The sequence below is a fragment of the Desmodus rotundus genome, chromosome 12 (genome assembly GCF_022682495.2).
Source record: "Desmodus rotundus isolate HL8 chromosome 12, HLdesRot8A.1, whole genome shotgun sequence".
NCBI lineage: Eukaryota > Metazoa > Chordata > Mammalia > Chiroptera > Phyllostomidae > Desmodus > Desmodus rotundus.
Genome location: NC_071398.1, coordinates 46724927 through 46861972, shown reverse-complemented (window position 1 = coordinate 46861972; position 137046 = coordinate 46724927). Strand labels below are relative to the sequence as shown.

The following is a 137046-nucleotide window of genomic DNA, read 5'->3' as shown; positions in this document are numbered from 1 at the left end:
CAGTTATGTGTCCCAGCAACTGTTGAGCCTGCTGGAGCAAATGGGAAATATGTGGCTCGCTGCTGGAGGAAGGGGCAGGTACCAAGCCATTCTTCTCGACCATCCCGACGTCTCTCTCAAAACTAAGTTTAATCCTGCCTCTCTTCTTGTGGAGCCTGACTTGGCTGTGCTGACACATGGCTGTGCTGAGATAATTGATGAATCGTAAAAGTAATTGTTAGAGGTGTTGTGTGCCAGGAGAACAGCCCCAGACAGTGACAGACCTAGGCAGGCCCTGGAGGAATGGAAAGTCACCAGGCGGGAAACAGCCTGCAGCCTGGGAAACTGCCTGCTGACCCTACCCAGGACAAAGAGATGCTCAGCTAAGACTGGGGTCCGGGGTCGGCCTATCCAGCATAACAGGATGCGGCTTTAACCTGTGGCTGACAAGACGTTTGGTCAGCAGAGATGGCAACCAGCAACCAGCTCTAGCCAATCAGACTCTGACACCCCAACCAGTTACCCTTGCAGGTTTTCGTGCTTAAAAACCCTGCCCTAAGAACGACCGAGCAAGTCTTAACCTCCCTTGGTTGGCTCCACTTCTCCTCTTATTCCCCGCTAGTAAACTCTATTCCTTGGTTCGCTGCATCTGTCTGGCATCATGAGCGACTCCAACCTAACAGACAGATCCTCCCAATACCAAGGACAGTGTCCACTTGGTTGGCAAATAGACTTTACTCAGATGCCAAGGGTCTGAGAGTGGAAATATTTGCTAGTCTTCGTTGACACCTTTTCAGGATGGGTAGCAGCCTATCCCACCAGAATGGAGAAATCCTCAGAGGCAGTGAAAGCCTTACTGAAGGACATAATCCCTCGCTTTGGCCTCCCTGGCAGCATCCAGAGTGATAATGGACCTGCTTTCATTTCAGAAGTCACACAGAAGGTTAGTAAACTTTTAGGAATCAAGTGGAGGCTTCACATGGCATGGAGACCTCAGGCTTCTGGGAAGGTAGAGAAGGAGAATCACACCTTGAAGAAAAATATAGCCAAGCTGTGTCAAGAAACTCATCTCCATTGGGATTAAGCTTTGCCTATTGGCCTGCTCAGGATGAGGGTGACTCCTCGAAGTGGGATTCAGGTGAGCCCCTATGAAACTGTCTGCCAGCGACCATTTCAGGCTATGATTGGGATGGGAGATATGCACACAGATCAAGAAGTGAAGGTAAAGAAATAAGTACAACATTTAAGTAAAACTTTAGCCATAACTAATGACCTTGTCTGCATTAGAGACCTCCCCCACAGGTCTGCTGCGTTCCTTTGAACCCACACACAAGGTGCTACTCAAGACTTGGACGACAGCTTCTCCAGAAAGCCAACTAGGAGAAAAGTGGACTGGACCTTGGGACATACTCCACACCACCCCCACCGTGGTGAAGTTGGCAGGAATAAAACCTTGGACTCATCACGCCAGAGTGAAGAAGGCACTGGAGGAACAATGGACCGCCGAGCGTCAGGACGACCCAAAAGTCATCTTTCGAAATCAGTGACTTATGTTCTTTTCGTTACTTCTTGTTTCACTCCTTGTTATAGACAACTTATTTCCTTCAAACGAGATGAATATATTTGGGTATATTTAGCAAAAATGTTCTAAATATTTCTGACTTTTGTCTTACAGAAGGAACTTATGTTGAACAGACTTGCACTTCATGTCTGGTAGGTGTTTGTACTCCCTTGGAAAGTCTTAGAAATTATACTGTGTTTGAGAACATCAAAAAAGAAAATGACCTACTCTGATATTTATAATTGAGGACCTGTGGTAACTCTCAAGGGCAGGGAAATGTTTTCCCTGACGGTCGCTAATGTAGCCCCAGCTGGAGAGTGTGCAACTTTTGTCAGCTGTACTAAAACAGTCTTGTGCTCTCAGCACGTGTGAAGATGAATTGCACCCCCACCAATGTATCTTAGGCTTTTGTTCACGTAAAATTGCCTGCAGGATGATTCTAATACATGGAAGGAATTTTCATTCCTGTGTTCCAGCCAACAGTTCCGGGGGACCGTGCTCTCTGGGAAGGCTGACGGTGTTTATGCCTCAGAAGCCCCACCTGATCCGGGCTCGACGGGACCTCTCCCTTGTGTCTGGTTGTAAGGGAAATCACACCTTTTTAGACACCCTGAATATGTATCTTTAACCATATTTGTAATGCCAGCCATGGTAACCTATTTGAATATAGAAATAAGCAGATTAGCCTGGGCCATGGCAAAGGCTTTGAATGCCACCTCACAAGCCATCAGTGCCATCAGTCAAGAACTAGGACAAGTCAGAGAAGCAGTATTGGAGAATCGTGCAGCTACAGACTACCTCCTTTTAAGGCATAATCATGGATGTGAAGAATTTAAAGGTCTCTGCTGTTTCGACCTAAATGACCTTATAGAAATAAGTTATTTTAAAACCAAAATGGGATAATGATAAGGGATTCAAGAGTTGGAAAATTTTAGTTTAAGGTAAATAGTTAATAAGCCTAGTAGATAATGCATATGTTCAGGAACTGCAGGTGAGGCCAACCACTCCTGGGAGAGACAGCCGACTTCCTGGGGCACAGCTGGAGACCACCACCTGGGGCACAGCTGGAGACATCTGAGCCATTGTGTCCCAGGGGCTGACAGACCAGACACCCACCCAGCCGGGGACAGCTAACCACCCAGGGCGAGAGTGCTGCAGTGTTTTACTCTAATTTTTCCCTGAATTTCAAAACCCCTCACCGCACTTTGCTCACTGTTATGAAAAGGCTGGCTTGGAAGAAATGAAAGACAGTCCGTTAGGGTATAAGCCCGCTGTCTTCTCAGGTCATCGGCCAACTGACTGAATAAAGAGCCCATAAAGATTCAGTCCTTGTCTCTGATTGTTGGGTATGGGACAGGCAGCAGGGACGCTGGCTTTTCCAGGTTCACAGCTACAATGTGCTGGGGCCAAACCCCCCGGGGTAGCATCCGGTCCCGTCCTCAGGAGTGAGGATGGAGGTAGAATGTGGGCCTATGGGTTTAGCTGTCTCAGGGGTTCCAGGTAAGAGCAATGCAGGTAGAGACGCCCTAAAGCTGAGTGCACATGCTCTCCAGGACCCTGGGCACAGCGGTGGGGGTCGTATAAGAAGAACACTCTGCACAGGGCTGGTCACACTGAACTCCAGCCTCCCTGGGAGCCCAGATCCCATCAGACCCGTTGCAAGGAGGAGTCTCATTTGGGCTCAGGTAGGAGGGTCTGAAAGGACAGCTGGCTCTTTTGCCTTAAGGGGAGGAAGGGAGGAGTGCAACGGGGAACAGCCAGGCTCCCCCAAAGAGGGGTTTGTAACAGGACCCAGAACTCAGAGTGTCCAGGAAATACACAAATACAGGATATCCCCAACCCCTTCCCCCAGCCACAAGTCTGGGCTGGGGGAAGGGACATAGGAGCAGAGCTTTGGCTTTGTCTACCAGCCACCCCCTTCCACGGTTCCAGGGGGGCTGCCACACTTTCAGAACCTGTATCCAGAGGGACACCACCTAGCAGACTGAAGGAGAGCCCGTCTCCTGTCCTGGAATTGCATCGCTGTCCGTTTTCGAACTGGTACAGCCACTGTGGAAAGTTAACAGTGCGTAACCATGTGACCCAGCCACCCTTTTTGTGTGTATTTTACCCCCAAAAAGTGAAACCATTTATTTGCAAAGACATATGCACCCCTATGGTCACGGAAGCATTAATCGTGATGGCCGGTGCATGGAAATGACCCAAGTGTCCTTTCACAGATGATTGGGTAAAGATGTGGCGCGAATATACAATGGACTACTACTCAGCCATGAGAAGAGATGAAACACCGCCATTTGTGACAACATGGGTGGATCTTGAAAATATCGTGTTGGCAAAAACAGTCAAGAGCCGTATGATTTCACTCATGTGGGATACAAAACTGAAAGCAACAAAGGAACAGACAAGAAGAATAGGCGAACAAAAACGCAGGTGGTTAAACAGATGGCGATGGAAGATTATTTGACTTTGGGTGGGGGGCGCAGAATGAACATGAAGTTCATCTATCAAGAGAAGTGTACACTTGAAATCTATACGGTGGGGGGGGAGTAGGTTACAGTGGTGAGTACTCAAAACAAAGCTTATTCTTGCATTATTATTTAGCAGTTATTGTATTGTTTTCCGAACGAACAACTGTAAACTTACTTTTGCCCCGCCTTGTGTAATCTTACTAACCAATGCCACCCTAATCAGTTCAATAAAAAGAGAGAAGAAAACAGACGGCATACTTTAAGCTTTTATTTTGCTACTCAAGTTCTCCACCCACTGGAGCGAGAGCTTCAGTGAAGGGATTTTTGCTGTTTTCCTGACGCCGTGTCCCCAGGTGTCAGAACGGATTCTGGTGCAGAGTAAACGCCCAGTGGAGGTGACTGGAAGGAATACCGTGGCCAAAGGTGAATAAACCAAGAAATTCTTCCCACCGTTGTTATAATGAAAACTATTCAAATATACTTCAACGTGAAACAGATCACATAAAATAGGAATAAAACCCACAGTGTGGAATATTATACAACACTATAAAAGAAGGAGAAATGATCTCAATTTCTAAGAGAAACGATTGTTCAGGATATTTTATAGAGTAAATAAAAGGTCACATTACATCATGTTTAGTCAGATACTTTTGTTACAGACACACCGTATGTATAGAAATCTACGTACAACGTGAGACAGACTACGTGCAACAGTAAACATTTGGCGGATGGAGTTTGAAGAGACTTCTCTTATTCACTCGTAACCCTGTATTACGTTGAGTACTGGCTTTAGGCTCACACACGTCTGGGACTCAGCCTGGGAAAGTTCCCACAGGCTCACCAGAGGAGGGGTGCAGGGTTGAGACCATGCAGGAGAGGGGGTGAGGGCAAGAAAATTGGCCAAAGTGGAAGAACCAGGACACGGTCCATTCCTGAGCTGAGCAGGTCCCTGACGTCGGCTCCTGCCCCTCAGCACCAGCACCTGGCCCCTCCCTGGGTAGTGCCACCAGGGCCAGAATGCGTGGGTGAGCCAGCTGGGTGCCACCCCCACACAGCCTCGGGGGGGGAGGGTGGAGACAGTGCAGGACTATTGCTTTCGATGCCTCAGGGGTTCCAGATAACCCGGCACAGTCAGGAAGGGGGCGTCTCAGAGCTGGCTCCACCTGCACCCAAGGATGTGGGGGCGGGGCGGTGTGCCATAAGAGGGCCGCCCTGCGCAGGGCTGGACAGGCTTGGCTCCCAACCTAGTCTGGAGCCCAGATCAGGTCAGACCTGCAGCAGGTGAGAAGGGACCTTAGAGGGCGGGAGGGGAGGCTGGCTGGACAGCCGACTCTTACTCTTGAAGGGAGGGGACCGGTTGAGGGGGTCTGAGGTCCTGGTTCTAAGAGATGAGGAGTTGGAGGTGGAATTTTGCATCTCTTAAAGAAGCAAAACTGGGGAAACTAACTCATGAATAAGGAAGGGTGGGAAGCCGGATTCCTAGGTCCTCAGAGGAAGGGGGTCTGCTGGCTGAGAACCTCAGTCTGGGGGAAAGGGATTTGTCGAGGGAGTGGGGTTTTCGGGTCTGAGGCAGAAAGAGACTGAGGAACAGGGCTTTTGAATCTGAGGGAAGAATTGTTTCAGGACCATGGCTCCTGGGTCTGAGGGAGGAGGGTGCAGACTAGGGCTCCTGGGTCTGAGGGAACAGAAGGGCCTGGGGACCAGGACTCCTGGTTCCTGAACTCTTTGTCCTTCCAGCCCCAGCAGAAGACGCCCTTCCTCCTTCCTCCAAGTGGCAGCCCCCAGAGGCTCCCAGAGGCCACATGGCAGGTCCCCGCCTCTCGCCCCTGCTGTTCCTGCTGCTGTCTTTAGCCCTGGAATCTGCTGGACAAGGTGAGGGCCAGATGGGGAGGCCTGACCTTGCTCTTGGGCCTCAAAATCACCCACGTTCTCTCTCCAGGCCCCCTGTCCTCACAGAGTCCCCAAGTCAGGACCCTGCCCCCTTCAGCAGCTTCCTCCCAGGCAGACAGAGCTCTCCTGCTGGGGCCCCTTTCCTCCTGCTTCCTTCTGACTCCTGGGATCCCTGTGCCCTCCAGGCTGCCTCCTGCCCTCAGTGCCTCTCCCATCAGCCTCTGGGGTTGCCTCCAGACCAGATGCCCTGCTGGACCCTGAGCAGACTCCCTCCATCGGTCCCCATCCCTGTCTGCAGCTTTCTCTGCACTGTGCTCAGTTTCTGCCTCTGCCCTTCTCCACGCCTCTCTGTCTGTCTCTCTCTATATCGCTGTCTCTGCCCATCTGTCTGCTGATTCCTCTGCTTTGCCTGCATGCTTGCTACCCATGCTTTTCTCCATGTCTCCATCTAGGACAGGATACTGAGGACAGAATTATTAATGGAGTTCCATGTCCAAGGGGCTCCCATATCTGGCAGGTGGCCCTGCTCAAAGGCAATCAGCTCCACTGTGGAGGCGTGCTGGTCAACCCTCAGTGGGTACTCACCGCCGCCCACTGCAAGATGAGGTATGTGGCAGGGGAGCCATGGTGTCTCCAGCTCTCCCTCCGGGTCCCCATCCACTGATCTCTGCGTACCTGGCCCCCTCTCTCAGTGACCGTGTCTCTCTTCTCCTAGTGAGTACAATGTGCACTTGGGCAGTGATCGTCTGGACAGCAAGAGAGCTCAGAGGATCACGGCCACAGAGTCCTTTGTCCATCCCGGCTACTCCACACAGACCCACGTTAACGACATCATGCTTGTGAAGCTAAGCCATCCAGCCAGGATGTCATCCAGTGTGAATAAAGTCAACCTGCCCTCCCACTGTGACGCGCCGGGGACCAAGTGTACCGTTTCTGGCTGGGGCACCACCACCAGCCCTGACGGTGAGGCTTCCCAGGGAGCCCGGAGTCCAGGATCTCTGCCCCCTTGTCCCCAGCTCCTGGAGACCAGGCGGTATACCCCTCCCCATGACCATATGGAGCCCCACAGCTCTTTCTTAATTCAAGATCTAGGGCCCACGCTTACCCTCCATCAGCACCCAGGGATCCCCAAGCCCAGGTCTCTGACCAACCTGCTCTCTCCCACCCAACAGTGACCTTTCCGTCGGAGCTCATGTGTACGGATGTCAACCTCGTCTCCTCCCAGGAGTGCAAGAGGGTTTACAAGGACCTGCTGGGAAAATCCATGCTATGTGCTGGCATCCCCAACTCGAAGTCCAACGCCTGCAATGTGAGACCCCCCTTCCCTCCCGGGCCTTGGGTCCTGCTTCCTCTTAGCCCAGAGTCTGCATTCTTCTCCAGCCAGAGTCTGAGGGCCTGACCCCGGTGCCCAGCCTTCCCTCACACCTGACCAGTCCTGCTTTCCCGGCTCTCTCTACTCAGTCCTCTGCCTCACTCAGAGTGGGAGCCCAGAGAGGCTAGTGTGGCCCTAGGCGTGGACGTGAAGTTGAGAGGGAGGGACTGGACATGAGAAAGACGAGGTAGGGACCAGGGAAAAGAGGGATGAGGCACTGGCTTCAAGCACAAACTTTAAAGAGGCACCAAACACTCAGTGACCGAGATGAATCCTATTCCAATCCAATACTTTTTTAAATCTTTGCAAAAGTCCTCAATGCACAAAATATTGGAGTCTTCAGTAAAGAACCATCCATTTCACCCAATTTTCCACTTGCCTCAGGCTCCCGTATGGTTCAGCACTGCACAGGACTGACTCCATGTATCTAAAATTAGAGTAACTTGTTTGTCATGGATTTTTTTCATATTAAATTTGATTTTTAAGGTATTGCATTAAAATATTATGTATTACAATCCCTGAGGTTTCGTGCCAGAAGCTTATGTCTCAATCACCTCACCTGGGTCCTGGTTCTGGTGATAGAAGGCGCCCCCTCCTCCTCTCTGGCCCCGCTTCCTCATCTCTGTTATCCCCTCTCTGTCTCTGAGAGTCATCTTCCCTCTTTGCTCTTCAGGTCTCATTTCATTTCCTTGTTTTCTTCTGTGTTCTCTCTGTGTTGGAATCTATCTATCCTTCAATCATCTGCCACTGGAACGCTTGTTACTTCCTGCATCTCTGCCCCTTTCCCCACCCCCAACATTTCTGCTTCTCTGTCCCCCTCTTCCTTCCCTTTCTTCTCTCCATCTTTCTCTCTGATCCTCTCTTTCTCTTTCATCCTTTGCCCTTTTGTACTTCTACTCTCTTTTCTTCCACCTGCACTCTCATTTTTCAGGGGCCACAGGGTGGTGTGTGTTAGGGAGAAGGGTAGTGAGACAGGGCTGTGTCCCCTAAAGAATGAGGAGGTCCCCCCTTGTCCCCCAGCGAGTGCTGATTTATAATTGTGTAAGCTGTGCAGGGACCCAGAGCCCCACATCCAGGACAGTCCCACACTTGGTTTAACACATTCTTTTTGCTGTTTTGAAATTTATTTATTTGCCCCAGGTGGTCTGCATTTTCACTTTGCACTTGACCCTGTGAATTAGGTCATTGGTCCTGCCCCTGGCTCCCAGGACTACCCTGTCCTGGATCCCTGGACAAGGGCATATATGAATTCCCTGGAGAAAACACACCTTCTTTTAGTGGCTTGGCAAAGAGTGGTTCAGTGGGGCTCTGACTTCTGGGAAGCCCCACCCCCTCCCTGTGATTGGTCCCATGGGCAGGGGCTCAAGCCAATGTCTTCAGAAAGCCTGGTTTGTCCTCAATATGGTAGCATTAATTCCTGCTCTCCCAATGGTTCACAGAGACAATGAGTCTCTTCCCAGTGGCCAGGGTGGAAGACTGTGGTCCGGCAGGACAAAGGCTTGATAAACACCGGTGTATTAGACCTCAGTGCTGGTTGCTCTGAAGTCAAAACTAATCCGCTCTCTGCCCTCCAGGGTGACTCAGGGGGACCACTGGTGTGCAGAGGAACCCTGCAAGGCCTGGTGTCCTGGGGAACTTTCCCTTGTGGCCAACCCAACGACCCAGGTGTTTATACCCAAGTCTGCAAGTTTGTCAGTTGGATAAAACAGACCATGAGAAACCATCGCTAACCTCTCCAAACCCCCACCTCTCTGGCTCCGCGTCTTCAATGGGGAATTTACAGAAATCAGCACATCGATGACCTGTACTCACATTTGGCTTCACCATTGCTCAGTCATATTAAAACCTCAACAATATTACATGTCTATAAACCAAAAAACCAAGATGAAAACAAGCACACACACACACACACAAATCTCAGTGTTCATAAAGATGCAGTGAGACCAGCAACCCAACCACTGAATCTGTCAATTGGTATAACATTTGGGGGAGGCAGCTGGGCAAGGTAAATCAAGACCCTTCTTCACCACCTCGGACTTACTAATTCTAATAAGCCAGAAATGTAGAATGAGGTTGGAATTAGTGGGTTGTGTGTGTAAACGATACGTGGATTTGTGACAAGGACATTCATGAAACTGCTCAGGATAATAATTACGCAGAGCTGTCGGTGTCATGCAAGAATGTTGATGCTATCTGATGTTCAATGAAAAAAAGAAAGACAAATGTATCCGCATGCGATCCTCACCGTGTAAAATAAAATGGTCACAGAATAAACTCGGACAGAGCATGTACCAACTGCACGTGGATGTGGTCATCAGTGCCTCCTTCCTTCTATTTCTCTTCCTGGGCCTGTGCACTTTTATAACCTGAAAAATTGAAAAATGCAGGTGGGAACCTCTGAAGAGCTCAGGCTGGGGAGAGGAGACCTTAAGAGAGGGAGACGGGAGAGGATAAGGTATCTGATTCTGGGCTTTCACTCAGTCTCCCGCCCCCGCCCCCACTGGTCCAGTGGCGTGTTTCTCTGTATTATCCAGGTCTCAATTTTCCTCATCCATTAAATGGGGGAGAGAGAGAAAAAGGGCGGGGGCGGTGGAGAGAGAGAAGGAGGAGAAGGAGAAGGAGAAAAGGGAAATGAGAAATGCCTATTTTGTCAGTGTTGAAATGGACTTGACACTGGTTCTGAGCATTTCACCAGGGAAGGTTTTTAGAAGGTTAGGACTGGCAGGTAGACAGGACACTGAGGTCCCACCAGGGTCTGACACAAGTGAGCATCCAATGTCCCAGGTGGGAGAAAAAGACAGGACTGGGAACCCAGGTAGGTGGGCCCCTGTTCTCAAAGAATTCAGGATAGGAACCTCTGGAAGAGAAGAGGGAAGAGGGAGGAGTCCCCTGTGACTCAGAGCCTGGCCACACCCCCAGGCCTCCAGCTTCCAGAAGCTCGCTGGGCAATCACACCTCAAACTGCTGACAGTGGAATCTTTCAGCCCCGGACTCACTCCTCATACCTGCCTTTCCAGTTTCTCTCCCAGAATTTTCTTCTAGCCCACATCCTCCACATCCTTCCTCTCCTCAGTTCATCTCCCTCTTGAGTCTCCCTTGAACCCCACTCCCCACCCTTCTCCATACTGCAAATTCTGCAGACAACAGCAATCTGCACAGAGAAAACCAAGACCTCTCTTCCCACAAAACACAGGAGTCCAGGCCCCCAGCCCCTCCTCCTTCAGACCCAGAGGTCCAGGCCCTCAGCCTTGTCCTTCCCCTGGACAGCGACTAGTTGAAGGAATGTCTGGGGTTTTGGGCCACCCACCCCCATGAAGCTCCAACAACTTCCCCTCTCTCCAGCATGCCACCCGAAATCAATATTCCATCCAAAGTTTTAAAAAGTGAGAAAACACAGCCATTGCACCGAGTGCGGCAGGAGGCACCTGGCCTGGCTCCTCCGCAGCTTCTTTATACGAGTCTGGAGGTGGGTTGCTTTGCAATGACTTCAGGTAGTGCTCTTGTTGAATTCCTAAAAACAACTCTATTTCTCTTTGGGTAGACAGGATAGCACAATAGTTAAAGGCACTGGTTCTAGAAACTGAGCTTTGTGAGTTCTAATCCCAGCTCTGGCTCCTGTAAGCCTTTGAGCACATTACCTCCCTGTTCCTTCACCTTGGAAATAAAGAGAAGTAGCAGCTATCTCCCAGGGCTGCCACAGAGACTGAACAATATTCAGAAAGGGCTAGCACACTGTCTGACACAGAATGAGCCTTCAGCGAGTGTCGGTTTTTCATTGTTTGGGACTTGGGCCACTTTTTCCTGATTACGCTCTCATAGGTTTTCTTACAAAACATTTTCTTTAAGATTTATTTATTTATTTATTTTTAGAGAGAAGGGAAGGGAAGGAGAAAGAAAAGGACAGAAACATCAATGTGTGGTTGCCTCTCACGTGGCCCCCTGGCCCGCAATCCGGGCATGTGCCCTGACTGGAAATCAAACCAGCGACCCTTTGGTTTACAGGCCAGTGCTCAATCCACTGAGCCACACCAGCCAGGGCTTCTTATAAAACATTTTCTAAAACTTCCCAGAGCGTGTCAACTAGGAGAAAAACATGCCGTGATTAAGCATGTGTGGCATGGGGTGGTGACAAATCCCGGAAGGTCAAAGGCAAGTCCCCGGAATTGGGGACTTAATTCTCTCAGAGTTTCCTCCACTCCCCACTGCCAACCACCTCCCTCGGCTCTCAGCTATTCCTCCTAAATCCACCCATCCCAGACGGCAGTAAGGTAGACCCGGTGCAGGCTCCAAGAATAGCTCAAATCCCGGGTCGCTGGTTCGATTCCCATTCAGGGCACATGCCTGGGTTGCAGTCCAGGGGTCCATGTGAGAGGCAACCACACATTGATGTTTCTCTCCCTCTCTTTCTCACTCCCTTCCCCTCTGTCTAAAAATAAATAAAATAAATCTTTTAAAAATTAAAAAAAAAAAGAAGAAGAATAGCTCAAATCCACCAGCATGTTGGAAGCTGAATTTCCATTTAGGCTTCACCGTTTCCTGGGTGTTTGCCATTGAGCAATTAATTAACTTCATCTCTCTGTGTCTCAGTTTTCTTATCTCCAAAATAGGAGTGGGCATAATTAAGTCATTTAGTCATTTGGTCAACATTTCCTAAGGCTTCCGCTGGGCCAGGTCCGGTGCGAGAGCATGGGACACAGGAGTGAGTCAGCTCCAGTGCTTGTCCTCACCAAGCCTGTGGTCCAGTGGGGGTTGGGGGAGATGGACATGCGTCCAGATGGTCGTGGTGCAGGGTGGCTTGAGGGAGGGACCTGCTGGGGGAATCTAGATAACAGAGTGACTAACCCAACCGCAAGGGAGTGGGAATTGGGTGGTGTTCAGGGAAGGCTTCCTGAAGGAGGTGATATCTAAGCAGACTTGAAGGACCAGTTGTAAGAAGAACATTCTGGGAAGAGACAATAGAATGGGTGAAGGCCTAGAGGTCAGAGGGCATGGCATGGTTCAGTGAAACTTCGAATAACCTCCATGGCTGGAGCACAAAGGCAGAAGTAGGCACAGGTCCGGGTGACATGGTAGCCACTTGCCGCGGCCGTGGCTCGCGACTACTTGAAATGTGGCAAAACCCAACTGAGACACGCTGTTGAGGTGTAAAAAACACATCCGGTCTCCAGCACTCGCTGTGCAAAAAATGAGAAAGCACACTCTCTTTAAATTTTTCCTATTTTGATTTCATGTTGGAGTGACAATGTTTTGCATGTGTTGAGGTAAACGAACCATTAAAATACACTCTCTTTTTCGAGGTTTTCATCTCTTCTTTTTAATTTTATTTTTTTCAATTACAGTTTACATTCAATATTATTTTGTCCTGGTTCCAGGTGCGCAGCACAGTGGTTAGACAGTCATATACTGTACAAAGTGGCCCCCAAAGTGGCCCCCTGATATTTCCAGTTGCCCATCTGACACCATACAGAGTGATTACAATATTATTTTTTAAATATTTTTAGACAGAGGGGAAGGGAGGGAGAAAGAGAGGGAGAGAAACATCAATGTGTGGTTGCCTCTCACACGCCCCACACTGGGGAACCTGGCCCCCAACCCAGGCGTGTGCCCTGACTGGGAATTGAACCGGCGACACTTGGGTTCGCAGGCCAGAGCTCCATCCGCTGAGCCATACCAGCGGGGGCTGATTACAATGTTATTGACTATGTTTCCTATGCTCTACTTTACATCCCCATGACTAGGACTAGGTAAAAAAGCTGAAGGGATTGAGAAGTACAGGTTGGTAGTAACTCTTGCTTCTTTTTACTTTTTCTTTTTTTTTTAATTGTGGCTACTAGAAAATTTAAAAGTGCACGTGTATCTGGCATGATATTTCCACTTGCCAGCACTGTTCTGGATGCTGAAGTCTTCCAACACCAGGCTGAGGGGTTAGGACTTGGTCCCCAGGGTGGTGGGGGACCCAGGGCAGGGTTGTGAGCAGGAGAGAGAAAGACAGGGTCAGTTCTGGATGCAAAAAGAACCCTCTGAGGTCGAGTGGAGGGTGCAGAGGAGGGGGAAGAGCCTGGGGTGATGGCCCATGTGGGCAAGATGGGCGGTCTGAGCTGAGGCCAGGCAAGTGGGGATGGAGAGGAGGGAGCCACACAGGGAGAGGGGCTGTGGGATGGGGACTGAGGATCCAGCCAGCTGTCTGGAAGGATGGTGGGTCCTGAGTTCAGCAAGTGAAGGGCCTGAGGGAAGGGGCAGGGCAGGGAAGCAGCAACCCCAAAGAGCACATTGAATGATGCCAAATTGGTTTTCATCCGGGAGTGACGGGAGCCAAGAAAAGGTGGCAACAATTAGCTTTAATGCAGGAAAAAACGGAGCGCCAGGCCCAAGCCGGTGTCGAGGCAGACATTATTAAGATCAAACTGGAGAGCATTATGCTAAGTGAAATAAGCCAAGCGGTGAGGGACAAATACCATAGGATCTCACCTTTAGTTGGAACCTAATCAACAAAAGAAAAAAGCAAGCAAAATATAACCAGAGACATTGAAATTAAGAACAATGTGACAGTAACCAGATGGGAGGTGGGAGGGGATAATGGGGGGGAGGGGGGAAGGGTTTTCAGGAACAACTCTAAAGGACACATGGACAAAACCAAGGGGGAGTGGAAGCAAGGGAGGGAGGAGGGTTTGGCTGGGGTGGGGGGGGGAGTGGTGGGGAGTAAACGCAGACAACTGTAATTGAACAACAATAAAATATTTTTTTAAAATAAAATAAAATATTTTCTAATTTTCCGGAAAAATAAAATCAGAAGCCCTCATTGCAAACGACTTTCCTGAAAGCCCCCGTTTTCCTTCTCACGCCCTGCTGCTCCCCGGTCCCTGTGACCACCATACCCACCCGAGTTTCCTCCCACTCAGCCACGCACGCCTTCGATCCTCAGCCCACACCGCTGCCACCAGCTTCCCCGGCGCGCACGGACCTCTCAACTCACATCCTCCCTGGTCCCTCCGTAGCCCAAGAGCCCCCTATTCCACACTCGCACGTCGCGCTCAACTTTTCTTGCAGTCCTGCTAATTTCTACGTCTCTCCCTAGGTGTTGAATTTCAAGTGCCCAAATCCCCCCGCGGCCCCGCAGCTTCCCCAGCCCCCCACCCCCACCCCCACCCCCCACTGTCTCCCCTTCTAGCTCCGCAGGAACCTGACGTTCTGTGCGCATGTGCGCGCTTCTGCTGGGATAAGGGAAGATCAGTAGAGAGAGATTTGGAGACTCGGAGAATCAAGGGGAAGGACAGACAGAGAGAAAAAGATGGGGAAAGAGGCAGAGAGATAGACACAGGTAGACACTGAGATAAACGCCGAGAAACATCCAGAAAGAGACCGGCAGGGAGACACCCCACCAGGGCCAGGGAAGCAAGCGGACGGAGACCTCCGAGGTGGGCCAACTGGGAGGAGGGCGTCTGGGAGGGCCAGGAGTCCTGATATCGGGGCAGAAGTGGGTGGACAATCAAAAGACAGCCGCAAGACTGTCAGGCAGGGATAAAGAGGAACTATTGACGCAGCCGCTTGCCACCCGCCTTTCTGGAAGGGAGGTTGGGAAACGGAGCTGCCAGGAGCGTGGCACTGGCTGCTGGGGGCGGACAAAGCCTGATTGTTCCCAGTGCCTGACTGTCCCCACAGTGCCTGGGCCTGCGCCCCAGCCTGGGGCAGGGTCGAGTGCCAGCTGGGTGACACATGCTTTCTCACTAGCTTGCTCACTCTCTCGTGGGGACAAGGAGGTCGTCAGCACCCACAGAGGGACTTAAGGCAGGTGCGTGAATCACCCCAACCCAGCTAACCCATGCTGCCTGGTTCCCAGGGCTCCAGGATCTGTGGGTCCTGAGCACCCACAGACAGAGGTGGTGGGGTCCTTGGAGGCCAGGGTGACTGTCACTTTCCCAGGAGGCCTGCATTTGGTCCTCAGACACTTTCTTGCTCAAGGACGTGGATGTCCAAGGACTAAAGAGGGCAAGCTTCCATCTTTCCCTTCCCCACCGCCAGGAGTCAGCACCCAGCCCCTCCTCCCCCAGCCGCAGGAGCCCAGGCCCCCAGCCCCTCCTCCCCCAGACCCAGGACTCCAGGACCCCAGCCCCTCCTCCCTCAGACTCAGGAGTGCAGACCCTCAGGCCCTCCTCCCCCAGACCCAGGAGCCCAGGACCCCAGCCCTTCCTCCCTCAGACCCAGGAGTGCAGGCCTCCAACCCCCTCCTCCCCCAGACCCAGGAGCCCAGGCCCCCAACCCCTCCTCCCTCAGACCCCGGAGTCTGGGCCCCCAGTGCACTTAGGGACCAGTGCTTCCTTTCCTGGAAGCTCGGGTCAGGGGTCATCAGGGGCAGAGCTATGGGGGTGGGAGGAATGTGCGTGGGAGGCTTGGTGAGGAGGAAAAGGGTGGGGCAGTTTCCTCAGGGACCTGGGGAGACAGGGGTTAAAAAGGAAGCACCAGGAGCCTCTGAGGACAAGACCAGCCTCTTCCAGGGAGGCCCAGAGCCTTGCATTATCTGTCAGGCAGTGTTTGCTGCCCTGGGCCCCTGAGGCCCCTGCATCTTCTGCTCGATCTCTCTTTCTGTTTCTGTCTCTCTCTCTCTCCTTCCTAGGAGTTCTCACTACTTTGCCAATCCCTTCTCTTCCCTCAGCTTCCTGTCTTTCTGACTCTGTCTCCCTGTTCATCTGCCTGTGACACGTGCTGTCCCTGCCCCCAACCCAAGAACCCCTGGGCCAGTAGGCAGTGGCCCCCAGCAGGTAAGACCACATGGCACCCCAGAACCTACAAGTGGGGGGCGGTGAGCAACAGGTGAGCTCAGAGCCAAGGTGCAGAGGAAAATGCATCAGGAGACACCATCAAGGATCTCCCAGGCCAGCCCTCCCTGCTCCCAGGCAGGCAAACTAGAGCCAAGAGGAGTAGAAAGACTTCATGAGACTCTTACAGTGAGAGGCTCCTGGGACTACCCCATGCAGTGCTGGGTTCTCACCTGCCTTCAAGGGACCCTTAGATGGAAGAAAGGGGACAAGAGACTACAAGGCTGGGCAAAGATCAGAGGTCAAGGGTTGGGAGAGCAAGGCAGGCCACGAAGGAGGGAACCAACGAGGAGGAGAGAAAGCGGGGAGAGGCCTGGGTGGGGTCTGAGATAGGGACTGATGGAGCTCTTGGCTTCCCCTCCCAGGACCGGCCATGCAGACGCTGATTGCAGTACTGGTTCTGATTGTGGCAGGTGGGAAGAAAGGGAAGGGGCTGGGGAGGTTTAGGGACAGGGTGGGTATTGCTGATGGGGCAGAAATTGGAAATGGATATGGGAGTCACAGATGGGGTGGGTTTGGGATAAGGAAGATGTTGGAGGCTCAGTGAGTAATGGGCATGTAGACAGGGCAGGGGGTGGGAGGTGGGAGTGAAGATGGGGAAGAGATGGAGGATGGGATTGGCTTTGGGGATGGTACTGGATAACTTTGGATGTGGGGACGGTGATAACCTTGATGATTAAGACAGGATCGGGGTCACCCTGGGGGTTGCACCTCCTCTCTGACCCAGACCCTCCATCCCTCAGTACAGGCAGAGCTGAAGGACAAGGTGCAGCATGGCGGACCCTGTGAACACATGTCTCACCCTTACCAAGCTGCCCTCTACCACTCAGGCCGCCTGCTCTGCGGAGGGGTCCTCATTCACCCGCTGTGGGTCCTCACAGCTGCCCACTGCAAAAAACCGTGAGTTTCCACGCTGTGGGTGGGGAGTGGTTGCAATTGGATCCCACCGACATCTTGCAAACTTCAGGCATGACGTGACATACACATCCCCCTGTCCCCCTCCCCCCCCCCCCGCCGTGTGAGGTCACCAGATAACCAGTCTCATTTGACCAACATTTAATTGAGCATTAAATATCTACCAGGCACTGTTTAAGGCCCTGGGGGTCCAACAGAGAAAAAATTGAGCAGAATTGCTGCTTTTGTGAATTGACCTTCTTTTCACTGGGGTCTTGTTGAGAGAGATGGATTTAATTCTAGGTACGGTGGGAAGTCACTGAAGAGTTTTTATCTGGGAAGCAGCAAGGTCTGATTTCATTGTTAAAAGCACTCTGGCTACCTTGTGGGAAGGGGCCTGGGCAAAAGGAGGTGAAAGGATGAATGTGGAGGCTGTTGCCGTTGTCCGGGGCTCCAAAATGGTGGCTGGGACCAGCATGCTAGCAGTGGGGATGGACAAAAGTGGAAACCTTGGGAGTTATTTTGAGACTGAGCCAGCGGGACTTGGCGATGTGGGATGGGAAAAGGACAGAGAGCACACAGGGCTGACCTCCAAGTGTTTGACTTGCATGACTGGGTGTTTGGTTGTGTCTTTTGCTGAGTCAGGGGAGAGGGAAAGAGAAACAGTTTGGATGTGGGCGGGGGAGCATCAGACATTTTGCTTTCACCAAGATGAGTTTGAGATACCTGAGAGATGTCCGAGAAGAGTGCCAGGTTGGCCACCGGTACTCAGAAGAGAAGTCAGAAATGGACGTAAACATTTTAGACGTCATCAGCAAAGCAGGTGATATTTAAAGCCATGGGATGGGATGAAATCACCCAAAAAGTGAGCAGAGACAGAGGAGCGAAGGGGGCCAGGGACAAATCCACAGGAGACTAACAACCACATTAGGCTGACATCCACTGTTCAATGCTCACTGCAGGCCAGGTGCCCGGTGAGGCAGTGAAATGCCTTTTCCTGGGTAGAATTCCACAATAAGGGTCTGTTGGCCCCAGTTTGCAGTGAGGAAACCGAGGCTCAGAGAAATGACAAGGGACAATTCAAGTGTGTGGAAAGCAAGAGGTGCCTCACCTCACTGTTGGGAGGGGTCTTGTCAGGCAGGGTCATGGACTCAAGGACCCCCAGTATGGTCTCCCCCAAGCTCAGGGAGAACTGGCCTGACTCCCACCATCCTCATTCATTCGGAGCCTGCTGACTGAGAGCACCCACTAAGGTCCAGACTGGAGCTGGGCAGTGGGGAGTCAGGAGTGGAGGAGAGACCCTGCCCTTGGGGACATAAGGACAGAAAGACTGTTCCTTAACCAACAAGCCCCTGAAAAAAATCATACAATTGCAAATTACCATAAATCCAGTGAAGGGGGAGAACAGGGATGGCTCCCCGAGAGAAAAGAGCAGAGGTACCTACTGCCGATGGATGGGATGAAATTCAAGCCGAGGCATGGAAAATAAGGAAGAGCTGCCAAGGGAAGTTGGGGGAAGAGCATTTGGAGCAGAGGAAGCACAAGGAGAAAGGCCATGAAGTAAGAACAGTCTGGAGAGTTACCAGTTCAAAGCGGGCAGAGAATGGCGGGATGAGATGCTTGGGCTTTATTCTGAGGGCAATGGGGAGATCCAGGAGGCTTTTGAGCAAGGACGTGGCTCTTTGATCCATTTTGCAAATATATACTGAATATCCATCATGTTCCAAATACTGGTCTAGGCACTGAGGACGTTGTATCTGAACAAAACAAAAACCCCACCTTGATGTTCTAGAGCTGTGCCATCAGCCACATATGGCTAATTAAATTTGCATTAATAAAAATGGAATGAAATTTCAAATTCATGAGCTACTTTCAGTAACACCATGTGGGTGTTGATCATTGTGTCAGACAGCACAGATAGAGAAGTTTTCATCACTGCACACGGTGCTATTGGGCACGGATGCTATGGTAGGAAAAGAGACAATAAAACAAGTAAATATTCAGCATATACCTCATACATAAAATAATAATGATAGGGTTTCTGGTGGAAAGAAAAACAGGAGAGGGAGATAGGAATTGCCTGTTAAGGTGGATATTTACATCTTAATTGGGTTACCAGGAAAGGCCTCACTAAGGATGTGACATTTGAAGGAGGTAAAGGGGTGAGCCATGCAGATATCTGGGGGGAAAAGTTTCTGGCAGAGGAAACAGCTAGTGCAAAGGCCCTGGGGCAGGAAAATGACTGTTGTATTCAAGGAAAGGCAGGGAAACCAGTGTGGCTGGGGCAGAAGAAGAGAGAGGGAGAGTGGGAGGAGATACCTGTGAGGTGATGGGCAGCACTTTGTGGGACATGGTGACTACCTTGGTCTTTACTCTGAGTAAGACGGGAGTTATCAGAAAACTCTGAGAAGACAAAGAACAGAACTGGCTTGTGTTGTTAAAACATCTCTGGCTGCTCTGCAGAAGATAGGCTATAGAGGGCCAATGGCAGAAGCAAGGAGTCCATGAGGTAGCTACTGCCATGGTCCAAGTAAGGGATGATGTTGGCTCAGAGCAAGATGGTAGCAGTGCAGAAGATGAGAAGTAATCAAATTGTGGATATACATTGGGGAAACAAAAGGATTTCTGGACAACTTTGATGTGAGGCATGAAATAAAGAGCCAAGAATAGTCACCAAGTTTATTCTGGAAGGATAGAACTGTCATTTACTGAGCTGAACAGACCAAGGGAAACAGGCCAGATAGTTCATGGGTACCAGGCTCTCTTCCCCTCCCACCGTGGCCCCATCTGGAGCCTCAAATGCAGCCCAAGAGCTAAAGGTGTGACCCAGCCCTCCTCTCTCCCAGGAATCTTCAGGTCTACCTGGGGAAGCACAACATTTATGAAACAGAGCACTTCCAGGAGCAGAGCTCTGTTGTCCGAACCGTGGTCCACCCTGGCTACAATGCTGCCACTCACGACCAGGACATCATGCTGTTACGCCTGAAGCGCCCAGCCAATCTCTCTGAACGCATCCAGCCGCTGGCCCTGGAGAGAGACTGTTCGTCCAGCCACACCAGATGCCACATCCTAGGCTGGGGCAAGACAGAATATGGTCAGTGGGACAAGGACAATGTGGGGGAGGGGGAAGGCCAATGGGTGATGGGTCATAGGGAAGGTAGGGTCAAAGATAAAGGTGATCCAATGATGCAGACCAATGGGACCATGGATCACTGGGTGAAACGTCAATGGGGAGGGATGGCAAATATGGGAGTTGGGCCCATGAGTGAATAGTCGGTGGAGAAAGTAGACCAGTAGACGAATGGTAGGGGTGGATGGGCCATAAGATGAAGGGTCAATGGGAAGATACCAATGAGGAAGAAGGCCACTTGTCAAATGGGGACCGATCAGGATGAATTGATGACCAAGAAGGGATAAGCAGAGGAGGGACTAATGAAAGAAGAGAGATTAATAAAGCAGGAGAGCCAACTAAAGAATTCGAATTGAGAGAGTGAATGGGTAGAGAGAGTTAATGGGGGAAGGACCACTGGAGAAGAGTGAATAGTCAAGAAAAGTCACGATGGGAAAGACCAGAGGAAGAAACAGTCCAATAAATCAGCAGGAACCACTGAAGGTGGGCCTATAAGTGAAGGGCCAAAAAAAGAAGGTGGACTATCAGATGAAGGACCAATGGAAGTGTAGAGCCAATGGGAGAGGGCAGGCATTTAGGAAAGGACCAATGAGGGAGGTGGACCATGGAAGCATTGATGAAGGGCCAATAAGAGGAGAGAGCCAATGGGGAAAAGGGGACCAGTAAGGAAAACACTAATGGTCAAATGGTGACCAATCAGGATGAACCAAGGGGAAGAATGGTCCAATGAAGGACAAAGGGGTGTAATAGAGGAGGTCACTACTCCAGGAAGAGAGTCTAGAGGTCAGCTGTAACTACTGGAGAAGGTGGGATCGATGGAAGAGAGAGAAGTGGAGGCAAGACCTAGGAAAAAGGAAAAACCAACAGAAAATGACTCACGAAGAAGAGGCAACCAGTGAGAAAGACAAGTCAATGGGGGAGAAGAATGACCTAAAGAGGGACCTATCAGGAGTCAGGGCCAATAGAAATGGGTTGTAAAAAGAAGTACAAATAGGGAGAAGCGAACCAGTGGGGAATGAGAACCAACAGGGGAGGGAGGAATTGTAGATGTTGGAGGATGGCTGCGGAATATGTGGGGAGGATGGGTTGTGAATGGAGCCTGGCCCCTGTCTCTCGTCAGGTGATTTTCCTAACACCATCCAGTGCGCATACATCCACCTGGTACCTCACGAGGAGTGTGAGCGTGCCTACCCTGGCCAGATCACCGGAAACATGGTGTGTGCAGGGGATGAGAAGTATGGGAAGGATTCCTGCCAGGTGAGATGGATTTCGGGACCTGCCAGTTACATAGCAAAGGACAGAGACACGGAAACACAGACCAAGACAGGAAGAGAGCGCCACACACAGACCCAAACAGAACTTAACGGTGATACACTGGGAGAGACTCTGAGGCATGAAAAGGGTGAGAGAGTCAGTCTGACACGCAGAGACACCGTCAGGAGCAGGTGGGGAAGCAAGGACCCCGGCAGAGACGGGAAATGCAGACAAGGATGGAGATGGAGAGAGAGATCGAGAACTAGAGAGACACAGTATGGAGGCAGATGCATGAGGGAATGGTCCTTCAGACACAGACTTTACAAGTCCTGCTCAGATATGGCCAAGCTGGGGAGCAGGGGGACCCCCACCCAGGAGAGAAGGGGATCCACCCCCCACTGCCAGATACCTTTACCTTGGGTTTCCTCCACGGTTGTCCGTGGGTCTCCCTACCTCATGCCAAAACTTACTGTGAAGGCTCTGGACTAGCCAAGAAGGAAACAGAGACCACGATAAAGTGATAACACGTGATCTGGATGAAAAGAAAGAGCAGGCACACCTCTCTCTCCAACCCCCTCACTCCCTCCCCACCTCCAGGACCTGTCAGACTCTGTTCTGTTCTTACCTTTATTCTTTTCTTTTCTCTTTTTCTCTCTATGCCTCTCTGGATATTGGTGTTCTCTCTGTTTCTCCTTGCTCCTGATTCTCCCTTGGTCTCTCTATTTCCCTGTCTGTGAGTGTGTGTCTGTCCGTCTGTCTATCCCTGAGTATTTCTCTCCATCTGCGAGTGTGTCTTTCCCTCTCTATGTGTCTCCGTGTCTCCTTCTGTCTCCGTGTCTTTCTCTCCCTGCATTTCTGACTCTCTCCCTCTTTCCCACAGGGTGATTCCGGGGGTCCACTGGTGTGTGGGGACCGTCTCCGAGGCCTTGTATCATGGGGCAACGTCCCCTGCGGATCCAAGGAGAAGCCTGGGGTCTACACCGATGTCTGCCGATATTGCCAGTGGATCCAAAAAGTCATACAGGGCAACTAGCTCTCACACGTGACATCCAACTCTTGACTTCGATCCCCACTTGTTGGCTCTAAAATATCTCTGACCAAGACCTTGCCTTCCCCTCACCTTCCCAGGTCCGACCCTTCATGCTTAATTCTGCCTGATTTTACCCCAGCCGCATGCTTGCATCCCTGGGGGTGAGCAGGGACACAGGCTGAGGTCTTGCCCCCACCACTAAGAGAATGCAGGAAAACCCCTTCCAAACAGCCCTCTCTGCCTGATTAGCCCATGGGCTTGCTGTCTGCTTACAGAGAAGTGGTCACGAGTCTGGAAAAACCTGAGTTGCAATCCCAGCTCTGCCCCTTGCTACTCATGCACCCTTGGGAAGTGCCTTCCTTCACTGTGCAGACTCTCATCTGCAAAATGGGGATAATAATACTAAATTCCTCATAAAGCAGTGGCTGCCATTGGGAGGGTTCAAAGTCTCCACCACGTTGAGACATGTGCACTGGTGTCTGGCACACCTGCCTGCTCAATAAAGAGGGAATTTCACTGTTGGCGATGCTTTTTGCTTTCCTCCCACTTCTGCTGCCCTGAAACCGAGATATTCCTCGTTATTTCAACAGCCTCGTTTGACAAATTTCCTGCTCCAGGGAGATGTCCTTGAGTCTTTTACCTTGTGCTGGCCCTCAGGGGTGGCTCTCTCCCCTAACCCCGCTTCGTAGAGGTAAAAGCAGGAAGGTGAGAGGATTAGGAGACACTGCGTGTAGTAAAAGTGACGGGAGAGAATAGCCAGAACCAGGTCAACTTCAAACCCCAGGCTGAGAGTCTGGGACTTCCTCCCAACAGCAGTGGGGAGTCATGGAAGCATTGTGAGCAGGAGCAGCACTGGAGATGTGTAGGATGGACCAGGTAGGAGAGGCTGGAGGTCAGAAGGAGGTCAAGGCGATGGTGCATGGAGAGAAGATGAGGACTGAGCTGGGGCTGGAGCTGGGGTGCTGGGGAAGGGAGGCTGAACATGAATTCACTGGAGGAAAAGTTTGGGTGGATGGCATTCTCGCAGAGGGAACAACCTGTAGAAAAGCTTGGGGGTGTGCCCAGAGATGGCACATGGCTCAGGATGGTGGCATCTGGGGCTTGAAGCAGGAGAAGTGGGGACGTGACTGGAAATGTAGGTCAGTGGAAGATGGTGCTGGGCTTTGAATGCCAGGCAGAAAAAATTGGCCTTGACCCTGGGGACCTTGAGGAAAGGAAGGAGGAGGTCAGATCCAGCTATTAGGAAGATCTCACTGGGGTCCGTTTGAGGTGGGAGGAATGGGCAGGGAGGAGGAGAGACTGAAGGCCCTCAAAGAAATGAGGGGAGCAGATGGGCAGAGCTGGGTGAGGACCCAGGCTTCCATGTGCTTTCTGGGGTTCTCCCACCAACATGCACCACACGTGACCCAAACCAAGGTACACCCCTCTGCAAACCCCGCAAACCCCAGGGCTGTGCCTGTCCTCAAAGAGGCACCCTTCTCTTACACTGCCCCCCACCCAGCACTGCACCATCCCCAAGGAAGACAAAAATAACATCTAAGTCACATGTCGTCCAAAGAAGGTGAGTGGGACAGATAATAGCTCCCCAGAGAGAGGGAATAAAGGGCCCTGCGTGGGGCTGGGGTTAGAGCAGAGATATATTTAGGAACAGAGGGAGGATCAGAGAAGACAACCCATTCGTTTGGCAAATATTTAAGGCGGGCTCTTTTTGCCCAGGACAGAGTAGAATGAAACTGACAGTTACTGAACAAAGTCAATCCTGTGTCATTTTTGATGGAAGGATGATGGGGTCCCAAGACAGGGGGGGCATTTGAAAAGAACAGAGACCCTTAGTTCCAAAGATCTTTCGAGTTGGAGAAAAAGCACTTAAATGTCTTCAGGACCAAGGAAATACAAACTTTTATCAAGGGCATGTAATAGGAGGCAGTGGTTGCCTTTTATGAGTCCATGGAAATGTTGAGTCACAGGAAGGTTCTGGGCCTGCCTTGACCAACCCCCTCTACAAGTTATAAATGAAAACTAGGGCCATGAAATGCACCCGGATTGCCAGGAGGAACCCAATCCATCAATGTCCAGGCCAAAACCAACTTCCCTTCTTTTTCTCCCTTAATGGATAATAATAATAATAAAAATAATAATAATAAAACACTTACTTAGCACATGCCGAGCACTGTTCTAAGGGCTGTACAAGTTAACTCATTTAATCCTCACAGCAAGCCTGTGAGCGAGCCACCATTATGTTCCCTGATGACAGGCAGGGAAACTGAGGCTCAGAGAGGCTCCCCTGTTGGCCCAACGCCTCACAGGTACTGGTGGCCAAGTCAGGATTTGAGTGGCAGGAAGCAGCCTTCTTCACTGCTCTGCCACTGAAAGTCTTCTTTCAATTCTGATATGTTTTCAAACTTAGCAGAGAAATATTTAAAGGCCCAGTCTTTAACATGAATGGTTTTTGAAGTAGAATCTTTGCACAGTTGGTGCTAAGGGTGCTTGTACGTTTAAGAGAATGGTACTTGTTATAGGGACAGCCTTGTGACTTCAGCTTGAAATGTGTCATTGATCTGTGATTTTTCCGTTGGAGTCATACCAACTTTACATCCAGTGTGGGGAAACTTGAAAAAAGCAGCCTTGGTCATTTTTACACATGTGACATACAGAGGTGTAAAAGTGTATTTTAATGTTGGAGGTTTGTCTAACAACTGAAAGACTTCCAGAAGGGATTGGATGTGTTTGTTTTAGAAACGTAGTTTAAGACGTTTGAAGATACAGTACCTAGTTTGTAAACCAGACCAAACTTATTATTAAAAAACCCCATGAGAGTGTGTTAAGACATATCTGAAATGAAAAGGTTTGTAAGCTAAACTTAAAAGACTAAGAAAGTACTAGGTTGCTGGATTTGTCGCTTTAACACAAGAAATATTCCTCATAATCGTCAAAATAAACCTCAGAATTTTATTTTTATTTTTTTATCCTCACTCAAGAACATTTTTTTTTTCATTGCTTCTAGAGAGGGCAGAAGTGGAGGGAGAGAGAGAAAGAGAGAGAGAAACATCGATTGGTTCCTTCTTGTACACACACCCAACTGGGGATGGAACTCATCCTGGGTACACGCCCTGACCTTCAAACCCATGACCTTTTGGTCTACGGGCAATGGTCCAACCAACAGAACCACACTGGCCAGGGCTCAGGATTTAATTTTTTTTAAGTTATTTTCCCCCTGTGCTCTAAGCCAGCCTCAGGGGCTCTAAAACCTCCCTTCAACAGGAGCGACAGAAGTAAGCAAGATAGCTTGGAGTTTCCCTTCAAGGAATGTGACCTCTACGAGGGCAGCATCTCCGGGTGCCTTTGTCCATTTTGTTCATGGATAGATCTGAGTCTGGCACACAGTAGGTGCTCAGCAAATACCTGTTGAGTGAGCGTTTGACTCTTACATCCTAGGTGGGTCAGACACTTGGAGTCCCAGTTAGGATGGACACAGAGTGCTCACTCTGGCAGCACATATACTGAAATGGGAACAACACAGACAAGATTAGCATAGCACCTGTGATGTGCAAATTCGCGAAGCATTCCGTATTTTTCTGTAATAGCACAAACAATCAAACACTAAAAAAAGAAAAGAAAAAAGGAAGCAGAGAGTTGTGGGAGCACAGAAAGAGATGGGATGGAGAAGAGGTCAGGAGAGGCAACCTTGGATGGCCTAGGACCAGCAAGGGAGAAGACATATTTTGGGTTCCCCACCCAGTGCCCCATTTCTGAAAGGGCCAGAAGCCACCCGCCCCCCTATCTTGGCCTCTTGGCCTGTTTCTTCAGCAACGGGTAGCCCTGCCCAACACCTTCACCCACGCCTGGCTGTGCAGCTGGGCCACCGTACAGACTGGATCCCTGCCCTTTTCTGCTTCATAGTCCCAGCCCCAGGGTGAAGGGCAGAAAAGGTTGAGGATGTCCCTTGGCAAAGTGGCCTGAGTCTTCTGGGGCCAAAATGCAGAGTGGAGGAAACAGATAGACAGAAAGACATAAAGATACAGATACTTAGAACCAGCAACAGAGAGAGAGAGATTGAAAAGGACAGGGTCACAGAGAAGAGATGCAGGGGAGGAAAGATAGAGACCCAGAGGTGTAGAGAGATTAATTAAGAATCACAGGAACACGCCCTGGCTGGTGTGGCTCAGTGGATTGAGTGCCTGCCTGCAAACCAAAGGGTCACCAGCTTGATTCCCACTCAGGGCACATGCCTGGGTTGCAGACCAGGTTCCCACTAGGGGGCGCATGAGAGGCAACCACACACTGATGTTTCTCTCCCTCTTTCTCCGTCCCTTCTCCTCCCTCTAAAAATAAATGGATAAAATCTTTTAAAAAAAGAATCACAGAGACACAAGATGGAGGCATAGACAGACTTGGTTCACCTCTTTGCACAACCACATCAAAATCACAACTAAAATATAGAACAACCATCATTCAGAACCATCAGAAATTGAGTTGAATTGAAATCTGACAACTACAGAATTAAAGAAAACCATATCCATCCAGACTGGTAGGAGGGGTGCAGTCACGGAATGGGCTGATCCCTCACCCACATGTAGTGGATAAAAATTCGGGAGGGATATCTCGGGAGTGAGGAGTCTCAGTCCCACACCATGGTCCCCAGCCCAGGGTTTCAGTGCCAGGAAGATAAGTCCCCACAACTTCTGGCTGCATAAACCAGTGGGGATTGAGGTGGTGGAAGAAACTGCTGGAGACCCAAGCAGTTCCTCTTAGAGAACCTACACGCAGACTCACCTACTCAGACTCACTCCCTCTGAGCTCCAGCACCAGGGTAGCAGCTTGGAAGGCACCAGTGACATACGGGGAGAAACTGAAGTGCCTGGCATCAAGGTGAGCAGAGACCATTGTCCCTTTTCTAAATCCTCCCCCCCACAGAGCTGGCAAGCTGGTGCCATATCTGAGACTCCATCAACATGGCTCACACTGTTTGGCCTGCCTTGGAGATCCCAAGAGACTCCACCCGTCCAATTTAAGGGCCCACCCAAGCTGCTTTTCCATATGAATGGCTGGTCTTGGCTCATGCCTCACAACTTCCTAAATCCTCTCAAACAAACAACCACTGGCCTCAGTGAGCCCCAGGCCCTGCACTAGCAGCAGCCAGCCTAGATTCACAGCTTGGCTTCCCCTGGGAATCTCCAAGCCCAGCACAAGTAGCAGCCTTCTCAGATTGCCTTATAGCTCAGGCAGGGTGGCTTTAGGCAAAACACAGGTGGGGGCTGACCTTGGTCTGCACCACCTGGGAAACCCCAGGGGCCAGTGTACTCAGTAGACAGCAACAGACCATCTGGAGCACCACCACCCTGCCCCTGCACAGCTGATCCTCCACAGAGAGCAAAAAGTGGTGGTCAGGGGTCACAGCCAGTCCTTGTAGCTGACTGGCCTGGGTGAATCCCTCCCATTGACCTGCCAACAGCAATCAAGGCTCAACTACAAAGGGAGGTGTAGTCAGCCCACGCAAAGGGCACGCCTTGAGTACCCAGCCTGGGTGACGGGAGAGGCTGTGCCACTGAACCCTACAGGACACCTACTACCTTAGGCCACACTCCCAAGATACAGAGTCAAAGTAGCTCTGCCTAATACACAGAAACAAACACAGGGAGGCTGCCAATATGTAGAGACAAAGAAGTATGGCCCAAATGAAAGAACAGATCAAAACTCCAGAAAAAGAAGTAAACAAAATGGAGATAAGCAATCTATCAGATGCAGAGTTCAAAACACTGGTTATAAGGGTGCTCAAGAAACTTAGTGAGGACCTCAGCAGCATAAAAAAGATCCAGTTAGGAACAAAGGATACACTAATTTAAATAAAGAAAAATTTGCAGGGGAACTACAGTAGAATGGATGAAGCCAAGAATCAAATCAATGATTTGGAACATAAGGAAGCAAAAAACAACCAATCAGAACAACAAGAAGAAAAAAGAATCCAAAAAAAAAAAAAATGAGGACAGTGTAAGCAGCCTCTGAGACAACTTTAAGCATTCCGACATTCCCATCATAGGGGTGCCAGAAGGAGAAGAGAAAGAGCAAGAAATTGGAAATCTATTTGAAAAAATAATGAAAGAAAACTTCCTTAATTTGGTGAAGGATGTAGATATGCAAGTCCAGGAAACAGAAAGTCCCAAACAAAGTGGATGAAAAGAGGCCCAGTCCAAGACACGTGATAATTAAAATGCCAAAGGATAAAGAAAAAGAAAGAATCTTAAAAGGAGAAAAGAAGTTAGTTACCTAAATGGGGGTACCCATAAGACTATCAGCTGATTCCTCAAGAGAAATTTTGCGGGCTAGAAGGGATTGGCAAGAAATATTCAAAGTCATGAAAAGCAGGGACCTACATCCAAGATTGCTCTACCCAGCAACGATATCATTTAGAATCAAAGGGAAGATAAAGAGCTTCCCAGACAAGAAAAACTGAAGTAGTTCATCATCACCAAACCATTATTATAGGAAGTGTTAAAGGAACTTATTTAAGAAAAAGAAGATCAAATCTATAAACAATGAAATGGCAAAAATACATATCTATCAACTATTGAATCTGAAAAATAAACTAAGCAAACAAGAACAGAGACAGAATCGTGGATACAGAGAGCGTTTTGAGGGTTGCCAGACGGAAATGAGTGAAGAGGCGAGGGGATTAAGAAGTACAAATAGGTGGTTACAGAATAGCGGTGGGGATGTAAAATGCAGCATAGGAAATGGAGCAAAGAACTGATACACATGACCCATGGACATGAACGATGGTGGGGGAACTGCCTGAGGGAGTGGGGGGTACTGAGTGGACGGGGACAAAGGAGGTAAAATCAGGACAACTGTAATAGCATAATCAATAAAGAAAAATTTTAAAAATAAAGAAAAGTACTTATAATTTAAAAAACTAAAGCAGACTTGAGAATTCCAAAGTATATTCGACATACAAAGTATTCAGAACCATTAAAAAGAGGGAGGATCGTGGAGACGCAGATAAGAGCAAGACAGAGAGACACAGAAAGCCGGAGAGGTTGGCACAGAGAAACAGACACGTTGAGACACCGCCTGGGATGGGGGTGGGGGTAGGGAAGTTGGGAGACAGGGAGAGACTCAAAAAGTGATACTCGGTGAGCGCCTTATCCTGAAGGAGACGCAGAAAGACCCAGAGGGAAGCAGAAAGAGAGAGAAGGAAGGATAGAAGAGTTTGAAAACGCCGAGAAAGAGGTTGGAAAGATGATACGGAGGGTCAGTGAAGGCGTGGGGAAGAAAAAAAAAACCCTCGCGCCAAGAAGCACCCCCAGAGCAGAGACCCCTCCCCATCCCGGGGCCTGGGAGGTAGGGAGTGACTTTCAGGACTGGGTGGGGGGTGCTCTGGGGGTGGAGGCTGGAGGGGGGAGGCCGGAGGAGTGATTGCTAAGGCCCGGCAGGGCGCCTCACTACCCGGGAATGCGCCCCAGGCGGCAGTGGGTGGTTATAACCCAGGCCCGGTGCCGGAGCCGACGAGGAGGCGGCGGCAGCACCGCGCAGGCCCGGGAAGTCTGCGGCAGAGCTGGGAGCAAGCTCCCCACCCCCTACCTGGGGGACACGCGCAGGTAAGGCCAGGGGAGGAGAACTGCGAGCGACCAGCGTCTCTGCGTCTGGCTCTGGTCTTGGACGCAGCGCTCTCTTCTCTGTCCTTCCTCCTCGCCCGGACTGGAAGGGTGCTGGATATCTGGATGCGGAGTCCCCCAAAGTTCAGCCCGGCGCTGATGGTGGGCAACGTCCACCTGGTCCCTCTCTGCCCTGGGAAGAGGGGTAAGGGAGGAATGGGGGGACGGGTTTCCTTAATCACTTGCGCCTCCCCCTTCCCTGGCCTCCCCCGCCAGGTGCAGCGACCATGGCTACAACAGGACGCCCCTGCATGTGGATGGTCGGGGCCCTGATCGCAGCGCTGACTCTGAGGGTGACAGGTAACCAGAGCTCTGTGTGTGCACGATGAAGCGGTGGGTGACTGTGTGGCCCTGGAGTGCCTGCCCCAGGGGGACTGCATGTGGCTGGCTCCAGGACTGGGTGAGGGTGAGTCCATGTCCTTATGTGTGATTGTGTGGCTGTGGCTGGGTGCAAGCTTTTGTGTGGCTCCACCGATGACCGTCCGATTGCTCGAGGCTCTGCCCACGGGTGGTCACACGTGACTGCATGTTTGCACGGGGCTGCATGTGTGGACTCGCCGTCCCTGCCTCAGGGGATGGAGTGTGCAGAAGTGGCTGTCCCTCCGAGACAGTGGCTGTGTGGAAGGGGGTGGTGCCAGGTGTGCTATGCTGGGGCCACTGAGTGTAATCTCGTCCCAGGGCCAACATGCCTGTGTGCTGGAGTCTAGGGAGCAGTCTGCACATGCATGCACTGGAGGCATATAGTCACGTCGCTGAGACATGGCGTGGGTGTGAGATCAGCCCAGGCCTCCCCTGAGTGTGCATACCGAGGAAGCGTGCAGAGCACCAGAGCTCTGTGTGTGGCTGTCCCTGGGACGACCATGCGTGTCTCTGTGTAGCTGCGTGTGCGCTTGTCTGTGACAGCTGTTGTGTGCGTGTTTCTTGGAGTGTGTGCATAACACTTCTCTGGGTCATCAGCAAGAGTATGATCGAGTGAACAAACTGGGGGGGGACTGGTGATGGAGTGGGGTGCGGGTGTCTGTAGGTGTGGGTGTGGGAGGAGCATTCAGCAGGCACGCTTGTGGTTCAGAATGCAGAAAAACAGCCCTGCTCTCCCCTCCACGGAGCCCCCCAAGCTGAACTTGACCCCCCCCATCCTGCTCCCCCCACCTGTGTACTCCAACTCTGACCCTTCTCAGCCACACCTCAAATGATGACTACATCTCCAGTCGGGGGTCCTTGGGTTCTGCCCAACCCCAGAGGGGCTCAGCCTCTATGACTCCCCCCATTTCAGCCAGGCCCCACCTCCTGTCCTCAAGTCCTAGAACCCCACTTTTTCTCCCAAATTCAAGACTAGTTATAGGAGGACTCCCCCATGTGACCCTGGTCTTGGGTCCGTCCCAAGTCGGCTCCAAGCCCCTCCCACATCCAGCCCTGACTTGATTCACTGAGGCCTGACCACACTTCTTGAAACCAGGTCCTACCTCTAAAGCCCTATTCCTTGACCTGTCCCCAGGTTCCACCCCCTGACCCTTGGCTCCACCCCAAGGTCCAATTCTTACCGTCCCCTGTCCCCACCCACGAAGCTCTAACCACTCCTAGGAACATTGAGGTCCAGTCAGAGCCCAGTCTCACCACCTGAACCCGGATACCGCCCTTGAGTTCTAAGCGTCGCTCCCTCCCAGAGGTTCTACACTTCTTCTCCAAGCTCTGCCTCTAGAGCCCTGGCCCAGCCCCTAAACCCCTGGTCCCGCTTTCTCAACAAAAGCGCCCTTCAGAAATCAGACATCCAAAAAAAGAAAGGAAGAAGGAAGGAAGGGAGGGAGGGAGGGAAGAGGGAAGGATCTGACATCCTAAGACCCACCCTCTGAGTCCAAGATCCACCCTTGAACCCCTTCCCGCCCGTTTTCTGCCCCCAGAGCCTGTTCTTGCAAATGACTTTGTTTCCTGCAACAACTCCCCTGCCATGGGGGCCTCGGGGAGCACCCAGGACTTTGGGGCTGAGGCCAGAGGGGACACCCAGAGGGACAACAGCAGCAGCAGCAGCAGCCGCATCGTCAACGGGACCGACTGCGAGCGGCTTGCCCAGCCGTGGCAGGCTTCCCTGCTGCTGAACCCCAACCAGCTCTACTGCGGGGCCGTGTTGGTGCACCCGCAGTGGCTACTCACAGCTGCCCACTGCCGGAAGAAGTGAGTGGGGCTCCAAGAGGAGGGTTGGACAGGGCTGGGGAAGGGTGAGCGGGGAGGAGGTATGGAGGCAGGATTTGGTGGAGATGGGTTGGAGATGAAGGAGCAAGAGGGGGTGGAGTTGGGGATGGGAGTAAAGACGGAGTTGGGAGAAAAGAGTGGGGTGGGGAAGGGGTTAAGTTGGGGAGAGGGTTGTGGGAGGGGATGGGAGTTAGGAATGGGTTGGGTTTAGGGTTAGGAATGCATATGTTGATGGTTGTGGCGGGGGAGGGATTAGAAATGGGCTTAGAGTTGGGTTAGAGGTTGGGAATGGGGCTGGGCATGCATATATCAATGGTCTGGGGTGGAGATAGAGTTAGGGCTGGCTCTAGAATTGGAAGCGGATGGAAATTGGGGCGGTGTTAGAGTAGAGCTGATACTGGGAATAGGTGTGGGATGGAGGGTGGGGCTGGGATTAGTTACAGGTGGGGTTGGGGATGGGCAGATTTGGGGTTAAGGATGCATAGGTTGGGAGCTTCTATGGGGAAGGGATTCAGGTTGGGGTTGGGAACGGGGTGGTGATGAGGCAGAGATGAGGCGAGGGTGGGACATGGGGTCGGAGATAAAGATGGTGCTGGGGCTGGGGTTGAGGACGGGGTGGACCAGGGTTGGGACTAGTTTCGTGGCTGTGGTTGGTATTAGATACGGGGATAGAATTCAGGGTTGGTAGTAACCTGCACCATCTTTCTCAGATTTGTCAAAATCCGTCTTGGCCGCCATTCCCTGTCACCCATATATGAACAAGGGCAGCAGATGTTTCAAGGGGTTGCAACCATCCCCCACCCTGACTACTCCCACCCTGCCCACTCCAATGACCTTATGCTCATCAAACTGAACAGAAGGGTCCGTGAGACTCAGTACGTCAAGCCCATCAACATCTCCTCCCGCTGTCCAGCTGCCGGGACCAGCTGCTTGGTATCTGGCTGGGGAACAACCAGCAGTCCCCAGGGTGAGTGTGCAGGTCCCTCCTGAGGCTCGCCCACACGTCAGTCTTCTCCCTGGCTGTCTGAGCACTCTGCCCCTCCCCGGCTTTCTCCAACGCTCAGACGCTCATCGCTCATCGTGGTCCTACTCTCTCTGTCTCTGTTTGACAGTTAACTTCCCCAAGGTCCTCCAGTGCTTGAACATCACCGTGCTAAGCCGCGAAAAGTGCAGGGAGGCCTACCCGGGACAGATAAACGACACCATGTTCTGTGCTGGCGATGAAGCAGGCAGAGACTCCTGCCAGGTGAGGACCGAGAAGTCTGTTCGTTCATCAGATACACACTGTGTGCCAACTATGGAACGGGGAGCCTGGCTAAGTTGCTGAGGATCCAGCGATGACCAGATCAGTTCGGAGCCCTGTTCTCACAGAGCTCATAGTGTGGAACAGCGCTGTCCGAAAGAAATCCAATGGCAGGCGTACATGTAATTTAAAATTTTTCAGTAGCAACATTTTTTTAATCCCTGCCCGAGGATATGTTCATTGATCTGAGAGAGAGAGAGAGAGACATTGATGTGAGAAACATCCATCGGGCTGGGATAGGTATGTGCCATGACTGGGGATCGAACCTGCAACCTTTCAGTGTATGGGATGATGCTCTAACCAACTGAGCCATCCAGCCACCGTGCAGTAGCAGCATTTTTTTTTAAGTAAAAATAAATGGTTGTGAAATATTGTTCAATATTATTATGAAATTAACAATATTCATAATACATTATATGTATCCCCATGTATCTCAAATACCATCATTTCAAAATGTAATTAATATGAAATAATTATGAATGAGATATTTTACATTCTTTTTTTTTCAATAGTGAGTCTTTGAAAGCCAGTGTGATTTTTACACTGACAGCCTAACTTGATTTGGGCAAACCACTTCCACTTGCCCCCGGCCTCCTGCCGCTGGTGGCTATTGTGTAAGACAGTGCAGATGGAGAGAGAGCTTAAGGCTGCTTTGTGTGGTTGGGCAGGTTGGCACTGCACAGAGATCAAATCGAAAGGGGCACCCTTCACATATCGGTTTTGCCTACTTATTTTGGCAAATTTCAAGCAGTTATGTGTCTTGTAGCATGGAAGTTTTTTAGCAAATGCTGGTAAGACATCTTGAGGGAGGAAAACAGAAACCCATGCCAGGTATTTTTTAAAAAGAGAGAGAGAACTGTTACTATAGAATATCAATTAAAAAGTTGGTGAAAGGGCTGGAGGAGCAAAAAGGTGTGTGTGTGTGGGGGGGGAAATGTGGCCAAGAAACTGCCTAAATAGAGTAATTTCAGGGGGTGGTAAGGGCTATGCAGAAAATAAAACATAGTTTTATGATAGCAAGTGATAGCAATATTCAAAGTGATGGTTGGGAGCGCCTCCTGGAGAGGTGGCATTTGAGAAGGGACTGAATAATGCAAAAGAGTCAGCCTTGCAAAGGTTAAAGGGAAAGGAAAGCATGTGCAAAGGCCCTGAGGCAGGGAGAACTTTGGCTGATTCAAAGAACAGAAAGAAGCCACTGTACCTGGGGACAGTGTTGAGGGGCAGATGGGCTGGTAGGGGTTGAGGCTGGAGACATGGATGGAGGCCAATGTTCAGCAACACCTCCTACTCTCCAACACAGAGCTTCCCTGCGTTCTCATGGAAGTCACATACACATTGAGGACGACAGCAATTGAAGTTAAACTGACACAGCAGTCAGGGGCCTTCCCCTATATTCAGGCCCTCAGGGGTTCTACTGGGATATAAATTATCAAGCTCTTAACCGGCTCCCCCCCAAATTTTACAAACATGACTCTTTCGGCAGTTCCCCAGTTTCACAGTAGAGGCACACAAATCTGGACAGAGGAGTGGGGATCGGGGTTATCAGAAGAAAACAGGTCTTGTGTGAATGGCAGCGTTTCAAGCCATTTAGCTTTTCTCGAAGGCAAGCTTAGTGCCTGGGTTTGGGTGGTTTTGTTTTGGGGGTTTGGTTTTGTTTCGCATGCAGACTACAAATTGCTTTTTCATGCCAGCACATGGTTTGGGCTTGGCCACTAAAGGCAAGAAATAATAACAACGACAATATTAACATGAATAGTGGAGTAAGGACGGCAGCTAGTGGTTGCACACCGTTTTCAGTAGTTCGCGTGCATCAGCTGATCGGGTCATTCGGGTGTTGCTATTATTAGTCCTATCTGACAGACAAAGAGCTAAAGCTCAACACACTTAACTGACGACTTGTCCGAAGAAACTCTGCAGGGATCTTAAACCAGAAATCATGAGGAAGAGTAAGCCACAAGAAAGTAGAAGTTTAAAGTTCCGAGGAGCAAAGCTCTTCTGCCTTGAAACAGTGTCTGCGAGTGGGGGAAGGAGCCAGATCTGAGGCCTCCTTATAGTTGATGCCAGGCTCTGTGTCGCCGTTCACACTGAGTATAAACATAAATAAGAAATGACAGTAAAGAGTGGCAAGTATTAGTACAGGAGAATGATTCCTAGCTGTGGAGAATGAAGGATCAGCAACCCCAATTAGTCCAAGCGGCAGTTCTGTCTCCGAAGGAGGTTGCAAACCTCAACTAAGGTTTAAAGAGTTTATTGGAGCTAGACCCAGAAGCAAATCTCAAAAGATCGAGAAAATGCTCCAAGGAATATCAGTACTGTAGTTTCTCTCATCGTTAGAATCAGTGGGAAAGATCTAAGGACGATTACGTGATATCCATTAGTGGTAGATCAAGGCAGAGGGTGATCTCTAGGATGGAACACAAAGTAACATGGGGAGATACGTGTTTCTTTTACACGGGGGGTGCAGGATAGTTACTGTCTCATATACACAGTTACTGAGCTGCAGGGGTAAAAGGTAACGATGAGCAATGTCGGGGTCCCCGCATCATGGTGTCAGGGCATTCATCTCTGCAGATCTGGAGAGGAGGTCATTCCGGCATATTAAGTATGTTTTTACCCCCGGTGCACAAAACCAATGGGCAGAGCCTGCTCAAGATGAAGGGTTAATGAGACGTGACTTCTTGCAATACCCCACTCAGTTAAGATTATTTTTAACGATCAGAACATCCCATGGGGTTACTTTCAGTTACTGGGCTTTTCAGACTTGCCATATCGCCTCGCTTTCGTTCACAGTTTTTAACTGGGGGTAATTCTGCACCCCCAGGGGACACAGGACAATGCTGGGAGATATTTTTGGTTGTCAGAGCTGTGCAGGAGATTGAGGGGGGAGGGAAGAGAGGGCAGTTACTGGTATCTAGTGGGTAGAGGAGGCCAAGGACGCTGCAGAACATCTCACAACACAGGGACAGCCTCTCACAGCAGAGAGCTAGCCGGCCCCGATGTCAAAGGTGCCCAGGTTGAGAAACTCTCTTCCAGGCGCTGAGAACTGCCTCTCGGAGAAAGCAAGGTCTACCTGCAAGAAGGGTTGGTGTCAATGATGGGTGAAGAGTGAGGAGGGGAAAGGAAGGAGCGTGCAGTAGGAGGAATACGGTACCCCGAGGCTGCAGCAGAGAGTGAGAGAAATAGCGGGGTGCAATGAGGGAGACAGGAAGTGAAGAAGTGGGGAATGGGTGGGGAAGGATGTAATTGGATGTGGGGTGAAATGGTAACATCCTCTCTCTCTCTCTCTCTCTCTCTCTCTCTCTGTGTGTCTCTTCACCTATCTACATCTCCATCTCTGTGTATCTCTTGCTGCCTGGTCCTTCATCTGTGGGTCCCCCTCTCTCCACCTCCCCACACCTCCTCTTCTCTCTGTGCCTCCCTTTCTCCCCCACAGGGTGATTCTGGGGGCCCCGTGGTCTGCGACACAACCCTACAGGGCATCGTGTCCTGGGGAGACTTCCCCTGTGGTAAACCCAACAAACCCGGCGTCTACACCAACCTCTGCAAGTTCACCAAGTGGATCCAGGACACCATCAAAGCCAACTCATGAGTCATCCCAGCACCCGGCGGCATTCTGGGGCCTCCCACCCCTGCAGGGACCTGACACTCCTTCCAGAAGCCCCATTCCTTCCCAAGGATGTTGAGGATGTTAAGCTCCAGTCACCCGAGTTTCCAGGGTCTCCCTTCCCCGACAGTGGACTACTCCTATCTCTCCAATCAGATCCTGGGGACATTTCCCAGAATGGCCAGAAATAAAGTGTGCAAGGAGAAGTGGCCTCTGTGTGTGGTCTCCTCCCTGCTGCAACTCCCTGGATGGCCAGGCAGCCCGGAGCAAATCCCTTCACCCCTCCCGCCTCCTGTGGTTGCTCTGCGAGGTTCTTTCGGTGGCAAGAAATAGATCCATTCCAGCTGCTTGTCTTCACAAATATTGATCGAGCGTCTGGCTGCTGTGTGCCAGAAACGTTTCAGAGGCCGGGGGGCCCTTCAACAGGCCAAACAGAAAAAAAAATCCCTGCCTCTCAGAACTCCCTTACCCAGCAGAAAAGACAGACAATAAGGAGACAGACAAATCCATTAGGTGCAATTGTGAATTTGTAAAGGATAGGAATAAAATGAGAATGGGCACAAAGAAAAGAGAAGAAATGTTGGGGAAAGGAGCTTGTTGACCCTGGATGGTTGTGCAGGGAGTGGAGGGCAGTGTACCAGCCACCCCCAAAGAGGTTCCCATGCTAAACCCATAAAACAGGACCAGACCGTATATGGCAAGGGGACTTGGCAGATGTGGTTAAGTTAAGGATCTTGAGATATAAGGCTTCTCTGGATGAGGCCATTATAATCCCAAAAGGGAGTGGGGAGAGTCAGAATGAGAGATTAGTGCTGAACTGCTGGTTTTGCTGGCGAAGGAAGGGGCTTGAGCCCAGAACCGTAGCTGGCCTGTAGGGGCTGGAATAGCTGGGGAAGGGATTCTCCCCTGGAGCCTCCGGAAGCCGCCACCCCGCACAACAAAGTCTTGACTACGACCCGCAGAGACTCTGACCACAAGAACTGTGAGAGAATAAATCTGTGTTGTTTTAAACCTCTAAATTTGTGGTAATTTGTTACGGCAGCTCTGGGACACCAGCGGGTAGCGTTTGAGCCGAGACCTTCAGGGCGACAGTGGCTACCCTCGTGGATATCGGGGGACCTTCTGTTTCAGACAGACAGAAGGACAAGGGCAAAGGCTCTGAGGTGGGGACAGCCTGGGCGGGTCCCCGGAACCTGTTAAAATCAAACACACGCAGAGATCAGTTGAGTTATGCTTTGCATGAAGAAATATAAATGTGTTTGTCTGGATAGGTTGACAGGAATATAAGGAATCTATCTAAATAAAGTCACACAGTATTTAGTTGTGTGGTTCCTCCAGATTTTGGTCTGTAGGAGTAAACATCCCGTGTAGCCGCAGGGTGGCCTGCAGTACGAATGCGCTGCAATTTATTTACCTGCGTTTACTGCGAACGGGCGTTTGCGGAGTATCAGGTCTCTTTGCCCAGTTTAAAGGTAATGTGCTGATGTAACATGTGCGTAAATTATGACGAAAAGTATGGGAGAAGCAGCGAGCTTGATTCTCTTCATTTCATCTCCATGTTTCTGCCTCCTGACAACAGAGCCCAGAGCCACCCAGGGTCAGGTGTAGGCTCAGGGGTGAAGGAGACCTCGCCGGGAAGGTGTGTGAGCCGGGAGGCCGAGGTGGATGAACTAGTATGACTCCGCTGGGGGCAAGTTGGGCGAAATTGAGATAAGGTGATGATTCTCCCCAGTGCATTGTTCTCGGAGGCCAACTATTACTCGGGGTGGCACGTGACCCAGTTAAAGATAGTCGCCCTGCCCGTGGGTGGCCCCATGACCTGATTCTAAGCAGTGAGATATAAGCTAGTGGCTGGGTTTCCCTGGGAAGTTTTTGCTTTGCTGAGAAAAGAGAGGGCGTATGTTTGGACCTCCCCCTTCTTCTCACCTGGGATGTGGGTGCCCAGAGGTGGTTTTTTCCTGAGGATGTAAGGCACAGGATAAAGATGGGACCACGAGCAGTAAGAAGAAGCCTGTATTTTTTTTATTTTATTTTATTTTATGTTTTTGCTGACTTGCTTACACACCTGCTCCCAGCATGGACTCCCGATAACTGGGCTTGAAACAGAGACAAATCCTCAAGGACCTGGACCACTACTGCTGGGTTTCAGAACGCTGAGATGGACGAGATGGGGGAATGAAGTTTCGAGGAACTCAAAGCGGAGCTAAGACACTGAGCCAATTTTCCTGGGCAGGTTTGACGGTGTCTCCACGTCTGTGTCTTTTCCAGGATGGAGAAGCAGGAGGGGATGGGAACCTGGATGCAGTTTCCACCAAGGGTGGAGAGGATCGGTGTGCCTTCTGCCTGGTGATGTAAGTAGCAAGAGAATAGGGCCGTGGAGGTGGTGCAAGAAACAAGCTTCTTGCCCTACGAGATATTAAGACATACTACAAAACACGATTCACGTATTTGGAAAAAAAAAAAAGTGTGGTGTTAATGCAAGAGCAAACAACTGGCGGAAGAAGGAGCTCAGAAAGAGGTCCGTGAGAACGCAACATAATATTATCTACTGTATATAAAGGATGATAAAGTAGCAACCCAAATAAAGAGGGGGAAGACGGTCTGCTTAGTAAGTGGTGCGGGGAAAACTGCCTCACTGTGCAGAGGAAAATAAACCTAGGGAATATAGTCAATGATACTGTAATAATAACTACTCACGGTGCCAGGTGGGTGCCAGACTTACCAAGGGGAACACTTCGTCAACTATTTAAACGTCTGGCCGCTGTGCTGTACTCCTGAAGCCAATATAAAATAATACTGAATGTCAACTGTAGCTGAAAAATAAGTTAAAAATGGGGGAAAAGACCAATAAAATAACAAACAAAATAAAAAATGTAAAATAAAGAAATAAACCTAGATTCCTCTGTAAATCCACTCGTGACGGTAAGACTCCACGTGTCTTAAAGACCAATATAGGAAAGTTAATAGCAGAACATCAAGGAGGAAATCTTTGGATCTCTGTGACAAGGAATGACTCTCAAGACTTCAAAAGCCCAGATCCTAGGACAAAACATTGCTTAGTTTGATTATGTCAAAATTAAGAGCCAAAGTTAAAGGGGGGTAGGAGGGACCCTTAACAGGCATTTGTCAGAATGGGAGAAGCTGTCTGTAACGTGAGAAATGGACAAGGGACTAGAACCCATAGGATGCAAGAAGCATCGCCCTGGCCAGGTGGCTCAGTTGCTTGGAGCATCCTCCCGTACACCAGAATGTCGCAGGTTCAATCCCCTGTCAGGGCACCTGCAGGAGGGTTCCCATCCGTGTTTCTCTCTCACATTGATGTCTCTCTCTCTCTCTCTTTCTCTCTCTCTAAAAATCAGTAACGACATATCTTTGGGTGAGGATTAAAAAATTAAATTATGTTTCAAAAAGCATCTGCGAATTAATCAGAAGAAAGGTGGATAGAAGGTGGGAGCCAGCAATGTGCAGAAACAGAACTGCGAAAGCTAATGTGTAAGATGTTCACACTCATTCGTTATCAGGGGAGTGTAAGTAAAAGCAACAAGGAGATACCACTTTGCACCCATTAGCCTGGAGAAAAGGCAAAGGTCGGAGAGGGTCAAGTGAGGTCAGAGACAGACAGATGGTAGGTCGCTCAGGTGGTGCCTGCAGTCCTGAGGAAGGATCTGGCACGATTTCATGGAACTACATGATGACTCACTCGGTCTCTGATTCAACAATTGCTCTCCTGGCTACACAGCCCAAAGGAATACTTACACACCCACAAGGAAACACGTGCAAGGATGTGCCTTGCAGTGCTCTTTGCTGTGGCTGGGAGCTGGCAGCCTGCATGTCTCCATCCTCGGGGCAGGGGGGCGGGGCGCCACCGTGGCCTTTGGTACGTTGGGGCAGATGCAGGAACACAGCAACGTGGACGGGCCTTAAAAACACAGCACTGTTTGAAAAGTGCATAAGGTAAGAGATACATAATCTAATGCCAATTACATAAATGAAAATTACAGGTCCATAAGAACCACACTACCCATTTTGTGAAACGGAGGGGGGGGAGTGTAAAGTAAAAAAGCATTCTGTACAAACCAGTGATGATAAAGATGCATATGCTCTTCAGCCTCTGCACCTAAGGTCTAAGAGGAGTAAAAAGAAGCTTGTAAAACCGCCAGGCCACACCTCGAAAGGACAGTGTCCTGGCTGAGCCCCCTGCGGGGTTATGGAAGCCGAGAGAGAGCAAGCGCGCGGTGCTGCATCTCCCTGGCCACCTTTGGAATTTATGTTATATCCCTGACTTAGCAAATTAGCACTCCATCTCACCCAACTGTAGCTGCTTCTCGCTGGATTCCATACCCCCCTGGAGTGCCCAAAATTGGCTCGGGATCTCCGAGACGCCACAACGAAGCTTGAGAAGTGCCATGGGGAGTGGCTCAGAACGCTGGTGTGTCCTCCACCCCGTGGCCTCGCTGTTGGGGTGGTTGATCCTGGCTCGAAACCGAGGTCAGGGAGTGGCCTCAGTTTTCTTAGTGGGAGTATTTTCCACATGCATTCCACACACCAGATAAGTATCGAATTGTTGGCTGCAGGGAGGCTGGCTGTGAGTTTACCTTTTATTAGTAATCATAGTAATAATGATGACAACTCCTATTTATCGAGTGCCAGACACCTCGCTGCATTCGCCTCTCCAGGTTCTGACAGGAACCTCAGGGAGGAGGCTGGCTGTGGTCAGCAGGCTGAGGGGCAGCGAGGTTGGGTGCTTCTGGCTCCATTTCTCGAAACCACGACGCCCTGGAGCCAACAAAAATCACACTTGGGGACCTAGGGCCACAGCGAGGGAGAGGGTGCTGGAAGTTGCAAGGAGAGAGGGGCAGACAGGGAGAGAGGGGGAAGAGCCTGAGAGCATTGAAGACAGAGAGACTAGAAACTGTTAAAGGAGGACTCAGATCTAAAGAGGGAGGGAGAGAGAGAGAGAGAGAGAGAGAGAGCTTGCACTCTGGGGAGCTTTGAAAAAGAGGCTGAGACAGAATCATACAGGAAGTCTCTGAAGAACGTAGAAAGATGGGAAGAGGGACTAAAATATGATAGAGATAAGGATAGACAGATATACATATATGTACAAGTGTATGGAGGGAGAGAATTCCGTGGTGAGAATTGGGGGGAGGGAGCAGCCCAAGGTGGAGGAGTGTTCTTGTCTGACCCTCTCCCTCTCCCCCCACTTTCAAATCCCCCCACCTCTCTCCCCACCCCCTCGCCCCCACCCCAGGCCCTGGCCTGGGTCCCCCAGGGACAGTGTCCATCCTGTACTACAGAAGTGTCCCGTGCAGCAGACCGGCTGGGTTCAGATCTGCATCTGTTTCCTGCTCTGTGGCATGGAGCCGCCTCGAGAGACGGCTGTGAGCATTAAAGGGGGGAAGGGCCAGGGCACGGAGCCGGGGAGTTGTTTCTGTGGTCATTAGGAATATTAGAACAGAGCCATTGAGCCCCATCTATCCTACATCCCCAAGGAACTTGTTAGAAACGAACGTTCTTAGCTCCTCCTGAGACCAGCTGAATCAGGAGTTGCATTTTAGCAAAATACCATGGTAGTTCGTGCGCATTTACAACTTTGACATGAGCCCCAAAGAATTTTAAACGCCAGGTGCTGGAATCAGCCGTTTGCTCTCTGGCTCCACCTTGAGGCCCCTGGAAGAACTGCCCTGGGAAAGCCGTGGGCGTGGCGTGAGGTTTGGAGTTTCACAGCCTTGTTCCCAGGCCAGCTGTGAGCAAGCTACTTGACCTCTCTACCCATGGAAGAGTCAGACGCCTTATCTGTATGCCAAGATGACAGTTCACCTCATGCACAGTACCTGCCCCAGAGCTGGTGCTGAGAAATGTTCTACCACTCACAGGAGGCATCACTGTTTTCCAGATGGAGCCGGGGCATAATTCAGGGAGCGGGTTAAACTGCGTCCCCCAAAAGAGGTCTGATGAGGTCCTAATCCCCAGGACCTCAGAATGTGACCTTATTTGGAAATAGGACCATCGCACATACAATTCATTACGAGGAGGTCGTATTGCAGTAGGGTGGACCCTGAATCCCATAAGACGGGTGTTTCTATAAGAACAGGGAAGACCACCCTGGCCACGTGGCTCAGTTGGTTGGAGCGTCATCCCATACACCAAAAGGTTGGTTGCACGTTGGATTCCCTGTCAGGGCACATACCTGGGTTTCAGGTTTGATCCCTGGTCAGGGCGTGTGCAGGAGGCAACTGATCAATGTTTCTTCTCTTCTTTTCTCTCTACCCGGTGTCCAAGGTTTGAGGGCCACCACGAGAAGCTGGAAGAGGAAGGAAAGGAAAGAGTCTCAGAGGGAGCACAGCCCTGACGACAGACAGCTTGACTGTGGACATCTGGCCTGCAGCGCTGTGACAAGATAAACGTCTGCAGTTTTCAGCCACCCACTCTGCAGTTCTTTGTCACAGCCACCCTAGGAAACTAATACACAGGAGACGGTTGCTCTCCTGGGAAAGTCAGGTGAGGGCAATTGGAATATCTCAGGACTCCTTTCCTCTAGAAGAAGAAGTTACACATTCGTTTTCTTTACAACATAAGATACACCAATGTCCAATAAGCACAGGAAAAGTTGCTCCTTATCGCCAGGCATGAGAGAAATGCAACTTAAAACCACACGATTGATGGCTCAATCCCCAAACTCCAAAAGGAAGCAGAGATGCAGAACAATCAGAATCCCCATTCGGGGATGATGGGAGCGTACTATGGTATAACCACTTTGGGAAAAGGTTTGACGCTTTCTTGTAATACTGAACAGAATCTTCTCTATGCCCAACAATCCCACATGGAGGCATTTCTCCAAGAGAAACGCCGGCACGGGGTCACACGCGGACTTTTACACAAACGTTTGTGTTCGTAGCTGCTTTATCTGTAGCAGCCCCAGGTGTCGATCCACAGGAGACAGGATAAACAAGCTGTGCTGCATTCAAAAAATGGATATTCCTCAGCAGTTGAGAGGAACAGATCGATACTCCCTGAGCGAACTTCAGATGAAAGAAAGAAGCCTTTTGTCTCTACTTAATGGGACATTCCAGGGCAAGCAAAAGTAATCTATGGTGGGAAGAACGTGGAATGCTGCTTGCCTCAGGTGGGGGTGGGGATGGACTGGGACTTGGCAGGAGGGAACTTCCTGGGTTAATGGCAAATGTCCTCCATACTGATGGGGCTCAGGTTGCGGAGGAGTGTACAGTTGTCAAAGCTCACTCACTGAGCTTACAAAGCTCACTCACTTACTGAAAAGGAGGCTTAAGTTTTGTGCATTTCACTGCATGTGAATTTCACCTTAAAAAATAAACAAAAATCTGAATTGTGGTAAGTGACATATGTGTTTGAGAGTTTAGGACAAAGTGTACTGATGTCTGTGACTTGAAAGGAAATGTGTCAAAAATAAGATGGATGGCCCTGGCCAGCTGGCTCAGTTGGTTGGAGCCTGGCCCCATACAGAAAAAGTTGTGGGTTCAATCCCAGGTGGGGGCATGGGTGGGAGGCAACCTATCAATGTTTCTGTCTCACATTGATGTTTCTCTCTCCTTGTCTCTCACTCTCTACAATCATTAAAAACAGATGCCCAAGTGAAGATTAAAAGAATAATTTAAAAAATAAGATACAAGGTCAACAGACATAGGATTAAGCAAGTATAGGATTAAGCAAGTATATGCTATATGGTATAGCATATACCATAGTAAAACATTAATGGTGGAATCTAAGTAGTGGGTATATGAGTGTTTGCTCTATATTTCTATTTTTTTAAGATTTTATTTATTTATTTCCAAAGAGAGGGGAAGGGAGGGAGGAGAGGGAGAGAAACATCAATGTGTGGTTGCCTCTCACGTGCTCCCTACTGGGGACCTGGCCCACAACCCAAGCATGTGTCCTGGCTGGGAATCGAACTGGCGACCCTTTGGTTTGCAGTCCAGCATTCAATCCACTGAGCCACACCAGCCAGGGTTGCCCTCTATTTCTATTAACTGTACCAGACGCTTGAAAATGTTAGTGATAAAAGTGTTGGGAGGGACATCAGACATATGTCTGGTGGGATTGTAATGACTGAGTTCCCCATCTTCATTGCCACCAGCTTACCCCAAGCTGCTGTCCTCCCACACCTAGACATTCATTCATTCATTCAATCATTAAACAAATACATATTGAGTACCTACTATGAGCCAGACACTGTCTCCCCAACCACACCATTGAACAAGTCATAGAAAGTCTGTTTTCACGTAGCTGTTTTCCTTTCTAGAGGAGGAGGAAGAAAACACATGTAAGTATATGTTTAATATTTCTGGGGAGGGGGGCATCAAATGTTATGAAGATAGTGCTTGGGAGCGGTTTTGTTTCCCATTGGCTGGTCAGGAGAGGCCTCTCTGGGCAGGTAACTCAGACCACAGACAGAGGAAGCAGCGCGGAAGACCATCTCAGAGGTGGTGGCCCGAATAGGATTCCTGGGTGTGAGGCAGGCGCCCCCTGCTGGACCACTGCAAAGGCCTCTCTGCTCCTATTGGCTTTTCCCTGCTCCGCCCCTCATTTCCTGTCCACTCAGCGGGGAGGGGCGGGGACTGGTTTCAGGCAAGGAAGGGCCTTGCGTTCTGCAGAAAATAGCAGCAGAGGTTAGGCTGAGAAGGGCTCGCGGGGGGGGGGGGGGGGGGGGGGGTGAAAAACTCTGGGTCGTTGCCCTCAAGAGTGAGAAGAAACTCCAGCCCCTTGCACCCCTCACCATCCTCATCCAAATGCCTCTGTGAACTCTTGTTGGGAGCTTCAAACCTGGCAGCCGTGGGAATTCCCACAAAGGGAGGATTGGGGGGTAGGGGGCGCAGGGACCGGGTGTTTGGTGGAGGTGAGCCGGGACTGAGTCCCCACCCCCAGCAGGGGAAGAGAGTGTCGGGCAGAGCCTCTTGGGCCCATCCCTAGTACCTGAGCCTTTTGTGCAGCTCAGGCTGGGGCATGTCACTCTCAGGAATGCTTAAGAAATGTAAATCCACTAATACAGTTGGAGGGGAAGCTGGGAGGGGCGGCTGCTTGCTAGCAGGGAGGTCGCTGTCCAGGCTAGAATTTGGTCTCTGACCATGTGGCTGAAGGTGGGTTTTTCATCGCCCGTGTTCACACTCTTACACACTGATGCAAACTCACACACAAGCACACAGCAGTCACTTATGCGCTCTAACAGCACGCTCACACAGACTCATAGATATTCCCACACTCCTGCAAGTCTCACACTCATACACATGCGCATACACACAGTCGCAGACCCGGCTGGGGGATGTGTGTAGCCCTGACGGGGTGAGGGGTGCGGGGGGGCAGTAGGGGAAGTGTAGAAGGGACCTGGGACCCTGAGCATCGCCTAAGACTCCTAACTCAGGAAGGAAGAGAGGAGGAGCAGCGTCGGGTGGCTGAGAGTTGCATTTGGAGCCAGCGGCATCCTGCAAAAATACGTGCCATCGTCTGCTGATGGGCCCTGGAAATATCGAGGGGAACGCTTTGTAAAGCATATGATTGTCTAACCACTATGCTGTACACCTGAGACTAATATTGGATGTAAACTGTAGGTGAAAAAAAAGTTTTAAAAATTTTTTAAAGAGAAAGAGAGCCAGAAAGTGTAAGTTATAGACCTAAGGACTCAGAGTGAAACCTCTAGAAATGGTTGCGGTGAGAAGCGAGGGGCCAAGAAAATGACCAGAGGGGCCAGGACTACCACCCTGCAGTTAGGGCAGCCCTCAGGAGCAGCTCCAACTGAGTCTTAACTCCTGTGAACCTGAACTAGGCAGGTGGGGGAGGGGAGCGAAATCATAGAGGGAATTTGGAGCCTGTGTCTGGACCCCGCCAGGTGAGGTGAAGACGAGAACCTGGCTCCCTTTTCAAATATCTATCATTGTTTCTTGTTAAATATAAACCAGTGTTGGCCCTGGCCAGGTAGCTCAGTTCGTTAGAGTGTCTTCCAATACTGTGCTCCTGGCTGGTGTGGCTCAGTGGATTGAGTGTTGCCCTGTGAACCAAAGGGTTGCCAGTTCGATTCCCCATCAGGACACATGCCTGGGTTGCAGATCAGGTCCCCAGTAGGGGGCATGTAAGAGGCAACTACACATTGATGTTTCTCTCCTCTTTCTCCCTCACTTACCCTCTCTAAAAGTTAATTAATTATTTTTTTTTAAAGGCCAAAGTGCTGGGTCAAAGTCCTAATGTTAACGTTGTCGTCTGTGAAATGACAAGAATCACAGCCCAGTCTCGTGGGGTCATTTCAAAGAGAATGGAATATAATATCCAACCAAGCTTTGTAATTTGGACTTGGGTTACAGAGAAATCATCGAGAAATCACTCTGCCCAAACCCAGGTCCGGGGGAGTAGACAAAGAGTGAAATTGCTCAACGTCACAATCAGACATTTGTGCTGATTTTTTAATAGCTTTTTTTTTTTTTAAACAATGCACCTTAAGAAAGAAGCCAGAGAAAGCTTCAGGGCTGTACCATGTGCCTACAGTGATAACAATTACAAGTCATCACTGGCTTTCACAGTTGGTCATTGTTTGATGACTTATGCAACTGACTACATGATGTTTCCCAGACTTTGCAACCAACTCACGCATCAGGGCGTCTCTTTTAACACTTAATTTTTAATTGTGCTAAATAAGCATATACCATAAAATGTACGATTTTACCCATCTTTGCGTGTGCTGTTCAGCGGTGTTAAGTACACTGACATTGTTGCACAACCGACCTCCAGAACTATTTCATCCTGCAAAATTAAAACTCTGTACTCGTTCAACATTAAATCCCCATTCCCCTTCCCCCAGCCCCTGGTGCCCACCATTCTGTTTCCCATCCCTGTGGATTTGACTATTTTTATTTTTATTTTTTAAAGATTTTGTTTATTTATTTTTAGAGAGAGAGGAAGGGAAGGAGAAAGAGAGGGAGAGAAAAATCAATGTGTGGTTACCTCTCGAACGCCCCCTACTGGGGACCTGGCCCACAACCCAGGCATGTGCCCTGACTGGGAATCGAACTGGCCACCCTTTGGTTCACAGGCTGGTGCTCAATCCACTGAGCCACACCAGCCAGGGCTGACTGTTTTTAAATAGCACATGTAGGTGGAATCATACAGTATTTGTCTTTTTGTGACTACCTTCTTTCACTTTGCATGATGTCCTCAAGGTTCATCCACATTGTAGCATGTGACAGAACCTTCTCTTTCTTAAGGCTGCATAACAATCCATTACCTCCATGTGCCACATTGTGGACACTTGGCTCATTTCCACCTTTTGGCTGTTGTGAATAATGCTGCTGTGAACTTGGGTGTGCAAATAACGTCTTCAAGACCCTACTTTCAATTCTATTGAATATATACCCATCAGTGGGATCAGGATGTCTTTATAAAAAAGTTATAAAAAAGGAAAATAAGCCGTCAAGTTTCATTAGTACCAAGTGTGCACTCTCTCCCTCTGTATCTCTCTCTCTCTCTCTCTCTCTCTCTCTCTCTCACTCTCACTCTGGAATCAGGCTGCCTCGGTTCAAATCCCATCTCTACCATTTACGCTCTGTGTGCCTTTGGACAAGTTACTTCACTCCTCTGCCCTCAGTTTTCCCACCTATAAATAGAATTATTGTCACAACCTATAACTTGCAGGCTTTTGTGAATGATAGTGAATACATATACAAAGTATCTTTTTAATGTTCACAGAAGGAATAAACAGTGGGTACAAGTGACAGCTCAATCTCAAGGACATTGTGCTGAGTGGTAAAACCCCTCATAGCAAAGAGCTACAGAGTGTGTGACCCCATTTGTACAACATTCTCAAAGTCAGGGCGTAAGGTTGGGGGAAGGGTGCGGTTGCTGTCATTCTTACTGAACAGCCCAAGAGAACTTTTTGTGGTAATGGTTGAGATGGGGGGGGGGAGAAGGATGAATGGCGAAATTAAAATCAGGTCATTAATCTGAACTAATAGCATTGTAACAGTGTCGGTTTTCTAGTTTTGGCAATGCACTGTGGTTGTGAAAGATGAAAGCCCGTAGCCTCACAACTGAGGGATGCTAAGGGCTACGTAAGTACCCAGTACTATGTTGCAACTTCTTGTGAGTCCAGAACTATTTCAAAAGAAAATGTTATATAAAAGTATCTCTGGTACATCAAAAGTGCTCCTGAAAAATGAGGTATCAGCACCTCGGTCTTCCTATGTGCATTTTTCATTCGATCTTATTGGCTCTATTTTCAGTGACCTTTTTCTGGCCCAAAGGAGTAACAGTGTCCCTTGGGTAGGGGCGGGGGTGGGGGGATGCCTCCCACTGACTTCTCCCAGACCGAAAGACTTGAGCAGTAAACAGCATTATGAATCATCTGTCATTTTCACGCGAGCCATTGTCTTATAACCTGTGCAATTATCTAAACAGTGTTTCACAAACCTGGAAACTCACCAGGCATTACAGGTCTCTGATGCTTATAACAGGAAAAAGAATTTTAAAGGATTCACCGAGTGTTCTGAACCCCAGGAGACACACTGCTGGACCAGGAGCCCAGCCTGGCAGCTAAACGCGAGAGAAAGACGAGAATGTGTCTTCACATTTGCTGTTCCTGTACAACAAAACCCTTGATGGTGATACAAGAAATATAGTGTAGTTGCTATGCTTTTAAGAAGGGATGAGGGCAGAAATTAGCACTCTGTACCTTTTTTGTTTATTTATTTTTAGAGAGAAGGGAAGGGAGGGAGAAAGGGAGAGAGAGAGATACATAAATGTGTGGTTGTTGCCTCTCATGTTGTACCAGGTGGAAATGATACTCATTCAAAAAACTAACTAGCAATGACGCGGTGCACACAAACTCTTGTGCAAACCTCACTGGGTTCAAACTTGGCTTTCTTCCTGCGTGGCCTTAGCAATGACTCTTAGCTTCTCTGTGCCTCATTTTTTCATCTGTGAGGTGGGGGCGACAAGAGCTCCTGTTTCATAAGATGTCGAGGAGATTAAATAGGTCGGCATTTGTGAGGCACGCAGACTCGTCTCTGGGACAAAGTAAGTGTAGTGTCGGATGGCGATGGGCATGCGTGACTATTATTGTCATTATTTGAGACTTATTTTGTGATCTCTTTATGTCCAAGTCTGTCCGTGTCCCTGTCTCCACTTTTTTCTCCACGGGGGTCAGGAACTCTTCTGCCCCTTGGGGCCAGGCAGGTAATGTAAATGAGTGGAGCAGACCAGGCGTGGACCATAGAGAATCACAGAATGCTTCCGGGGCGGGGGCCATGTGGAGCTTGCTGATGGCGGACTGTGTCCGTATGGGAATGCGGAGATGATGCTGAGTGATGTCCCATGCCGTGGCCTTTTCTAGGGCGGCTTCAACTGAACTCTTCTGAGTTCTTTCCGAGCTGGTGGCGAATATTTTTTGAGAGGGGAAGGGAGGGAGAAAGAGAGGGAAACATCAGTGTGTGGTTGCCTCTCACGCGCCCCCTACTGGCAACCTGGCCCCAAACTCAGGCATGTGCCCTGACTGGACTCAAACTGGGACCCTTTGGTTCACAGGCTGGTGCTCAATCCACTGAGCCACACCAGCCAGGGTAGGTGGCTGATATTTCTTAATGCCTAGAACACAGAGCCCAGAAGTAAGTCCATGCATATAAAGTCCATTGATCATTGGTAAGGACCGTTTCTTCAACAGTGTTGGGAAAACTGAATGCTCACATGCAAAAGAATGAAATTGAACAGTTATCTTACACCGTACACACACACACAAAAATCAACTCAAAAATAAATTAAAGACTTAAACAGAAGACCTGAAATCGTAAAACTACTGGAAGAAAACATGGAGCAGATGTTTTGTATCATTGGTCTTGGTGATGAGTTCTTTAGATATGACACTAAGAGCAACTCGATAGGAAAAAACCAATAATAACCTGGTACAAGAATGGGCAGACCACTTGAATAGACACTTCTCCAAATAAGACATGGAAATCATGAGCAGGTATATGGAAAAAATGCTCCACATCACTAATCAACAAGGAAATAGAAATCAAACCACGATAAGATGTCACCTCACACCTGTTGGGCTGGCTATTACCAAAAAAACCTAAACTGTAACAAGTACTGGTGAGGGTGTGGCAAAACTGGGACCCTCATTCACTGTTGCTGACAGCATAAAATGGTGCGCCCACTATGGGAAACAGAACAGCGGTTCCTCCGAAAATTAAAACGAGAGCCGCCCTGTGATCCAGCAACTCTACTTCTGGGTATTTACCCAGAAGAGTAGAAATCAGCATCTCCAAGAGACATTGCTTTCTATACCCATGTTCACCGCGGCATTACTCACAACGGCCAAGACGTGGACACCACCCGAGTGCCCATCGATGGGTGAATAGAGAAAGAATATTCATACCATGGGATGTCTTGCAGCCTTGACAAAGAAGAAAATCCTGCCTGGCTGGTGTGGCTCAGTGGGCTGAGCACTGGACTGAGAACCAAAAGGTCACTGGTTTGCTCCCCGGTCAGGGCACATGCCTGAGTTGCAGAGTAAGTCCCCTCACTGGGGATGTATAAGAGGCAATGGATTGAGGTTTCTCTTACATGTTGATGTTTCTCTCCCTCTCTTTCTCCATCCCTCTTTAAAAAATAAATTCTTAAAAAAAATCCTAAGAACTAGCTTCAAAAGATACAGAGCACCCAGACCTTCTGGCACCCCGGCTCCGGGAGATTTGCTGACCGTCAGCCGTGGAGTCAGGATGGTGTGAAGTCAGGAGGATGCGGAGCCAGGATGACTAAACCAGGATGATGCACACGGACGGTCACTCGCCTTATCGGAATGCAGTGTGCTCATTTCCACCTAGAGAACTTTGCAACCCCCTCCCTTGATCTCTTTGTTCTGTCTCCTTCTCTCCCTCCTCATAAACACCTCTACCTCCAGTGAGAGCTGGAGACAGGCTTTGAGACGTGTGTCCCCCATCTTCCAGGTGGCCAGTACCTGAAAATCAACCGCCTTGCTTTACGTCAGCACCTGCCTCTCAATATCGGCTTTGGTAGCGGCGGGCAGCAGGCCTGCATTCGGTTACAGGATACGGTGTTGACCTTGATATGGGTGTTTTGTCCTCACGGAAACACCCATGGTGTTTTGTGTTCAAGTGGAGGAGACAGGAAAAATGGACAAGCGAATCAGTAAATATGTCATATGATTTTGTGGTAGGTAAAATAATGCCCACCAGCAAAGAGGTCCTGGGAATATGTGATCTTGCTTGAAGACCTTGCAGGTGTGATTACTTAAAGATCCTGAGATGGGGTGATTATCCTGAATGATCCAGTGGGTCCCATGAATCCATGAGGGTCCTTAGAAGATAGAGGCAGCCCTGGTTGGCGTGGTTCAGTGGATTGAGTGCCGGACTGCCAACCTAGGGGTCGCCGGTTCAATTCCCAGTCACGGCACACGCCTGGGTTGCAGGCCAGGTCCCCAGTACTGGGGTGCATGTGAGGCAACCATACATTGATGTTTCTCTCCCTGTCTTTCTCCCTCCCTTCCCCTCTCTAAAATCAAATAAGTAAATAAATATTTTTGTAAAAAAAGAAGAGAGAAGCAAGGCTGTCAGAGTTAGACAAGACAACGTGAACTTGGAAGCAGAGGGTGCGGGTGACGCAATTGCTGGCTGTGATGATGGACAGTGAGAATGACGGTAACAGTGTAGTTGCCACAGAACTCACTTGTCCCCTCTGGCCCTCGGCTCCTTCACCATCGCACTGGGCCTGCTCAGTCTTGAGGCCCACAGGCAGCTGGATGATCGAGTCCAGCCTCATCACAAAGCACCCAGAGTACAATAAACCTGCTGTGGCCAACAACCACACGCTCATCACACTGAAAACACCAGCGACTCACTCTGTCACCACGCGGCACGTCAGCATCACCAGCATCGTCTCCCAGTACCCAGCACCACGTCTGGCTGGGGTCAGCTGGGGGACGGTGAGCTTAGGGATGTGGGTGTGCCTGCCTCCGCTGAGGGTTTCCTGCCCACCCCGAGGGGCTGATCCGGAGCTCTGCGTTCCAGGCAGACACCTGGATGGTGTCTGAGGAGGTCTGCGATGCCATCCATGCCCCCAGACCACCACCCCAGCAAGTTCTGAAACAAAATGAGACACCGGAATAAAGAGAAGCAAAGAAAGAAACAGAAATAAGCACAGGGAGACACAGGGAGTCAGAAACACATACACAAAAATACACCAACAGAGACAGACTCAAAGATGAAAGGCAAAGAGAAATAGGGGGGAAAAAAAAAAGATTACACAAAGAGATGCAGAGCCCTGGCTGTTGTGCAATCCAGCAGTGGATTGAGTGCTGAGTGCCGGCCCACAAACCAAAGGGTCACAGGTTCGAGTCCCAGTCTGGGCACATGCCTGGGTTGCAGGTCACATCCCCAGTAGAGGGTGCACGAGAGGCAACCACACATTGATGTTTCCCTCTCTCCTTCCTTTCCCCTCTCTCTAAAAATAAATAAAATCTTTCTTAGAAAGAGAGAGAGGGATGCAGAGAGGCACACAGATTCTAGAAGCCACTGAAATAGAAAAATGAGACACAAACAGAACAACAAAACCAAGAAAACCCGCCTGTTAGGACCCAGGGAGTAGCATTAGCTGTAGCCAGGGCTCGATGGGTGTGTTGCTATCTTTCCTTTCTTTCTTTCTTTTTTCCCTCTTTGTCTCTCAGTCTTGTTTGGTTGCTTTCTGATATCACATCTAAGTCCACCTCTCTGTGTTTTGGAGTCTCTTTCTCTCTCCAACAACAGGGTGACTCTGGCAGACCCTTGATCTGTAACGAGGTGTCTTCAGTGCCTCCCATCTTTTGGAAAAGACTCCTGCGGCCAGGTGAATGTGCCAGGCATCTACACCAGCCTCTGCAAGTTCACTGGTTGGATACGGAAAACCATCCAGGACTCTGAGCCATGTGACAGAACCCCCAAGTGTATGCCGTTGAAGGAACTGAAGAATTTGAGTTCCCAGCCCCCTCCTCCCTCAACCCCAGGAATCCAATCCTACCAAGTCTTTCTTGTGCACAGTGCCCCCTAGTGGCACAATGTTGACTCAGCCTTACTAGTGGTAGAAAAAGTTGATCTTTCACCTTTTTTGTCCCTTCCCCCAAAGCCCAGAAATAAAGTCTAGGAGAAGCACTGACTCTGTTCGAACTGGACTCTTGACTTCCGTTCCTATTCAAAGGATTCCAGCAAATAGCTTCTTCTCCTTGGGCCTCAGTCTCCGCATCTGGGAAATGGAAGTCTTGACCACAGCGTCCCGAAGGAAAGAGACACACCTGGGAGAAAGGAGAAACCGCTTCTGTGGATGCTGCCCAATTTCTGAGAAGTCAGGTGAGCAAATGGCAAATGAGTGGCATTTTCTTGCTTGGTTTATTCAGCTTTAGCTGGCTTATTTCCATTTTGTCTTCTTAAATGCATTTGAAAAATGTTTCATTAGGATCTGCCTCAGGATGCGGCTGCTGTAGCTAAAGACAGGTGGGAAGAATTTTGGAGAGGGCTGTTCTGGGAGAAAGATGTGGAGACCCAGGGGCAGAGACAGAGGAGACTGAGGACAGAGTCTGGAGTTTTTTGAGCCTGGGGATCCTTGAAACTCTCCCCTGTCTTTTACTAAACCGGCAGTGCCCCAAAGAGCAAGCCCTCCCAGACACTACTTTGCAGGCTGGTGACAGGGCCCCCAAAAGGGGGCAGCCTGCCTGAGGGAGCAGTGATGCTGTAAGAAAACTGACTCTGGGGCTGATCTCGAGGTCAGAGGTCAGTCGTGAACAGCCTGGAACCTCTGCTCTGAGCTGAGACCCTCACGCAGGTTAGGGTGCTTCCTGGGCAGGGGAACCCCGGTCTCTGGAAGAAAAAGAGGTGAAAATCTAGGCTTTTGGTACTAGCACTAGGCATAAAAATTAGCAAACACCAAAGAAGAAAAGCCAGGCTGCCTCAAAGTGAGCAGAATAAACAACAGATTTAGGGCTTTGAGGGTGGTAGACGTTAGAACTGTGATATTCAAAATATACAGCAGCTTATGCCGGAAGTGTTTAAAGAAAGAGATTCAAATGACTCATTCAACCAAATGTATCAAGTTGGATTTCTTTGCATCTTGACTTAAATCATCCAAATGAGCCCTGGCTGGCGTGGCTCAGTGGATTGAGCGCCGGCCGGCAAACCAAAGGGTCACTGGTTCAATTCTCAGTCAGGGCACGTGCCTGGGTTACGGGCCAGGTCCCCAGTAGGGGCGTGTGAGAGACAACCACACATTGATGTTTCTCTCCCTCTCCTTCTCTCTCCCTTCCTCTCTCTCTAAAAATAAATAAATAAAATCTTAAAAGGAAAATAAATCGTCCAAATGAAAAAAAGAGAGAGAGAGAGATAATTGTGGACGTTTGAACAAATTTGACTTATAGTTAACAAGATACTTTCGGAAATAAACAGAAAATTTGACATAAAGAACAAATGTAACCTCTAGAAATTAAGAATATACTTGTGAGATGTTTTTAAATGATCTATTAAAAAGTTACAGAGCAAATTGGACAAAGCTGAAGAAAGTCTCCATAAAATGCAAGGTACATTAGAAGAAATCATTCAGATGTATGGAGACAAAAGTACAGAAAATAGAAAAAAGGTGTTAAAATATTTGGACAACAAAATGAGAGGGTATAGGAAAAATGAACATTACCCAGAGGGAAGAATAGAGAGAAGAGAAGGGAAATAATGTTTAAAAAAGAGAATAAAACTATTGAAAATGGAAATGTAGGAAATCCTTTTTCTTTAAGAGAGGGGAAGGGAGAGTGAGAGAAACATCAATGTGTGGTTGCCTCTCACACGCCCCTTACTGGGCACCTGCTCCGCAACCCAGGCACATGCCCTGACTGGGAATCAAGCCAGCGACCCTTTGGTTCACAGGCCTGCGCTCAATCCACTGAGCCACACCAGCCAGGGCAAAATGTAGGGAGTCTTAAGGCACTCTCTTCAAGGTAATAAAAAATAACCTTGCCCAGATACACCACAGAGAATCTTCAGAGATCCTAAAACAAAGAGGAAATATTTTTTACAAGTAAGAAAGGATAAACTATGAGTAAAGAAGAAATGATTAGAAAGAGAGCAGAATTCTCAACCACAATAATGAAGCCAGAAGGCAAAAAACAAAAGTGAGATTATATATTTATTCTGTTGCAAAAATATAACTGGCAACCTAAAATTCTGCACTTAGTAAAAATACCTCGCAAGAGTGAGGTTGAGCCCTGGCTGGGTGGCTCAGTCGGTTGGAGCGTCGTGGTCCCGTACACCAAAAGGTTGCAGGTTCCATCCCTAGTCTGCCCTTTCCGGGAGCTTATGGGAGGCACCGATCAATGTTTCTCTCTCTCTGTCCCTCCTCCTTTCCCCCTCTCTAAAAATCAAAAAACATCCTCAGGTGAGAATTTTAAAAGAGAAAGGGAACTAAAATCCTAGAAAATGATAGCTTGGCAGCCAGGAGGAGGGTAGTCCATGTATTCTCAGGTCCTGAATTGCTTTGAGAGGCAGGAGGGCACTAAAATATTCTTTTATTTCAGAATTTGTTAAGATAAAGGTGCATAATAAGTTGTCAAAGGTGATCACCAAGGAATAGAATGGGGGTATATGAATTCCAAACAAGGAGAAATGAAGTAAAGGAAGTGGGGGGAAACCACAAAAATCAAATAATCCAAAAAGATAAGAAGTATAGAAAAAGCAGAACAAACAGTAATTCGAAAGCATGATAATATTATGCATAATACCAAGCACATCAATAATCACAGTAGCTCTGGCTGGTGTGGCTCAGTGGATTGAGCACAAGCCTGCAAACCAAAGAGTCACCAGTTCATTTCCCTGTCAGGGCACATGCCTGGGTTGCAGGCCAGGCCACCAGGGGGCGCCCAAGAGGCAACCACACACTAATGTTTCTCTTTCTTCCTCCCTTCCCCTCTGTAAAAATAAATAAATAAAATCTTTTTTAAAAAATCACAATACATGCAAATGGCTAAACTCAGATCAGAATTTAAAAGGCTTTTATATGCTCTTTATAAGAGACGCACCAAAAGCTCATGAAAAAGTTGAGAGCAAAAGATAAAAAAACATTTTCTAAAAAATATTACCCCTAAGAAAGGCAGTATCACTGTATCAATATCAGTCAAATAGGTATTAGTACTAAATCCATTACTAGAGTGGGTCCTTACAAAGAATTTAAAAAATTATAACCAATTCTAAACTTGAATATTCCTGTTAAAATAGCTTCATAATACTTAATATAAAAATTGGTAAGATGTCCTGAACGGTCGCTCAGTTGGTTGGAGCGCTGCCCTGGACACCAAAAAGTTGCAGGTTCTATCCTCGGTCAGGGCGCAAATCTAGGTTTCCTGTGTGATCCTCAGTGCTGGAAGCAATCGGTGATGTTTTTCTCTCACATCAGTGTTTCTGCCTCTCTCTCTCTGCATAAACACATTCCCTGGTGAGGACTTAAAAAACAGTCAGTAGCACTACAGAAAGAAATGAACCAACTGACCCGTGAAAGTTTGCCCCGTGAGATTTCAACGATTCTCATAAAAACAACGTGGCATTGAGACAGAATAGCAAGAACCTAGCAACCTTCCTGGTTTTCTTTTTGGGCTGGGGAAACTGAGACAAGGAAGTGAAACAAGCCCAAACAGTCGGAGCAACTTACAGGCAGCGGGTGAATCACAAGACTTTATCACCCCTAACCAAGGACACTTTGAAAGCCAATGGTTTATACCTCTGCTCTCTGACCAGAGGATACATAGCTTTGGGGCCTTACACCACAGATGTCCCCGGAAGAGAGGAAAGAGAGATAACAGCGGAACAAGGGGAGGAGCTTGGGAAGAAGCAGGGTGACTCCCTGTTGGCACCCCCTCCCCTTACACCCAAGAGAAAGGGCACAGCTGCGCTCGCCCTAGAAATCCCCCCCGCCCAAATATCCATGTTTCCCCTATACAAACTGGCTTCTGAAAGCTCAAGGAAAGGTGAATGTTAGCATTTTTACCTCCCATCTTCTCAGATTGCTCACCTCTGAGATTAATAAAAGCGCCATTACAATCCAATCCCTGTCTCTGCTTTTTGGCTGAGTAGCGACAGGCAGCGGGAGCCCCAGGCTCGGCTGCCCTCTGCCTTCAGCATCACGCAGTCTACATTCTCCAGCCCCGACTGCAGGACGATGAAAATTTGATTAGTCCGTCGACACGGTACCCACACACACAGAAGTTAAAAACCCAACAAAAATAAAATAAGTAAAAAAACAAACAAACAAACCACTTGTCTAAAGAATGCATGATGAAAATGAAATCATGATGAGGAAAAAATGGATGAAGCTTTCAAAATGGAAATTTTGACATCCTGAGGAGTGAACGACAAATAAAAATGTTACATATCAAAGTGCGTGGACAGCAGCAGATTTATAGCTTTAAATGATTGTGTTTGAGAAGAAGACTGGGTGGACATTAACGGGGGACTCAAAAGTTGGAGAATTTAAGTTTAAGGTAATAGTGAATAAGCCTAGTGGTGAATGCGTGGGAAAAGCTATTGTTCCAGGAACTGTGAGCAAGGCCCACCCTGACTCCAGGAGACCACAGGTCATTGACCTTTGTGCTCCAGAAGAGACCAGAAGCAGTCAAGGCGGTATCCCAGCCACTGTGTTCCAGGGACAGACAGTTCACCGCCAAGGACACAGATAAAGAAAATCACCTAGGACACAGGACAGAGCAAGCAGGACACAGATAAAGAAAATAACCAGTCACCGGATGAAAGAATGTTAGGAAAATGCCGGATTGCAGTTTTTATCTGATTAACCTTTTCCCTTGAATTCCAAAGCCCTTACCTACAATTTTGCCCTCTTGTAAAAAAAAAAGAAAAAGGCTGGCTCGAAAAGAAAGGGAAGATGGTCTGTTAGGGAACAAACCCGCCATCTTCTCAGATCGCTGGCCTTCTGAATAAAGCGCCCATAAAGATTCAGTCCCCGTCTCGGCTTATTGACTCTGATAGGTGACAGGCAGCATGAATGCCAGCTTTTCCAGTTCAAACAGAAGCAAACTAAATCATTACATTAAAAAACAGCAGAATAACCCTTTTAAAAAAAGATGTGGGGCGACCTCCAAAAATGGAGAAAGCAGTGTTAGCTGGAGGTGAGGACAGCCTGGGGCTCTGGGTCGGAAGTCACTCTCCAAGTGACTGTCCCCACCCTGCACTCTGGGCACCCTCATGGGGTCTAGGAGGTGGGTCGGGCTCTGCTGGGCCCCCTCATGTCCTCCTCCTACAACCCCTCCCCGGTGCTGGACCTACAACTGGACTCCAGTCCCATGAGGTCCTGAGAGGCGAGGTGCAAAGTGTCACCAGTGAGTATGGATGGTACATCCCAAAAGGCTTCCGTAACTTTCCCAATTTGTACGGACAGAAGTGTGGGGGGAGATAGGCATGTGGATCGACATTAACAATGTAAACGGCAGAACAAACACGGAGTTGCGTCGGGACAAATGCGTTGGTTAGGGTCCACTGGCAGAGATTCTGTAGGTAGCCTTGCAGACTGAGAAGTTAGAGGGTCTCTAGCAGTGTGTTTGTCTGGTGGGCTGAACTGTGAGCCCGGAGGTGTTCTTCACTAAGGGAAGTTGCAAGGCCAGAACTTCCCTGGTAAACAGGGAAGGAAGGGAACCAAAGGTTTAAGGCGAAGGAATGTTACAGTGGATTTGTTATGTAAGACCTGCTCGCCCACCCTGGGGGTGCTCCAGAGAACGCATCTTGCACCAGGCTATGGCAAATAAATCTTCCCAGGGGAGCTCCAGCATCCTGAAACGGCCTTGCGGTCGCTCTTCTCTGAGGGTCAGGAAGCACAGTGGGCGGCGCAGGCCCGACCACCGCGCAGAGGCCCGACTCAGGAGCTAGGTGGTGCCCGCAGCCTCGGAGCGGAACCGGGGCCTAAGGAAGGGAGGTCAAGTTATCGCTTCCAAAAAGGCGCAAGCACAAAAACGTCTCAAGTTGTGCTGCGACAAAAAAGATGGAGAAGGACGTGGAGGTGGGGATCTGGAGGAAGACTGAATGTGATGTGGTGATGAGAGCCTGGCCGGGCTGGGGGCCCCTGCCGGGAAGAAGTGGGCGGCCTCTTCCTCCTCCACCAAGACACTTTCCGAAGGACGCAGTCCCTCGCCGCCGCCCCCCACTTGCTCGGACCTCTGCAGACGACTCCAGGGGCAGCCTTGTGGACTGAAGGAGCCCTGCACCCCAGAGCCTTGGGCTGCAGCTTGAACTTTGGGCGGGGGCGTGACCTGTAGTGCCTGGGTCGGCTTCCCAGGATGCCGAGAACTCAGCAATGGCCCTGAGGACATCTTCCCCACTGGTCTGTGCACCACACCCGCCTTCAAATCCTGCGTCCACTGGTTTAACCCTGAGCAATAAACCTGGCTGTGTCATTCCTCCTGCGGTCGGTCACATGCTCCTGTGAGCAGGCCGGTGCTGGGACTGTAGGCCAAGTGCACTGACCCGGTCAACCAGCAATTTCTGCAGCCCAGCCACGTACTCTTGGAAGGTGCTTGGGCTTCTGCACGTCCATCCTGGGAGCTGGCAGAGAGTCTTTACCTCCCTGCAACCCCAGGTGACTCACGCCAACCTCCTGACTCACCTGTACACCCTCCTCAGACCTGCCCAGATCACCCCCTCTACCCAGCACAAGCCTGGAGACATATGGAGCTATTTTGCTTTTTTTTTAATTTATAATTTTTTAAAGGGAGGGAGCGAGAGAGGGAGAGAAACATCAATGTGTGGTTGCCTCTCACGCTCCCCCTACTTGGGACCTCACCGGCAATTCAGGCATGTGCCAGGACTGGAAATCAGACCGGTGACCCTTTGGTTCACAGGCCGGCACTCAATCCACTGAGCCACACCAGCTGATGCTGGAGCCATATTTCCATCTGCAGGATGGGTGTTGACGCTATCCGCTAGGGGCACGATGCCAATTCCACCAGAATGTATTTATGAACTTCTCAATGCCTCGATCTATTTAAAAAACACACAACGTCTATTATGCCTACAGTCCGGGCATTGTTCTAGCACTTTCTGCACATCACTTCATCCCAGGTTGGGTCATGTGGTGAATGTTCTAGAGCCAGTGCTTGAACCCACCATGGGCTGAGTCCCAGTGTCCACTCTCAGCTGACCACCCACTGCCTCTGTTCCCACACCAAGATTCTCGGCTGCTCCACCCTGGGCGCCCACTTTCCTGAATCTTCACCTGGGACTGCTGGACTGGAGACACCTGTGGGGTCAGCTGGGCGCTCTGGCTTGGTGATTGTCCTTCCCTCCCTCCACTGGGGTGAGGGGTGGGTCCCTACACAGTGACCAGGCTGGGCCCTGGGAAACCCCTTCAAATTCGGGCTCTGCTGCCACAACTCCTAGTTTTTTGAGATGTAGATTAGGATGTGTGTGTGTCCGAAATTGCTTTCGTGCGTGTGTGTGGTTAAAACTCAGCTGTAAAATGGACATTTGAAAGTATACAGCTCAGCGGCATTTAGTCCATTTGCAATGCCTCTGCTACTACCTGAAACTTTGATGGCCCAGAAGATGACCCATCCCCAGTAGCTGCCACTCCCCATCTCCCGCTGGCGTGGCCTCCGCATATTCCCTGGCAGCCACCCATCTGCTTTCTGTCTCTCTAGGAGTTTGTCGAATGAGGGAAGAAACTGTTTCTGCAAGGAAACTTTTTGCGTTTCAGTGACTCGGTTACCATCACTCAATTCCTCATCTCTGTACAGCACACCTTCCCGGGGCTGTCTGATTCATAGCCCTGGCATTTTCTTTGAATGATTTTTATAGCTCTGAAGATTATAAACAGCTGATAACCACGCCAAACCACTTCTATCTGGAGACACACAGATTCCAGCCCTTCCAACAGAGGTTCCATGGACGACCTTCCTCCCCGGAGGTAAAATCAAGTTACATCCATATGCATAACATGTAACGTCCTCCTGGATCCCATGTGAGTTCAATGAAATTTTATTATGCGGTCATTTAAAAGAAGAAGGAGGAGGAGGAGGAAGGAAGGAAGGAAGAAGAAGGAGGAGGAGGAGGAGGAGAAGAAGGAGGAGGAGGAGGAGGAGGAGAAAGAAAAAGAAAGAAAGGAAGGAAGGAAGGAAGGAAGGAAGGAAGGAAGGAAGGAAGGAAGGAAGGAAGGAAGAAAGAAAGAAAGAAAGAAAGAAAGAAAGAAAGAAAGAAAGAAAGAAAGAAAGAAAGAAAGAAAGAAAGAAAAGAAAGAAAGGAAGAAAGAAAGGCAGCCCTGGCTGGTGTGGCTCAGTGGATTGAGTGCAGGCCTATGAACCAAGGGGTCACAGGTTTGAATTCCACTCAGGGCACATGCCTGGGTTACAGGCCAGGTCTCCGGTAGGGGGCGTGTGGAAGGCAACCACACATTGATGTTTCTCTCCCTCTCTTTCTCCCTCCCCCTCTCTCTAAAAATAAATAAATAAAATATTTAAAAAATAAATAAAAAAAGAAGAAAGAAAGTGATTTGGTACAGTGGTACAAAAGTAGACTGAACTGGGAAACACAAACACCACAGAGATCATTGGGTCCCAGGGTGTTAGGGACCACGTGGAGACAGTCACCCAGACATGCAGCACATGGTCACTGCCATGAACGGCAGAGTCGATGGAATAATGCAAGTGGTCTAACTTGGAGAGACTTATGGTGTTAACTAGTGGATCGTGGCGACCCTAGAAGAGCAATAGTTGGACAAAACCAGCTTCTGGGTTGATTGGCATTTGCAGAAGACGAACGGGAGTCTAACTTGATCAAAAGCAGAGGCCCAGCCCCTTCCAGTCAATTCCCAGCTTGAGCCGGGTCACAGACCCAGAACCCCTTGAAGGAAGGGGTTCCCTTGAGAAAGGACGCTGCTACCATAGCAAAGATTTATGCCGTTACCTTTCCTTCCAGCCTTCCCCAAAGAGACCTGTGGCCTTTTGCTAGGGTCACTGTTCATCTAGGCAAAAGAAATCCTCAGAGTTTTGGAGGGCTGATGGACACTTGCTATGAATCGACACCAATTCCAGCAGACCCCAAAGTCACTTGGTCCCCCGGTCGGAGAAGGGGTTTAAAGAGGCCAGGTGATCCAGGGAGTTTGGGCTCAGGTCTTCCTCACCATGGTTCCTGTGGACCTGTGAGCCCATTCTGTGGTTATTTCCCCCAAGTGCATGGCTGAAGGAGACACAGAGCGACTGGCAGGGTGCCCACACTGGCTCCCCAGCTCACGGATGGGAGCTCTTGTGGTCAGGAAGGCCAAGTTTTGACCCAGGAACGGTCTCTAGCGAGGAGAACAGTGAAACAAAAGCTATCCTGCTTTCCTGGACGGATTGTGAAAGTTTTGTGCCATCATCAAGGCTTTGAAGGACGGAAGGATGTAGGGATGGTGATTCCCACCACATCTCCCACTCAACTCACCTACAAACAGAAAACAATAACAAACCAGATGGATCTTGGAAAAGTTCCTTCTGGATTCTCGTAAATTTAACCAGGTGGCGACTCTTATTACAATGGCTCTTCTAGAGGTGTTTTTATTGTTTGAGAAAAGCAGCCCATGTTCTGGCACCTGCTATGCGACCACTGACCTCTCAAATCCTTTTTTTTTTTTTTTTTTTGGAATCCGTTAGTAAAGACGACCAGAAGAAGTTAGCTCCCAGCTTCCAAGGCCAGAAGTATGCCTTCTCTGTCCTGCCTCAGGGGCGTGTCAACCCTCCAGTACTAGTCCACAAGGATCTTTTCGTGATCCTCACCTGAAGATATGCTTATTGATGTTAGAAAGAGTGGAGGAGAGAGAGAGAGACATAGATGTGAGAAACATCGATTGGTTGCTTCCCATACACCCCTCAACCGGGGATCAAACCCAAAACCCACAGATGTGCACTGATTGGGTATCGAACCTGCAACCTTTTGCTGTACAGGACCAAACTCCCTTATGGGGCTACACCGACTCATCTAACACCCAAGAAAGCAGCATAACACCTTGTAGCCTTCTTGGGAGTGGGAGGCAACATTCCTTCCAGTTAGGTGTGCTCCTCTGGTCCATTTAACGGTGGACCAAAAAGACATTCGTTTACAAGTGGACCCCGAACAAGAGAAGGCCTTGCAACAGTGCCAGCCGACGGTACAAGGTGCCTGACCACCTGGGCCACGTGAACCAGCAGGTCCAACGTTCTCGAAGAGGCAGATGGACATGCCCTTTGGAGGCTCTGGCAGCCCCTATAGGTGAATCACACTGTAGACCTTTAGGGTTTGGGAGCAAAGCCATGCTGTCTTCTTGGACAGCCTCTCCTTTTCAGAAACAGCCTTACCTCACCACCTAACCAGCCAAGCACCTAACCACCTAGACACGGAACACCTAACTGAAACCGGGAAAGACCAGTGCTCATGCTGCCTGTCACATACCGAACCCAATAAGCAGAGACAGGGGTCGAATCGTTGTGGACACTTTATTCAGATGACCGGAGATTTGAGAAGACGGTGGGTTTGTACCCTAATGGACCATCTTACATTTCCTTCCAAGCCGGCCTTTTTTAAACAGAGAACGAGGTGCAGGGCATGGTGTTGAAATTCAGGGGGAAATAGATTAAAAAGCTGCAGTATTCTGGCCCTGGGCAGTTAGCTGTCCCCGAGCTGGCCAGTGTCTGGTCTGTCTCTCCCTAGAACACAGTGGCTCGGACGTCTCCAGCTGCGCCCCAGGCGGTCGGCTATCTTCTTCTGGGAGTGGTGAGACACACCTGCAGTTCCTGAAACAATAGCTTTAACACATGTGTTACCTACTAGGCTTATTAACTATTTACCTTAAACCAAAATTTTCCAACTCTCGAGTCCCCTCTCATAGCCATCGGCTATCAAGCTACCGTGGGACATGAGCTGCCCAGTACAAACCGAGTGTTGTCTGACCTGGAACGTCACGCAGTTGGGTGTTGTCCTACACGAGTTCTGGCTTGCAGACCCTGACCCTGGCTCCAAGGCCCTCTTTTCTCTGACTTCCCAGTGAGCTAAGGCAGCCCAGCCCAGGCCCTCCTGTGGTTTCTTCTATCCCGAGCCCTTCCCTGCTTCACTGTCTTCAGCTTTCATAAACATCCCATCTGCGTGTGCTTTGCTGGGGCCAATACTTTCTTGCTTGCTCTACTGTACGTTGTCTCTTGACAAATCTTTCCTTCAAGAAGACAAGGGCTGAGGTCTTGCCAGTAACACTTCTAATCAAGAAACTCACATCCCAGCCGTGGCTCAGCGGGTTGAACGCGGGCCTGTAAAACAAAGGATTGCCGGTTCGATTCCCAGTCAGGGCACATACCTGCCCTTGCAGGCCAAGTCCCCAGTAGGGGGCCCAAGAGAGGCAGCCACACATTGATGTTTCTTTCCCTCCCTTCCCCTCTGTGTAAAAATAAATAAAATGTTTTTTAAAAAAAGAAAGAAAGAAACTCACATCCCAGTACAGGGAGTGCCGTTAAGAGCCCATGTTCACATAATTCGTCGATATAGCCATACAGGTTCTGTTCTTCTGGAGAAGCTGGCTGATACCGATGGGTTTGGAGGTGCGGAGTGCTAAAGGTCTGTCCTTGGTGTGCACTTCCAGCTTCTGCTCAGCGCTCCCTGAAGAGCATCAGCCACGTGTCATCGTCCATTGTCCCAAGGCCATCCGCCTCCTGGAGCCTCTGTGGTCTGCCCCACACAGACGCCAGGGGGAGCCTGGGAGCACAAGAGCCCAACCCTATGCAGCTGGGGCTCATCACTGCCTCCAGCTGCGCAGGCCCTCACCACCCAGCACACAGCAGGACATCTTTGGTCTTTTGGGACTGGGCTCAGACAAACAAGATGTTGGCAGGAGTTCCAGGTACACACTCCAGAGGTGGTCTGGATACCAGACTAGGCTGGAAACCAGGCAGGAGAGAGGCTCCTCACCTCTCCTTTCTCTGACCCCAGAGTCTAGGCCCCCAGTTCCCTCCAGAGAGGGAAGGGGTTTCAAGATAAGGCTCCTTCTCTTTTTTATCCTCGCCCAACGACATGCTTATTGATTTGAGAGGGAGGAGAAGGGAGGAAGAGAGAGAGGGAGAGAGAGCTGCAGCCAGGCCTTGGGGACAGAGAAGAGAGAACGAGGCAGAGAGGCAGGGACAGGAGGGATGGCGGCTACAGACCTTTGAGCTGTAGGGATGAGGGAGGGATGGAGTGGCCCAAGTGCAGGTGGCCACATGACTAGGTGGACAGTGGGGCTGTCCCTAAGAGGGAAAGCATGGGAGGAGGAAAGTTGGGGGAAAGGGAGAAATGAGTCAGCACACAGTGAGGGAGAGGGGCCTCCCGGGAGCGGAAGGCTGCCCTAGGCAGGAGTTCAAGGTCACACGGAGGAGACGTGTGGTTGGTGGTTGAACCACAGAGGTCAATACAAGACTCCGGAGAGGAGAAGCAGGGCAGAGAGTGGGACTCGAGGTGCGGTTAAGGTGAAGGATATAAGGGGAGATGCCAGGAGGACACTGATCACCCAGGTCTGACTCGCCAGAGTGGGAGGGATGTGGGACACAGACGTCACCGCAGGGTGGGGGTTGGGGGGAAGGGCGAGGCGCCCTTCCAGTGAGCTGGCCATTGGATTCTGGGTGTGAGAAGCCATGGTTCTGCCATATTATCTGTGGGGCTATCAAGGACCAGGGCCCCTAGACATTGGCCACTGATCTCCTAAACAGTCAGCCCTATCTCGCAGCCCCTTAGGTGGAGGTGGGACCATGCCTACGACAAGTCCCACCCCTCCCTGGGTGATCTGAGGTCAGTCCCTCCTGCTCTCTGTGCCTCCTCATTAGTTAAACAAGCCAGGAGAGACTCTCGACAATTGCTCAGGGCCCTCTGGGGTTCTGAGGCTCTGTAGACAACTCCAAATTCCCAAAGCCTTGGGTCATCTTCCAGCCTGATGACCTCCAGCCTCCTGAAAGCAGAAATCAGTGTTCAAGCCTCAAAACCCAGAACCCAGACTGCAGAACCCAGAATGAAGACTCCAGTCTCCCAGTTGCTCAATTCAGACTCTCAAATACAGATTCTAGGAGTGTAGGGATTATGGCAGCCCCGCCCACATCCAGCCTCTTAAATAGATCATGAGGATTTGAAACTCCAGGCTGCACACTCCACAGTCAACCCATAAAGTCTCAGAATTGAGACCTAGACTCTAGGACCCAGGCTCCAGCACTCAAAATCCAAAATCTACTGGTCGTACTCCAGGACCCAGTCTTCACCCAGCAAGTGTGAAGGTTTCCAACCTCCAATGTTAGATTGCAGATGCCAGAGTCCACACTTCTAGTTTGGGTGTCAGGTTCAAAGGCTCAGGATATCAAATCCAAGTCTGAGAATCGTCACTCCAAGACCAGACTCCAGAATCCAGATTCCAGCCCCAAACGCCAGGACACAGACTACCCCAATATTCATACTCTAGATTTCAGATCATGAACCCCCAACTCTAGACCCTCAAATTCAGAACCCAGAATGCGAGAACCAGAATCAAAGCCCCAGAATCCAGAGACCTAGATCCAGAACCCAGAACCAGAGGTCCAGATTCAGAATCCGAGATCCAGAACCCAGAGTTGAGAGGTCTAGACTTCAAAATGCAGAATTGGACACCTGGATCCAAACCCTAAGACCCAGAACTGGAGATCTAGATTCAGAATCCAGCATCAGAAATCAAAGGTCCAGCATCCAGAACTGAGGGCTCAGAATCCAGAATCATGGATCCAGAACTGGGACTCCAGGTCCAGGTCCAAGATCCAGAACCCTGCTCCAGGCACAAGAAGTGTGACTCTAGGATCGAGTTTCTGCACAGCAGACCCCAATTCCAGATTATAGGCTCCAGAACCCTGGCTCTGTATTTGGACCTCCGATCTTTCAACTCTTGCCCTACCACCTCCTCCCCCTTGAGAAAATGCCAGGGAATTCCTCCTCGTAGACTCAGACAGAAGTTTCAGCCTAATAAATGTTTATTAGGTCTCATCTCCCACCCCAGCAGCCACCTAGGCGTCCAGCCTGTAAAGCTGCCAGCCACCTCCCACCCCACCTTACTCAACCTCCCCAGACCCGGGTGGGGCTGGAAGCTTATAAATTCAGGCGTTCAGGTGCCTGCTCCCCTTCTTCTGGCATCCAAGCTGCCTCCGATGCTGCTGGAGAAATCTGGAGGGGGTGAGACCTTTGGGATCAGAGTCGGGGGGAGGGGGTTGACGGGAGACACAGTCTGCCCTGAGGGGGACAGATGGGCCACCCTGGGGGAGTTGAGTGTCAAGGGCATCTTAATAGGCCCATGTGTCCTTTTGTGGGACTCCAAGTTGAACCCCAAACAAGAAAGGTGCAAGAAGGAGCTGCAGGAGGTGGGGGGATAGAGTGAATCAAGAGGATATCCCTGAAAGCGCTTCTACCTGCAGCAAGAATAGTGTCAGGTGCTATCATGGGTTCAGGTCAGCTCAACACAACTCCCTGAGGCGTGTCCTGTACCAGGCCTCAGGCGGGGCAGTGCAGGGGACACAGGGGGAACCCAACCCGAGCATTCCTGGGGCCTTGTGCTCAGTGCCTAGAGACTCGGGGAGTCCCCAGAGCAGGCACTGTGAGACCCAGAAGAGACCCCTGCTAGGAAGCGAGGCCTCCCCAAAGTGGGAGCTGAGCCTCAAATTTGGAGGATGAATTTGGAAGGTTACCAGCAGTCCTGGAGATCCCCTCAGGGAGTTCTCCATCTGAGAAGACAGACAGACCCCACAGTGGCCAGGGGAGGTCAGAAAAGGCCGCAAGGAGATAGCGGAACTTGAAGGGAATGGCTTATTGGGAAGGGGAAACAGCCCGCACAAAGGCGTGGAGTCATGAAATCGCAGGAAGGAGAAATGGAAGAATCCAGAAGACTGTGTCATGAGAGACCCAGCCAGACAGGCTGGGAAGTGGAGAAGTCACTCCTGTCCTCTAAAGCGTGGCTAGGGGGCTGGGACTTTATCCTGGGGGCACTAAGAGTCTCCAGGGCTACTGGCAAGAGTGGGGTGTGGTCAACTTCAGGTGTAGAAAGACCCTGTGAGGTCACGTAGGCTGGGAACTTGAGTGAAGGGACAGCCTGTGGGGAGGGGGTGGGGCGGAGAACCGAAGAGGCTGCAAAGGAGACTGGTACAGGGTCTGGGGCAACTGTACTCTCAGCCAGGGCCTTGGAGGCGGAGAGATATCCAGGGGCAGGTGGAATAGTGCTGAGGTCTGAGAGGCTTTTGGGGTGCCTAGGGGTCCGTCCTGGTGCCTGGAGGAATGGCAGACCCTTTGGAGATGGGAAACCAGGGAGGAAGGGCAGGTGGCTGGGGGTGGGGGTGGGGAGAGAGGATGGTGAGGAGTTTCTCAAGCAGCAGGTGTGATAACTGTGGGTCTGCAGGGGTCTGGGTGGAGGCAGAGGGTCCAGCCTCACCCCAGTTTACTCTCTCCCCTCCCCAGACTTTGGCACAGCCCTGGTCCCTCCTCCACAATGTGGCTTCTCGTCTTTGCTTTCTTGCTGAAGTCGGCAGGTGAGGTGGGCCCAGGTCAGGTGGGGGTCTGTGGAAGTGGAGAGCCCCCTCAAGCACCCCATCCTGAGCATACCCAGGCTCTGCAGCCTGCCGGCCCCTCCCTTACTCAGAGACATTCTGATGGCTCTGCCCGCACCCCTGCCCCACTGCAGCCAGCTGCCGACATCTTTACGTCCTCACTCCACCCCTGCAGCTGTTCAGGGTCCCCACGCCATGTGGAGCCCCTCACTCCACCCGGTGGGAGGCGGGCACAGACCTGGGTTTGAGGTCCAAGGCTGCCCTTCTCTTGCTGTGCGACTTTGAGGAATGACTTCACCTCTCTAGGCTCTGCCACTTTCTAGTTACTGGACATCTCTGTGACACGTTCCCCAGCTGGCCCAGTGCCTGGCCCAGAGGAGGCCCTGGAAGGCTCGCTAGCTTTGCCGAGTGCTCAGTACCTGCCAGGCTCGGCCACGAGGCAGGCTCATCTGAACATCTCTGTGAGGTGGGGGGGCGGGCTGTGGCTCAGACAGCGGTAGCCACAGGGCCAAGGTGACCCTAGGTGGCAGGGGAACTCCAGACCAGGTTCATCCACCACCCGCAGAGAAACTAACTGTAACCTGATGCCTCTACCCGGGAGGAGTGGAGGGTGGACTTTCACTGACTCCCACATACACAGGACCCTCCCTCGTCTCAGGGCCCCTCCAACCTTGCCCCACCCGCTCTGCCAGAGTGCCCCTGGGCTCTGTCCGTGCTTTCTCCTTCCAGCCTCCTGCACGCCTGCTGCACCCAGCTGGGTCCTCCACCCTCCTCCGGCTTGGACTGGCCAGTTGTGGCCTCGGTGCCCAACTGTTCAGCCCGAACCCTCTGCCCTTCTCCAAAGGACGACCCCACCCTTCCCTTGTTAAGCCCCTTGTCCACCTCATCCGAGTTCCCTCCGCCCTGCCAGGGCCCTTGGCCCAGTTCCCAACCCTGGCAGGCAGAGTGTGGGCACTTGGTCTTGGCTGTGCAAACCCTGCCCAAACGTGGATGTAACCATGTGTCCAGCTGTGACCTTGAGGAGACATATCGATGTTGCCCAGTGTAGTGGGGCATGGTCTCGTGATCTTGAAATGTCCCTGTTGATGTCCTCGTTCATGGTGCCATTCGTGGGGGGCTGCATCCTGCTCACATGTGAGATCCAGGTACCCACATGTGAACCCGGATGAGTGAGTGACCTTGAACACCAAGCAACTGACTTGGGAACTGATCTAGCAATAGATAAATATGTACTGTCTGGTTGCCTGTGTCTCCAGCTATATGTCCTTGACCTTGAATGCCCAGACCTGTGTCCAAATGTTGCCCTGAGGTCTGATCTAGCTGGTCTACACCTCAGTGTTGGTCATGTGAATCTCCACGAAGTAACTTGAGGATCCGTCAGCTTTGACCTTGACTATCTTTATCTGCGTCTGGTCACACATCTGACTCACATTGGCTAAGTTTGTGTCCCCAACCTGAACATTCGTGTGCCATGTCTGCATAAATAAACCTATGAGTCCTTTGTTTAAAATAACCAATATTTATTAAGCAGTCACACTATGCCAGGCATCACACACACACACCCACACACCTACCCATTTAATCCCTACAACAACCCCATCTTACAGATGAGGAAACAGAGGCACAGGGAGGTCCAATACTTTGCTCAGAGTCTCCCAGATACGTTTGCACCCGGTGGGGAGGGGTTACTTTATCACTCCAAATTTAACCTCGATACCACGGACCCATGTCTGCGGACACGTTTTGGGAGGTCTGAGTGCATAGCAGCATCTCTTCACATATACCTTTATTTTTTTTAAGATTTTATTTATCTATTTTTAGAGAGAGGGGAAGGGAGGGAGAAAGAGAGGGAGAGAGAAACATCAATGTGTGGTTGCCTTTCACATGCCCCCTACTGGGGACCTGACCCACAACCCAGGCATGTGCCCTGACTGGGGATTGAACCAGCAACCCTTTGGTTTGCAGGCTGGCGCTCAATCCACTGAGCCACACCAGCCAGGGCTTCACACGTACTTTTATTAAAGACCCCACCTTGTATGTCCAGACCCCCTGTACAAGTGTGAGCACCTGTGACCTAGTGTGTGCAGACCCACGCTAAGGATATAAATTTAGGGCTGAGCTTCTATGTACAAATCTGTATCTGCTCCCACGCACACACTCACGTCTTAACTCCGTATTCACACACACACGACCCCCTGTGCTGTGATTCTTGAAGCTGCAACCCATGTGGGCACAAGCGAGTTCGGCTTCCAGCGCTGTCCCTACCAGTTCCTACGTCTGGAAGACCAGCTGTGCCTGTTTGCTTGCCCGTGACCTTGTGTGGTCGAGTCCGTGCCCCTGTATGTATGACACACTGCCTTTGGCTGAGCTGTCCAGTCTCTGGAACCAAGCCTGTGTGTCATGCCGAGTGAGCGGCCACACCCATTTGATGTCTGTGACAGCTCAGTGACCTTGAATGGCTGGACAGTGTCCATCGTCCTTGTCTCTACCCCAAGTCACAGAGGACTGCTTGCCCTCTGGCCCCCTCCTGTCCTCTCTCTCTCTCCCAGAGTCCTGGTGGGTACCCGGCCAGGGGCACAGTTCGGAAGAAAAGAAGCAAAAGTTGCAAAAGCTAGAGAGAAGGCAATGCTTACAAATCAAGAGCAGAGACACCTGAGGAAGTCGGGGGGTGGGGGTGGGGGGGCTCAGGGGAAAAATGCATGGTGAGAGCGGGGTGCAAGAAAGGTGTGGGGAGCAAGGAAAAGGACACTGTGCTCAGAGATGCCCCCTCTGTCTCCTCTCCCAGTGGCCCAGGATGGCAGCAGCGGCCCATCGCTGGGAGGTGAGGAGTGTGCGCCCTACTCCCAGCCTTGGCAAGTGGCCCTCTTTGAGCGTGGACGTTTTAACTGTGGCGCTTCCCTCATCTCCCCAGACTGGGTGCTGTCTGCAGCCCACTGCCAAACTCGGTATGAAGGCCGGGCTCAGGGTCCTCAGGGGGCACGGTGGGCCGGGTCTAGGGAGCTGAGAATCTTGGGCTCAGGGAGAAAGAGCTGGAGCCTGACGATTGAGTTCCAGGTGTGCACGTGATTATGGCCACTTTGGTCCCGGTTTGGGGCGTGGAGGGGCGGGGGAGGCAAGGGCTGGAACTCTTGGCTTTGGGGAGAGAGTAATGGGATACCCAGATTCCCAAGGTGTTAAGGAGCCCCCCCCGCTGTCGGCTCTCTGATTTTTCTGTCTACTCCGCCCTCGCTTGCGGGCGTCACGCAGCAACATGAGGGTGCGCCTGGGCGAGCACAATCTGCGCAAGCGCGATGGCACGGAGCAGCTGCGGGCTGTGTCTCGCCTCGTCCCACACCCGCGCTACGAAGCGCGCACCCATCTCCACGACCTGATGTTGGTGCGTCTGAGACGGCCTGCGCGCCTCTCCCGGCAAGTGCGCCCCGTGTCGCTGCCCAGGCGCTGCCCCCAGCCCGGCGAGTCCTGCGTGGTGTCCGGTTGGGGCCTGGTGTCTGACTTTGAGCCTGGGACCGCAAGAAGCCGAGAGTCACCAGGTGCGTCAAAGGATGCAGCTTGGACAGGCCTTTAGGGTCCCTGTCCCTCCAGGGCTCTTGGGCGGAGGCCCCTCCAGGGCCTGGGAATCTGTGGATTCACTCCAAGTTCTCCGTCCTCCCCAGTGAACCTCCCAGATACCTTACACTGTGCCAACATCAGCATTATCTCAGCCGCCTCTTGCAGCAAGGACTATCCGGGGCACCTGATGAACACCATGGTGTGCGCAGGCGTGCAAGGCGGAGGCACCAACTCCTGTGAGGTCAGAGCGGAGAGGGGGCAACGCCCTGAGGAGAGAGGAAGGGGAACAGGTTTGGGAGTTCAGACGCGGTTGGGTTTGGCAGGCTTTGGGCCAGAGGAGACCCTAGGGATAGGTCTGTGGATGGAGAAGGGAGAGCAGATAGAGTGGGGGTGACGTTGGAGTTAGCCACCGTGGTGGGTTTGGGTTGGGTTAGAGGTGGGATGGCACAGGCCGGAGTTGAGAATGGGAACGGCTCTGTTTTCACTTCAGATGGGAAATAGGTCAAGGTTGAATTGGGGATGCAAAAGACATGGCAATGGAGTTGGGTTGTGTTGGAAGTGAGGATGGGTGTGGGCCTGGTTTGATTCTGAATGGGGAAGACGGCAGGGTTGGGTGGGGTGGGCTTGGTCGTGGACTGGTTGAGTTGTGTTGAGCTGTGCTGGGCAGGGGGTTAGGTTGGCTTGGGTTAGCCTGGGTTGTATTGACTTTCGATGGGGTTGGGTTTTGATTGAGGTCGTGGTCAGTGATTAGGACCGGGATGGGGACACTGCATCTGAAGGTTCTCACTCAAGCTTCCCCTTCTCCCCGCAGGGTGACTCCGGGGGACCCCTGGTCTGTGGAGGCGTCCTACAGGGCATTGTGTCCTGGGGTGATGTCCCTTGTGACAGTACTACCAAGCCTGGTGTCTACACCAAAGTGTGCAGCTACTTGGAGTGGATCAGGGACACCATGAAGAGGAATTGACTGTGTTGCCCTACCCCCACCCATCTTCGCTCTCCCCTTGCCTGCAGTCCTCACGCCCACACTGAGCAGAAACTGCCACAGCGACTCCATCCCGGCCTGGGGCAGAATCAAGCCAAGACCCCATTTGTCCCAGGCCCAGATGTTAGCCAAGGTCTTGTCCCTCCTGAGATTAGAGCCGGTGCTCAAGGTCACCTGTTTAACACCACGATAACAGCACTGATGAAAGTTCGTCCGTAAAATTTCTGTGACTTTCTTCTGGGGGTGAAGGGAAGTGAGGAGCAGCGACCGGGTGGGGAACCCAGGTCCCATGCACACTCTTCCTTTTTGCCCACTGCCCCACTACCCCACCGAGGAGAAATGGCGGGAAGCAAGGCTCTGTTTACTCACACATGGAACCAGCTGTGTGCTCTTGAGCAAAAGACTCCACCTCACTCAGCCTCAGCTTTCCTTTCTGGGAAAGAGTGATCCTTATATCGCTCACCTCGTAGGGGTGTAAGGATCAAATGAAGAAATTCATGTAAACTGACTCAAACAGGGCCTGGCACTGGGAAAGTACTTTAGATCTCTGAACCCCAGTGAAAGAACCCAGCACACACTCGATGGTCAAAAATGACTTCATTTTCACCCAGGCTGGTGTAGCTCAGTGGATTGAGCACCAGACTGCAAACCGAAGGGCTGCCAGTTCAATTCCCAGTCAGGGCCCATGCCCGGGTTGTGGGGTCAGGTCCCCAGTGAGGGGTGTGCAAGAGACAACTACACATTGATGTTTCTGTTCCTCTCTTTCTCCCTCCCTTCCCTAGAAATAAATAAAATCTTTTAAAAAAAAATGAAAGAATGACTTCATTTTCTTCAGTGTTTAGTCTGGGGCTTCCTGGTAGCCTTGGCAAAAAGGCAAATACTCTCCTTTCCTTAGGCAGCTTCCTAAGCTACAGCAGAGACTGGGACCCTGTGAGCTGCTTTGATTTTACTAAAGAGCCAAGGGAACATGTCAGAAGCCTGTGGGTTTACCATGGAGGCTGCCGGAATCTAGTTTTTGATTCTCTTCAGAGACCCCCAAAATGTGATTTGCGAGGTCACTGAATGTTGAAGTACTGAAACCTGGCCCTGAGACCTAAATCTTCTATTGGGAGAGAGGAGATTGGAATTCATGATGAGGATGCTCTTGGGAGGCAGGTAGTCTGGGATTCCTGGGACTTTGGAGGACCTAACCCTGAACATCCAGATCTGGGGAACAAGAAATCGGGGCAGGGTAATGGGATCCCAGCATTCCTTGGGAGAACAATGGATTTTGAAATGCTAGGGAATATATTCAAGGAGACCACTTGTGGGTCGTGCTGGACACGGCCCTTCCAACGCTCACAGTGGAAGGCTGGCCAGAGGGCCCCTGGCCAGAGGAAATGTGTACGGCTTTGGAAATGGATTGGAGTTCCCTCCTTATCTCCTTTTGGGAGCAACTTCTTGTCCCGTGTGACTGCTTCTTGACTGTTTCTTTCTCCACATACACACTGAGGGAACATGGTTTAGAGTCCTTCACAAGACATGGGTCCCCTTTGTCTGAGACCCCAAGTCTCGACTCAGGGAGGTGTGGTCCTGTTTCGCCAACCTGCTGCCCATCGGGGCTCCCTGTAATGCAAGTAATAAAGGCTACGTCTGCTCCTCTCAGTCCTCCTTGTGGGTTTTGCTTTTGTTTTTTGGCTGTTCCCCTCCCCCCCCCAGTTTATCCAGATGAGCCGTCAAGATCCCTGGGTTCGACTTCCTGCCTTACACCACTGAAACTTCATATTCTTGCATCTGAGGAGCTAGAATGGTAATGGGTACTCTACGATTTTATTATGAGAAGGACAATAGATGCGGGGGCCTAGATCCTGAGTCTGGGAATGCAAGAACCAGGGTGTTCTGCGAGCCACAGCTTATATTTCAGGGGGATCTGGAAGCTGAGAAGCTGGCATGTTGGCTCCGAGCAGTGCGGGGAGAAGGGAACCAGAGCCCCATTGTTGGTATATGAGGGTACACTGCGTCTTAGGGTATGCGACCTTACTTGGGGTTCAGGAATATGGTGTTTTGTGTTGGGGGGTCACTGATTCCCCTACTTTCCCGTTTCTGTCCCCATTCACTGCCTCACCTACCCTCACTAGCTCTGCCCCTGAGAGCAAGGCCACAGGAGCTGCTGGCCCTGCCCAGGCTGGCCTCAGCCCCAGGAACACTTCCAGCCCAATCAAGGGCCTACAGAACAACAGGTGCTTAATCTCATGTCCCTTCCTCAGCTCTGAGGTGGGAGGAGGTGTCCAGCCCCCAGGCAGCGGGGGCAGGGCCTTGGCTAGCCTCAAGGTGCCAGCAAGGCAGGGGAGGGGCCCTAGGGGGGATGAGGGCTTTTAAAAGCTTCTCAGGGAGGCTCTTCAGCTGCTGGTTCGCCACCTGCCTGCCCCTGGACACCTCTGCCACCATGTGGTTCCCGGTCCTGTGCCTTGCCCTGTCCGCGGCTGGGGCTGGTAAGACGGGGGGAAGACGTGGGAGGGGGGCCCTGACTCTCTTCATCCCCTCCTCCACAGCCAATATAATAATTAGTCCTTTCCCTTGCACCCAACACCCCAGCCTGTACCCCTGCAGCCCACAGTCCACCCCAGACCAGGGCACCAGGCTCTTTCCGATCTTTCCCACCCCCACCCCCAAATCCCACCCTAGTCCATCATCCTTCTCACCCTCCCCATCGTCCTCACTCCCATGCCAGGTTCTGCTCCCTCCCAGGAGCCCCCAGAATGTTTTACTCTCCCACAGATCCTGCCTCCAACCCCTTTGCCAAGGGGGCATCCCAGGCCATCTCATCCTCTCTCTCCTTGGGGGACTCCACCTCTTCCAACAAGCCTCCAGCCCCACCAGCCCCTGGGACCCCAATCACCCCCCTCACCCCCAGATCTCAGTGACCCAATAGTCTGGCTCCTGCACCCGCAGGCCCCTCCGCTCCCTGGAGGTCTTTTCCTTCCAGCCGGTCAGCTCTCAACCAGCCCTTCCAGGCCCTGGCATCTCCCCTCCCCGCCAAATCCCAGGACCCTCCAAATTCCACCTGATGCCTTGGCTTCTTCCAAAACAGACTTTGCGGTCCATCCTGGCGTGGGGGTTCTGGGAATGTCTCTTTCTCCCCTGGGACCCCCATGCAGCAAACCCCAGCCTTCTCCTCCAGGAAAAAACAGGCTCCTTCCTTTCCTTGTGGAATTCCCAGCCTCCCTCCAGCTCCAGCCCCTCTCCACCTGCATCCTTCCTGTACAGCCCTGCTTTTCTGGGACGACTCCCCTCCCCAGGATCCCAGACACCTTCCCAGTCCAGCTGTGTCACCCTACCTCCCTCAGGTTCCCCAACATGGGACTCAAACACCCCCCTCGTGGGCCCTCCCAGGATCCCAGACACCTTCCCAGTCCAGCTGTGTCACCCTACCTCCCTCAGGTTCCCCAACATGGGACTCAAACACCCCCCTCGTGGGCCCTCCCGGCGTTCCCACAGCTGCTTGGCCCCTGGTCTGCCTCTTTCTCCAAACCAGAGACACCTGATCCCCGCCCCCCTTCCCCATCTCCACAGGATCACGGGATCCCAGAATGACGAGCACCAGCTCTCCTTCCTTTAAAGCCCCCTCCCAGTTCTGACCCTAATGCTGTCCCAGAGTCCCCACCCCTCTTAGAATGTCACCCCTGGTTCACAGGACCTCAAGCCCAACAGGCTGACACTTGTTTTCACTTCAGCCTATAACCTCGAATTCTCTCACCTCTTCCAGCCCCAACCAGGACCCCCAATCACCCTAAATTCCCCAGGTGCCCTTAGCCTCTCAGACGTGATTCCCCAAATCCACATCCTTTCCAGAACCCCCGAAAGCCCAACCCTCAAAAAGGCCCTAACCATTTTGTCAGCCCGGAGGCCCCTTAACCCTCCAAATCCTTTCTCCCCTCAGCCTCTGAGCCACTCTCTCGAGGCCTTTCACCTGGTTTCCCTTCTCAGAACCCACCACATCTTGTCCCCCAGTCCAAGGCCCCAAGCCACCCCCAGAAGCCCACCCGCCACACCCCACATTTTCTCCAGGTGCCCCTCCCCCAGTTGTCTCCTATCCTGATCCCTGGGGTCTGCTTGGCTTCAACAGAAAGTCTCCTCACCCAGGACCAGCCGCCAGCCCGCAGTCTCAGAGTCTTCAGAATGCTGGGCCCTCCCCACACCCCTTGCCCACGCCCTCAACCCCTGCCCCTCCGCGCCGTGCACAGCTCCCTCTCCAGGTACTGTAGCCTGGACTCAGTGCCCTCTCCGCAGGCGCTGCACCCACCGCATCCGCCATCCAGTCCCGGATTATAGGAGGCTGGGAGTGTAAGAAGGATTCCCACCCCTGGCAGGTGGCCCTGTACCATTACCACGAGTTGCAGTGCGGCGGCGTGCTGATTCACCCCCAGTGGGTGCTCACGGCTGCCCACTGCATAAGCAAGTGAGTAGGGGGAGGGGGTCTGGCGAGGGGATGCCTGGGCTACCATGTGACTGGGCAGCCAGCACTGTCCCATAGGATGACCTCAGGGGAGGCTGGAGGACCTAAGGCAGAAAGGGAAAGTCGTGGTCCAGCGTCCCAAGGAAAGAGGCAGGGCTGGGCCTGGGTGACGCCAGGGAAGCCCCCTCCCCTACCCCCATCCCCCAGCACCGCAGCTGCCTGAGTCTGTCTCTGTCTCTCCCCATCTCACTGTCTCTCTGTCTCCCTCGGTCCTGTCTCTGGCTCGCTGTAACCGGCTCTGCTGTGCACCTCTCTGCGACTGTGATTTTGTCTCTATCTCCCTTTCTCTCCTGTCTCCATGTCTCTGTGTCACTCCCTGTCTCTGCCCATCTCTGGGTCTCTCTCCTTCCCTGTACGTCTCACCCTCCAGCTCTCTGTCTCTCTGGGTCTCTGCCTCATGCCCTCTCCCCGTCCCCAGGCTGGGACAGGGAAAGGGGAGGGTTGTCCGCAACATTTGTGTGGGGGGCTTCTGACACTGCCCAGCCCCATCCTTCAGGACAATCCATCCACTCCAGGGGCTCTCGGGGAAGGGCTGGCTTCAGCTGGAGCTGGTTGGAGGCCATGGAGGAAGAAAGAAGATGTGAGAAGAGGAAGGGAAGGGCACTGAGGAGGGAAGGAGGCCGCTGACCTTAGGCTGGGGGCCAGGTCACCTGCCTGCTGGGGAACCAGCCCCACAGCCCCAGCTGTGCCTGAGCTGGCCCAAGGCCACTCCTCCCCACCTGCCCCACCCCCTCCTGTCCTCACTCCCTTTTGTCTCGTACACTCCATCACTCCCTGGCCTCCTCCACCTCCATTTCTCTCTCTCTTTTCTACCTCCATTCCTGTCTCTCTTGGTCTCTTACTCACCTCCCTTATCCTGATCTTTCACTCCTGCACATTCTGTTTCTCTGGTTCTCATTGTCTTGTCTCCTCCTCACTCCACCTTTCTGCTCCCTCCTTCTCTCCGTTCTTCCTGTCTTTTCCGTTGCCTGAAACTTTTAAAGCTCTCTTCTTCACTGCCTTTCTCTTAGTCTCTCGGTCAGCCTTTCACACGGTCTGTTCTTTTGTCTCTGTCTCTCTGTCTCCACGATTCTGAATCTTCCACGCTCTCTCAGGTTTTCTCCTTCTTTCTCTTCTGCTTTTTGGGGACTCGGATGCTGCTCTGCCCCATCTCCCTTTCCCCCTCCTCTCTCCTCATTCCCTTCATCCCCTCCTCTCTCCCCAGAAATTACCAGCTCTGGCTGGGGGTCCACAATGTGAAAGACGTTGAATACGAAGGGCAGTATGTCCAGGTCAGTCAGAGCTTCCCACACCCTCAGTTCAACATGAGCCTCCTGAAGAACCACACCACTTACCCAGGAGAAGACTACAGCTACGACCTCATGCTGCTCCGCCTGGAAAAGCCTGCACAGATAACAGACACTGTGGGCGTCCTGGACCTGCCCACCCAGGAGCCCCAACTGGGGAGCATCTGCTATGCCTCTGGCTGGGGCAGCTACAACCCATATCCATGTATGCCAGCCCAGAGCCCAGCTTCCTGGGTGTAGGGAGGAGGGGCTGGGGACCCGGATTCCTGGGTCTGAGGGAGGGGGGCTGAGGAGCCAGGTGGCGTTGGCTACAGCCATGTGTCTCCATGTCCCATAGTCAAGTTCCCAGAAAAACTCCAGTGTGTGGACCTCGAACTCCTGTCCAACGAACACTGTGTCAAAGCCCACCCGGAGAAGATCACAGATGTCATGCTGTGTGCTGGACACCTGAAGGGTGGCAAAGACACGTGTTTGGTGAGCAAACTTGTTGCCTCCTGGGCTTCAGAGTGCTGGGAGACGGAACTCAGGTTCTGGGCTGGGGCTGAGAGCTCTCCTGGCATCGGTCTCCAGGGCTGCCCAGACGTGGCTCCTCCCCACAGTGCCTCAGCTCCCTCCCCTCGCCCCCTTTCCTTCCCATACCCCCAGCCAGGTGTTACATGCACCCCCCCATCCGCCACATCGTAGTTCACCCCTTCCTCCTTTTAACACATGTTTACAGTCCAGTTGAAAGCCACGCAACTGAGTCTTGGGCTCGAGCTGCCTGTCCCCACTCAGCCAAAAATCAGAGACAGGGATTGGACTGTAGTTGCATTTTTATGAATATGAGAGGCTGCAGACTGAGAAGGTGGCGGGTAAAAAAACCTCTAACATCCACCTTCCCTTGAGCTCTCAGAAGCAGGTTTGTATAGGGGAGACATGGGGATTTGGGGGAGGATTCCTAGGGGGAGCACAGAGGAGCCCTTTCTCTTGGGCGTAAGGGGAGGGGGAGCTGAAAGGGAGATACGCTGCTTCTTCCCAAGCTCCCTCCCCCTGCTCCGCTATTATCTCTCCTTTGCATTAGCTTTCCTTTCTTTCCGGGACATCTGTGGTGTGTGGCCTGGAAGCTCTGTATCCTCTGTTTAGGGAGGAGAGGTATAAACCACTGGCTCTCCAGAGTCCTTGGTCAGGGGAGATAAGGTCTTGAGATTCACCCGCTGGCTATAAGTTGCTCCAACTGGTGGGGCTTGTTTCACTTCCTTGTCTCAGTTTCCCCAGCCCACTTGCCCAGGAATTTTCCCTAGCTTCTTACTGTCCTGTCTCCTAGTCAGAGAAAGGTGCTTGGGACAGGTGACATCTGAAATGAGTCCTAAGGCAGGAGGGTCCTGGAGATGGATTCCTCTTCTCCTGCCTGCTGACCCATCCGCAGGGACTGTCCTCCTGGGCCCTGCCTACCACCCACAAAAACTGGACGCTGGTGTCTCCTCCCCATTGGCTGGAACTCGATCCTCTGTGGACTGCAGACACAGGTCTGCAGACTGACCTCACTCTCTCCCCACCTCCCCTTTGTTCTGTAGGGTGACTCAGGGGGCCCGCTGATCTGCGACGGTGTATTTCAAGGAGTCACGTCATGGGGTCACATCCCATGCGGCCGACCCAAGAAGCCCGGTGTCTTCACCAAACTTGTGCCCCTCCTAGACTGGATCAAGGAGACCATGGCAGCCAACTCCTGAATGCTTTCGCCCTATCCCGGAGCCCAAATAAAACCTAATATGCATCAAATTCGCGTGAAGTTCTGGTGTCTTTTGGCCTTCCAGATGCAGAGCACCTAGTAGCCTGGGACCCACGGGGGCCGGGGTGGAGCCTGCCCAGCTCTCCCAGTCCCGCGGCGGGAGGCGCGCAGTAATGGACAGGAGGAAAGGAGGGGCCCCAGGGCCAGAGAGAGGTGCAGACAAACAGGCAGAGAGTCGAGGCAGGGACTAAAGACCGGTTCCACGTGCTGGGCCCGAACTCTTAGCGGCTGGGTGGCGCCCACATTTTATTGTGGCGGGAAGCCAGGATAGGGGCGGAGGGAGGCTATTGCAAGCCACGCCTTCCTGGGGCGGGGCTACACCGAAAACTGGGCCGGGTCGTGTCCGCCAGTATCAAGACCAGACGTCCAGGGGAGGGGCTAGCCCTTGGAGGGGGCGGGGCTACGACGAGAACGTAAGGCTTTGGGGCGTGGTTTGCGAGGGCTGGACGCCGGGGGCGGGGCCTCGCTAGGATCGGGAAGGGCCACGCCCGCCGGCCGCAAAGCTCGAGCTCCGTCTTCTGGGGTGAGGACAGAATGAGGACTCAGTGGACCGGAACAAAGTCTCAAAGGGTGGGCCCAAGCTCGAGAGACCGGGCTTTGCCTGCAGTCCTCGAAGAGCTGGCTTGTTCTCCACGGAGGTCTAGTCTCAGGCGCGTGGCCCGGCCCCTGGCCGCAGTGACCTGTCAGTGTCCTGAGAACCGGTTGCTTAGAGAAGTTCGGCGGGAGTCTCCCGGAACGGCAGTGAACTGGGAGGGTCCACCGTTGGCTTGGGGTCCGCGTCTGACTGCAGTCTGATCGTGTGCCTCCGGGAGCTCTGCTGCACCCACCGGCGGTAGCTCATCCGCCGATTGCTCACCCGCCGCTCCCAGGAAATGGACTGGAGGCCCCACATGCCCACGTGGTTTAAGTAGCTCAGAGCTCCTGGGAAGAGCGGCCTGGGTGGGCCATTGAACTCCCAGCCCAACCCTAGGCCCCGCCCCGTTCCCCTCGGGACCGCCCCTCTCCGGCCCAAGGCCCAGCCCAGGGTTCTCCCTTGGGCTCCGCCCCATGCCCTGCCGAGGCTCCGCCCCTTCTGCCCGAGGCCATGCCCTCACCAGCCCACAGCATCAAGGCGCCGCTGCCCCAGCACAGGTATGTGGTCAACTGGTAGGATACGTGTGGCCTCGGTTCCAGTGTCTGGCAGTTGACTACAAAGAGCGTCATGCTGAGGACAATCAGGAGCCCTGCACTTGAGTGGGGCCAGAGATGGGCGCGAGGCTGGACGGGAACCTCGGAACCCCCAGAAAGTGAATAAAGACACAACCTCTCTCAAGCGCGCGCGCGCATTCACGCACACAACAGAGATGCTTGAAAGATATCCCACACACTCACCCCAACTGAGAAAGGCAGAGAAAGGAGAACTGTGAGAGTGGGCAGAGACCCCGAGAAACTTTCAAAGACAGACCCAAGGGACAACAGGACAGAAACACTGAGAGACCTCCGCAAAGCCAGAAATTTAGCTGGGGACGGATGTTGAGGTTGGGGGGGGGGGACAGAGGTCGTTCCCCCGAGCCAGCACTTACCAATGCAGAAGCTGAGGGAACTGAAGACAAGGTCGATCTTTTTCAGGCGGTGGAAGACTGGCCGGAAGGAGAGGCCCATGGTGGGGAGGAGGACGAGACACAGGGCCAGGGCTAGCATCATGAAGCCCATGCTCATGTGGATGAGAACTGGAGGCAGGGCGGGGAGAGGATTGTCCCAGAGTCACCCCCAGACACTCTCCAAGGTCAACCCCCAAACTGATCCCTACTGAAACCCATGTAGAGCACTCCCGAAGGGCCCCGCCCCCAAAGTTTGACTATAGACCTCATCAAAGTCACTCCCGTGCCTATCGCCAAAGCTACCTCCTGGAAATCCCAAAATGACTCCTCTCACAAAGTCATTCCCAGGCACCTGGAAACTCAAAGTCATCCCCGCTCACACCCTCAAAGTCGTCCCAAATCACCCCCCATTTACCCTAAAGTCAACCTCCAGACACCCTCATCATCACCTACCCATATCACCGAAGTCATCCCACAGATGAACCCTGCCTCGCCCCCTGTAGGAGAACTTACTTTAGATGCAATATCCAAATGCAGCTCCAGCTGCAAAGGCCTCTGGGAAATGTTGGACTCTGCTTAACCCTCTTGAGCCCCAGGCTTGGCTGACTCCCCAGAAAACCTGAGTGCCACCCAAGGATAAATGTCCTGCCCCCAGGGAGGAAGTTAATGGATGTACAGTCTGTGATAACTGCCTGATGTTATCTGCTAACTTAGAAATGCATTCTTTCTGGTGGTCTACGGGACTACCCACCATATGGTTTGACTGTTGAGATGTAAAAAAGAGAACCTGTGCTGGGAGCAGTGTGGATTCTTCCCTGCTGGACACCACTGGGAGCAGCTGCCTTGCCCATGCATGTAAGTGTCTCCTATTTAAGCTCTTATGCATTTGGCCCTGGCTAGTGTGGTTCAGGGGATTGAGTGCCAGCCTGCAAACCAAAGGGCTGCGGGTTTGATCCCTAGTCTAGGGCACATGCCTGGGTTGCAGTCCCCGGGGCCAGGTCCCCAGTAGGGGGCGCATGAGAGGCAACCACACATGGATGTTTCTCGTCCTCTCTTTCTTCCTCCCTTCCCCTCTCTCTAAAAGTAAATCAATAAAATCTTTTAAAAAATAAAACTTTCTAACTCAAACAGGTCATGGCCGGCAGTCATTGCCCTCGACTAGAATCTCCCCTGATGAAGGTCATTCTTTACCTTAATCGAGCCTGAATTTGAATTTGTTGTCTTTCTGCATCTACAATAATACACCTTTGGAATGCCAGGGTAACTTCCTTTTGCCAGACCCCTCAGAGCACAAGCGCCCACCAGCACAGAGACCAAAACTCCCCTCATTGCTGTTATCCCGTTAATTGTTGACTGTACCCACCTAGCTGAAGAAGTATGTGTCTATCATTTTACTCTTTATCCAATCCCAGTGGTTCCCCGAACCCCGGCCTTTGCTTTCTCCCGCCTCCCTACTCTATTACCAATGGATTTCACGTAACCCCCTTTTGCCTCCTCTTTTTATTGTAATGTATAAAATAAGGTGCAAAACTGCCATGTTCTAGAGCATTTTCTCAATCCCTTGAGGTTTTGCTTCCCGGCAATTGTCAGTTTGGCCCAAATAGACTCATAAAAATTCTTACAGGTTTAGACATTTCTTACATTGACACAAGTAATATCTGATGTTATCACTTGCATCCCTGAGTTCAGCCATGCCTGAAAGCATTCCTACTCCCAGCCTTTTGCACTTAGGGAAGCCCATAAATTCTTTCACTCAAGCTAGTTCGAGTTAGTTTCTGTCACTTGTAACCCAAAGACTCTCGATTAATTCATAGGGCCCTTCATAGGTCTGCAAGAAGCACAGGGTCCTATGCTGCCTGCATACCACCTACCAAAATTGCAAATGCCCCCCCCCAGAAACACAGAATTGAATGTTCACCCAAAACTAGAGGGAGAAGACCTTCGTGAAGCTGAGAAGCAATCAGTAAAGTCACAGAAGCAAAGGGGAGAAATGAAACTATGTAAAAATTCTGAATTTCTGCACAAAAAAATCCTTTGTAACCTATATGTTATTTTTTATGCCAACCATAAAGTTTTGTACACTCTTTATTTCCTTTTTTTATTTATTGATTTTAGAGAGAGAAAGGGAGAGGGAGAAAGAAACATCAATTTGTTGTTCTGTTGTACTTGTTGATACATTCATTGGTTGATTCCTATATGTGCCCTGACCCAGGGTTGGAACCCAAAAACGTGGTGTATCAGGACAACCCGCAGCTGCCCTCGCACGCCCCCAACCGGGGGCCTGGCCCACACCCCAGACATGTGCCTTGACCGGGAATCAAACCAGCAACCTTTTGGTTTTGGGCACAACACCCAGCCCAGTGAGCCACACCAGCCAGGGCCAGGGCTGTACATTCTTAGTGGCATTTAATACATGGTGATTTTTGCCTTTAGAAAGATAATTAAAATATTGCTCTGTGCTACTTTGAATGATAAAAGTAAGCATTTACGTATGCACACACCTCTATATCATCACACATGTGTGTGTATATGTGCATCTAGGTTAACGTGTGTGTGCACAGAGCCATTTTCTCATATATGCAGAGGTGTTCAGAGTTGTTTCTGCCCACCCAGCACCTGCGCCCGTTCTTCGGGTGCTTTGTTCAAAGGGACTCAGCCCACACTATGCCCTGTGCTTCTGAAATGACCCCTCCACTGACCCTTAAGAAAAGGGTGTGACCCAGTCAATCACAGCATAACATCCTCCTGACCAACCGACCGACCAGAGCAGCTGGTTACGGGAGGAGCTACAAAGCCTGGGAAGCAAGTCTGATGACCCCAGCGGAGCTCCTCCTGAGAGCTCTGAGGGCCACAGAAGGCAACTTATTGTCTTCCCCTCCTGCTGTTCACTGAGAGGGGAGAACCCCGGAGCTGCTAGCAGCCCCATCGCCACTGCAGACATGGCAGCTTCCCCGAGAGCCAGACCCAGCAAAGTCTCCCCGGAGAGATGGCAAGAGGCAGACTCCTAATGACACCCTTTGGGCACCTGGGTCCAGCCGTGCATAGACCCGGGGAGACCCGGGACGTGTGCCTCTGGGCTCTCCCATAACCTGAAACCTTAAATGACACGTTCATCCTACTTAACTCAAGCTGGAGTTTAAAGAGATACCCAAAATAAATAATATTCATACTCTACAGTGTTCCCGAAATTTCATAAGTGCTCGTTTGAGATCTACCATGAAGGTAGGGCCCTGGACAGTGTGGCTCCGTTGGTTGGAGCATCACCCCATAAACCGAAGGTCACAGGTTCGATTCCTGGTCAGGACACACACCTAGGTTGCCGGTGTGGTCCCCAGTCTAGGTGAGTGGGAGAGACAACCCATCGATGTGTCTCTCCCTCCCTTCCTCTTTCTAAAAATAAATAAATAAAACTGAGGCATAAAAAGGTGAAGAGATGTACCCAACATCACCCAGCTGCCAAGTGGTTGATCCAGAATCCGAATCCAGTCACTCTGGCTCCAGGCTCTGGGCTGCCAGAGACCTCCCCCAAAGCAAACCTAAAGATCCCCGCCCATGATAATCTCCAAAGACGCCCCTCCAGGGTGACCCGCAGCCTGTCCAAGACCCTACTGACCAGGGACTTGGCCCAGCCTGGCACACTGGTGCCTGCTGCAGTTGGTCCAGAAGCCCACGTAGCCAGTGTAGGAGCCCTGCAGGTAGGCCATGCGCCCATCCAGCACGCTGAGCACCAGCAGGGTCGAGAGGATGCTGAAGACAAGGGACCAGCCCCGCAGGATGAACTTTCGGTCCTCCTCCCAAGAATAGTTCGGGTTTGCTGGGAAAGAATAGAGTTCTGAGGCTCTGGATCTGCCTGCATCCCTCTGTTGCATGCTAATCTCCATCCCTGACCACAGCCACCCACCCAAACCTCACCATTTCCCCTGTGACCCACCCCCTTCCACCCAAACCCAAACCCCAACCCCAACCTCATCCCCACCTCTGTTCCCATCTCATCCCCAATTTTAACTTTGTCTCCAGCACCATCCACAGCCCTGTGTCATCCACAATATTCTCTGTCCTCGAGCCCAAACACAACTCCATTCCCACACCCGCCATCCACAACCCCATTCCAAGCCCAACTCCATCCTCTGGTGCCTATTCCCCAAACCCTAGAACTGTACCTGCTCTCAACCTCATCCCCTTCTCTCCCTCCCGGGTGCAAATCCCAACCCAGGACATACACAGCCACAACACAGGTTCCACAGCGTGTTCACGAGGCCAAGACCCATGTGGTCAAAGGAATGAAAGGGGGCGAGGCACCCCATAGTCACCGAGCCCCTGTGATCCTGCCAACCTTCCCAGGTGGCAGGGACCCCTGTCCCCCACTGCTCGCTTACCTCCAGCCATGCTACACCTCACAGGGCGCCTCCCACAAGCCAAGAGTTTTCCTGCCTCAGAGTCTCCATGCAGTACAGGCTGCTCCTTCTACCTGGGGGACTCTCCTTCCACCTTTGCCCAGGCTGCCCTACTCACCCTCACCTCCAATGTCACTTCCTCACGTCTCCTTTCCTGATATCCCCACCCCACTCCCCGGCCTCAGTTCCCGGACAGGTTGCCCATTAAATGCTCCTGGTGTACAATGTGCCAGCCTTCCCCGACAGACCTCCGTGAGGGTAGAGGACAAATCGCTAGTGTTTCCTGCTTTCCTATTTTTTAATAAATATATCCACACACGAATGGATGTGCAAATAAGTGAACAGGTGAGTGCATTAATGATATCCACTCATAGTGACTCCTTCCTCTTCTTCTATGGTACATGTAATGTGGATTTCAGAGGAAGTTGGGCATATGGAACTCAGGAAGGAGCTTGGGGGATGGACAAAAGTCTTTTAGAATCAAAAATCAATATCTCTGAAGAGTAAACATCCAACAGGTTTTTTGGTGGGGTTTGTTTATTTTATGTATTTATGCTTTTATTTTTGGTTTGTCTGTTTTCAAAAGATCATCACAAAAGCCAAAGGAAAGGAGAAGAGAAAGAGCAGTTTGCACGCCCCCCACTCCTGATGGGAGCAGCTGCACACACGCATCAGGGCACCTCCATGCCCCATGAGCCTCTCTCGAGCCCTTCTTGAGCTGTGACTTGTGGATCTTTGAAGGCAGGGAGCAGCCCAATCTTCCCTGGGTCCCCGAGGCGTCAGGGATAGGTGAAGAGAGGCAGAGACAAGAGAAAGAAAAGGAGCTAGGAGAGACATGGAAATGAAGAAGGCAATATATAAAGTGTTGAAATGGGTTCAGAGACAGCCCTGGACGGGGGCGGGCCAGGTAGGAAGAGGGAATGGTAAATTCAGATCTCAGTCCCCACCCCTACCCTAAAGCTGTAAGAACCAATGTCAGACATGCTGCTGACTCAGCCCTACCTAGTCCTGACTCCACTATGGCCCCTCTCCGGCCCTGTTGTCTCCACCCTGAGATCGCTCCCTACCCCCTACTCCACACCTGCCCTGTCCTGACATCTCTCTTATCCAACTGTAACCTCTTCTTGACCCAATCCCAACCCTGCCCAGGTCCCGCACTCGACACACCCAGCCCCAGCCCCACCCACCATGTCACTCACACAGGTCTAGTGTGGAGTCCATGGCCAATGTCCCAACCTCCTGGAACTCCTCCAACTGTCATGGAACCTCCCCCTCTACCCCCAGCTGCAGGCCACACTGAAGCCCTGAAGCTTGCCTGTGGATAATAGGGGAGACCAAGAAACACCGAAAAGGGGACAAAGAGATCCAAACCCAAAAGGACAGAGCCTGAACCCCAGAGAGAGACCAACGGACTTCCAGGTGGCCATAGAGGTGCCTGGAAAGAAAGGCTGAGGTAGTTAGCAGGCTGTTGAGTGCATCTGGGGACCTGTCTTGCCCTGCACCTCCACATGTCCCAGAAGTCCCAATCTGGCCAACAGAGCAACCAGTCAGATCTCCTTCCAGAAGCTCCCAACATTGACACCCAAGATGAGACTCAAGATACTTTGCCAATTACCTACAGGCCCAGAGTCAACATTCAAGACCCTCCACCCATTCTCCACACTCGCCGGGTCAGCATCCAAGAACCTCTACCCATTACCCACACTCACCGAGTCAGCATTCAGGAGCCTCCACCCACTACCCACCCTCGCCGGGTCAGCATTCAGGAGCCTCCACCCACTACCCACACTCGCCGGGTCAGCATTCAGGAGCCTCCACCCACTACCCACACTCGCCGGGTCAGCATTCAGGAGCCTCCACCCACTACCCACACTCGCCGGGTCAGCATTCAGGAGCCTCCATCCCTTCTCCACACTCGCTGGGTCAGTATCCAAGAGACATCATCCCTTAGCAATAGCCACGAGGCCAGTTTCCAAGACACATCGTCAGTTCCCTACAGTTCCCACTTCCATACCCAAGATGATCCACCAGGTTCCCAAACTCCCCAATTCAGTGTCCAAAGCCCTTCCTCATTAATTACCCACAACCCCAATAGAGAGTCAGTTGCCCCCATTAGCCGTGTCAGTTTCCAAGGCCACCTGCCGACAACCCAGAGTCTCTGCTCAAGTACCGAAGGCGCCAAGTTACCGATCCGGGCCAAAGTTGATATCCCCCCTTCAATCACTCATAGTCCAGAGGCCAGTATCACCAGCATCGAATCAATTTTACGGACCTCCCAGGAGACTTTGAAAAACTCTTTGGCCAACTTCCAATTCACTGAAGATACTCTGAACAGCAGCATCCACAGTGTGCCGCCAGGCAGCTGTGTGGACACCGATTCTAGCAGGTGAGAGGCAGAGGTTCAGGCAAAGGCCAGGTTCTGGGTTAGAATTTGGAGGGAGGGGCAACCGTCAAAGGTCGGACACCAGAAACATGGCTGGTATATCAGAGACTGGAGGTTGGACCTTGGAGTAGCAGGGATTGAAAGCTAGACCTGAGGGCTGGCCCTGGAGAGGGCATAGCACAGGAGTGGGACCTGCGACTCAGCCCAGGAACTGAATTTAGGGCAGGCAGGGCCTAGAGGCCAGGCCTGGAGGCTGAGCCTGGGTGAGCATGTCCTAGAGGCAGGCCCTTGGGGACAGAGGACATGGAGGATAGACGCAAGGAGGACAGAATCTGAAGGCTAGACTGGGTGGGACGTGGGGTGACTGGACTCGGAGCTGACGCCGGCGGGGGCGTTCTGCTGCAGGTTTCAGAACGTGCGTAAGCGCAGACAGTCACAGCTGCCCCTCAGCCGGCGCCTGCTGCATGAGGCCAAGAAGATCAGCCGCCAGCTGAGCCTGTTGCTGAGCCTGGCTGGCATGGTGACCCTCGCTCTCATCTCGCTGGGCCAGCCCTGGATGCACTTCCAGGTGCCTCTGACACCTCCTGGGGACCCTGCAGGCCCCCGGACCATCCCCATCAACACCATCTTGTCTGTGCGGTGCACCGACATCTCCTGCCTGCAAGAGCATGACTACAAAGCGTGTAAGGCCTGCCCTGGACGCGCTGTCCCTGGGACGCATTTCTCCTCTGTCCCAGGGCCCCCTTCCGCCCTCCCTGGGATGATCCTCACCGCACTGGGTTGGTCCTCACTGCCTTGCGCTCATCCCCACCCACATGATACTCATCCTGGTGTTTCTGCTGCTCTTCCTTCCCCAGATTTATTGGACTTAGCCTGGATCTCCCTCCTCATTGCCAGCATCACCGGCTCCTGCCTCTGCCTCATACTCATAAACCTCATCTTCTTCAGCAGCTCCAACTTTCCCATTCTGGACTTCTCCAGCATCATCATCAGTGTCCTGACAGGCATGGCCCTGAGATCCTTCTGTTAGGGACACCGAGACATGACGTGTTTTGCCCAGTGTCTACCATGATCCTCCACCCCCTCCCCACCGCACCCCAATGCCTTCTCCATCCTCATCCTCAGCCCCAATCCAAACCCTCTCTCCCAACCCACCCCAGTAAGAAATACCACATTTCAACCTAACCCCATCTCCAGCCCCAATACAAGCCTCCACTTCACCTTCCATCTCCATCACCAACAAATCTCAAACTCATCCACCTCCCCATTCCCGCCCCCATTCCCATTCCCATTCAATCTTTTCTCCAATTCCTAAGTCATCCTCCACCCCTTTACAAATCTCAACACCCAGCTGCAACCCCATCTCTACCACCTGTGAACCTCGCTCTCAAATCCAACCTAACCCATTCCCGACTCCATACTCCTACTGGTCTCCAGTCCTTCCTTATCTCCAGCCACAACCTAATGCCAGCCTCAACCTCAGCCTCCATTCTTGTCACTCAGACTTCAGCCTCTACCCAGTACTCAACTCCATTTCCAGCTCCAGCCCCATCCCAAATCCTGTCTCACCACCACCACCAGCTCTGTGACTTTGTTCAAGCTACTTAATCTTTCTAAGCCACAGTTTTCTCTTCTGTAGCATGGGGGGAAATTTCCAACCACATGGAGACTGTCTGACTCAGTCCACGTAGAGGACTGAGTCAGAAAATGTCAGTACTCGGTAATAGCTGTGGTGCACGTCCTCATCTCCCCGCCCCCACCCCAATAACTCAAAACTTACGTTCCGATTAGAATAGTTCAGTTTTCCACTTGCACGCCAAAGCACACTTTTAAGAAAAGGAAGCAGTGGGGAGCACTTTAATTTGGAAATGAAGGATATTGTCTTTGCTTGTAGCAATTGACCTCAATTTTCAGTTGCATCAAGAGAACGTTTTTAGAGAATGATAGTAAGGCCAAGAAGGGAGACCACTCGACTTCCTATTTTCTTGTTAGCAAGTGTTATTTGTCCAGTTTGTCTATTAGCTTTTTCTGATTGTTTAAACATAAGGTACATAGGGTAGAAAACACTCGGTTTTATGTCCTCTAAACTAGGACATTTTTCTTTTTTTTAATATTTTATTTATTTTATTTTTAGAGAGAGTGGAAGGGAGGGAGGAAGAAAGGGAAAGAGTGTGGTTGTCTCTCGTGCGCCCCCAGCTAGGGACCTGGCCCGCAACCCAGGCATGTGCCCCGACTGAGAATCGAACCGGCAACCCCTTAGTTCACAGGTCAGCATTCAATCCACTGAGCCACACCAGCCAGGGCTAAACTAGGACATTTTTCTGCAAGAAAATCATTTCTGCCTATTCTCCCTTTTAATTCAGTGGAAAACACCTCCTATATTTTTTTCCCAATAACATAAAGAAAAAAATTACCCAGTACTCTACCCACTATCTGCAAAAATTTTTTTCCTTTTCACAAATTATCTTTAATTCATATCACTTCAAAATAGTGAAATATATCCAGAATGACAGAGTTCTTTCCCACTACCTCAAAAGCCCCAAACTAAAAACCCAGTGTAACAATAACTATCAATCTCGATCCTTGAGAGCTCACTGTGTGCCAGGAAACGTGCCGATCTCAATAACTCTTCATGGCAGCCAAGGGGGTGGTTCCTGGGCTTATGCCCACCTTACAGATGAGGTGAAGGAGGCTCAGAGAGATGGGGTGGTGCCCTGGCTGGTGTGGCTCAGTGGATTGAGTGCCGGCCTGCAAACTAAGGAGTTACCGGTTCGATTCCCAGTCACGTCACATGCCTGGGTTGCAGGCAGGTCCCCAGTGGGGAGCACACGAGAGACAATCACACATGGATGTTTCTCTCCCTTTCTCCCTCCCCTCCCCTCTTACTAAATAAGTAAAATCTTTAAGAGAGAGAGAGAGATTCAGGGGCTGCCCTGGAGTGGCTGCCCTGAGGTGGGAGACAGAGGCAGAACAAGAGCTCATGAACTCCAGGCAGTCAGCCCCAAAGCCTGTGGTTTTTGAGACCACCATGGCCTGCTTAAAGACCAAGATTTGTACTTCCAGTGTCACCCACCATGACATGGACAGGAGCTGTTATCCTCCTTCCGAGCAGAAGTACAGGGAGGCGAAAGAAAGTAGGAGAAGAATGAGCAAGAGCAGGCAGCCACACAGCTGTGGGCAGCGGGGCTTCACACACCTGCCGCCCAGCCTCCTAACACCTGTGCTCATGCAGGGACCAGCATTACATTGGGTGTCCTGTTCTACCTGATGCAGGCCCATGAGTTCCTGCAGGAAGGCATGACCTACAGGCTGGGGCGCAGCTTCTACCTGGCATGGATGGGCATCTTCCTCTTCCTGATGACGGGTCTGGGCTGGGATGGGGTTGGGTGGGGGCGTGGTTCCAGGATACATCTGGGGGCCAGTGGGAAGGAGTTCTGAATGAGGATGGGGTTGGGTTTGGGTGAGAAAATGGACTGGGGGCAGGGCAGGGGATGGGTTAGGTTTGGGTTTGAAGATGGGGGTGGGGGAAGTGTAGGTGAGGGGGTTGGGCTCAAGTCTAGGGATGGGCCTGGGGACAGGGTAGTGGGTGAGATGGAATTGGGGATGGGGTTGGATTTGGAACATGAGTTCATGGATTTGGAACAGTGTAGGGAATGGGGTTTGGGGACAGGGTAGGGGGTGTAATTGAGTTTGGGGAGAGGACTGCAATCAAGGTTGGGCTGGCGAGCTCTACACGTCACCTTTCTGCTTTCTCTCCCCTCCTCCCCCCAGGTTTCTTTTCCTTCCTGAACTACATTAACTTCTGGTCCATCCTGGCGCTCCAGGCCATCTGGACTTAGGACACGGGAACGACCCTACTTCCAGCCTGCTGGTTCACACAGCTCCCTGCCAAGCGCCTGACCACCCTGCTCGCTGGCCCCTCTACCTACCAAGACTCTGGTCCTTTTTCATCCCCCAAGAACCTCCCCCATTCAGATTACTAATCAGTATTTTTAAATCTATATTTTTGCCCAGAACATCCTTTTAACTCAGTACCTCAAAAGTGTTGGTGGAGTTGCCATCCCTCCCTGGGGCCATCCCTCGGGCCCTCTAGGGTAAAAGGACGGAACTCAGGGGTGGAGGTGAGGGAAGGGACGCAAGAGAAAGAGACTTGATGCACAAGGTCAGCAAAGAATTGGGCCGATGGTTCCTGGAGTACAGCTGGTGCTCAATCAATGTTTATTGTATAGCTGATTCTCCCCAAGGCCTTTGGGCTTCATCCTTTACTTTAAAAAAATTTTTTTTTAATTTTTATTGATTTTCGAGAGAGAAAAAGAGAGAGAGGATGGGAGGGAGGGAGGGAGAGAGAGATTTGTTGTTCCACTTCTTTACATATTCGTTGGTTGCCCTGATCGGGAATTGAACCTGTGACCCTGGCATATTGGAAAGATGCTCTAACCAACTGAGCCACCCAGACAGGGCTCAAAGTTGTTCGTTTTTAACACAGACTGAGCTGTAACTATGTGCCGGACCCTGGGTCTATAGCAATGATCAAACTGGACCCAAATCCTTGTTGTTATGGAAGTGACATTTCAACTGGGAGGCCAAAAAAAAAGTGTGTATATATATATATACATATATATATAAAATTTTTATATAATTAATATAATTTTAATATAATTATATACATATATCTATCCACAAAGAGTTAAGTATGTTAGAAGACACGTGCTATGAAGAGAAATAAAGGCGTGGAAGGGAGACCAGTCTGGGAAGGAGGGGTTCTGTTTTATAGAGCAAAGCTATGGGGCTCTATGTGAAGGTGACATCCGAGCAGAATCATGACCGAAGAGACGAAGAGAGCATGGGGTTCAACTAGGGAAAAGAGTTACAGGCAGAGGGAACAGCGGATGCAAAGGTCCTGAGGCCCAAATGTCCTTGGCAGGTTCCTAGTAGACCAGGGAAACCAACGTGCGGGCGTAGCCTGAGCAGGAGGGAGAGAGGAAGGAGACAAACGCAGAGAGGAGACGGAGACGGGAGGGGGAGGGGGACCAGGTCACTCTCCACCTTGTGGCCGCAGTGAGGATTTTGCTTTACTCTGCGAGAGGACGGGGTAGGAAACGCCCCGTTTTCCTAAGACAGGAGTCTGCGTCTCTTCCTTTCACTTCAGACTACAGGCTTCCCGGGATGAGTCTGCCAACTAGAAAGAAGAAAAAAACCCAAATGACCAGGAGTCCCAGCCAAACAAAATGCGTTCCATTCAAACGAGGGAATACGTGTGTGTGTGTGTGTGTGTGTGTGTGTGTGTGTGTGTGTGCGCGCGCGCGCGTGCGTGCATGTGTGTAGCTATAGAGAATCCACACCAATTTGGTAACAGTGGCGACCTCTGGTGAGTGGATTTGGTATACAGAAGTTTCACGGTCTTTATCTTTGAAAAAAATGTTTGCAATGATGTCTGTTGAAAGACACTCCTGAGATCTCGAATCCTACCAAGAATCCAAGCTCCCAGGTCTTCGATGATCTAAACCGGGAAGTGAGCCCCAAAATCCGGTGCTGCCTCCGCCGCAGGGGTCCTGTTCTCAGCGCCTCCTCCCACGGGCCTGGGAGTCCAGGACCCCCCAGCCTCCTCAGAACCAAAGTCTAACAATCCCGTCCTGATATCCCAGCTCCACCTCTTAAGTCTGCACCACGCGGGCTATCTCCCAGAACTCCGCCCCTATCAATCTCAGCTCTGGCCCCACCTCCGACTGCGTGGGGGTGGGACTTCGTCTGGGTCAGCCCCGCCCCTTCAGCCGCCCCTGTCACGAAGGCAATTCCAGCGGCTTCCCTTTCTGGCCCCGCCCATACTCGGGGTCCTTGCCCTTCGAGGTCCGCCTTGGGGGCCATCCACAGAATTGCCTGACGCCCCTGGCAAGACAACGGGAGGCGACAGTTCCTCGCTTGTTTTTCTATGCCTCCAGAGACAACATCTTAGGCCCTTGTCAGGAAGTTTCTAGTGGGAGAGACACTGTCCTGTCCCCAAGCAACAAAGCGGGGTTTCCGGCACCGGCGGGGACACTAGATGCCGCGGGGCGGAGTCCGGGCTGGCCGTGGGGCGGGCCTTGCGATCGGCGCGCGCTATAAGAACGGACACGAGGCAACCCGCATACACTTTGAAGAAAGTGGAGGCTGGGTGAGGTGTCTTTAAGTTTCTGGTATCTTCCCGGGTCTTTGGGGCCTGGGCCGCCCGTGTAATGCGGTGCCCGGGGCTGCGACGGAGTGGCCTCGTCGCAGTGGGTGGGAGCACGGCCTTCGTAGTGGCCCTGCGCGCGCTCGGAGGCGAGGCCGGGGGTACCCCCGCGGGGCGGGCGATGGCATCTGGAGCGGGTGGTGGCTCTTTGGAGGTGTTTACAGCCGGGAGGACTCTTGCCGCCGGAGCCAACGGGAGCCTCCGGGGCTAGCCCTTCTTTGTCTGCACCGCAAACTGGCTACGCCATGTCTGCGGCCCACGTCGCGGGGCTGCGCCATCTTGTCCATCTTTCTCGGTGGGTGGGTGGGGAGGCGAGCGCGTGTGACAGCGAGGTCTGAGATTTTTCCACCCGGTGCTGGATGCATGTGCCTTCCTTAAGACATCGCTCCAGTTTTTCCAATCCGAGGAGGCTGGCATTTTTTTGCAACCTTGACCAAAGACTCTGGAGTCGGGGCGGGGGGCGGTTAGGGTCCCAGGGGTCACTAAGGAAAAACTGGGAGTGGGGACTCTTAAGTGAATTACTGGTCTGTTTCTGAGAAGCAGATAGGAATGCTCTTAAGAGGAAGTAAACGAGGCCTGTGCTCACCTTCAGGAATCATTTTGACACAGTCGCTCCACATAGTTTGTTACGTGTTAGTTCTGGGCTCATAGGGCCCTAAGGTCTTGGGCTTCTGTCTCCTGGCTGCTGAGCAATGCATGCCACGCCCTGGCCAGGGCTCGCAGCCTGCGGGCAGTGTGCTGATCTTCTATCTCCCTGTGACCCAGCCAGAACTCCCTCGAGCTGAGTTTCTTAACAGTGGTAACTTCACTGTGTCTGCATTGTTTCTGCTTAGTGTTTTGAAAGTAAATTTCTTATTTCATCCAAAAGAGTTACCACTTATGTACCAAAAATAACATTTTCTACTTGGTGATAATGCCATTGTCACCCCTAATGTTTGCCGGTCTCTAAATGCCATTAGCATGGTCTCTGTCCCTGAAGGTGAGTGGCCTCGGGGGCTGGTTGAGGGCAGACCGGGGCTCCCATGATGTTCAGCACTGGGCTCCGACCACCTGTGAGGACACAGTGCCCCCCCAGGACCTTTGACACCTGGGGGTCTGAGGGGCCCTGGTTTGGATGTTTTCTGGACGCCCAGACTGGTTTCTTCACCCACCCTCACCAAGTTCTTCCTGTGTTACAGGTTTCTCTCTTCAAGCGTCCAGAGCCACCCACCACCACCCGGTCTGGGTAAGAACCCTTGCTCCCATTCCCTGACCCACCCAGGTCTAAAGTCTCCCACGTTTTGAGTGACTTCACGTATCCTTGGGGCCTAATTTATATGCCAACAGTCATGTTCAGTATTTACATACAAACCCCAGCACTGCTGTTTGTGGGTTTGAAGGTGTCAGCCAAGCGACTGTGTTCCTGAGCCTCAGTTTCTGTGCCTGTAGAGCAGACACCACATGTGGGGAGCACAAGGGACAGGAGTCTGTCCCCTCACAGCTAGGGGGAGGTGGGCACCAAGGGTTGAATTGAGTGAAATACACAGGCTCTGAAAGGGATAAATACACATGTATTTGAAGTGGGGGGCTAACCAGAAGTCCAATTTTCAGACTTAACAGAAGAAACTGAATGGCTCCCGGCTTTATCTCTGTCAGTGCCTAGGGGTAGACTGACTAGGGGTAGAGTGTATCTTTAGACAAGCTGAGACAGCTTCCTGTGAGTCAAATGCACAAAAACAGTTACAGTTCTTGACACAGTAGATGTTGTTAAAGGGACACAGTGTATCTGGCAAATGTTTCACGAGTGTTTCAAAGACCTAAATCACAAAATAGGCCTGGATATGTGGTATCCAATAAGAGGCAGGTGTTCTCAGCTCTGTGCCTTGGATGTCCGCAGTGGCGGGAACACCAGCTGGCTGCAGGGAAATCAGACAGGAAGTCTTCTCCCAGTTCTCAGCGGCCCTTCAGGGAGGAGAAACTGCTTTCTGGGTAAGCTCAGGTTCCGGGGCACTAACTGTCTCTCTGGTGGGCTGACACTCTTCGCCCAGGCATCCTCTGCAGGGCTCTGCACATTCATTGCCCCCTGGGGGACTTTCTGGGGAAGTGTGGAGGACCGAAGGTGCCAGCTGGGTGGGGGGAGGAGGAAGAACAGGATGTCCAGGGCAGGCTGGGGAAGAGGGTCATGGAATGTGTCTTGATTTCTAAGGCAGCCTGGTCTGACAGGCGCTCTGTTCTGTGTTGTCCAGTTGAGTAGCCACTGGCCACGTGTGGCTCTTGAGTACCACCGGAAGTGTGGCTAGTGCCCCTGGGAACCAGATTTCTTAATTTTATGTAAATTTGAATAGTGTCTTTGTCTTCCAGACAGCACCTTCCTACACAAGCCTTGGGTTTAAGCCTTTCTGCCTGCTAAAGAGTAGCTCACACCACTTTTTCTAAATCACCAGATCCTCCCTGCCTCCCGATGAAAGGCGAATAACCTTTCCTTGGCTCCCAGAAGGTTCTGGTACAGCGGGTTCCCCAAGTTAGAGAGCAGGGAAGAGCGATGCAGGACTCTCCCAGAGCTGGAGGCTTCAGAGAGCTGGGTGGGGAAAGCAGGCCTGAGGCGCAGGCAGAGCAGGTGCTGCGGGGCCTCGTCTGGCCACCTGGGAGCTGAGCCACAGGAGGCGCCCCCTTCGTCTCCCTGGGTTCTTGTCTGCAGGGCGAACCTATGTTTATTTTAAGCGCTGGGGCTGAGGGCAGCTGCTGCAGGTCACACAAGAAGTGACATCCAGAGTTAAGCCACTGAGAGGTGGCCATGGGGAGGTGTGGTGTCAGAGGCAGGCTATGGGGGTTGCCTCTTGGCAGGTCAGGAGCCAACTGTTGGTCATTTTTCCTGCCTGGGTCTCTTGAGTTCTTGTCTGTGTCGTCCCCTTAGTGCTCTGGCCAATAGCTCTGGGACCTGGGTGAGGGCAGGGACTAGGGCAATGGGGCCTCCATGATGTCCAGCACTGGGCTCTGACCTTCCCTGAGGACACAGTGCCTCCTGGGACCTTTGACACCCAGGAGTCTGAGGGGCCCCGGTTCTGGGGAGGGGCAGACGGGGGTGTGGTTGCCTTGCACCCCACTCATCTCATGCCGCCATCCCCCCACCCCCACTTCTTCCTGCAGGCAGTTCCTCCAGGAGCGGAAGGGCCCATCCATCCCTCGGTAAGAGCAGGACGGGCTCCCCCGTCTGTACTTGGAATGTATGCACTTTGGCGGTGGTGTGAAGGCGAATGTGGAGCAGTTAGGCTGAGCCAGGCACCGTTCTCAGCCCTCAGTTCATTGACTCTTCACAGTAACGCTGTGGGGTTGTGGGGGGAGCGAAGGGAAGTGTACAAAGGAGGGGGTGGGGGCGTTGCAGGGAGACATTCTGTGTCAGGGGTCCCAAAAGGGCTGAGGCTGGGGCCCCCATGATGTCCAGCACTGGGCGCTGACCTCCCATGAGGACACTGTGCCCCCTGGGACCTTTGACACCCAGGGGTCTGAGGGGTACCAGCTCTGGGCGGGTGTTGAGGGCTGTACCTGTTTCCCCCACCTGATGACAGCTCCTGTGGCAACATCCCTCAGGCTGCCTGCTGTTCCAGGGCGACTGTGACCGTGACCATGGCCAAGAGAGCGCTGGCGCCCACCCAGGCGGGGCTGGGGGACGACTACTACAAGTACACTGAACTCCTGGCCATCTCGCAGCGCTTCAAGCAGAACCCCAACGAGCTCATGACCTCCTGGATCCTGCGCGTGTACGACCAGGGTGGCTCGGCCCTGTCCCTGACGGCCCAGGAGCTGACGCTGCTGGGCACCCTGACCAGCGATGCTGTCTTCAACCACCATTGCAAGGGCCTGCAGGGCGGCTGCAAGATGCTGCTCGCCTGGCTGCTGCTTGCCTGGCGCCAGCGCTGGAAGTCCTTCCTGCACTTCGAGGGCGCCGAGCTGCCCTTCCGGCCCTGGGCCACCATGGAGGAAGGCATCCAGCTGGTGCGCGAGCTGGGCATGCTGGCCTGGATCTACCACGAGTCCGCCTCGTCCCCTGTGCCCGAGCAGCTGCCGAGGCCTGCTCCCGAGGACTTACCCTTCACGCACCACCTGCAGCGGCACCTGCTGATGGCTGCACCCCCTGAGCTGCGTGTCACGCTGGTCAGCGTGCTGGTCAAGGGCATGACGGTGCTGGAGGCGGTGATGCAGATCCGGGCCATCGCGGACATTGGCCTGCTCTGGCGCCACAATCAGCCGGGCCGTGCCAAGCTCATGCTGGGACCCAACCCAACGCGCAAGGACCTCCTGGGCTGGCTCCTGAGCCACGGTGTGCCCAAGGAGAAGGTGGACAAGCAGCCCACCAAGGTCCTCCTGGAGCTGTACGTCAAAGAGGCCAAGGGCTGCCAGAGCCATCTGGCCTACATGCTGGGAGAGGAGCAGCCCGCGCCGTGTGCCTACTCTGACCAGGCCTGCGGGGAGGAGCAGCCCATGTGCCCTGACTAGGAGCCCGGCAGGGAGGGGGCCCCCGGGGAGCTGAGTCCTCGGAGGCATGACGCCAAGCCCTGAGCATCCCTGAGGTGGACTGAGGGGCCCCCCACCTGCTCTTGGGCTTCCTGGGGGCAGGCTACCCCCACATAGTTTTTGAGGAGCCCAGAAGGATGTGTCCCAGCCCCTAGCCACTCCATGAGCATTACCGGCCGGAGCAGGTGGCGGGAAGCCCGCTGGCTGGGCACACGGAGGTTCCTTGGAGACCCCAGCAGGCGGACATTTCAGCCCAGGTGTTAAGAAGGGTGGGTGGCCACCCTTCTGCCCCATGGTCCCCCAAAGCACTACAGGCCCAGGGGGGAGGCCCCCTGGCCCACACCATGAATGAAGTTTGTGCCCCTTTTCCTAAGGGCTTTTTGTGTATTTGTTTTTAATGCATTGTTTTTACTTAATACTTTAAGCATATATACACTTTGGGACCCTCTTTCCTCTTGTCATAGTTTTTCTTGTAAGACTGTTTTATAAGACTGTTTTGTAGCCCTGGCTGCCATGGCTCGGTGGGTTGAGTGCCGACCTGTGAACCAAAGGGTCAGCGGTTTGATTCCCACTCAGGGCGCACGCCTGGGTTGCTGGCCAGGCCCCCAGTGGGGGCCGTACAAGAGGCAGCCAGTCACCATATCTTTCACACATGGATGTGTTTCCCTCCCTCTTTACCTCCCTTCCCTTCTCTGAAAATAAATAAAATCTCTTTTTAAAAAAAAGACCTATTTTGTAATTCCTTTCCCTTCTGAAGCAGACCTCCTTGCTCGCTTGGGGAAATAACGGCCAGGCCAGCCTTAGCCGGTTTCTCCAGCAGCACATGTGGCCTCTGCTCAGCGTCTGGGCCCTTTGTGAGGACGGACAGCCCTGGCTGTCGGTGCTGAGCACCCTGGGGCGGCGGGGAGGCGCTCACATAGCACATGGCCACCTGTGGACCCTGGTGTTCCACACAGCCCCCTGCAAAGGCGAACCCAGAACATCACAGGGCAGAGATGGTCTGCACAGCAGCCGGCGCAGGGGAGGCCTGGCTCTCCACAGGTGTTCCCAGGGGTGTGTGGAGGAGGGTCCGCCCACAGGACCCACTCACAGCAGCAGGGGCACCTGCCAGAGCTAGCTGGGTCCTCCCTGGATCTTAGCAAGAAGTTGGGTCTCAGCCCAGGTCCCAGAAGGACACAGGGCACCTCCAGGAACAATGATGGGTGGGATGGTAGGGTGTCTGAGGACTCTTGGCAAAGCTACCTTTAGGGTCCAAGGCCTAGTCCCCTGCCCTCAATGCTGGGGACTGGGCAGACCAGGGTGAGGCTGCACTGGGAGCCCCAGCCCTTTTCCTCTCAGTCCTGGGGGGCCTGGACCCTGATTTTCCCAGTGGAGGTTGGAAAGGCCCTGGTAGCTGGAAATGACTTCCAGCCACAACCCCCCCCTCCTCTGACCCTCCAACTTGACCACTTGGAATGGGCACCAAGTGACAGAGGAGTGGCCGCTGCACACCAGGCTCCCCCACCCCGCAGTGTTCTAATTTGGGGTGTTTCACATTTGCCTGATAGGGCCACACGTGTAGGGCAAGGCCACACCAGGAGGAGACTTCCCCAGCCTCAGGGAGCCCGACCTGGCCCGTGGGCGGGGTGGGCAGAGCCTCCCGGGCAGTGTGGAGGGTTGAACACAAGAGTGCAAGTGCTGGCCCAGAACCGCACCTGGGCCGCACCCAGCCCCACAAGGCCTGCGGTGTTACCCCCAGGTGTGCGGTGGCTTGCAGCACCGCCCAGTGCTGCAGCCACAGGCGGCTGACAAGCAGTGGAAATGTGGCCGGTGTGACTGGGACCTGCGTTGTACATTTTACTCAAATGGCCAAGTGGCATCCCTGAGAGAAGGATACCAGCCGCACCTCTGCCAGTCCCTAGAGGTCAGTCTCAGAGGCCATGCGGTCTGATGGCTTTGCTAGATGGGCTGGGGTCCCTGAGAGGCCAGTCACCTACCCAGAGTCACACAGCCTCAGGGGCAGTGCTGACTGCCCAGCCTTGGGGCCAGCTCAGCTTTGGATTCTCCCTGCACAAGACAGGCCTGACCCGCACCCTGAGGAGCAGAGGGAACTGCCGGAGCCGCTCAGCTCCAGGGCATTGAGTCTGAGTGGCGTGGGACCCACAGAGGGTCTCCCGGAGCAGCCACAGCTTTGCCAGGCATCACGGGCACGTGGGCCCCACACAACACATGTGCCACGCCTGCAACTAACAGGAGCCCCATGTCCTCACCCCTGCTGTTATGCATGTGGGGAAACATAAATATGCCCATACACATGCCTCACATGGGCACTACGCACATACCAACACGGCCACACATGCCTGTCACAGACATGCACAGACGCAGCAACACATACAGTCTCCCTGCACGCATACATTAAAAGTGCAGAAACCTTCACACCGATGTCGACTCTCGGACCACATGCACGTGTGTGCACAGGCCGTGCACGTGCACACGGATGCACACAGGTGCACGCTCCCACAGAAACGCTCTGGGCTTCCAGGCCCTGGTGCCCTCGGCGCCCCGCACGCGCGCAGGCGGACAGAGTAAGTCACGGGAGCCAGCGCAGTGGGTGAGCAGACATGTTGGGGTCCAGGGGCAGCGGTGGGGACGGGGTGCCCTGTTCCGCGGCTCACACGGGTTCTCCCCAGGCCCGCAGGCAGCCGGGTCTCCAGGCCAGCAGGCCCAGCCCCAGGCTGAGCGCCGCCAGCACGGCCACAGCCCCAGCCAGCAGGGGCACCACGGCGGCTGCAGGGAGAACGGGAGGGGTCAGTCTCGGGACCGTACCCCTCCTGCCCCCACTCCAACGCCGAGGCCTCACCCGTGGGAGCGGCAGGCTCGTGGGAGCCGTGGCAGGGGACCCCGCTAGCCGGAGGCCGGGCCGGGGCGGTCAGCTGGCGGAAGCGGCCCAGCGGGCAGGGCGCTGGGCACCCGGGGAGGCCGAGGCTCAGGGGTGCGCCGGCGGAGTCGTTGCGGTAGAACAGGGAGACGGTGACGTTCCTGCAGGGAGGCAGGAGGCGGTGGCCGGCGGGCGCCTACTCGCCTCCCTGACACCGACCTTCAGTCCCGAAATAACGGTGCTCTTGACTGCCACCTGTCCAGCTCCGCGCGGCGGCGCCCCGGGCCGGCTCCCCATCCCTCCTCCCGCGTGAGCCGTCTGCCCTGCGCAGTCCCAGGGCCACCGCTCCTCACCCCTTGTCTCCGTCCGGGTCCCCGAGGTGCCTCCGGAACTCGAAGCCGAGGCAGGCGGCATAGGGCGGGATGTGGCCGTCGTAGAGGCCCAGCGCGCCCTGGAGAGCCAGCAGGGTGCTGTCGTGCTGCCGGCGGATCAGAGCTGAGCCGGCTCCTCGCCGGGTGCCTCCTTCCCCCCAACTCCAGCCTCGTGCATCCCGCAGCCTCCTCCCAGATGCACGCCCCAACCCCAACCTGCTCACCCTGGAGGCAGGCCGGGCCAGTTTACAGGTAGTCACTCAATAACGATTGGTCAAACGGACCATGAAGCGACATTGGATAGCTCCATGAAATGGCCCGCCCTTCCAGAAGAGGTAATTTCTCTCAGAACGCCACCTCCTCCCTCCTTGCAGGCTCTATACCTCTAGTGACATAGAGTCCAAGAGGATGGTTTGCAGATACGGGACCCAAACCAGTGGGCTGAGGGTCCCCCTCTACCACTGGCTCTTCCTCAGCCAAACCGCCCAGCCCCGCATCCCTGCGCCCACCTGGCCCTGGCTGCCTCCCTTCCCGAAGACTCACAGCTGAGTACATAACCATCTTGAGAGGCAGCCCCAGGCGCTGGACCCGAGAGAAGTTAGCCAGGATGGCGTCCAGCAGTATCCCTGAGAGTGCGAAACCGGGGTGCTGAGAACCCCCAGAGGGAAGCGGCCCAGCCTCCCAGCCCCACACCTCACCCCCTGTCAGCTGGGCCTTCTCTGCCGCCCGGGGTGGGCCCATGTGGGCCCCGATATCCAAAGCAGAGATCTGGGCTAGGGTCCGCAGGACGTCTGGAGAGGCCCAGGATGGGAGGGGGAGACCGTGGGCTCGCTGGGGAGAGACACGGAGAGAGGACGACATGACTGGGATGTCCTGTCCTCCCCAACGTCTGTGCTCCTCTCCATTCCCTGCAATCTTCTCTCCACCTCACCCCCATCGGAACCCCTCATGGGCTGGGGCTGGTCAGGAAGTTGTGGCTTGGGCAATTATTAGTAATCACCATCGTTGCCAGTCCAGAAGCCCTTATCTGAACCCTAGGGCCCCGAGGTGTTTCAGGATTCGGACGTTTGGCATTTTTGACAGGTCGGCTGGTGCTGAGACCACACACCTCGTAACTCCCTGCGGGGCCCAGGGCAGCCCCGTAGTCTCGCACATTGCTAGTCCCACTGTGCAATTAGGGACAGTCCCCCGACGCGGAGCGGGAGGGACCCTGAAGCTCCGTATGAGGAGCATCACGAGTTTCAAGTCAGCTCCTGCTGCCTGGGTTTGGATCGGGGTGCTTCTGGGGCAAAGGAACCATGAGGGAGAAACCGCAAACAGGTAACCTCGAGCCCAGGTGCTGGCCTCACCGAGTACCAGGCACTATTCTAAGCTCATGGCAGGGATTAAGCTGTCTTAATCTCAGCAGCCCCAGGGGGTGTTCATCCCAGGGTCACCAGTCCCATCGTGCACATGGGGAACCTGAGGCACTAAAGGTCAAGGGACTTGCCTGAGGGGAACATGGGTATTGAGCAGCAAAGCTGGGGTTTGAGACAAGGCGCCCTTACACCCCCTGGCTGAGGGGGTGGGGCAGAGGCTGACCTGGCACATCAGCATGTCCAGAACTTTCCACGCCCTGCGGAGCGGCTCCCCGACCAGCGACAGCCCCGTGCAGTTCTCCAGGTGAGTCAGGAAGTCCTGGAGGGACCAGGCCAGGTGAGGGGGAGGGGCCAGACCTCCCCACCCCATCCCTGCCCCGTCCTGCCGCCCTGCTCACCGTCCAGCCCTCCAGGGCCATCTGGTACTCGGCAGCCTCTGTGGCCTCACGCAGCAGCTCACGGTATCGGGGACAGCTGCGCGTGGGGAACCTCAGCAGCTGGGGGGAACGGAGGCTCAGAGAGGACAGCAGCGTGGCCAGGGTGGGGGAGCCAGGGCTGGGTGGCCCTGGCTCTGGCTGCGCAGCTGGGGACAGTGGCTCCCCCATCTGGAGAACTCCACCCCGGGATGGTCTTGCTGCTCTGGCCTTCTCCTCAGGGTCTCTGCCTCTCTCCACCCCTCCCACCCGCGGCCTTGTCCAGTCCCCTGACCTTGTCCTCAGTGACGGGTACTGTGTGCACAGGGATGGGCCTCCAGGCGGCCTCGGGGTGCCCCGGGGCGGCCTCGGGGAACAGCCCAGCGAGGTTGGCCTGTGCGCTCTCCAGTGTCCGATCGAAGTCTGTGCTGCGGACGTACACCTGGGGGCGGGGTGGGCAGGCAAGGGGACCACAGTCGGAGTCAGAGGTCGGCAGCAGGGGCAAACCAAAAGCTTGGGAGTCGAAATATCAGGGCAGATTTGAGTGTCTAAGCTTCAGTGTTGGAAGTTGGGGTCAAGGTTCAGAGGACAATGGCAGGAAGTCAGATTCGGAGGTGTAGGATTAAGGGGGTCTGTTGAGTCAATAAAAGTCAAAAAGCAAGATCAGAATGGATGTTGGCTGGAAGCTGGAAGTCAAGATTAGTAGAGTGGGATGGAAGACGTGGGGTCAGAGTTCAGTACATGCCTATCAGGGGTCAGAGGTCAGAGGTCAGGAGGGCAAGTTGATTCAAAGAAAGTCAATGACAGAATCAGTCAAGTTTTGGCGTGAAAGCCTGGAGAGCAGGTCTGGCTGGTGTCAGCGAGAGTGGGAAGACAGAGGTGAAGGCCAGAAAATAAAGTCACAGTTGTTGGAGGTCAGAGGTAAGAGGTCAAGGTGTGACTCAGATTGGGATGGGGTCAGAGGTTGGAGTGGGTTAGTCAATGATTCAGGGTCAGAGATCAGACATAGGGTGCAGAGGAGGTTGATGGGAATCCAAGGCCAGACAGAGGTGGAGGCCCAGGGAGAGCACTGGAGTCAGGTGGGGGTCAGAGGTGGGAGGTCAAGCGGCCAGGTGAAGGTCAACAGGGCAGCACCTCCTCCCGCTGGTACTCGGGGCTGAGAAAGGCCTCGTAGCGACTCCTCAGGAAGCGACCCAGCTCCAGCTGCTGGTGGACCCCCTCCTGGGGACAGAGTAGGCTCAGCAGACCCCTCCCTGCCTGGCCCCACCACTCACAGCCACCCCAGCTCCTTACCGAGGTCAGCTGGCCCAGGCCTCGCGGCCACAGCCTGGAGGCCACCTCCTTGTGCGGGTCAGTGGGGTAGGAGGCCAGCGGGGCCCGGTCACCATGGCGGAACACCTGGGGAGGGGACCAGATCAGGGCCAGCCTGGGGAAGGCGAGGGGCCTGGCTGGGGTGGGGGCGCCTCACCACAGCCACGAACACCAGGGGTCCCTCTGTCAGGCCCTGGGGCAGCAGCAGCAGCAGCAGCAGCAGCAGCAGCAGGAGAGGTCTGGCGGGGCGGCCCTGAAACCCTGACCCAGCCATGTCCGCACAGCCAGACGCTGAGCTCAGCTGCCGGCTGTGCCGCAGCCACACCTGCCCATTACCTCCCCCCCGAACCCCGACCAGAGCGGGCCCCAGCACGCCTCCCTGGGAGCTGGCTCCCCCAGGCCTGCGCCAGCCTGATTAACCTGTGGACTAAGGTGTTCAATCCTTACCACAACCCCCAAGAGGTGTTCATCCAGTTCTCACCATTCCCATCATGCAGATGGGGAAACCGAGGCACAGAAGGGTCAAGTCACCTGACTGAGGGAACACAGGGGAGTGGCAGGCAAAGGTGAACTTTGAATCCAAGTGCCCGTAATCTGGGCACAGAAGCGAGGGGAACCCCTCCCCCACCCCACATTCTACACTCATAGTCTCTGCTCTCTCCTCACACCCTGCACCCCAGTCTGTTCTTCCTTTTTCTCACCCCTTAAATGTTGGGGCTCTTTGAGGATCTCTTGGGCTTTGTGGAGATTTCAGCTTCTTCCGGGGAAGAATAGGATGTTCACCCACAACTGGGAAAAGCCACCCTGGATTTAGACAGGCTGGGTTCAAACCCTCACTTCACCATTCACAAGCTGTGTGACTTCAGGCAAGTCACCACACCTCTCTGTGCCTCAGTTTCCTCATTCAGGAGATGAGGAAGAGCACAATCAGTTGCTCAGAGGATTAAATGTGTTCCAATACGTTCAGTGCTTTGGAATGGGGTTTTTGCACAGTAACTACTAGAGTGTTAGTTATTTCTTTAAAAAAGATTTTATTTATTTATTTTTGGAGAAAAGGAAAGGGAGGGAGAAACAGAGGGAGAGAAACATCAATGTGTGGCTGTCTCTTGCACACCCCCTACTGGGGACCTGGCCTGCAATCCAGGCATGGGCCCTGACTGGGAATCGAACCAGCCACCTTTTGGTTCACAAGCCGGTGCTGAGCCACACTAGCCAGGGCGATAGTGTTAGTTATGTATTGCTTTGTAGCAAATTACCCTAAAACTTAGTGGCTGAAGACAATTGCCATTTCTTTTCTCTCCCGGAGTTTGTGGGTCAGGAATCTGGGAGTGAGTGAGCTGGTGATGCCGGCCAGGGGTCTCGGGATGTTGCTGTCAAGCTCTCGGCCAGGGCTACAGGTCCTCGGGAAACTTGACGGTGGCTGGAAGAGCCACTTTGAGGCTTAGTGACATGGTTTTGGGCGGGCGGCCTCAGCTCCTCACCACGTGGACCTGTCCTGGGCTTCCTCACAACATGGCCAGCTTCTCCCAGACTGATGACTAAGCCTCAGAAGACACCCCCACCATTTCTGTCTTATTTTCACAGATGAGTCCTATTCCATGTGGGAGGGGAGTGCATGGGGCCTGAACACCAGAGGGTACCCTGGAGGCTAGCTCCTTGCTAAGCTTCTTCAAACAAATGAAGAGTCCTCTTCAGCCCGCTTCCTGTGCTTCCTGCATCTCCCCGAAATCCACATGTCGAAATCCTAATGCTTTATAAGACGACAGTATTAGGAGGTGGGGGCCTTTGGGAGGAGACTGGGTCGGGAGGGTGGAGCCCTCCTGCATGGGATTTGTGCCCTTAGAAAGGAGACCTCACAGAGCTCCCTCGCCCCCTCCACCATGTGAGGGTGCAGAGAAGCGGGCTGTCTGTAACCAGACCCCTAATCGACCAGCACCTGGACCTTGGACTTCCGGGCTCCAGAACCGTGAGAAGTACATGCATGCCATTTGCATGTCCCCAGTCATATTCTGTTACAGCTGCCTGAACGAGGAAAGGCAGGTCCCGTCCGAGATGCTTAACAGAATCGCGCTGCAGAGTCCCTTTGGCCGTGTGAGGGGATGTATTCACAGGTTGTGGGGGTTAGGACTGAGGCACCTTAGGGGACATGATTCAGCCCATCACCGGGCTGGGGAAGGGGGGACATCGAGGTTCTTCCCCCAAGGCCCACCCCACCCCTCCCATCCACTTTCCACCCTCAAGGCAAGACTGTCCTCTGGATTCCAGCTGGGGTCAGCTATTAAGGGGAGCGGGAACTCTGAGGACACTCAGCACTGACTCACGTAGCTCCAGTCTCTCCCATCTCTTGGGCTTCAGGCAACCGGGACCCCTCCCCAGCCCCTTTCCACCCTGCAGTTGTGTATTAATTCATTTGTTCAGGCTGCCATAGAAATGACCGCACACTGGGTGCCTTAGACACCAGGAATTCATTCTCTCTCATTCCGGAGGTCAGGCCAGAACTGCCACCACGTCCAGGCAGGGTTGGCGCCTCCTGAGGGCTGTGAGGAAGGCAGGCTCCGATCTTGGCCTCTCCCCTAGCTTCGGGCATCGCTGGCAGCCCTTGTGTTCCTTGGTCTGCAGACGGGGAGTTCTATGTTCTCTGCGTGTGCCCGTCTCTGGGTCTCTCTTCCTACGAGGAGGAAGCCAGGGATAACCTCATTGTAACTGATTACATCTGCCAAGACCCTGTTTCCAAACAAAGTCACATGCACGGGTCCCAGGGGTGAGCACCTGAGCAGATCTGTTGGGAAAGCTAAGCTGGGCCACTGTGACTTCCACTGCCTCTGAGCAAGGTCCCTGCAGGAAGCTGTCTCCGGTGGACCCCTGGAGCTGGGCCTGCTGCTTTCGGCGGTGAGGCTGAGGCAGAACACCCTGCCCGAAGTCTTTAGGCCCTTCTGTGCACGTACACGCGTCTTACCGAAGGGAGATCGAACCGGAAGTGCAGTTGTGGAATCTTTGTTTTTCAGTTAATGTCTCTCCCTTTTTAATACCCAATCTCCCTTCTTCAAATGTCTTCCATTTCCCCCCAAATATCATTGACAGCTGCTTTGCCCAAAGCATAACCCAGTTCTGATCACCCATCAAAACTGCCCACAGGTTTCTTGTGGATTTTTTTAAAATACAGAAAGACCCCTTGCTTTTGGGTTGTTGTTTTTGTTTTATTTGTTTGTTTTGTACTGTTTTGTGCACGGCCTTGCCCTGCTGAATGCCTTGCCTTCTGGAATTGTCTGGCTGGCGTCCTGAGGTGTGTCATTCCACAGCCGATCCTTTTCACTCCTGGTAGCTGTGTTGTACAACGTCACTGGGACATTGATTTGGCCAACCCTGACTCACTGCTTGTCGGGGAATATATTTGACATACAATACAGAGTCTGACCGAGGTACGTCCTGATCGAGGGTGGGGGGAGGGTAATAAATAATATGGGTGTAATAATTTGTAGTTTTAACTTGAACACCTCGCCTAAATTGTCACAGGGTGTGCTTGAGTGTGATACTGTTGTGTTACGGGACGACATGCTCATGATTTTGTAATAAAAGATTTTGTCGTAAAAAGGGATATTTGTGCAGGACCCCATATATATATATATATATATAAATATATATAAATATGTAAATGTAAGTACATATTCCATAAATGACCACAGAGCACCTTGAGTATTCATTCTGGGGTTAGAAACAGCTTTTAGCAAGGTGGGCTCCGTGGTTCATGAGGGACAGCTGCCCTGTTTCTCTCCCCTCTGTGTTTCTGGGAACCTGGAGGTCAGTTCTACAGGTGTGATGGACAAAAAGAGAGTTAAGTGTCTCCAACAGCAGCAGGAGGGCTGGCGGAGTAAAACTCAGTGATGGCCGGCGCTCTGTGGGAGCCACGGGCGCCTCACCATGCCAGAGGGTGGGGAAGCAGTAACTGCCGCTCCCACCCTCAAAACGGGCTGCCAGTCTCTGGAAGGTCCAGTCCAACCTCTGCTGAACCTCGAAGCCTTGTGTCTGGCAGACCCGTTGGTGGGAAGGCACCTGGGTCACCTACCTGCTCTCCCTTGAGCGGTCCCTGTGCCTCCCTGCTCACAGCCCTCTCCCTTGGCTCCCCAGCACCCTCGGGTGGAGGGAGACGAACTCCTCAGTGTAGTGTGAACAGTCTGATGCCCTTCTCAAAGTCCTGATCCCAAGTGCAGACACTGAATGGGACATTCTGCACCCAAGAGCTCTGGACCCCCAAGCCTCTGCCCCAGGGTCCCCTCTACCCAGAATGCCCTTCTCCATCGCCACGGCCACCATTCTGGTCTCCTAGACAACCCCCTCTCAGGCTCAGGTGGCTGATCTCCCCTCTCTGTGTCAGAGGCCCAAGCCAAGCAGGGGGAGGTCGAGTACCGGGCAGCGGAGGACCCATGGCCATGAATTTTCAAGAAGTGAGGGCGGATCCGGCGGGGGAAAGGGAGGCCTGGGGCCAGGGAGGGAGGGGATGGGTCCTGACCTCTGACAACCCCCCGCAACACAGAACGTGACTCTGGCCATCGCCGTGTTCACCATCCTCGCTTCCATCTACTTCTTCAACAAGGTGAGCGGAAGAGAGCCAGGCAGGGGGCTGCGTCCGTTCGGGCCCGTTCCATCGTCCTGGCCTCTCTCTCTCCCCTGTCCCTGTGTCCCTCTGTCTCTCCTCCTCTCTTAGGCGCAGCAATGAGAAGAAACAGGACAGCTTAAGCCAAGATCCCTGCGCTGCTTCGGCCATGACTCTGGCCTCTGAAACCCAATAAATGTGACTGAACCAGCACATCCGGCTCCGTCCCACCACCTTGGGCCGACCCTGTTGGAGGGGCCAGGGGCCTGAACCCCTGGGTCTGAGGGAGGAGGGGCTGGGGCAAGGGGCTAGCTGCGTTCTCACCTGAAAAGACACAGGCGTGGGCCGGGTTGCTCAGTGAGTTGGAGCGTGGGCCCATACTCCAGAAGGTTGCCATTTGATCCCCAGTCGGGGCACGTAAAGAGGGCAGCTAATAGATGTCTCTCTCTCTCACATCAGTGTTTCTCTCTCTTTCCCTTTCTGTCTCTCTAAAATCAATGAAAACATATCCTCAATGAGGATTAGAAATTTTTTTTCATTTCAACGCAAGATCTGAGAAGACTACTCCTGAACAGGGTAACTGAACATCCTGGGTTTCCCAGGAAAGTCCTGGCAAATTCTCATTAGGGATGGGATCCTAGTTGCCCATAGATTCCCATTTTGTCCGGGGCGGGGGTACAAACCCCTGGGGCCGGTGGTTCCCGAATCCTTGGTAATCGGGCCTTCTTCAGTCTGCCAGCGTCCCGATCTGGACAGCTCTTCAAGAGGCCTTAATTGCAATACTAGGAACAACCACATGGAGGCAGTGTTGGACTATTTTCCCAGCCAGAAGGTAGTCCAGTCCCAGAGGGAAGCGGCTGGCTGCAAAACCATTATTCTGACACCAGGGAGGAGGGGTCTTTGCTGTTTCCACCCCCTCGTCCCTCCACCTCTCTGCCTGGGCTACCTTGGACCCTCGCTTCAGCCCCCCTGTCTCTCTTCACCCATCACAGGGGTCTTTCTACACCAGAAGCTGACCCTCTCCCTCCCTGCTCACAGCCCTCCCAGGGCTCCCCAGCCCCCAGACAGGACTCACAGCCCCTCAGCCTGGCATCGAAGGCTGTGTGATCTGACTCCCTCCAGTCTTTACTTTTTAAAAATTTCGTCCATTTCCTAAGCCCCTGCCATGGCCTATCCTTAACCACATAGAACTCAGAGATGTTTTTTAAAGATTTTATTTATTTATTTATTTATTTATTTATTTATTTATTTATTTTTAGAGAGGGGAAGGGAGGGAGAAAGAGAGGGAGAGAAACATCAGTGTGAGGTTGCCTCTTGTGAGCCCCCTACTGGGGACCTGGCCTACAACCCAGGCATATGCCCTGACTGAGACTCAATCAAACCCGTGTCCCTTTGGTTCGCAAGCCAGGGGGAGCCACACCAGCCAGGGCTGAGATGCCTTTTTTTAAATGCCCCAGTGCCTTTGCACATGCTGTGCCTTCTGCCTGGAGGGCCCTTTGCCACCTCTGTGTCAGCCCTTCCAGAAGGCTTCCTGGAAATCCTTCCCTCTCAGTTTGAGTCTCTGTCTGCCTCCACCCCTCCCACCTCCTCCCACTCTCCCCTCCTGTCTTTGGTGGCTGTAACTGAGAGTTTGAAGGGGGGGACCCAGAATAGACTCTGACTCCTGCTGGACACTCCCCCCTCCCCTGTGTGTGAATCATGGCTGTCAGTGTTTGCAAAACAATTTATTGACAAAGACGTTGGTCTTGGCATCCCCCGGGCTTTCCAACCACTTAGTGCTGGTTTTTCCATCCCCTGGGAGCCATCAGGGTCGCATTTTCACCAGACCACAGGCGCTGCAGAGGGATGGGGCTCAGCCCCGAGGCCCGTGGGTTTCCCTATGTGGGGAGGGGTTAAAACTCCCAGAGCCCAGCCCCACCCCGGCCCACTGAAACCACAACGCCTGGGGACAGGGCCCAGCCATCGATCAGATTTTAAAAGCTCCCCCTGGAGATTCTAATGCACCGACAGGGTCAAGAGGCATCACTGCAATGCATTTCCCGAAGACAGAGAGAGACAGATTTCCCCCCTGGGGCTCAGTGCACTTCCAAGGTAGCTCCTTGGACACATCAGAAGTCATGGAACGTGGAGCAAAAATTAACCTTTAGTTTGGCAACATTTGGGAGTTTGCAGTGGAAAGATGGCAAACAGCATGGTTCCCGGGCAGGGGCCCGGCAGGCAGTGGCTGTGAGGAGGGGCACAAGTATCTCAGGAGACGATGAATGATACCTAAGGGCCTGGGGATCCAGGGAATTTGGTGGCCCAGGGCCGTTACCCAGTCCACCGAGGAGACCAAGGCATCTCGGTGGACTGGGTAACGGGACTTTCCCGGTTTTAGGCCTGAAAACCCCCACATCTGGGTATTACCCAGTCCCTTGGCTACCAGGCTGGTTGGGAATCTAGTTCCAACTCCCTGCCACGTGTCTGTGTTCCCGTCTTTAGACCCAGGCCCCAGTCTCTCTGTCTTTCTGTCTCCCTGTCCGTCCGTCTCTCTCCCCACTCATTCTCCTGTCCTTCAGTCCAATGCCAGCTCTATTTCCATCTGTCCCAGAGCTCTCCCGTTTCTGTCTCTCCCTGCGTCTTTGTCTCCCTCTCAGTCCCTCCCGGCAGCCTCACCTCCTGTCCTCGATTTGGCCTCTGTCTGCCACCAAGACAATACGGTCCCGTCCCAGTGACATCATGCCTGTTGCTCCCTCTTCTCCCACTTGGCCTGCTCTCTCTCTGAGTCTCTGTCCCCCTCTGTCTAGGTCCCCGTCCCCTTCTCTCTGGGTCTCTGTTCTCCTCCATTCACCTCACCATCTCTCACTACATCAGCGCCCCCCACTCTCCAGAGGATGGACAGATGGCCTTTGCCATCTCCCCCTCCTCTCCTCCTCCTCCCTCACTGTCCACAACCCCTCAAGAATTTCCCTCAGGCCCTCGCAGGAAGGCCGGGTCTCCATCCCCAGAGCTGGACGCCATCTCCTCCTCAGGCCCTCCACCTGAGCAGGACAAAGGGGCCCCGCACAGCCGCCGCCTGCAGCTCTGGCCCCCGAACACGTAGAGCAGAGGGTTGAGGCAGCCGCTGGCCCCCGCCAGGGTGAGCCCCAGGGGCCTGAGCAGCACCCAGACCTCCTCTGTGTCCAGCCTGGCCTCCCGGGCCCCGAGCAGCCTCACCAGAAGCAGCAGGTGGAAGGGGAACCAGCAGAGAAACAACATGGCCCCTGAGGCCCAGGGCAGCCCCAGCAGCGGGGGCCTCCCCGTGAGCCTTGCCAGGCGCAGCTTGGCCTTCAAGAGGCTGTGAAAGGCACGCAGGACCCCCAGAGGCACCCCGAAGCCAAACACCAGCTGATTCAGTGCCAGGTCGGAGGAGAGGTGGGAAGGCTCCCCTGTGGACGTCCCATTAGGAAGCTCGACCCGGACCACCCAGCCCCTCAGGGCTCCCTGGGCCCGCAGGCCCAGGACCAGCAGAAGGAGCCAGAAGCCACCGGCCCAGAAAACCACGCGGCGGGCTGAGTGGTGGCTCAGCGCCCAGGCCGGCCACAGCACCGAGGAGCAGCAGTCAGCAGCCGCACGGGTCAGCAGGCGGCCGCTGGCGTAGAAGGTCAGGAAGGCAAGGCCGGGGTCCAGGTGGCAGAAGGTGCCACCCAGGGGCCAGCTGGAAGATGTCCAGGTGAGGACCAGTGGCAGGAGGACCATGAAGGCAACGTCGGTGGCGGCCTGGTGGCCAAACCAGGTGGCTGAGAGTGCGGGAGGCAGGCAGGGCCCAGCCACTCGGATCACCAGGCTGTGGCTGGCCATCTCCAGCAGGTAGCAGGCAAGGGCGGCCAGGGAGTAGCAGAGGAAGAGGGCAGCCCCCGGGGGGCACAGGACTCCAAGGGGTGCCGGCCGCCACATCTCTGAAGGGTCTTCCATGGGCTGGGTGGTGCTGTGGGGACCCACAGGCTTCCTCATTAGCATGCCCCACACCCTTCCACTCAGACTTCCCCAGGTCCTCCATCTCGGGGACAGTCACCATCCACGCAAACCCGAGATGCTGTCCTCTCCCCGTGTCTTCCAGCCACCTCTCAGTCTCACTCTGATTCTCTCTGCCCTGTCCCCTGTGTGCTGCCCCCTGTGCCCTGGCCCAGGTCAGGTGTCACCTCCCCTGTGGAATCAGCTCAGCCTCCACCCCTGCCTCCAGTCTGCACCTCCAGTCTGGCCACCCCCTGGCTCCAGAGCTGACCTGCCTCTCCCCTGCTCAAAGGCCTCCCATGGCTCCCCAGTGGCCCTGTACAAAGTCTCAGCCATTCCTTCTGCCTGGGGGTGAAGCCCTGGATGGACCAGCCCTGCCTGCCCCCAGAAGCAGCCCGTTCTCCAGTCTCAGAGCCTGCTGCCCTTCTCCATCCCCTCAGGAAACCTGTGCCACTCAAGGACCGCAGGAACCTTGCTGTTCCAAGCCGTAGGAGGCAGCTGCTCTTAACAGTGCTGCCTTTCAGCTGGGGAAACTGAGGCTGGGGAGGGAGATTCGCTTGCTCAAAATCAAAGCGGACCAAGCAGAGACCCAGCCTGGATTTGAACTCACGAGGCCTTGAATGTTAACTCGGGAGATCTGCACCCAGGTTTTGCTCTGTGGGCCTCAGTTTACCCACTCTGTTCCTCTGTGGTCCTGCACTCACTAGCAGGTGGAGGGCCAGGTGTCTTCTGGGACATCCAAGCAGAAGCTGGCAACCAGGTCTTCTCTTGAGGACTCAGGATGGGGAGGAGCGGGAAGCTCTGAAGTGGATAGAAGAGGAAGTGGGAGCCAGGGTCTGGCTGGAAATCAGAGGGGCCACCACGCACAGTCTGAGCAGGAGCCTCAGTTTCCCCACCTGTGAGCTGAAGGATCGTGTGTTTGTCTGGGCGCTCTCTTCCCATCGCCCCAGGATGGGTCTGAGCCCCTCAGCCTGGCAGCAGCAGCCTCGCCTCTGGTGGCCCCGCCCACACCGCCGGCCTCATGGCTTACCACTTCCCCGCCTACCACTCTGGAGTTCCTGAAACAAGCACCACGGTTCCGTGTACACACGCACACACCCAGCCTTGGACACACCCAGCCTTGGTCCTCGCTGTTTCCTCATCCTGCAGCACTTTTCCTTACCCCATCGGTTCCACCGGCAAACTCCTACTCACCCTCCAAAACCCTACTGGGTGCCACCTTCCCCAGAAACCCTTCGCTGACCACTGCTCACTGGCCCAGACTGGGTCAGGTGACACCTCTCTTGTAGGCAGGGTCTCTGAGAGGGGGCTACAGCAAGAGCAGGAACTATGTTTCTTTTTCTTCTTTTAAAGATGTTATTTATTTATTTTTAGAGAGAGGGGAAGGGAGGGAGAAAGAGAGGGAAAGAAACATCAATGTGTGGTTGCCTCTCATGCACTCCGTACTGGGGACCTGGCTGGCAACCCAGGTGTGTGCCCTGACTGAGAATCGAACCGGCGACCCTTTGGTTCGAAAGCTGGCACTCGATCCACTGAGCCAGACTAGCCAGGGTCCATGTATTACTTTAAATTCCTGTCTTGTTTTGCTGTCTGTCAGCACTCCTGACCCCCAACTCTGTGCCATAGAAATTCCTTACGGGCAGGGATTTTCATCCCAAAGCAGTGCCTGGTACATAGCAGGTGCTCAGGAGACAAATATTGTTGAATAAGGGGCTTAATGGGTTCAAATAAGGGTCCCCAGGCCCACTGTGGTAGGCAGAGTAACAGCCCCAAAGATGTCCATGTCCAAATCCTCAGAACCTGCAAGTTACATTACCTCGCAAAGGGGAACTACAGGTGCTAAGCAGATGATCCTAAATTAGGGACAGGACCCTGGATCATCCAGGCGGGCCCGGGGGAGTTCCTGGGGTCCTGGTAAGTGGAATGGGGGGGTGCAGAGAGGCACAGACGCTGCCCTCCATCCTGGGGTGGCCAGGCTGCGGCGGGAGGGGTGGGGCTGTGGTCTGGAAAGAGGAAGGGAGGGGAGCCCTTCAGGGAAGTGGGGGCCCTGCTCTGCCCTCCTTGTACTGTGGCTCCCGTGGGCCACCAAGTGCCCAAGACTGGGAGGGTGGAGGAGAGGGGTCCTGGATTAGAGGTAGCTCTCTACCAGCCTCTCTCTCCAGCCCCTTCTGGCCTGGTCTGTCCCTCCCCCCACTCTCCGTCTCCACCACCTGGCTCTTGTTCAGGCCTCCTCCTCTCGTGCTGGACCCCCACTCCAGCCTTCTGCTGGCCTCTTTTTACCTCCTCACAGGGCCCCAGAGGGATCTATCCACACTTGGCCTTGACGCTGCCTCTCCCCTGCTCACACACCTCGCATGGCTCCCCAGTGCCCCTGCACAAAGTCCCAGCCCCTCGGCCTGGCCTTTCACGGTGGCCCGTCAACTCCAGCCCTGGGCCCTCACACCTGGTACCTGCTCTGTCACTGCTGTGCACACCTCGGCCACTCACTGTTGGTGTCCGTCTCTGGGCCAGCCTGCCGCCTCTGGGGTCCCCAGAATCACTCACAACAGGATACACACAGGAAGGCATCATTAGTACCTGAAACCCGGGCCTCGGTCAGGCCAGTGGGACCCTGAGGGGGTGGACAGCAAATGGTCGGGACCTGTCCCAGGAGCTCGGGAAGGGGGAGGGGCGACAAAAGCAAATGGAACAGGCAAGGGAGTAAGGCTGTCACGGCCCCCTTTTCATTTTATTGCGCGCGAAGAAGAACGGGAACCAGAAGACCCACAGCACACATCTATGCAGCCCAACCCTGACCTCCTGACCCTGGCTGGGGCCTTGACCTCGAGCAGGTGAGTCCCACACCAGGAGGGCTGATGGGAGTCGGAAAGCAGTCGGGGCTCAGACACCACAGGAACAGAGGAGAGAGTGAGAGAGCGCGAGAGGGAAGGTGTCAGGTGTCAGGGGCTGGGGAGTCTCATGACAACTATTTTCCAACTTGGATGACAGTCTGTCTGTCTCCCACAGCTGGGAACACATCACACCCGGCGGGCTGGGGCTCCGCCTCCCCTCTCTCCTTGTTGACAGAAACAGAGGTGGTGATTAAGAGAGTGACTGCCGCCCTCCCGCTCGGGAGCTGAGTGTCTTTCTGTGGGATGTGGAGCGGGGCTGTCTTCCCCCGGCTGAGAGCTCCGAGGGCAGAGGCTGCGTTCACGGCAGACGAGCACGAATCCCAGGGGATGGGAGAGATTTGTAGGTACGGTGTGCTCGGTGTGCTCGGTGGATACTTGTAGGCCCAGAGGATGGCGTGGAGGTGGGCGGCTGTAGGACCTGAAGGATGAGGAGTGTCAGCCCCTCCCTCCCCCCCAGAGTACCCGCCCCCCACTGACAGCCCCAGGACTGGCAGCCCCTAGCCCCGCCTCCTGTAGCGACCCCTCCACCTGCCACTTACAGCCCCAGGACTGGCAGCCTCTAGCCCCGCCCCCTGTAGTGGCAGCCCCTCTCCATCAAATGTAGGCCCCTCCCCTTCTAATGTTAGTCCCTCCTTCACCTTTCTAGCTCCGGTGCCTAGAACTGAGCCGTTCACCTGACAGGCACCCATTAACCATGACCGGATAGATGAATGGGGTAAGACCGTTCAAGTCCCAGCTACCACTTATTTGCTGTGTGACCTTTGGCAAGTGACTTTACCTCTCTGAGCTTCATTTTTCTCATCTGTACAATGAGCGTAATTGTGCGATGCCATTGTGTGGAGTCCGCACGTGGATAAGGTTCCGCTGCACAGGACATGATCCATACCTGTGAGCGGCCCTTGTTTGAAGACTGAAGGAATGAGTCCCCTTCTTGGGTTCTTATAGAAATCTTGTTAGAGAAGGATTCCCAGTCCCTATTTGGCTCAGTAAGAATCCGAAGCCTAGGAGGGCATCCTTCACAAACCTCTCTCCTGGAGGCTGCTCAGGGAAAGGCTGAGTGCCTCGCTGGGCTGGACCACAACCAGCAGCTGCACCCTGTCTGGGCTGGGTCTCAACACTTGCCTTACCAATCACATCTGCTCACCCCACCAGGAGAATCCTGCAGCCAGCTCGAAAACCCGCAGTCTCCGTGAAGGCCTGCTTAACCACCTTCATTAGAAAATCAATGCGAATTGAAAACCTCTCCACGATTCCACTATCCTCCTCGGAGAAGGCTAAGATCCGAGAGACTGCCAGCGGCCAGGCCAAGCATGGGAAACAGCCTTGCAGAGCGCCTCTGGCAGAGCCGGGCCATGGGAACCCGGCCCTCTGACCTCACCCGGTCTCCTAGGAGGAATCTTAACAGATGAGAATACCGATAATAGCAAACATTTGCATTGCACCTTCGAAGCACCAGCAATAATGCATGTAATTCGCACAGCGGCCCTTTGAGAGAGATGCTATTATTATCCTATTTCATTCCATTGGAAATGAGGGCAACGGAGGGTGGAAGCAACTTGACTGGTGTCACCCAGGTAAAACTGGCCATAGTGCCATCCTGCCTTTTGGGAGTATTCACGAAAGAACACAAGTACAAATATAAAAGGATATTATTGTTAGAAAAAGAGAGAGAACAAGTTTCTTATCATTACCCACTTTCTTTTTGGTTAATTGCCTCATTAATATCTATCAATGCTTTCTTTCAAGTTGTTGAGCATTTATTTTATTGGTTTTCTTTTTTATAAGATTTTACTTATTTTTAGAGACAGGGGAAGAGAAGGAGAGAGGAAGAGAAACATCAGTATGTGGTTGCCTCTCAAGCGCCCCCTACTGGGGACAGGGCCTGCGGGTGCCCTGACTGGGAATCGGACCAGTGACCCTTTGGTCTGCAGGCCAACACTCAATCCACTGAGCCACACCAGCCAGGAGTTATTGGTTTTCCTCTAGCCCCTTGAGTTGTTTGCTTTTCTCATCCCTTTTTGGACTTTTTTTCTTTTTTTTTTTTTAAGATTGCATTTATTCATTTTTAGAGAGAGAGAGGAAGAGAAGGAGAAAGAGAGGGAGAGAAATATCAATGTGTGGTTGCCTCTCGTGAACCCCGTACTGAGGACCTGGCCTGCAACCCAGGCCTGTGCGCTGACTGGGAATCGAACTGGCAACCCTTTGGTTCGCAGCCCGTGCTCAATCCACTGAGCTATACCAGCCAGGGCTGGACTTTTTTCTAATTAGCATTTTAAAACTATAAATTTTCCTCAGGGTACAGCTTTGGCCCCACATCTCAAGTTTTGATCTGCATGTGCTCATTTCTAAATAAAGTGGCACACCAGTTTTCTTCTTTGTGTAACCCAGGATTAACTTAGAAGGGTGTTTTAAAATGTCCAAGGCAATTTGAGTGTTTTCAGTTATCCTTTGTTACTAATTTCTAATTTTGAATGTGACCTGTATTACTTCTGCTTTAGGGAACCAAACTGAGGTGTGTTTTTGACCTACTACTTAGTCCATTTGTGTGTGTGTATGTTGGGGGATGGTAAGAGAATGTCATTAGAAGCTCTTGATTTAAAAAAAAATATTTTATTTCTTTATTTTTAGAGAGGGGAAGGGAGGGAGAGGGAGGGAAACATCAATGTGTAGTTGCCTCTTGCACGCCCCCTACTGGGGACCTGGCCCACAACCCAGGTGTGTGCCCTGACTGGGAATCAAACCAGTGACCCTTTTGTTCACAGGCCAGCGCTCAATCCACTGAGCCACACCAGCCAGGGCATCTCTTGATTTTTTAAAAATGCTATAGAGTTCATTATTGGGACAATTAGGAAATTTGAATGCAGACATGCATATTACTTAATATCAATGTTAAAGTTCTTGAGTGTGGTAATAATATTATGGTTGTGCCTTATTCTTAGGAGACACAGAGTAAAGAATTTAATCATGGTGATATGATGTCTGCACCTACTTTCAAAAAGTTCAAAATTTTCTGGAGGTGTCTCTAACCACTGGCCCATTGAGGGACAGCAATTGTGGGGCTCCCTCCTCGTAGAGCCCGAGTATCCCTATGGGTCTGCTCATCATGGCAGGTATGTAGGTATGTGTGTGGGGAGACAGACACATGGATGGCTGGATGGATAGGCAGGTAGGTAGATAGGTAGATGGATAGAAGAGATGCACAGATAAGCAGAGAGAGAAAAGCTAATAAAGGCAAAGAGAGGTGCACAGATAAGGAGAAAAAGAGAAGGGTCAAGAAGGAGAGAGGAAGAGAGAGGGAGATGCGGGGGAGAGAAGAAAGACTAAATATATGGGACATGCAGATGGGCAAGTAGCAACATTTGGAAAATTTAGTTGAAAGGTCACTTGTATTATTCTCGTAACGGTAGGTTCGAAATGTTTCAAATGAAAATTTTGTCAGGAAAAAGACAAGGCTCAAAAAAAAGGTTCACAATAAAATTCAGGACAGAGTTTTCTTTGGAGGAGGAGCATGGGGACCACTGGGGCGGCCGGCCGTGTCGCAGCCTGGGACCTGGCCAAGGTGCACGGGTGTTCGCTCTGGCAGACCGGTGAGTGCCTCCACTCCTGCGTTTGCATCGCTCAGGACGTGGGTTACAGTGAATGACTTTGCACGCTTCAACAATATCACCGCAGCGGATTTGAAAGCAATCTCAATGCTCGTCAGTAGGGGACTGATGAGACACCTCTGAGAACAGTACAGTCAGACAAGGAAATACTGTGCCACCCGCACCGAAAAATAATGCAGCAGACCTCTTGGGTACTTTGCAACCATCTCCAAGATGTACTCCTCGTAAACACACACACACACACACACACACACACACACACACAATGTAGGACAGTGTATATGGCGTGTTCTCTTTAAATCAAAAATGCTTAGGCATGGGTAGGCTATCTGAAAGGGTGTTCGCCAGAAACTAGCAATCTCTAGGGAGAAGACGTTGGAATGGGAGGTCCAGAAACACAGGAAAAAATTATTTTCTTTTTACCATGAGCCTACATTATTTTAATGTTTTGATTTTGAATAAACCACTTTCCCCAGCTTATTTTTTTAATCTTCATCTGAGGATATGTTTATTGATTTTAGAGAGAGAGAAACATTGATTGGTTGCTTCCCATTTGCTCCCCAACTGGGGATCCACCCCACAACCTAGGTATGTGCCCTGACTGGGAATCAAACCTGCAACCTTTAGGTGTATGAGAGGATGTTCCAACAACTGAGCCACCCGGACAGGGCTTCCAGCTTACTTTTTTTCTAAAAATGTTATTTTAGAGAGAGGGAAAGGGAGGGAGAAAGAGAGGGAGAGAAACATTGATTAGCTGCCTTCTGTACGCCATTCCCCAAACACACCCCAATTGGGGATTGAACCTGTAACCCTGGCATGTGCACTGACTAGAATCAAACTGGTGACCTTCCAGTTTGCAAGACGATGCCCAACTAACCAAGCCACACCGGCCGGGGCTCCCAGCTTGCTTTTTAACGCACCTGTATCCTTCCTGACACTCAGTCTTTGCATCACTGCATCCTCTCCTCATCTACGGAACACGAAAGCATCGGTGCACAGAGTCAGGGGAACCGAGGCTCTGAGGGGAGTGCTCACAGGGCACCAGAGCGGGGCCAGAGTTGCCTCTTCTGCTTATGAGCAAGTAACATGGTAGCTTTCAGTTTGAATATGTGTCTGTCTGTTTGTTTCTCTCTACCCAGAATCGAAGGAACACTCGTGACCACAGACCACTGGGATTCTGCCCCCAGAAGGGAGTGTTTATTGCACTCATCAGTGGGGCTACTATGGGTTTCAAGTAACAGAAAACCTGACTCCAAATAATAAGGCTTCAACAATAAGGAAATTTATTATGTCACTTTGCACAAGTTCCAGAGATTGGCAGCGTGATAGTTAAGGGCAAGATTCAGCTGCTCTAACAGAGATACAAAATAACAATGGCTTCAATGAGCTAGCAACTGACATCTCTCCTCACAGCGTGGGTTAACACATTCCAGGGCAGGGACGGGAACACAGTCGCTTTCCACATCACGTGGCCGCCAGCAGACACGCTGTGGCAGATTGCAAAAATGGCCCCAGTGCCTCATGCCTTCCTGTATCTGTGCTCCTTGGCAATGTCACTTTGCAGATTTTTTTCCCATCGCAGGTGGAATGCATTGCCCCACCCTTTGAACCTGGAAACATTGTGTCAAGTGTCAAGTGTAGTCTCTCACATTCCATGTTGCTCATGGAACCCTCCCCAGTCAGCCTGCAGGGCGATGAGAGCTCCGTGGCTCAGTCAATGCCATTGTCCCAGCCACCCCACCCAGAAGCACCGAGTCACTTAGTTGGCCACCTGAGGAAGCCCAGCCCAGACCAGCAACTGCTCGGCCGAGCCCAGCCCAAGTTGCTGACCACCGAAATCAGAAAAGGTTACGGTTTGAAGCCTCTTAAGTTTTGGGCTGTTTGTTATGCAGCAAAATCTAACTGATACACTTGCATTCTGGACCATGGAAAGGGGAGGAATATAGGGCAGACCCCCTTCCATTCCAGGGCACTTCAAGGAAATTAGATTGATTACTTCCACTCACACCTATTGGCCAGAAAGTACTCACGTGGCTGTGCCTGGTTGCGGAGGGCACTGGGAAACTTAGTCTTTTTTTTTTTTTCTGTATAACCTCAGAAGACTTTTATTGGAAGTCTTCCTATAAAGGAAGTCTTCCTCTGAAGGAAGGATAGACTGGCTACAGGGAAATAATCAGGTATCTCTAATACAGAGATTTAGATGAAGTGGTGCCAGGAAGACTTCCTGAAAGAAGAGGACGGATTTGGCAGGATCTTGGAAGCCAGCCTACTAAAGGAGCTGCAAACTACACAGGAGGATTTTCAGCTTCCACTTTAAGGTCTCCAGCATCCCCTGGGCACTTCCCCTTGGGAACAAGGTGAATGAGAAACCCCTCTTCACCAAATGCCCTGGCTAGGGCAGAAGGCAGAGACTGGAAAAACTTTTCTTGGAAATTTCTGCCGACAAAGACATAGAGGAAAGGGTTGAGGCAGCTGTTGAGACAGCCCAAGGAGAAGGTAGCCCAGAGGGCGAGCAGTATGTTAGGGTCATGAGGGTCCCGTAGCCCCAGGTGGACCAAGAGTGCCACATTAAATGGGAACCACAAGATGAAAAAGGCACTCGCCAGCACCAGCAGCAACCTCTTAGGCCGGCTGCTGTGGACCCAGCCCTCCTGCCGGAGCTTGGAACGGAGGAGGTGGGCGCAGGTGCTGATGACCACCAGGGGCACCAAGAAGCCCACCACGAAGTGAGTGATGGTCACTGCCATGTGCCTTTTGTGAATCACTTGTTCCCAATCATAGGAGCTTTCCTGCCCCTCATTGTCTATGTCGAACTTGAAGTGGCAGTACTTACACCCCCCTTGTTCTTCAGTGGTCCGGAATATCAGGTACGGAGAGGAAGCGACGGCAGCCAGGAGCCACACCCCGACGGCCAGCCAGCTCGCTCGCTGCACAGTGCGGTGGTTTCGGACCCAGATCGGGTAGAGGGCGGAGATGCAGCGGTCCACAGAGATGAGGACCAGGAGACAGATGCTGGTGAAGAAGGTGAAGGCCAGGAAGGCCATGTACAGCTTGCAGGCTGAATCCTCAAAGGGCCACTCGTTGCTGGCCAGGCTGTAGATGGCGACAGGCAGGGATGCCAGGACCGCGAAGTCGGCGAGGGCCAGGTGGAAGAACCACGTGGTGGTGACGGTGCGGGCCATGCGGAAGGCGGTCATCCAGAGCACCAGCCCGTTGGCCACCACGCCGACCGCGAAGGCCACAGACAGGGCGGCCATGGTCAGCGTGCGGAGGCACTGCACCTCCACAGGCTGGCAGGTGGGGGAAGAGGTGAGGTTCATCTTTCTAGAACAAGAGTGAGATCACACCGGTCAGAGCCACGGGCTGCCTTCCACCACCTTTCAGAGTCCCTGGTCCCCTCTGAGACCCCTCCATTTATTTCTCCACACCGCACGAGGTTGTTGAGCACTGACTAGGTAAGTCACCACGGTACTGGCCTAGGCTCGCGTAATATCCTGCTTTAGAAGGTTACAAGAGCTGCGGAAAAAATAAAAAGGATTGCCCTGACTGGTGTGGCTCACTGGACTGAGAGCCAGCCTGCGAACCAAAAGGTCGCCGGTTCAATTCCCAGTCAGGGCACATGCCTGGGTTGCAGGCCAGGTCCCCAGTGGGGGACGTGTGAGAGGCAACTGATGCATGTTTCTCTCACACTTCGCTGTTTCTCTCCTCTCTTTATCCCTCCCTTCCCCTCTCTCTAAAAATAAATACATAAAAATCTTTTTTTTTAATCTTGAAAGCAGGCAGAGAAAAATGACACATTACATACAAGAGAACAGTGATATTAGTATCAGCTGACTTGTCAGCACAGAGGAAGGGAGGCCGTAAGACAATGGAACAGAACCTTTAAGGTGCTGATAGAAGAAAAAATCCTGTCAACGCAGAACTCGGTAACTTGTGAAAGTACCCTTCAAACAAGGTGAAATCAAGATATTTTCAGATAAACTGAAACTGAGATAATTTATTGCAACTGTCCACAAGAATTCCTAAAGAAAGTTCTTTAGGCTGAGGAAATGGTGCTAAATGCTAACTCATCTACACAGGAAGGAAAGAAGATCAGAATTTATTTTAAATTAAGCAAGGTTCGGGGAATTAGAACGTGGGGTTGAGGCAGAAAGGGGCTCTTTGCTGTATAAAGAGGGTGTGGATCAGTGGATTGAGCGCTGGCCTACGAACTGAAAGGTCGCTGGTTTGATTCCCAGTCAGAGCACATGCCTGGGTTTCGGGCCAGGTCCCCAGTAGGGGGCGCGTGACAGGCAACCGCACACTGATGTTTCTCTCCCCCTTTTTCTCCCTCCCTTCCCCTCTGTCTAAAAATAAATAAATAAAATCTTTTAAAAAATAAAAACAGGCACTGAACTCATACTGTCTGCCAGGCACACTCCTCAGCACTGCGGATGCAACAGCAATAAAAACAGTCGATAGTCGGAAACCTCTTCCCTAGTGGAGCGGACAGGTGGTATGAGAAAGCCCTTCCCCTGGGGAGGTGGTGCAGAACTCCCCATCTCTTTGGCCAGCTCCTCCTTGTATCCCCGGGCTGTACCCCAGCTGACCTTGTCCCCAAGCCCCCACCCTCTGAGTCCTCTGAGGCCCCTCCCACCAAATTGCCATCCCATGTCACCCTGTCCTGTATCCCAGGGCGAAGGTCAGGCTGAGGAAGCTCTGTCTGTCTCCGTTGTCTGTCCGTCTCTCCAGGGCAGCTACCAGCCTTGAGCCTGGGTTGGGGTCGAGGGTGTGTGGCAGGAAGCTGGCCAGTGAATTTGGGAGCAGATAAGGGTCCAGGAAAGACTCTTGGGCAAGAGTCGTGGTGGCTCGAGACCCATATCAGAGCCCATGACGTGTCACTAGATGTGGGTCCTGATAGGTCCTGGTGGTTGGGAGTTTGGGGACTAAAGAGGAGAGGGACTCCAGAGGACTCATTTCATGGTGCCATTCCAGTTCCATCCATTTGTCCTTTCCTGTGTCCCAGCCCCGGGGCCCCGTCTCAGGAGGGGAACTCAGCTCCGTAAGCACCTACTACGCGTCGTCCAAGTATTATTGCCCAGCAGAAGAGTTAGGGAGAGGTGACCTTGAGTTCAAATGCTGGCTCCACCTCTTTTGCACTGTGTGATTCTGGGTGGATTCCTTAACCACTCTGTTCCTGAGTTTCTGCGTCAGCACAAAGCCGGTGATCATAGTTCTTGTCTAACGGTGCTCAGCTTGGTGGATGCATTTCCATGGCTGTTCAGGTTGCGGGCACAGTTCTGGCCGCAGTAACAGACGGACCCCCGGGAAGGTTGTATGGAGAACATGAGTTCGTATCTGTGCTGAGCTGTGCCTGAACAGACGGCGTCTTTTGTGAGTGTTAAAGAAGGAAATAAGCAAGGTGTCCCCAAGGAAGAGTTTGCAGACTAAGAACAAAGTTTTCTCCAGCACTTGGATAAATGGGGACCATGGCATGAGCTTTTAAATTAAGCTGGATGGAGCCGTTTCTGCCAGTTCCTCTATCAAGGACCCATCTTTTTTATTTTTTCATATCACATGAGCTACAGTATGTTTTTATTGATTGATTTGAGACAGAAAGATTTGTTGTTGCACTTATTGATGCATTCACTGCATGATTCTTGCATGTGCCCTGACCTGGGATCGAACCAGTAACCTTGGAGTACAAGGACAACACTCTAACCACCTGAGCTACACCTTCAGATTAGGAACACTGGCTTCATAGGTTGTATGTTTGAAATCGATGTTACTGGCTTCCTTTCCAAAGAGACAGGAGTATTCACATTCCCCACGGGCGGGCGGAGAGCCGGTGAAACACGCCCTCAGACCTGGGCCCTGCCTCCGGGAAACTCTGAGTGCTGAGAGATGGACAGGAAACAGCCTCATAGATAAATGTATTTATTCACAAACGGGGCTCCGGCTTCTGAATAAGGGAGCTTCCTCGAAAGAGACTTGCAACAGAGGAAGTGGCATCAGGGCCAGAGTTTGCGGAGTACGGGACAATCAAGGTGAGATGTCTAGGATGATAGTTACCTAGGCAACGAGGAAGGGAACCTTGGTCGAGAGACTGGTGACCGCATGCGCAAAAGCACTGAGGATTGGATCTGCTTTTCTGTAGCTGCCTTTCCACCCTTCTTATCTCTGGAGATTTTTTTTTTTTTTTAGATTTTATTTAGTTATTTTTAGAGAGACAGGAAGGGAGGGAGGGAGCAAGAGAGGGAGAGAAACATCAAAGTGTGGCTGTCTCTGGAGCGCCTCCTACTGGAGACCTGACCTGGCTCACAACCCAAGCATGTGCCCTGACTGGGAATCAAACCCGCGAGCCTTTGGTTCACAGGCTGGTGCTCAATCTGCTGAATCACGCCAACCAGGGCAGATTTTATTTATTTTTAGAGAAAGGAGAAGGGAGGAAGAAAGAGAGGGAGAGAAACTCAATGTGCAAGGGATACATCTATTGGTTGCCTCTCACCCGCCCCTAACTGGGGACTGGGCTTGCGACCCAGGCATGTGCCCTGAGTGGGAATCAAACTGGCACCCTTTGGGTTCACAGGCTGGCACTCGATCCACTGAGCCACCCAGCCAGGTCTCGTCTGCAGGTTTTGCTCCTTGGATCCAGGCACCCTTTCTGCAGGTGTTCACACCGTGCCAGGAGCAGCTGTGTGTGCTGGCCGCTGAAAGATGTCTCCTGGTTTCAGAGGGGTGGGGGTGGGGGGGAATGTGCTTCTAAGGGTTGATCGAACACGTTGCCTTTTTCCTCGCGTCGCCCCATTTATCAAAGCCAGTTCCCTTCTCCGAGGGGAGCACTGGGAGCAGCCGGTAAGATGCTCGTGTCTGCACCAGGCTGCACTCTGCCTGGATTCCGGGATGGCTTCTTGCAACATCGACATCCTCCATGGTATGTTCAAGCAGGGAGCCTTGTTTCACACAATTCATTTCTAGAATTAAGTGGTTCCCCTACTGCTTTATATTCTTCAACCTTTTAAAAATATAACGCCCCCTGCAGTGTGTGGAGGAGAGACGGCTCTGTGATGTGACCTCTGACCCACCACGTGGACGGGACCAGAGCAGAGATTGCTTGTTATAGCAAACCCTCTCACAGACTGCCTGGTCCTAACGAATGTTCATTCTGACATAAACTGGCACCCCCCCCCCACACACACACACCCCGGCCCCTGCCCCCAGGCCGGTTCCTGGAGGTTGTCCTGACCTGCCGGCTCAAACCTGTAATTCCCTGAATCCGGCAGCACTCACGTGCTGGTACCTGTGACTAGCCCATCGCTCCCTGTATTATTAATTCCCCGGCTCCTGCTAAGCAGTGTGGGGATCCATTTCATCTTGCAGCAACCCAAGATGCGCCTCGGATGGAAGTTTCCCGTAATCAACTTGATTTAATTTCGGACTGGAGTGGCAGCCTCTTTCTTCTGTCTGCCCCTGACGTCCACTCACAGAGGCAGATGTTCAGTCCTGGGAACCTTCCCTGTGTCCCTGTGTCTCTGCGGTGGGGACATTCTTGCCCGATTCCCTTTCGGAGTGCATTGAAGTTGTCCCACTGCCTCCTCCACCACTGCCGCCGCCTGTTTTGCTATTCTAATTAGTGTGTGAATAACACTTTGAGGGATAAAGCTTCCCCCCACCAAACCCCCCCCATGGTGAGGTTTATTTCTTTGGATTCCCAGAATTGGACCGCAAAGGAGAAAAGATCTTGACTTTGTTACCCAGAAGGATGGGAGGACAGACCATAGGGCAGGAGAGAATCCACCCCAGGCCCACCCGCCAGCTCTGGGTCTTCTTCTTAAAAAATTGTCCCAGCTTATTGGAATGATTTTGATTTTTTTATGTGGTGAGATATCTTCCAAGAACAGTCAGTTACTCCCTACATCCCCTCTTTAAAAAAAAAAGATTTTATTGATTTATTTTTACAGAGAAGGGAAGGAGAAAGAGAGGGAGAGAAACACTGATGTGTGGCTGCCTCCCACATGCCCCCCAATGGGGACCTGACCAGCCCAGGCATGTGCCCTGACTGGGAATCGAACCTGCAACCCTGTGGCTCACAGGCCGGCACTCAATCCACTGAGCCACACCTGCCAGGGCAGCATCCCCTCTTTTATGAACTGTCTCTTCCTATCTTTTGTCCACTGGCTTCCTGGAATCCGGGAGGTTTGTTCCCTTGTCTCTCACTTGACATGAGATTATTAATGCGATTTCTGTCACATGAAGTACAATTTTGTTCAAGTCAATTTCTTCACTTTTTATTAGAGCATGAGTTGTTGTTTCTGCAAAGAGCTTTTAAATTTAAGGTTGTCAAGCCTGTATCCTTAATACAAGAAAGAATGGAAAAAAGTATTTTTATGGCCCCAGCACGCTTCCACTGTGTCACTCTGCTAAACTAAGTATTTTGAAAACTGAGGCATTATCCGCGTACACGGTGTAGTTCTAGGGTTTCGGCAAACATATACGTTATGTACCCACCACCCCAAAATTCCCTTGCACCTCTTTTAATTTAAGTATTTTAAAACACAGGAAAGCTGAAAGAATCAACGTGGAAAATAGGCTACTCTTTTCCTCTAGCCATTCTGTTTTTATATATTCAGCCCAAACATAGAAAGCCTCTAGCAGGGACTATTCCTCTTCTGGACACCATTAAGCAGACAAACATATATGGCATGGAAGTACCAGAAGAAGGAGGGCAGGGCTGGGGGGACAGGGAAAGAATCGAATAAGTTATGACTGAAAACTTCCCAAGTTTATTACACTAACCTCCCTGCACATCTTAGGAGGCTCAATGAACTCAAATAGGAGCAACATAAAGAGACCCACAGTCAGACACATCCCAGTAAAAATGTTCAAAGTCAAGGACAAGCAGATGATATTGAAAGCAGAAAGAAGAAAAATGGTGTTTCACTTGCAAAGAAACCCCAATAAGATAAATAGCTGACTTCTCAGTGGACAGGGTGGAGGCCAGGAGGCAGTGGCATAACATACCCCACATGCGCAGAGAATAAAGGTGTCAGCTGAGAATCCTGTACCCGGCAAAGCTGTCTTTCAAAACGGAAGGCAAAATAAAGACATGCCTAGATATGCAAAAACTGAGAGAGTGTGAGGCTAGCAGACCTGCTTTACAAAAAAATTATTTAAAAAACATTCTTCAGGCTGAAAGCAATGGGACTCCAGGGGACTAATGCAAATCCACAGGAAAAACGCAAAAACAAAAAACTAGCAAAGGTTATGATGGCATTATAGAAGATAGTATACATGCATCGTTTTTCTCCTTTATTCCTTTAACTGATTTTAAAAGCAATTGTAACCCTGGCTGATGTGACTCAGTACATTGAGTGCCAGCCTGCAAACCAAAAGGTTGCCGGTTCGATTCCCAGTCGGAGCACAGGCCTGGGTTGCAGGACAGGTTCCCAGTAGGGAGCACTAGAGGCAACCACACATTAATGTTTTTCTGCCTCTCTTTCTCCCTCCCTTCCCCTTGGTCTAAGAATGAAATAAATAAAATCTAAAAAATAAAAAAGAAAGCAAAAACAATATGTATGTAATTTATTGTTGAGACTATAAGATATAGGAACGTAATATATTTGTAAGTATTTGTCCATAATAGCACGAGGAAGGCAGGTGAGAGCAAACCTAAGGCAGAGGCTCCAGATGGTAAAGTAGCAATGATCACCGTGTGGTCTTCGATCTGTAACATCAGTACGTGTGACAAGAATTCCGCAGAAAGAGAGTAAAGGGAATAGAGTTGTATCGGACTGACAATGCGTTCTCACTGGAATTCGGCTAGTCTAAATCTGAACCTGATTCTCTTCAATTAATAGGAATGTTATAAGCCCCAAAGAAACAACTAAAAAGCTAGAATATTTAAAGAATTCTGACAAACCTGCCCTGGCTGGTGTGGCTCAGTGGTTGAGTGCCAGCCTGTGAACCAAAGCATTGCCAGTTTGATTCCCAGTCAGGGCACATGTCTGGGTTGCGGGCCAGGTCCCCTGTAGAGGGAGTGTGAGAGGCAACCACACGCACTGATGTTTCTCTCCCTCTCTTTCTCCCTCCCTTCCCCTCTGTGTAGAAATAAATACATAAATAAAAATATAAGAATTAAGCATTTCTTGAATGTCTGATATCTCTCACCCAGAGAACAGTCTGTACCTGTGGTTTTTATAGAAAAAGTGGAGAGATCTTTGACTATAACTTCAGACACTTTAGTACTTACTGATTTATGCAAGTTCTTTTATTTTTGTATAACTTTTAGCATTTTATATTTTTCTGGTAATTTAGCCATTTCATCTAGGTTTTTAAATGTTAGCACATAGTTGATAATACTATTATTTCATTATTTTTATAGCTCTGCCCTGGCTATAATTATTCACTTTTATAGTTTATATTTCATAGTCTATCTCTTTTTCTCACCCACTTTTGTTAAAGTCAATCTATAGCTGTTGCCTTTGTTAGTCTTTTTTACCCCATTCATTTTTTATTTCAGCCCCTATTTTTATCATTTATTTTGCATTTGTTTCTGTGTATTTGCTTTATTGCTATTTTCCAACCATTTGAGTTAGATGCTTAGCTCATTCTAGAAAAAAAATGTTTTTTGATAAAGTTTTTATCAAAAGCTCTTCCTCCATCTATGAAAATTGCCACCTGGTTTTCCTCCATTACTCTATTAATGTGACACTATATTTTTCTAATGCTACACAACCTTCATATCTGATATATCCTCATCAGGTGTCCTATTTTTATATGTTGATGACATCGGATGGTAATGTGTTATTTCGGGGGTTTTGAACTAAGGTTCAGGATAGAGAGCCACAAAAGAGACCCGCAGATCCTAAAATATGACACAGCAGGGACCACAGAGAGCCTGGAAAAGGATGAGTACTCAGCAAATGCAGTTGAAATACTCAGTCATCCTCATGGGAAAAAATGAAGTTGGTTTTCTACATCACACCTCACAAAAAACAACTTTAGGTGGATGAAAGACTGAAATGTGGAAGCAGAAAGAAGAAAAATGGTGTTTCACTTGCAAAGAAACCCCAATAAGATAAATAGCTGACTTCTCCCTCAAACGTTTTAATTCTCACCGCAGGATATGTTTATTACTATTACTGATTCGTTTAAGAGGGAGAAGAGAGAAGAGGGGGAGAGAAACATTGATTGATAGGCTGCCTCCCATATGCGCCCTAACCGAGGACTGAGGTTCACCCGCAGTGGTGCACGGGAATGGCGCTATACCTAATGAGCAACCTGCATGGAAAGAAGTTAAGACTTTTTTTTTAAGATTTATGCCCTGGGTGTGGCTCAGTGGATTGAGTGCCAGCCTGTGAACCAAAGGGTCACCAGTTGTATTTCAGGCCAGGTCCCCAGTAGGGGGCACTTGAGAGGCAACCACATATTGATGTTTCTCTCCCTGTCTTTCTCAAGGGAGGGTGAAAGAGGGAGAGAAACATCAATGTGTGGTTGCCTCTCAAGTCCCCCCTACTGGGACCTGGCCTGCAACCCAGGCATGTCCCCTGAGCGAGAATCGAACCTGCAACCTTTTGGTTCACAGGCCAGCGCTCAATCCACTGAGCCACACCACCCAGGGCAGTAAGTCAAAACTTTTAGAAGATAATAAAGGAGAATGTCTTTATCACCTTGGGGCAGGGAAGAATTTTTTACATGAGTCCCCAGAAGTACCCAGCAAAAACACTCGGAAATTTGACTACGTTAAAATTAAGAGACTTCTGATCAATAGCCTACACTATCAAGAAAGTAAAAGAATAAGTCAGACATTTGTAATGCGGAGCCTTCAAAGTATCAGTATGCAGAATATATGAAGACTACTAATTACCAAGAAGGAGACACCCAGTATCAAAAAATTATAAATATATGTAAAAGCCTACAACATGTATTTCATGGAGAGGAACGTGAGAGGAGCAAATTAGCAGATCAAAAGAAGCCCAGCCTCATTCATAATCGGGTATATGGAAGTTAAGACCACAGTGAGATACTGCGTTCCACGTAACAGACTGACAAAAACGTTACACCTGATGGTGAGGAGCAAGGACAACGACGTAGAGAGTGAGAAGGATGCGTTGTTCACAATAGCAGAAAATAGCAACACGAATGCTCACTTGTGAAAACCATGAATGTCAGCCAGAACAGAGCAGCTTCGCGGTGGCATCTCTCCCAGAGCGCACCACGCCACGGCGACAATGCATGAACTATGGTAACACGAGCCAATCTTGGTAATAGAAGTTTACCGTTGAAAAGCAAGTTGCAACCTGCACACTGATGTTTATAGCAGCTTTGTTCCTAACTGCCAGAACTCGGAAGCAGCCGAGATGTCCTTCAGGAGGTGAATGAATGAATAAACTGTGGTCCATCCAGACAATGGAATATTATTCGGTGCTAAAAAGAAATAAGCTATCCCCTCTTTTCCAACTTGCCAATTGGACTGATGTCTTTATTGGTCATTCAAATGAGGAAAGGAAATACCCTGTTAAAACTCAAGCAAACTGACCTTGGTTGTTGTGGCCCAATGGATAGCGCGCCAGTCTGCAAACCAAAGAGTTGCCAGTTTGATTCCCAGTCAGGGCACATGCCTGGGTTGCGTGTGCCCTGACTGGGAATCAAGGGACCGTGAGAGGCAACCACACATTGATGTTCCTGTCCCTCGTTTTCTCCTTCCCTTCCCCCTCTCTAAAAATATAGAAATAAAATCTTTTTTTTAAAGAGTAATACCCCATTCTTTTTTTTAATTCTCACCCAAGAATATGTGTTTTGTTTTGTTTTGTTTTTTATTGATTTTGGAGAGAGAGGAAGGGAGACAGAGACAGACACACAGACAGACATCAATGTGAGGGACAAATATCAGCTTCCCGCAACCCTCTGGTGTACGTACGGGATGATGCTACAGCCAACCGAGCCACACGGGCAGAACTAACACCCTATTCTTAGAATCCTGGGCTAGTGGGTGGTCTTTTGTGCCTCAACACTTACACATATATTACTTTACATGGGTTAGATATTACAAAATTGCCAAAAAGATTCTTTTTAAGGCAGAGATGGTATTCCACTCCCTGCCCCCTCTGTCCCCCAACTCCACCGGCCGCGACTTCCTGCCCACAAGGCTGCCAGGAGCTGTCAGAACCCACTCGTGTTTGGAACAGGTGGGAAGAGGGATGGAGAGGCAGTGGTTACTTGCCTCCCCACAGGACTTTCCGAAACCCATGCTCATCCTGCCGTGGGCGTGGCTCACACAAACCACCTGTGGTCTGAAAAGAAGCATCCTGCTGTTGGCAACGATGAGGCTGGCATTTCAGAAGGAAGTGGTGGCTTGGGGCTGGAGCAGGGGAGAGAGGCCGTTCAACTGAATGAATGCAAAACACGGGGCTAGCAGGGGGGAAAACCTGTGGAAGCCAGGAAGGAGTCATGGGCAAGGTGAACCATCAATGATGGGAAAATGACATAATTACAACAAAATAAACGTTCTATGCTTTACACATTTCATATCACTGACCTCACCTCATATACTCTGGTGGAGAACGTATAACCTGGATCTAACCATTACGAGGAAACATCTGGTAAACTCGAGTGAGTTATGAGGAAACAGGTAAAATCCAGGGAGTAACTCCTATTTTCTTTCTTTTTTTTTTTTTAAGGAGTGGGGTGGGGGAAAGTTGTTCTTCCATAATGTCAGTATCATCAAAATGGAATTGTTCTAGCCCCGGCTGGTGTGGTTCAGTGGATTGAGTGTTGGCCTGCAGACCAAAGTGTCGCAGGTTGGATTCCCAGGCAGGGCACATGCCTGGGTTGCGGGCCAGGTCCCCAGTAGGGGGCGCATGATAGGCAACCACACATTATTGTTTCTCTCCTCTTTCCCCCTCCCTCCCCCTCTCTCTAAAGGTAAATAAATAAAATCTTTGTTTAAAAATGGAAATGTTCTAGATGCATAGAGACATCACGACTACATGCAATGCAGGACCCCAGGCTGGAAGCTGAACTGGAGGGGAAAGTGCATTTGGGTCAGTGAACAAAACTGGAATATCACTGGTAAATTAGATAAAAGAATTATGCAAACGTTACACTTACTGACGTTTGTCACTGTGGTTGTGGAGGAGAGTATCTGCATTCTCAGGAAATACACACTGAAATACTTAGGGGGGAAGCTAACCCTTAAATGCTTCAACAAACGGATAGAGAGAGACACGAAAACAACCCAGGACTGTGAAATATCTGCCCACCATCTCGGGATGCAGCTAAGGCCAGCTGCCAAGTCAACAGGAAACCTCTCTCCCAGCGATAGGATGTAAAGGGTCCTAAAGACCCCCTTTTGTGACTGCTGCTATCTTGCTCACTGAGAAACTTTGTTCTATAAACTTGTAGGCTTTCGGAAACTTTGCTGTTTCAGAGCCTAGTCATTCAGGGGCGGAGAAAGAAACATCCGCCCTGGCTGGTGTGGCACATGCCTGGGTGGCGGGCGAGGTCCCCAGTTGGGGGCGCGAGAGAGGCAATAGAGCGATGTTTCGCTCCTATTCTTGCCCTCTCTCTGAAAATAAATAAAATCTAAATTAAAAAAAAAGGGAAAAGGACAAAAATAAAGAATGAAACATCCTACTCCTGCCTGGAAGAGCAGGCACTTTGCCACAGACAAGAACTCTGTTTTCTGCCTTGATGCCAGAGCTGGGCACAACATACCACATTTAACTTTGTAGTTTCCAAAGAAACAGTACCCTGAGTCCTCCTTGCAGTTCAGTTGACTCATTTATTTTTTTTTAATTTTATTTATTTATTTTTAGAGAGGGGAAGGGAGGGAAGGGAGGGAGGGAAGGAAACATCAATGTGTGGTTGCCTCTGAAG

General features: G+C 51.9%; 9 protein-coding genes, 4 non-coding genes and 1 pseudogene across 24 annotated transcripts; 11 read left to right on the top strand and 3 right to left on the bottom strand.

Annotated features, from left to right (window-relative positions):
* Positions 1–5231: 5231 nt before the first annotated feature.
* LOC112310145 (kallikrein-7-like) lies at positions 5232–9558 on the top strand. The gene is made up of 6 exons (XM_024566384.2): positions 5232–5289; positions 5746–5880; positions 6351–6504; positions 6614–6861; positions 7071–7207; positions 8845–9558. Exons 2-6 carry the CDS (start codon positions 5811–5813, stop codon positions 8998–9000), a joined length of 765 nt encoding a protein of 254 aa, XP_024422152.1. The 5' UTR covers positions 5232–5289; positions 5746–5810; the 3' UTR covers positions 9001–9558.
* Positions 9559–14496: 4938 nt separating this feature from the next.
* Positions 14497–22907, top strand: LOC112310146 (kallikrein-6-like). Of its 7 annotated transcripts, none has more exons than XM_071220002.1 (8): positions 14497–14685; positions 14999–15059; positions 15921–16026; positions 16449–16496; positions 16832–16983; positions 19824–20071; positions 21228–21364; positions 22242–22907. In XM_071220002.1, exons 5-8 carry the CDS (start codon positions 16877–16879, stop codon positions 22392–22394), a joined length of 645 nt encoding a protein of 214 aa, XP_071076103.1. In that variant the 5' UTR covers positions 14497–14685; positions 14999–15059; positions 15921–16026; positions 16449–16496; positions 16832–16876; the 3' UTR covers positions 22395–22907. The 7 variants fall into 7 exon arrangements, with proteins under 7 accessions (XP_071076103.1, XP_071076101.1, XP_045056252.1 ...); XM_071220000.1 differs by having other exon boundaries at positions 16827–16983; XM_045200317.2 differs by lacking the exon at positions 14999–15059 and having other exon boundaries at positions 16827–16983.
* Positions 22908–25867: 2960 nt separating this feature from the next.
* LOC112310257 (U6 spliceosomal RNA) lies at positions 25868–25966 on the top strand (annotated as a pseudogene).
* Positions 25967–29511: 3545 nt separating this feature from the next.
* Positions 29512–38146, top strand: LOC112310142 (kallikrein-5). 5 transcript variants are annotated; one of them, XM_045200313.2, is made up of 6 exons: positions 29512–29618; positions 30260–30343; positions 31942–32212; positions 32941–33197; positions 33343–33476; positions 36967–38146. In XM_045200313.2, the coding sequence occupies exons 2-6, from the start codon at positions 30271–30273 to the stop codon at positions 37120–37122; spliced, it is 891 nt and encodes a 296-aa protein (XP_045056248.2). In that variant the 5' UTR covers positions 29512–29618; positions 30260–30270; the 3' UTR covers positions 37123–38146. The 5 variants fall into 5 exon arrangements, with proteins under 5 accessions (XP_045056248.2, XP_045056247.2, XP_045056249.2 ...); XM_045200312.3 differs by having other exon boundaries at positions 29513–29639; XM_045200314.3 differs by lacking the exon at positions 29512–29618 and adding an exon at positions 29631–29729.
* A 30149-nt stretch (positions 38147–68295) lies between these two features.
* KLK15 (kallikrein related peptidase 15) lies at positions 68296–74979 on the top strand. The gene is made up of 6 exons (XM_024566382.3): positions 68296–68324; positions 69597–69667; positions 72471–72630; positions 72932–73215; positions 73339–73475; positions 74046–74979. The coding sequence occupies exons 2-6, from the start codon at positions 69628–69630 to the stop codon at positions 74196–74198; spliced, it is 774 nt and encodes a 257-aa protein (XP_024422150.2). The 5' UTR covers positions 68296–68324; positions 69597–69627; the 3' UTR covers positions 74199–74979.
* A 1550-nt stretch (positions 74980–76529) lies between these two features.
* Positions 76530–81755, top strand: LOC112310143 (kallikrein-1). The gene is made up of 5 exons (XM_024566380.3): positions 76530–76687; positions 78486–78654; positions 79916–80202; positions 80335–80471; positions 81551–81755. The coding sequence occupies exons 1-5, from the start codon at positions 76561–76563 to the stop codon at positions 81704–81706; spliced, it is 876 nt and encodes a 291-aa protein (XP_024422148.3). The 5' UTR covers positions 76530–76560; the 3' UTR covers positions 81707–81755.
* A 14464-nt stretch (positions 81756–96219) lies between these two features.
* On the top strand, positions 96220–101530 carry LOC112310138 (Friend virus susceptibility protein 1). 2 transcript variants are annotated; one of them, XM_024566376.3, is made up of 5 exons: positions 96220–96273; positions 97509–97555; positions 98207–98298; positions 99457–99495; positions 99898–101530. In XM_024566376.3, exon 5 carries the CDS (start codon positions 99934–99936, stop codon positions 100801–100803), a length of 870 nt encoding a protein of 289 aa, XP_024422144.2. In that variant the 5' UTR covers positions 96220–96273; positions 97509–97555; positions 98207–98298; positions 99457–99495; positions 99898–99933; the 3' UTR covers positions 100804–101530. The 2 variants fall into 2 exon arrangements, with proteins under 2 accessions (XP_024422144.2, XP_053770993.1); XM_053915018.2 differs by lacking the exon at positions 96220–96273 and adding an exon at positions 96372–96625.
* Positions 97345–97436, top strand: LOC112310254 (small nucleolar RNA SNORD88). The gene has a single exon (XR_002975367.1). It is a non-coding gene; the product is annotated as a small nucleolar RNA SNORD88 (small nucleolar RNA).
* LOC112310252 (small nucleolar RNA SNORD88) lies at positions 99276–99366 on the top strand. The gene has a single exon (XR_002975365.1). It is a non-coding gene; the product is annotated as a small nucleolar RNA SNORD88 (small nucleolar RNA).
* Positions 99733–99823, top strand: LOC112310256 (small nucleolar RNA SNORD88). The gene has a single exon (XR_002975368.1). It is a non-coding gene; the product is annotated as a small nucleolar RNA SNORD88 (small nucleolar RNA).
* A 1941-nt stretch (positions 101531–103471) lies between the features above and the next one.
* On the bottom strand, positions 103472–107405 carry ACP4 (acid phosphatase 4). Its single transcript, XM_053915021.1, has 11 exons — positions 107289–107405; positions 107114–107218; positions 106955–107041; positions 106116–106262; positions 105806–105904; positions 105631–105726; positions 104748–104880; positions 104593–104675; positions 104032–104156; positions 103661–103839; positions 103472–103587 (listed from the first exon to the last, which is right to left on the bottom strand). The coding sequence occupies exons 1-11, from the start codon at positions 107403–107405 to the stop codon at positions 103472–103474; spliced, it is 1287 nt and encodes a 428-aa protein (XP_053770996.1).
* A 7254-nt stretch (positions 107406–114659) lies between these two features.
* Positions 114660–115700, bottom strand: LOC112310101 (formyl peptide receptor-related sequence 4-like). The gene has a single exon (XM_024566342.2). It carries the CDS (start codon positions 115698–115700, stop codon positions 114660–114662), a length of 1041 nt encoding a protein of 346 aa, XP_024422110.1.
* An 8775-nt stretch (positions 115701–124475) lies between these two features.
* On the bottom strand, positions 124476–126944 carry GPR32 (G protein-coupled receptor 32). The gene is made up of 2 exons (XM_024566341.2): positions 126848–126944; positions 124476–125514 (listed from the first exon to the last, which is right to left on the bottom strand). The coding sequence occupies exon 2, from the start codon at positions 125508–125510 to the stop codon at positions 124476–124478; it is 1035 nt and encodes a 344-aa protein (XP_024422109.1). The 5' UTR covers positions 125511–125514; positions 126848–126944.
* Positions 126945–134614: 7670 nt separating this feature from the next.
* Positions 134615–134742, top strand: LOC112310251 (small nucleolar RNA SNORA27). The gene has a single exon (XR_002975364.1). It is a non-coding gene; the product is annotated as a small nucleolar RNA SNORA27 (small nucleolar RNA).
* Positions 134743–137046: the final 2304 nt, after the last annotated feature.

What these genes read in the sequence shown, in the direction of transcription:
- LOC112310142 (XM_045200313.2), top strand. Translation starts at nt 30,271, where the DNA reads ATGGCTACAACAGGACGCCCCTGCATGTGGATGGTCGGGGCCCTGATC. An exon ending in GCTGACTCTGAGGGTGACAG is followed by an intron (nt 30,344 to 31,941) that starts GTAACCAGAGCT and finishes TTCTGCCCCCAG; the next exon opens with AGCCTGTTCTTGCAAATGAC. An exon ending in CAGGCAGAGACTCCTGCCAG is followed by an intron (nt 33,477 to 36,966) that starts GTGAGGACCGAG and finishes TCTCCCCCACAG; the next exon opens with GGTGATTCTGGGGGCCCCGT.
- LOC112310138 (XM_053915018.2), top strand. Translation starts at nt 96,576, where the DNA reads ATGTCTGCGGCCCACGTCGCGGGGCTGCGCCATCTTGTCCATCTTTCT. An exon ending in CCCACCACCACCCGGTCTGG is followed by an intron (nt 97,556 to 98,206) that starts GTAAGAACCCTT and finishes GGATGTCCGCAG; the next exon opens with TGGCGGGAACACCAGCTGGC. An exon ending in AAGGGCCCATCCATCCCTCG is followed by an intron (nt 99,496 to 99,897) that starts GTAAGAGCAGGA and finishes AACATCCCTCAG; the next exon opens with GCTGCCTGCTGTTCCAGGGC.
- ACP4 (XM_053915021.1), bottom strand. Translation starts at nt 107,405, where the DNA reads ATGGCTGGGTCAGGGTTTCAGGGCCGCCCCGCCAGACCTCTCCTGCTG. An exon ending in GCCTGGGCCAGCTGACCTCG is followed by an intron (nt 107,042 to 107,113) that starts GTAAGGAGCTGG and finishes CTCTGTCCCCAG; the next exon opens with GAGGGGGTCCACCAGCAGCT. An exon ending in GAAGGCCCAGCTGACAGGGG is followed by an intron (nt 104,676 to 104,747) that starts GTGAGGTGTGGG and finishes TCGCACTCTCAG; the next exon opens with GGATACTGCTGGACGCCATC.
- LOC112310101 (XM_024566342.2), bottom strand. Translation starts at nt 115,700, where the DNA reads ATGCTAATGAGGAAGCCTGTGGGTCCCCACAGCACCACCCAGCCCATG.
- LOC112310143 (XM_024566380.3), top strand. Translation starts at nt 76,561, where the DNA reads ATGAGGGCTTTTAAAAGCTTCTCAGGGAGGCTCTTCAGCTGCTGGTTC. An exon ending in CAGCTACAACCCATATCCAT is followed by an intron (nt 80,203 to 80,334) that starts GTATGCCAGCCC and finishes CATGTCCCATAG; the next exon opens with TCAAGTTCCCAGAAAAACTC. An exon ending in GTGGCAAAGACACGTGTTTG is followed by an intron (nt 80,472 to 81,550) that starts GTGAGCAAACTT and finishes TTTGTTCTGTAG; the next exon opens with GGTGACTCAGGGGGCCCGCT.
- LOC112310146 (XM_045200315.2), top strand. Translation starts at nt 16,457, where the DNA reads ATGCAGACGCTGATTGCAGTACTGGTTCTGATTGTGGCAG. An exon ending in ACTGGTTCTGATTGTGGCAG is followed by an intron (nt 16,497 to 16,826) that starts GTGGGAAGAAAG and finishes TCCATCCCTCAG; the next exon opens with TACAGGCAGAGCTGAAGGAC. An exon ending in ATGGGAAGGATTCCTGCCAG is followed by an intron (nt 21,365 to 22,241) that starts GTGAGATGGATT and finishes TCTTTCCCACAG; the next exon opens with GGTGATTCCGGGGGTCCACT.
- GPR32 (XM_024566341.2), bottom strand. Translation starts at nt 125,510, where the DNA reads ATGAACCTCACCTCTTCCCCCACCTGCCAGCCTGTGGAGGTGCAGTGC.
- KLK15 (XM_024566382.3), top strand. Translation starts at nt 69,628, where the DNA reads ATGTGGCTTCTCGTCTTTGCTTTCTTGCTGAAGTCGGCAG. An exon ending in TTTCTTGCTGAAGTCGGCAG is followed by an intron (nt 69,668 to 72,470) that starts GTGAGGTGGGCC and finishes CTCCTCTCCCAG; the next exon opens with TGGCCCAGGATGGCAGCAGC. An exon ending in GAGGCACCAACTCCTGTGAG is followed by an intron (nt 73,476 to 74,045) that starts GTCAGAGCGGAG and finishes TTCTCCCCGCAG; the next exon opens with GGTGACTCCGGGGGACCCCT.
- LOC112310145 (XM_024566384.2), top strand. Translation starts at nt 5,811, where the DNA reads ATGGCAGGTCCCCGCCTCTCGCCCCTGCTGTTCCTGCTGCTGTCTTTA. An exon ending in GCCGCCCACTGCAAGATGAG is followed by an intron (nt 6,505 to 6,613) that starts GTATGTGGCAGG and finishes CTCTTCTCCTAG; the next exon opens with TGAGTACAATGTGCACTTGG. An exon ending in CACCACCACCAGCCCTGACG is followed by an intron (nt 6,862 to 7,070) that starts GTGAGGCTTCCC and finishes CCCACCCAACAG; the next exon opens with TGACCTTTCCGTCGGAGCTC.